Below are 144,179 nucleotides of genomic sequence, written 5' to 3'. Positions count from 1 at the left end.
TTAGATGCCCTAGACCCTCTATCGTGTCCGTAGACACTCTCTCAGTGAGATCAAGAGAACCCGAAGCTTTGCTCTAAGAACTCTGACCCCCGTCTCTATTCAGACAGAACCAGTGGGGAGCTTTACTTTTTAAGGAAGCTTCTAGTTGGTTCAATTAGTCAGCTGAGGGTTTGGCTCTTTTACTAACAAGGTGAACTTGGTGCATATTCCAAACAGAAGTAACGAATGTTGATGTTTCACCATCTCTAATCTCTTACAGTTGGCATGTTTGTCTGTAATGAGAACAAGAAAAATCGTTGCTGTTTGTCGGAAGGAAATACATACCACCAATGAGTGAAAGATGTAAGCTGATACAAATTGCTTAATTTCTTCTTTACAGTAATAATTCGATATTTTAACTTGTATCGTATGTGATTGACGTGCATTTGCATGTGTCTGTGACAGGTGGATACGCTCACCTTTCCTTGAACACCTGATGTCATCAAGATGATATCTCCAAAGTCAGAAACGTACAATCGACTCTGCTTTCATGGATATTGAAAGGATTTAGTAAATTCTATTGCAATATTATGACAAATGGAAATAAACGCAGCATTTTTTTGCTTTTGTTTGTTTGTTTGGGGTTTTCTTTTTAAATAAATGAAATTTGATGCTTGTATTCAGAATCTCCCCCGCCCCCGTGATGAGTTTCAGGTTGCCCCTCCTTGTTAAACCCTGTTAATGATAGAGCGTGGGCGTGCGAACCACTTGTATCCAATTACTGTGTTTTCATAACATCTACAAAATCTACAATTATTAGGCCCGTTAACGTTTACAGCTCGATGAACACAAGACCGGAATGCCAGCCATTGTCAACGCCAGAGCCTAATGTTCTCAAAGAATCCCAACAGAAATTTGCTACTCTCTTCATTCCCAAGTGGATATGAAATATGTACACTCGCAAGACTTCTACCATAAAATAGGTGGACGTCAGCAAAGTGACTTTGAAATTGACTCAGTTGGAGACTTATTTCCTGCATTTGAGAAACTGTAGATGCTGATCTTCAGACTAATAGTATCATATCAACATTGGTCGATGCCTAGCACCCAATCTAATTAGGAGTAAAGATATAGTAGCTATCTTCTGAGGAAACAGTAATATATGCCACTTGTTGTTCAGAGCAGTGCCAACATACCATAGGGAATGGTTTGGGTCACCAACTATGCAGGGTGCTATTCCCATGTAATGATGAAGTCCATCTCGAATAGTCCAGCAATAAAGCACCGTGTCAAAAGAGCAGGCCATGGGCTAATTGCTTGGGTTGTAGATGTCAAAAGGAAGGGGTATGCTGATTGGATGTGATAAATATTGGTGTATATGTATGTGGAATAGTAAAGACAATCATGACATTAACCCAGATGAAAACATTGTTTCTTCTGTATAGGGCTTTCAACTCGGAGGAGACTTAATTAATGGGGAAGTGGACATGGTAATGTTATGAGGTCATGGAGACACATCTTTGTCGCAGAATAGATATTTCTACACCACAATGAGAATTGCTTACAAACGGGCAAAGACTCTTAGGCTCAAACGGCTCATTGCTCAGTGCCAGACAAAATGAATCGCAGGACAGTAACGTCTTTAACGATTAGGTGATTCATCAAAAGCAAATAAAGAATCGTGTTACTGAAATTAAAGACGAACGATCGATAGGCTTTTTTATTATGCTGGAGAGTGATCACATGATAATGTACTCCAAACATACACCGGAGGAGGTCGTAACTCTCCTGTCTGTATACAACCAAATACACAAGAGGGAAATTCCAGATTTTTATTTCCAATAAATATGACGAAAATAAACTTATAACCTGATACGTTATTCATTGCATTTCGACAGACTTGATTCGGAACGGTCGCACTGAAAACAGTTTCAGAAGCGATTGCTTCAGATATGAATGATTCAGTGTTGATTCAGTTCTACAGATAGGAAAGAGGAGAAGATTGTGGCCATGGTCAGAAGGTTGAATTCGGTAATATACAGGAATACGACATGCGTTTACAGCATGTTTAATGACAGGTTTTTACCACATACAGAACCAATGGCTGCACATTCAAATATTCATTTCCAGGATCAATTTTAGACATGCATATCAGCAAATGTTTATGTACACTTGTTGCCTATTCATTTGAAATTGAAATTTTCATTTTTGCTCATAAATACAAGCATTGATCTGTCTTTTTCAGACAAGCCGTTAACATGTGCTCAAACAGTGTTGATTGCGGGTTAAAATAGACAATAAGAACAATAAGACTGGTATTTTTGATCTTACATGCATTATTTTTATTCAGATATTCATTGCAAACTGTATCTCTAAGGGTATTTCAAATGTTTCAGTTCACATGCATTGTTGACAGGGTCCGAAGATGAAAAGATACACAGTTGAGTTTGGACCGTTGGTGCCAATACTGGACCATTACTGCATACTTACTGGAATAGGAATCTGATCGTCTCAGTGACTGACTCAGTATTGGGACAAGACATTTACAGCTGCAAGACCCACCTGTCTTTTTAATTCCAAGAATGAACTTTTGACACAATACCCCAAAACATATTACTGTCTGTGTAACGGTACTTTTTCACACCATTTCGGTGTCACAGACGACGATTTTATCTCGTATACAAATGCTTGAAACCAGATAAAAGCTGAGAGAGACATATTGAGATATTTTGACACCGGAGATAGGACTATAGCTTCAACATTTTAATATTCCTATTTATATTGCCAACAGACCCTTGCAGATCCGGGTTAGAATTAATTTTCAGCAACCCATGCTTGTCGCTTGCCACTAACGGCATTTCAGAGTTGCCGACTTTGTTCATACGTGTTATCATGTCCAGTTGTGTAGACCGATACTCATGATGTTGAACACTGGCTTGTCTTGCCCAGACAAGCTACCGCCATATAGCTGGAATATTTCTGAATACGGCCATAAACGACAAACGAAATATATTATCACCAGAATGAATTATGGTGACGAAACATGCAAACATGAAACAGATCGTGTATGCTACTATGAGTAGAAGTATACAATCTATATAGTTATCTATCCCCCTCATAAGTAGGTATTCTAAACCCAGGCACATGGGAATAGGGATCGTTCGTCTCACGCATCCCCCGTCTCGACATCATGGCAGCTACGTTCATGGGAATGGTGCTCTCAGATGGTGTGTCCAAGAGCCACTATTGATCACCCGGTGAAATAGAAGAAGTGATAATAACCATACACACAAACCTCTTGCAGGAAACAAAGGATTCTGTCGCAGCAATTCATTAAGCATTTAGTGAAACCAGGGGACGAACGAACACTCCATCTTCTGTTGTAGATCGAAGAATGCTCTGAAGAATTCTGCGGTTAGCATTTAGGCATTCCAGAATGATTTATGTCTGGTCCAAATTCACTGACGTTCTTGACCTGATCGCCTCTCATGACCGTGCTTCGACGTGTTGTATCGAGGTTAATGTCTTTTCAACGACTGTTACGACGGTTGTAAAGTGCTGGATGATCACGACATAATGCTGCGTGGTCAGTTTAAATTGTCTTGATGATATTCTTTGGTCGGCACATATGGGTATACACACTCTTAGAACATTCGGTGCGAAACCATTTATCATTACATGTGGAGAAGAATCCGTATCCCATCTAGTAGTGCTCTTAGGCAGACCAATGAATATGAAAAAAAACCGATCGAAATTATTATATACTTGTCGTATAATTTGCTGTCGCCCTCAAATCACATAACAAAGTAATGGGTGAGTGAGTTTCACTGTACACCGCACTCAGCAATATTCCAGCTATATGGCGGCGGTCTGTAAATAATCGAATCTGGACCAACAATACAGTTATCAACAGTATGAGCATCGATGTACGCAACTGGGATACGATGACATGTGTCAACCAAGTCAGCAAGCCTGACCACCCGATACTGTTAGTCGCTTCTTATGACAAGCATAGTCGCAGGAACGGCTTGCTGAAAACCTATTCTACTCCGGGTCGTCACGGGTCAAATAGCAAAGTAAGCGAATTTCGGATCAAGGATTTAGTTCAGCATAAAATTTGGATAACACGTACGGTACAAATCACACATAAATCAAACAGTAAGAACATACTTTTTCCTTTCAAATTGTTGAAACTGAATCGGAGGGTTGACTATAATCTGTCTCAACTAGACTCGGACGAAAGCAAGTGGTAGAACTTCCTTCACTGAGAACCACTACTAATGGAAAATCGTAGCCCAGTTTCCATATCACTGCGAGCATATGTATCAACATTACTTTCACCCCAATTGGTCCCCACTACATAATTACTCTCACGGACCCCGAGTGATCCCTGGACTAATTAAATTTGGTTGCATCCTGCCTTGAGACCCTGGGTCTGGTAATAATGACTTTGGTTAACTGCCCATAAATGCCACACATGGGACTACAAAAATGTATTTTCATTTGCCATCGGCTAATTTGGAAATAGTTGACCGATAATGTGTTTTATTCGCATGGTGTGAGTGATCATTGGGTCATATTGAAGATGCACATATTTATGTGTGAACTGCTTTAGATAGCTATAATGTGCTGGTGTCTAATTATTGTGTCAATGGCCTTTAGAAGTACTTTATAGGCTGAAAGAAATTTGAAAATTAGGCACTTCCATTCACACCAATAAGAGCTTAAAACTTGAGGTATTTTTATCATCTTTGGTTCATCAGCTTGTCATTTCACAGCCAATTATCAGCCAGTAATTATTGATTTTGTGGCCAAAAACTTCTAACTCCAAATGTGCATTCTTTCAAGCCTTTAACCCGACGTCTCTTTATCCCGATAATGCCATAAAGGACACTCTGCCTCAATAAATTAGAATACAGCTATTTATTACTCACAGCACATAGTCCATGCAAGCAAACAACAGACATTTTAATTAATATGTTATGGTTTAGAGCAACAACAGCTAGTGTCTTCAAGCAACTCGGATACAAACTGAATTGGAAATTAGATGGACTATCTTCATCCCAAAGGGCCGAGGAAACATTGCTTATTATCTTCCAATATTGGCTTGTCCCTTCTTGTCATGTTGCCTCAATGAAAGGCAGAACAGAAATGTCCTCTTTACCACTGTTTGTACATGATTGACAACATAGATAATGCCTTGCACATAATCCTATACTTACGAGAGAAACATACTACACTGGACTGTACTCCTGTGCAGTTATCTCCTTGGGGAGACCCTTGCAATATCAAACCCTTAACTTGCGCAGTGTATATTCTTTATTCCGATTGATATGAGATTGGATTGCTCTTTCTAAAAGATCTGGAAACCCTTTGATCATCAGAACAGAGGCAAAAGCGAACCCAACGGCGCGAGTTGTTGCAATTTGTGGAGCGATGTACTCGTCCAATTGACGAAAGAAACACGTTGGTTGACGTTCCAACGTCAACCATGTACAAACCGTGGCCATACTGAGAGATAAGCTGATGAAACGCTGCCACGAAGAGTCTTGAAAAAACACAGAGCATAGCGTCCTTAACACACTGGAAATGCTTGTTCTTTCTTAAGTCAAGATTTACGTTTAAACGATGTCAGGAGGTGGGTTCACATTTTAGCTGGGAACAAATTCCGTATTGTTCCTTCCGGGGCAAAAAGTGTACAACAAATATTTATGTAACAACATGAAAGAGTACACTGCTTTAACTCCATGGTGTTAATCGGCATAAAACACTCTTTAACTCCTGGTCTTCAAAATCGCATATAGCTCTCAAGTGGTCCCCGTGAACATACAACCGTGAAGTGTTTTTGTCTTCAATCAATCATTGCAATATCTGCAAACCAACTTACTATTTTTATTCAACAAGGAAGCTGTACCCATCAACGGCACCTCCGAGTGGCCTGTCAAGGTTAAGTTGTTCCCTTAATTCATTTACAACCTCGGACGATGCAGGGAGAGACAACACGTATCGTGGTAAAGCTTTTGTGCAATTGTTGAGTGATTGTTTGACAGAAGAGCTGTCAGAGCGTGAGAAGAAGAGCAATACGCATGACGTCAACCTTCAGATGCTGGAAAACAGCAGAGAGGTTGTAAAGAATCTTTCATCGTTGCATTGTTGTTGAAAATATTCACTTGGATTCCTGACACGTTTTGAGAGCTGCGATAGTATCGCTTGTTAACTGATTTGAAGTCAGAATAGATAGTAAACAGTTCTATTAATTCCCACAGTGTACCTGTGTAGCGACATGTATAGTTTGACCTGCAGGTTATCCTTCTGTCTGTTGTTGTCAACCAAGTATGATGGACAATGGATTAAAGCAACGTTAGCAACGTCTTTCCCCAAATGACAGAGGTTCAGTGTCTGTGAAGATCCTGTACCTTAGGCAAGGCTGAAAATGATATATGTCCAATTAGTTCCACTGTTGACGACAATGGTTCATCCATGTCTTTACATTGTGATCGAGCTTTCAGTTCTATTACCAACACAAGATGACAAAACAACAAACACGTCGCAGCGAACACAAAAAAACCCCAAGGATTCAGTTGCTTGAAAAAAACAGGGTTGGGGGTTGGGATGGGTGGGAGGTGGAGCCGCCTAGTGAATAAAGCACTCGTCACGCCGAAGGCCTCTGTTAGATTCCCCACATGGGTACAATGTGTGAGGCCCATTTCTGGTGTCCCACTTGTGATATTTGCTGTATTATTCCTAAAAGCGACGTACAACTAAAGCCTCACTCATTCATTTTGCTAAAGGCAGAGGCGTTTAGCAGAAGCAATTGTATAGTTGTGAGTGAGTGAGTGAGTTAATATTTATCGTCACATGTATAGTTGTGAATAAAGTATGAGCATATATGTGTACCAATAGTATTAAGCCAGGACGATGTTGTTTGTAAACAAATCTGGACCAGACAGTCAAGTGATTGTCAGCATGGGATACGGCGACAGAACATGTGTTCATGAATACTAATGAAATAGTGTTGATACCAGGTGTTCGCGAAAAGGTATCCTGTCCCGCCGGTGACGCTCCTCATGATCACGTGCAAAGTCTAGTCAATCGTTCACCTGCAATAATTACAGAAAGTATGGTACCAGTCAAAATAGAGAATTGAATCGGACATCAGTTTTGTCACTGGCGCATCAAGGTGACATCAAGAACTGTACTCTCCAGTCGATACCACACACGCGTGAGCAGTAAACGCTGAACAGTCTAGAAACAATAGATTCTTTCAGATATCATCGACGCATTGCGTGCTTTATATGGACTTTTACAACGAATCCCCTTCACCACTTCTGCTTATACCTGAGGGAAGCGCATGTTTCGGTGGGCTCAAGAATTGTTCACGCTTTCTCTGTTTCGGGGACTTAATCAACAGGAAGTTCCTGTTATTTTACCACCCACGAACTTCCAGAAAAAATAAGTTTGGACTTCCAGCACGTCGTGTGTTATCGATGATGCGCTGCGTGTGTTCTCTAGAGACACCTGGTGTCGGGACTATGGGGGTTCCACCGATGGGATTGCCCATTAAGAAGAAGAAAGCGTTTCGTCTGACATAACACCACGAGAAGCATGCACAGGTACCGATTTTAGTCATGTTAAGTTAGGACGTTGGTATGTACTTTTCAATCATTCGTCTGCAGATCGTTTCTATCGGTGAGATAAGAATTAGCATAACTAATTAAGTCACTGAATTTCATGCCGAAGATATACCACGATAATTTACTGAATATATAAGGGGGTAGTTGGGCATTTTAGACGTTAAAATATCGGTTAGTAACGCTACAGCGGCTTCGTAGTGTGTGGAGCCAATTCTCATGTATGCGTTGCCAAACGTGAAGTGATTGGGAAAGAGCTAAAATGGCCAAAAACCGTAGTCAATGTTACTGACCTTACACAAGTAACCATAGAGCTATTTCAACCCAGGAGAAATAGTCTCCACATATTCTTTCAATGCACTTAATGTACATACATTAAGAAAGGCTAATTTACGATACCATTGGTGTAAGGAACCACATCGATTTGTATTCAACGTTTGGACACACAAGTGGGGATATGAGATACAAGAGATATATATGGTTTCAGATACAAGCAACGCTCGACTTGTAAGTAATATTTCCTCTTGTGTTTATTCTGTTTGTTGATCTCTCCCTGTTTGATGTAAAGGAACATTCCAAATCAAGCAAATGTCTTCACGGATCACGTGGTTTGCGCAAAGGCAAGCGGTGCCCCAATTTGTTTTGACATTAATTGACTTGAAGCTAATGACTAGCTGACTCTCCTAGACAGACGTTGTCCAATCAACGTGCCTTCGTCCCTTCCTCCACTCAACGGCTGTCTCTGAAATAGACACATGTAATGTACAGCAGGTGTACAAGGCCCACATAGAGTTACACATATATCATCCATATAACTCCCCCTATGTTCCACAAAACATCCACAGCTTTGACATCATTTGAATAAACAGATAATGATTTCTCAGTGAAAGACACATGCGCCTTCATGAAATCCTATGATAATTTTACCAAAATAAGGACTTTGTTTCCATGAAAGTGACGGTGGGGTAGCCTAGTGGTTAAACAGTTCAATCTTCGCGCCGAAGACCCGGGTTCGATTCCCCACATAAATACAGTGTGTGGTGCCCATTTATGGTGTCATCCGCCATGATTTTGGAATACTGATGTTGATCTTAACTCTCTTCTGTGAACTTTGCACTGAGACAAAAACTATGAAACCGAAGCCATGGGATTGAGAGAGATAAGATTGATCTTTTCTTTCTCTACTTTATGCCAGTGGACTTGCACAACAAGGGGTGATATGTCCAAAGGTTACAGGAATCATTCTAATTAGTTTGTGGGAAGACATCTGCCGGAGAACTCGTGTGCACTTTCTAACTACTAGAAACACGGCAAATATACCATACTGTACACTTGCAGACAACACACAAGAGCCTCGCAAATATGATGGGGCTGAATCACGATGCGTGTTCTGTCTGTCCTGTGTGATGTGTTTGTGATTGTTTTGGGGGTCTAGACATGGTATAGACAGGTAATCACAATGGCACTGCCTTAGGCAACAAAGTAGCTTCAGTGGTTTCTGGAGAAATCACTTTGGAAAACTGGCTTGGGATGCTTAGAAAGTGAAAATGTCAGCTACTCAGCTGTTGATGTTCAAGATAGTGTAATTCATGCATGACAACATTCTCACTGGAACTACACCTTCTTATCGATCAATCTTCTGACCGTGTACACGCTGTCCTTAACCCTCCTCTCACAGGATAAGAACTCGCTCGTTGTTCTCAATGTAAAGACAGTGATGTATGGTCACATGTCCTTTGTTCGGGCAGGATTAATGGCCTGGAACAGTCTCCCGCAAAGCCTCAGAGACTGTTGTGATTTTCCTATCTTTAAATCCAGTCTAAAAACATACATGTTCAAGATAGCTTTGGACCTGTATCTCTTTGCCTTAACCGCGTTTTCATTTTGTGCGTTTTGAGCATGCGTTAGCTTGGATATATGCGCACGTTAATTAGCTGGAGCTTTTTAATGGTGAGAGATAGTTCAGACTTGTGGCCGAACCATATTTGACTGGGTGAGAAGAACCTTCGGACAACTTGTACAGTCTAGTTTTTATTTTGTTACTTGCTGTTTAACACCGATCGAGGGAATTGTCCAGTCGCCACACTATTCAGTGATTGAGGTCTTGATTTACCAGATATGACTAAGTGATAACATGCATCAACCAAGTCAGCGACTATTACCACCCAGTCCTTCGCCTCTTACAACAAGCATGGCCAAAGACCAATTATAACCCGGATCTTCTGAGCCCCTATATGTAGGTGTGCTGCATCCTAGAAGAGTTATCGATGCTTCCCAAAATAGTTTCTCGATAGTGCACGAAAAGAAGGAATGGATGAATGCAAATGTTACCTGTTCGGATTACTACTGTCCCAATACCCACGCTAAAGGTTAAGTATCATTCTGTATGGACAAGGTTCTTTCCATGTTACTGATGGCAGGTCTAAATTCAACAAGGAGTGTTCTTGGAAGGAGACCAGACGTCTCTTAATGATCGTACATCGTCTTTGATCTGTTGAAGTTCACAGAACACACGTTTCACTTTGCAGTAGACTATATCCTTGAAACCAAACATCTGCACTTTAGAGATGACAAAACTTTGTGGATGATCAACTTTTTTATTTTCACAATAGCAACGTTTCGGTATAGTTTCTTATACCGTTTTCAAGAATAACAATTATACCTATATCGAAACATCTCTACTCTGAAAATAAAGAAGCTGATCCATAAAATTGTGTCATCTCTATACCCCAAACTTCTAAAGTGCCACTCAAACAAATCATCTGTATTTCAGCTCATATTATTCAAATAATTTCACCTAATCTTCTTTAATGCTGCGAGGGTATCATGGTTTTGAAAGTATTTTACAAACAAAGGAGGGTTTCTCTCACTTGCCAACGCCAGCGTAATTGTCAGCCAGCTAGCAAGCTGTCAGCTTTGAAACCGCTTTCTTGTGATGTTATTCTCTTAAGAGTTTGTTATTTGGGTCAATCAAATACTTCCTTGATAACATGTCAGGAAAACATAAAAAGTTGAGAAAGGGAAACTTCAATCATCAACAACTCATCATCATCATCATCATCATCATCATCATCACAAAAGCCTGAACAATTTATGTGTATCGTCAGGGGTGACTAATTGGATCCAGTGAACAGATATGGAAGCACATTGGTGCAACAATCTAAATGTTTTTTACATCTGCGTACATATCTCTAGACGATACTTACATGTATGCATCACCAGTAACGCTGATACGCTACCATTAGTTGACCTCTTGTTCGAAATGGTTGAAGAGAAGAGCCTGAAATATTTGATGAATATTCTAACTTTTTTTATGCTATGAAGTATGTCAAATCTCGGGGTGAAAATAGTTGGCGATAGTGATTCTCGAGAACATCACGCACGTTTTTGCTGGATGTTTCTGGTACACGCGGAAGGCTTTTTTTCTCGCACATATCTACGGCTTTTGATATTCAATGGAAATTAAGTGTAAATAATAAAACAATGAACACTTGCAGCCTCCTTTTTATGAAGGGTGTATTAACAGCATTCCAAAATTTTCAGATCGTCAATGTTGGCAATTATTTGCATATGAAAACTGTTTCAGTGGTCTGATGCAAAGGTTTGCAGAGTGCACGTCGGTCAAACGTGTTGTGTTGGAAACATCTGCTACATAAATCGATGGAGACCACATAGTTATTCAGTGACACAGAAACCTTTTCATGCAACTGAGAAACAAATGGCAATATTTAATCTGCTTAAATATCAACCAGAGCATAACTTTAAACATGAAAGTTACATACATGAGTCTAAGATTAATTTTACACAATATCACATGAACGTATTTACTGCCAAGACGAGTTCAACAGATGTATGCATGTGTGATAGATGTATGCATGTGTAATAGATGTATGCATGTACAACAAAGGTATTCGTGATGATTCATCACAGTTACCACAACTAAATATGTCTAAATGTATGACATACTAGATGTTACTTTTTAAATATTGTGTTATTATTGTTACAAAATTCATTTGATGTTGATTAATTCAGCCTATCACAATCACTTATTTTACCGGTCCTTTGAACACAGCAGCTGTCACACTGAACATCAAAACTAGAGCTTTCATAGAAGTTCCGCATTGTGTATGTCAAAAGGTTCTTTACACGGAAGGGTTGAGGGTGAATATACTCACCATTCCAGAGATTGTTTCATTCATTCAGCTTGAAGCACACAGTAAAACAATGTGGCTCGTTGTAACACCTTGCCTTGCTTTTGTATGTATACACGTGCATGTTTGGGAATTGGTTTGAGTGGGAACAGCATGAACTGAACGTATGCACCTAGTCTGACAGCAGAACGTCATCACGCAACGTTTGATGACGTTGATGACGCAGAACGTAAAAAATACGTATCACAATGTCAGGCCATAATGTTGTGTCAGCGTAAACTGGAGTCCAAAACATACCGTTGTAATAACGAAAACATAATGTTGTGTTGTGATAACGCAAATGGGTATCCAAAGGAAAACGTTGTATCAACGAAAGCGTAATGTTGTAAAACGTGAAATTGGTAGCTGGGACTAGAACATCAACACGGCTACTGACTTGCAGCTTGCAGGGTATTTAGCTGAAGTGACACCGCTTCCTCGGTGCATTTCTTGACACACGTAAATTTCCCATGACATTAAATCCAAGTGTAACATGTAGTTACCTCCAAGATAAGATCCTCTGTCAGAGCAAGATAGAAGGGAGGCATATATCGACTTTCCAGAAGAATGGTCTGCATTTTTTCAGAATCAGAGAAATCTATCGTCGACTCACTGAGATCCCGAACGTCACGAACGATAGACACCTTTCTTATCTACTTGAAACATTTGGATTGAAACGGAATGGAATTCTGCTCTTGAGTATCTCAGTAAAGATTTGATCAAGCGAATATGATCCATTTTGGCAGATAGAAAATACACTTAATCCCATTAAACCGTCCAGCTTTTTCTCTAGTTTTAAGGAAGAGATAACTTAACGAATCTGTATTCATGTGGCTAAGCTTTAAGACGAAGTGGAACAAGTAATTAGACCCAGTCAAATTAGGATGGTCTCAGAATCTGGTTTGCTGATAATCAGATTGTCTGTGAATTAATGGACTGAAAGCACATGCCATATGCCCTATAGCTTGGGCTCAAAACTAATTCCAATTAAGACGAGAGGTCTTTTTCAATAAAAGTGTTTGGCTGTGTCTGTGTCAGAGACTACATCTGGTCTGGTTTAATAAATACTCTTAATACTAATATAAGCAGAATGGATACTATAAGCTCTAACTTTTGAGTCATTTCCATATCCTGTTTCCAATAGCGAATCAAATCACGAGCGGGTAGAAGAAAGTGTAGCACTTAAGGGTTACAGTGTTTTTTGTGAAGAGACAAATCGTTAGCAACGGCTCTCTCGACCTGTATTAAGTCACCATGGCAACCGACACATACTAACAAATGACATTTGCCGAGTTACTCATATGCGATCTTCAACGCTACATTGTCATATCAGTACCCTCGTGTGTCATAACAAGATCTGCCGACACTAGGTTGCGAATGATCCCTTCCACGACTTGACCTACATATCAATGTATTCCCGACCCACATACTAATATGTTGGTAATTTGTATTAAGATATATAGCTCTTGCCAGATGGTTTTGAACTGTTTTATGTATTTTACGAGACTGAATATACATCAGACATGTCATACTTGTTCATCAACAACTGGCGCTGAATTTTCCTACTAACAAAGCAAGACACCTCTGCACTAAGACCCAGAGACTGTAACACAAACTTCATTTCTGTTATTTTCGTCCACACTATCATAAACATGACCAAATTACAATTAGTTGTTCCCCTTTTCAATATATCTCGTCTGTTTTGTTGCCATCACGTTTGAAATTTGAGAAAAAGTTCAGAGTTAGAGTCACTGCAGTACTTCACACATAAGAAACTCTCGGCGCTGTCTACAGTAGGCGTTCATGCAGGTAACGTGATGTCTTCGCAAGGGTAGGAATACACCATAATTCACATCTATATAGAATCCGAAGCATTCCTTTGGTGCGCGAGCAGCACACAATCGCCCTTCTCAACCATACTGCTAATTACAAGCTCTAGTGAAACCGTCAGAATTTCTCTGCACGTTGTCACTGACAAATCGTCCACGACAAAGAAAGTGAGGGGTTTACCTTTGCCATACAAATTACCGGCGAAGTGGATTACCTGCGTCATACGTTATCTACCTCTCTGAAGAAAATAATTCGGATTTTCTTGAAGACCTGATTCGTCGGTTTTTGAGAAAAATAAAAAATCTTTTCCATATTTTTGTTATAGAGTGAAACCCTTATATTCAGAACACCCCTGTTCGCATTAAAGAATGTCCTAAAATCAAATCTGGGCATTGTACGAGTCATAAAGTGGTTACATCGTTTGCGTCACGAAGTCCAGGTGGGTACAATATATGAAGCACATTTCGTTTGTTGCTGGAATATCGCTAAAAAAGCAGCGTAAATCTAAGCTTATTCACGCAATGTAGGAGCACGTGGTAACCTTACATGCATTGTTCAAAGGTAATTGTAGGTATTGATTATTTGTTTAGACTATAAACAGTACAATCAGGTCCACACAATTAAGCTTAAGATCCGTGACCCTCACACTGATTAATATCTGAATGAGTAATGATCAGACTAGCTCTTGTGTTTGTTGTTGACAGCAGATGAGGTTCTGATCTGATGAATGTACGAATCGCCGAGCAAACAGATATTATTTTTGATGTGTCTGGATACAGAAATATAACGTCCTGATTTCTACAACTTGATTTTCATTCTCCCTCTTCTTGATACGGCGAACGAAGTTTACCAGATGCGTGGATTGAGAACTGTAGATTAATTGACAATGATCAGTTAATGCATTTTTAGATAAAGAACATCCTGTACATCAAATATACTCTAAAGTGCAGGAACTTCATTTTTAGTTTCCTTTTCAAATCAATTGGGAGATGTGTTAATCAATGTTCATATGGTAATAATAAATGTTTTTAGGGGGCATCACCGATTGCACTTCCTCATGACCATAGCTCTTTTTTCAGTAATCGTTCATGATTCGATTTTCATTTTCCAACAAAAACTACTCCATGAAACAAACACTACCAACTGTGTGATGCGAAAGTTATGGTATACAGTGATTCATTGACCTTGTGGGGAAATGTCAAAATCAGGGAATCACGTGTATGGGGCTACTGCGTTGTGTACGCGTATGCCATTCGTTGGTTATAAAGAGGAATGGCGGTGAGTTCAGATCTCTATCTTTGTAGAGTTTGTTAACATTTATAGATCCCATCCTGAAATTTCAGATTGCCCTACCTTTTAAAAGAGTATACTTTACACTTCATATTCTATTTTAACTGTTGTTATAGGATGATATATGTAGCGTTTCCGATCTAATTTGCATATGTGTACATCGGGACTGTGTCGAATCAATACTTTTAAAGTCTCAAAGCTACGAGTTCTCACATACATTCGTACATGGATGCACACATCCATTCTTCACCATCCATCCAAATACACATGCACACTTAGGCATACATATAAGCATAAAAGTCTATAAGTCATGATAAGTACAAACTGTGGATTGGTTACCGAATAAAATGTCTTCATATCTTCATACCCTGGTAAAATTGTATTCACAAACACCTTTAGTTTTTCAAATGCAATGCATCAATGTCCACATTTTACGTCCTTGTGAAGAAATTATATTAGCTTTGTTTTGTATAGAAGATAAATCATTCAGCATTTTGTTGAAATTAAGAAACATTATATTCCAGACACGTCTTTGGATACTTTTTTGTGTCCTGTGTGTTTCCTCCAAAGGACAAAGAGCATGCTAAAAGTACATCTATTACTGAGGACTGAATACGGGACGGCACAACTGAGACTTCAGAGGCTTCCCGATGTTTCAGAAAGACGTGCTCACGCCTACAGACAGGGATGGGGATGGGGATGGGGATGGGGATGGGGATGGGGGTGGGGATGGGTACGTCGTCGTGCCACCGTATCTGAACAAGCTGCCCGACCTTGACAGGCTATTCAATACCACTCCTACCATGTGGGGGAATGAATTGTGCGTTCCATATTGGCCCAAAAGAGGATCCGACATTTTGCAAACTCGCTTGTCTTATTTCGCACAATTTAATATTTTTTTCAAATTTAACAGTCATTAACAGACTTTACATATCGATAATATGTAATTGCTCTGAGGTTATCATTTTGGGTTATTACGAGGACATTTATATATATAAAAGAAGAAGTTTCGTTAGTGGTTGTACTTATAGTAGAAATATACTGAAGATATATTACGGTTGGATATTTTAGAAACAGTATATTGTCAGTAACATAATTGTGGCTGAAAATCATTCTACATATTGTCTAAGTGTTTAGGCCCCACGTCGAATATGCGTAATCATGTTTGGTGAGCTTCATTATATGGCTTACGAATCAGGCTTATGATAATATGGAATCAGACATGAAAACACGGGATGACACGTTAACTAAGCCGTATAAGCATTACTAGGTAACTTAATTGTTCAATAATTTTATCAACGGATATGTTATAGTCGCTATTTGTAGTAAGAAGGTATCGTGTATAGGCGTTTGTACATTATATAGGCTTATACATTATCTCTACTATTAGGTGGACAAGGTACTAAAATCATGAAGATTAGATGAGTGTAATTATCGAGTCGGTATAGACAATAACGGACCTGATGGTCTTCGATAAAATAGATCCTAATCATCAACTAAGATACGTATGTATATATATATGTATACCTCTGACGCTACTTACTTACTTGACGAACAGACGCCACTTACCAGCATTTTGGTCGATTAGTTTAAATTATGTCAATAATTGTATCAGCTCTTAGTGTCTCGGGTTTGGAGTTGGATGTGAAGTGCTATTAGGCAATCTCCCAAAGGGTATCCTGAGAAATATGTCCTATCCTAAGCTGTATGAAAATGCCACAAAAAGTGGGAAAACTAACAAGTGTATACGATTAAAGACATGTAATCGAGTGGTATCGAGTGATGGTAAGGGTTGATAAGGAAAGGGCGGTCAGGTGTTACATGACAACTGCTAGACATGCTGGTTGTGTATTGTAAGGGTTCAAAGAAGAAAAATGATAGGGAGTTATGTCAATATGTGATGAATTGATTTCTTACAGGTTATGTCTCCGTAACTTGTGAAAGATTGGTCAACATGGTCCAAATATATCGCGGATTGACACTTAAGGACGTCGTTCTTATCTATTCGTCTTGCCTCATATACCGTAAGTACATCGTGGGCCAAAGCGTTATTGTCTTCAACAACAGACCCCGATTTTGTGCCTGCAGAAACATGTTGTTCAAAAGTCAGACTCTTTCAACATAATGACAACCTCTCGCTGTGTTCTACCAGTTTAAAGCTTACCATTATCCCACAGAAGTTCACCATATTGTTTCTGTGGTTAATGCATTGCTCAGAGCAGTTCGACGACTATTCTAAAATCAGTAAACATCCAGAATGACCGCCTCCCACTGTGACAGGAAATATATGGTCAACATCCAATTCTTCGGGTGTGCTTGGGTGTATGTATATAATTCTAAATTGTATGTAAAATAAGATACTTTTGGCTGTAACATTGTACATATATGGAAATGAGAAGTGAAACGGTGGGAAGTGGGAACGCTGTATCATATAGACACATATCGTTACAGCGGTAATGACTTTCAGATCGCCATTAATAATATCGTGCTTTTTCACATCAGTTCGAACCCTTTAAGCAAAAACCCCTTTATGTTTAGTAGATTCCAACAGCTCCAACCTGTAGTGTTCAAACGTCACAACTGTTCGGGTACAAGTGACCATGACGTCTTAATGACCATTTCATAATCAAAGGAAGTGATATGACTCTTCTTCAGTTGGCCCTCAAGTCCATGTCTGGTGTACCTTTCGTGATTTGGCTGGAATATTGGAAAAGCGGCGTAAAACCATACTCACTCACTCATTTTCTAATTCACCACAACAGATGCGGTGTTCAGCTCAAATGTTCCCTATAATAAAACCAAAGGCATGTTATTATTATAGAGAGTGGGACATTGGAAAGATGCCAAATACAACAGGACAATCAGCTTATACGGCGCCTCGTCATTCTGTTGATCGGAAATATCTCCGATAAACTGCCAAACGTGGGTCTAACACATGCCAGGGTACTGAATATTGAGTTAAAAGTATATCTGAGACTAGATCGAACCCAGTTAGATTTAGAGTGTCAGGCATTAGTTCTGTCTGCGCGACAGCGACACTTCGCCAGAGAAGGTTTATGCAAAACATTGCTCTTTGTCATCATGTTATATATGAAGATTCTTATGTCCACTCAGCTTATAAATAAATACTTCCTCGTGAGCCAAACCTGTTTTCTCTCTTGGGAACAAGTGAAGAAATCGATAAAATCTTTTCATGGTTTACTGTCTTGGAACTGTATGTTTCTTATAATGCCTGACAATAAGATCATTGTACAGGTATGGCCAAACCAATATTAACAGATGGAACCAAGATTATGAAGAACTTTAATAATATGATTAGAAGACGATAACTCATTTCAGTGATGTTTATTTAAACATAAAACATTACAAAACAAGGCACATTCGCAGTTTAAGTTTAAGAAGATTCATTAATGCATTAGTGTGTAGACGTGTAACGTAATAGCAAGGGCTCTCAGACGACGTGAAGGAAACGTTTACTTCTATTTGGTAGTAACGGAAAACAGTCTGGCGTTCATCTTCGAGCTAAAGTCGTATAGTAGTTCACTGCGAATGGTTTACAGACATTGCCTTTAGTTGGTAGCTTAAAGGTTGTTGCAGCAATGGAGAAAAAAACCCTCCGTATGAGTCTTCAACATTTTGAAACGTTTTGTGCGAAGTTTCGGCACATGTGTTAGTAACTGTATGAAAGAAGCACGTTAAAGAATCGTATAAATCGACACACGTACAAGTCAGTCTCCACGTCTTTTACTCCTATAGGTCATAAAACTACATGCTTCTGATGTTATTTGGTAAATGATCAATGTTTAAATATCACCGGTTCGCGATATTTTAACATTTTAAAGGAAAATAAGAAATATATTATGAATTATGAAACATATGCATCGACCTTGCATTAAAAACTTCATACGTAAGACGTAATTTTGTGTTTATTCTTGTATGTCTTTTTCAACGTTGCGGCTCGTAGCATGAGTCAGTGTTGATTTGAATAGTTAATAGATATGCAACAAGTTGGATCCTGAACATATTTATTGTAAGTTATGGAATCGTCCATTCAAGAACCCCAATGGTATATTCATTCTACTTGCCTGTGTTCAGTGTAAGTGGTATTCTTTTTTCTCAAGACAGGGACGCGTGTCTGTTTGTTATCCACCACCTGTTAAAATAATGCTACCCACATACTTGTGTTTTACTTAAGCCTTAATTAACGTCCCAAGGTGATAGACACTGTTTTTTTTATCCTTCTGAATTGAAAACAAAAGTAATCTACATCTGTCATTCGACTGACTTCACTTATCCTGTAACGGAGCTTTTACGAGGTAACACAATTAAGATCACAAGAGGCCCTTTTTGTCCTCCAACCAAACCCACACCAGGTGCGGCATTAGAGTGCACTGTGTAATTTAGCAGATTAGATATGTTAGCACACCGGAATGTCTGAAATTCTAAATAGCAACGAACAGTAAACATCTAAGATGACCGCCTACCAATGTTATAAGAGGTATTGCATGGTCAACAGCCAACGTTTCTGGTGAGCGTGGATGAACAGTGTAGCGTTTCTAGTGAATGTATAACAGTTTCAAATTGTATGTAAAATGAGTTACTTCTGGATGTAACATCGTATGTATTTGAAACTGAGCATCGAAGTGGTGGGAAGTGACACATATCATTACTGCCGTAATGAATTTCATGTCCCCATTAATAATATCGTGATTTTCACATCAGTTCGAAACCTTTATGCAGAAAATTTAATGTTTTTTTGTTTTGTTTTGTTTGTAATTTTTTGTTTTGAGAAAGATTCCAACAGCTCCAGCCTATGGTGTTCAAATTTCACAACTGTTTTGGTACATTTGAGTATGATGTCTTCATGACAAGTTCAAAGAGAGTCATGCGACTCTTGCTTAATTGTTTCTCCAAGATTGCAACTTTGGAGACCTCGGTACAGCTTTAAGAAAATAAGTGGTTGAATAGAGGACTTCCCCAAATTTGACTTTTGACAAAAAAGGTGCCCGATGCAGTTTCCTATTTCGATTTGTAACATACGTACCCGTGACCATTCGACGTGGATTGGCATATGGTTATGGGAAGTGCTCCTAGTGGGGTAAGATTTTCACACGTTTGTGATCGCTTGGTATCAACGTTGTATGGTATTGATCCTCAGAACATGCTGATAACCCTAACTTTTATATTTTTGCAGAGATGTGTTATGGATATCTTATTTTGTTATGTTTCATGAAGTTTTAACACTATTTAAGTAGAAGCAGCCTCATGTTTGATGAAAGACTGAAGCGATAAAGGTAAAAGACGTTCACTACTGGGGCACCGGAATGTCGTTGTTGAACCAAGGATCAAAATAGGGGTGAATCAGTCATGCGCTATAGGTGTTAAAGCCCCGTCAAAGCACATGCATACCAGAAGGTCAGATTTCATTCACTTCACTCCAGAAAACAGCAGCTGTCGTATTTGGATTATTATCTCAGAAATCCCTCAAACAGTACACAGAATACAAATTAGATTGCTATTCAAAACAAGAGAAAACTAAGCAATGTGTCCCCACTTCCTCTTGGTATTTTGTCAAACCGTGAAGAATCAGTGTTATTCACTTAATGACAAACTGTAATATACGAGTAGTGTCAACCATCGATCACTATTTCATTACTTGAAATAGCAAAATGGATTTTCAAAATGTACCCCTCACGGTGTGAAGCGCGCCAAGAATACAATAGCACTTGGAACTCGTTGACATATTGGCGCCTCGCATTTTTCCGTGACAACCGAAAACAGTTTTGTGCAAGTTAGTTTTCCTTGCTTCTGGCAGATTCGTTTTCCTTTTGATTTTGAATAATCACGGGAAAACTGGTCTTGTCGGTTCATATTTCCGTCTTATCTGTTTACTAGTCACGAGCAATATTCATTATTTCATATGGATACGTCAACGGGGAACCTTAACCGCCATGCCCTGCATTCAGTTAGAAATCCGATTTCTGTCGACCATTTCAGGAAAACAGAACCATGGTATTGATTCTCATGTTTTTCTTTCATTTACATGCCTCATTTCCTAAAGTCGAAAATGCATGCTTTTGTACTGACCTTGCTTGTAGGCAGTTTAGGAAATAGTTAGACGATAATAAGAACAACCACACAATGAGAAACATTACACATAGAATAAACAATTATAATAAGAACAGCGCTGATGGCAATGATGATGCTGCTAACGATGACGATGGTGATAGTTGATTAATAATGATGATCATCATCTTTGAACAGGAGGATAATTTCACTTGGCAATTTCACCCTATCTTTCTAATTCGATGGGCTGTGGGGTAGTTTACCGGTAATAGCGTCTGTACTCACTCCCTTTCCATACAACACAACAGAGGCGGTGTTCAGCTCAGATGTTCCCTATAATAAATCCAAATGCTTGCTATTGTCTTGAAGAGCGGCACATTGGGAAGATGCCGGACAATGATACTGTGGCTCGTGCAATTACTCATGACTTGCGCAACAGATCAGTCATTCTGTTGATCGGAAATATCTTCGATAAAATTCCAAACGTGGATCTAACACATGCCAGGATGCTGAATATTGAGTTAAAAATATATCTGAGACTAGCATAACTTGCACCAACATCCCAGTTAGATTTACATTGTCAGGGTTTTTTTCAGTCTGCACGACAGCGGCTCTTCGCCAAAGAAAGTTTATGCAAAACATTGCTCTTTGTGATGATATTATATATGAAGATTCTTATGTCCACTCAACTTATAAATAAATACTTTCTCATGAGCCAAACCTGTTTTCTCTCTTGGGAACGAGTGAGGAAATCGATAAAATCTTTTCATGGTTTGCTGTCTGAGAACTGAATGTTTCTTATAATGCTTGACAAAAAGGTCATTGTACAGGTATGGTCAAACCAAAATTAACCAAGGAAACAGATGCAACCATGCTTATGAAAAAGCACCTATATCACTTTAGCTAAGATTACTTGTACCATGAAAATAATGTATGCATTCTACATTAAGGGCCAAGGTTCATCCTCACTTAAAGTTTAACAAGATGCATTCACTAGAGTCTGGACTTGTACAGACGTGCAAAGAAGCACTTCACCCTCTCCTGTGCAGATGGGGTATTCGTTCTAAAAATACAGGGCTCTTGGACGAGGTGAAGGAAACGTTTACTTCTACCTGATAGTATCGGAAAACAGTCTCTCACACTGAAGTTCTTGCTAAAGTCGTACAGTTGTTCACGGCGAATAGTTTATTGATAATGACTGTAACTGGTAGTTTAAAAGCTGTTGTAACAATGGGAAAAGACTGAAGTGTGAGTTTTAACTTTTTTAAACGTTATATGCGAAGTTTCGTACATGCGTTTGTAACTGTTTGAAAGAAGCAACATAAAGAGGCTGAAATCGACGCACGTGTACGTTCAAGATAACTATTGATTTTAGGACTACATGTACATGTTACTTTGGTTATTTGGTAAATGCACAATTTTCAGCTATGACCTGTTCGCGATATTGTAACATTCTGAATGAAAATAACATGTATTATGGATCATGGCACATATGCAATTGGCCTTGCATTAAACACTTCATGCGTAAATGATAATTTTGTTTTGGTTCTTTATGTGTTTTTCAACGTTACGGCTCAAAGCATGAGTCAGTGTTAACTTGTGTCGTCAATAGGAATCGAACAAGTTGGATCCTGAACATACACAGTTGAACCAATGACAAGTCAAAATGACGAAATCTGCCTCGACAGTGTAGTCCGAAAGTGTATGGCCTCCTTGAGCGTTGGCAACAGCGTTGCATCGTCTGTACATACAGTGGATAAGATGGTTGGTGAAGGCAATAGGAACTTTCTCCCAGACTCGGTGATACGCCTGAGAGAGTTCAGCTGCAGTTGTCGGCCTTGGTCGCACGTCATTGAGACTCCTCTGAATCTCGTCCCACAAGTGTTCTGTCGGGTTTACGTCCGGACTGAGGGCAGTGTGTTAAAATTTATTGTCATATTAGCAGTATTAGAGCCATATCGTGACTTGAAAGTTATAAAATTTATCACAAACACAATTAGATTGTAAAACACTACCAACGAAGAGCAATGAAAACACTAAATTATCACAGAAAGAGATTTAAAACTAGCATGGAACTATAAAACATGACAAACTGTTATGGACAATATAGAATAAGAACAGGCTGAACATCGCCAACAACTAAAGGTAGATAACCAGACTAGGAGCCATGGGGACTTAAGGTACCTTTGCTACCTGCATGGATCCTAGCGGGATTTACATCATCCGGCTAGGATCCACATCATCCCTTCAGTCAATTTTGAGTGGTCACAAATATAGCCATGAATTAAAAGCGCACATATTCTGCGATTAAATACAGTGGAAAGTTATAATGTACGTTGAATGTTCTGGGACTTACGCACCCTCCCAGGAGGGCAATAATTGTATTAGTATTTTATGAAAAGTGAAAACAAAATACTTAAAATTAAGATAAAACATATCTGGCAAAATGTTTAGTATGGCGACGTTCCTTTGCGGTTCAGTATACATTATTGTGGTGACGGATTGAAATGTCAATTCCAGACTCTCCACCTGCACTCTACTTACACGTGTTTAGGGTAAGTGTCATTTTTTTTTCACATGACAGGGACGCGTGTCTGTTTGTTATCAACCACCTGTTACAATAATGCTGCCCACATACTTACGTTTTACTTAAGTCTTAATTAACGTCCCAAGGTGATAGACACTGTATGTTTTATCTTCCTGAATAGAAAACAAAAGTAATCTTCACCTGTCATTCGACTGACTTCACTTATCCTGTAACGGAGTTTTTACGAGGTAACACAATTTGGATCACAAGAGGCCCTTTTTGTCCTCCAACCGAACCCACACCAGGTGCCGCGTTAGAGCGCTCTGTGTAATTTAGCAGATTGGGTATGTTAGCACACCGGAATGTCTGAAATTCTAAATGGCAGTGGAATGTGGCAATGTCTCAAGACACTGAGTGTCAACGTTTGTGCCAATCTGGCAAGGAAACTTAACGTAAGTACCCTGTTTCCGATTCAAGGTGTAATGACTAGACTCTACTAGGTTTATGAAGTGTCTAGGCTGGATTTATGTTAGAGTACAGAGGCAATATATCTGAATTTCAACACTTCCAAGCTCTCATTCAATTTCCATCGTTGCCAGCTTGTGATAATGTAATGGCCATGCCAGATTATGCTTGTTCACCGAACATGAATCACCACCACACGCAACCGTTTTTAATATTCTTATCTACTGCTGAAATTTGAGAAAAGATATTCACAGTCAGTTTCCCGACTGGTTAAGGTTCCCATGGGTGCCAGGAGATGATACAAACGAGTGAAAGCTATACCTTATACTCAAATTGTGTTTGCGAGTTATCCTGTAGACAGATGCAAGAAATGATTACTCGGTTCCTTATATAGTTCATTGCTGTATTTTAAATCTATAAAACCAGTTCCATTGCCATAACAGTATCTCTGAAAACGGGCTCGATCCCCTCTGTATCATAAGCATGTCTTTCAGAATCATATGCAAACAAAAATGGCACCGGTTTTTCGAAAAACTGTGATCGTTTCCTGTTCCACACAATCCTGACACAATCACAAACACACGTACAGACAAGTCAAGTATGCATATGGTACACGTCAAGAGAGGAACATTTGTCATGATTACTTAGAGTGGGTAGAATAGGCCTTCAGCAACCCATGCGTGTCATAGAAGGCGACTGACTATGCCTGTCGTAAGAGGCGACTAATGGGATCGGATGGTTAGGCTCACTGACTTGATACATGTCATCAGTTCCCATTTGCGCAGATCGACATTGTTGGTCACTGGATTGTCTGCTCTAGACTTGATTATTGACAGACCGAGGCTCTATAGCTGGAATATAGCTGGAGTGTGGGGTAAAACTAAAATCACTCACTCACTCACTCACTTAGCATGGCTACTCAAATAGTTTAGTTAACGGATAATACGTTGTTCAGTACGTTCCAAGTAATCAAGCTGAGCACAATTGAAGAAAGTTAATATATTTACTTTATAACCATGACCCAGTGTTCATGTCATGTTCACGTCAACATGTCTCTGCCCGAAGTTTATCCCTGGGTTAAACAATAACTAGACACCCTCAACATCAATAACTCTTCCACTCCCACTGGAGATGCATCCATAATGTTCTAATCTGTGAGAGTTCATATATGTTCACAACTTTACAGTCGTAGAGTGATCGTATAATTGTAGCTTTAGCTCTTTAAGAATTTTGTATGTACAGTACTCGCTATCAGAAGGTTACGTTGACCCCGAGTAATGCCTTATTCAACACTGTATTATTCAATAAAACCTTGCTTAGGATGTAACATTTGTGTGCGTGTACTGAACCTGGGTCGAAGTGCCCCAATAACTTTCTAATATAGAAACTGAAATTATTCATAACAGTGTCTATGTTGCTGTTTAATGCTGCACTTAGATGCAGTCACACTTCATGGCGGCAATATGGAAATCAGTAGTTAACAGTGATTGAAACAATGAACAATGTTTAACGCTGCCGGGGTACTATAACAGACACAAATTCCACCAATTCAACCAGATGACGCTGCAGAATTGAGAAAGCAGTGTTAGCCATATTCGCTCAGATCATGACTAGACAGAGACAAACGATCCGAATTCGCTTGAACTCTTTTACAATGCACATGATCTATTGTTTAAGACTGTGCACCCTTATGATGGCGTCTAAGTGGTGTTTGAGACTGTGTTCTGATCTCGGCACCCAACACGTCACACACGTATTATCATCCCATACATTTTCCATTTTCCGGAAATTCGTCTTTATGGGGTTTAACTGTACTTGTAACATGTTGATAACAGAATGGTTTTAACCAACATCCTATTCGCCATACGTTAATGATACACAAACAAACGAGGCAGTTCATGCTATGTCCAATTTTGACTACAGCACGTTAGTTCACTTATATGGATGAAAACATTGAAGCAAATCTAAATACAGCTTTTGAACAATCTCCTTTTTAAAGAGGCGAAGAACTGAAAATTAAATGAAACAACGGGTGAAATTCGTTTAGAAATATTCCCTCCGGAATTGATTGATTGTGTTTTAGTGTTGCACTACTTTTTCATATCCCCAAGCAAGTAAACCCCTTAAAAAGCACATATCTCAGCCGTCAGAAGAACGGGTTCGAATGGAGTGTGTAATTTATCAAAACAACAATTGAGAAATACCCTGTCGTTCCAATAAGGTCATGTCAAAACATTTACCCTCAGAAGTGGAGTCTGGTTGCTCCTTATCGTTCTTCAACAGGACGTGAAGAGGCCATAACTCTGTGAAGTTTCCCCAAAGTGTTAAGTTGGTCTACACAACTCTCTGCTGATTTAAAACGAACCACAAACCGATGCAGGGGACTGAAAGGATACGGAATGTTATTGATGCACATAACATTGAGCCGGTGTAAAACATTCAACACGGTGAAAGATTGAATATAATTTGTCTGTGTTGGAGCAAAGTAACATGTCTACAGAAAGTGATCTGTGTACACTCTGGTCGTGTAAAGTATATCTACATAGATAATGGAAAGGACGGGAAGAAGTCCTCAAGTGACCTTGGTATCTTAGAGTATGTCAGGCAGCACGAAACGAAGAAATCAATATGAACGCACCTTTAACATGAGAAATGGTTTATACAGGGTCAGCAATATTTTCTCCATCCTCTGGGAGACCAATTCATGTTTTGTGTAAAAGAGGTCTGGGTCTGTTAAAGATAATGTTTTTGTTGTATATGTGCATTCTCATGGCACGAAGCTATTCAAAACTGTATAAATATGAAATAAAAAGGAAGATATGCAAGTTTAACGATGTCGAGGTGATAGTTTAAGTTTAGGGAGGCATTATTTTGGATTTCGTATATATGGTGATAGATTTATCAAACATCTTTATGAGGGGATCATTCAAATGTGCCTCATTCACATCACTCTTGGCGCCTGTCAAGTTCTCCTTTCTAGAACGTTCGTCCCAGGCAGCCCCATGTCTTCAACGTTGCATTCATCCTGAGCATGTTTGTTAAGTGGAGTGAGTGAGCGAGTAGAAATGTAGTCACGATGTTAATATTTCAGCCACATCCTGACTAAAACAATAAATACACCCGGATCAAGAGCAATGGGGTGCCACATCATATACCGGTAGGAACGGCTTAGTGCTGGTAAAATCTGTGGAATTTGACTGCCAACCGATACATCAACCAGATTATTCGTCCACGGGTCCGTCCTATTATCAACAGCCAGCGAGAGATCTTACAGCAAGATAACGCCATACGGCACGTGTGGCAATGGTCTACCTAGCCAATGAGAACATTGATGTCTTGGCATGAACGCCATAGAACATGGACGTATAGACCCCACATAGACCATCAACGTCAACGCTTGGAGAACTTGAAGTGGCATTCCAGGAGAAATGATGGAGGCCATATTCCAACGTCTCACCCGATACGTTCCGTCAAGGTCTCGAACAGTGGTAGCAGCTCGTAGTGCACACGCTAGGTACAGACCCCTTAGGCCTCACCTTGTGCAGTCACTAGTATGACTACGTGCTGACACTATGCACTGCTGCCCTTGGTCGTCCAGTTCTTGGGCGATCTCTCGTCTAGTTGAATGCTGTATAACGGGTCCATAGACGAGATATTGTGCTGAGGTGTACGTCTTCCAGACGTTCAGTGTCAATGTTCCGGTCTGCCTCATTGAGTCTTGGCATTTTGCGTCGTTCATTCCTCCTTAGTATTTGTGATACAATGGAATAGATGTATCGGGTTCTTATGGTCCTTGTCTCGACTGATGAATTCCACATGTATTGTGATCAACATGTTGCACGCAAATTACATGCATTTTCTTCACAATTGCGGACAAAGGTAACACAATGTTTCTTTCAATACATCACATCATTCAAACATAACATAGTCTTTAGATCGATTGCCGATATGAAAATGCAATAGAAAAAAATCTTAATCCCTATGCTTTTCTTTGTTTTGAACAGTGTACATATATCAAATACACGTCTATGCATTGGTAGTGAACATCTCTACACATTGCCATTGTTGATCTGAAGAGCAGTTTCAAATTTACCTAGTACTTGTATAAGTGCCTACAAACTTTAAGACTACACCCGACAAACAAAATCACAAAATCGAATGTTTTTGGAAATACCGTGTATATAATCTCGAAGTCTTGTAAATAAATGACCATAATTGTTCATGAAAAATAGCCAGGCATATTTTGGAAACCCTCATACATGTAAATATGTTCTGAAAGCATCGTGTTGTATATCTCTCCAAGAGGGATATTTTTTCCGCAGTAACGAAAAAAAAAAACTCACGGCCTCACTTAAATAGATCCCCCACAACTGTTTATACACCTCGCTTCCAAGGTAAATATGTATCTCTTCTCCTCATCGTCTTTTATCTCGTAAGAGTAGCATGATCAGGTACTTTCCCTCAAACATGCTTGTTAATGTGTGAATTATGAGCCGCTAGGGACTTCTCGTTTCACGCTAGAGCGTTATCCAACACTCTGTGTGCTTACAACATTATCAGCCTGTGTGCCAAACCTGTGTATTTCCTCACATATTTTTAACAGCTAGGCAAACATGAAAGATCGATTTTTGATATGGGGAGAGATCGGTTTGCAGACTTTCCGGTACAGTTTACCCTAATACAGGTGCATAGTTTCGTATCCTGCGTCATCATATGTTCATTTCGTGTACAGAGCTGTCGCAGTTTGAGAAACAATTTACAATTCTGTTGTAAACGTTGGGCACACAGGATATGAAGAATAGTATAACGAGAACATAAATACACTGCATCACGAAACAGTCCTATTGTATTCTGTTGAAACTTGGACGCTATAAGATTCATGGCATACATGGGCTGTTCAGCATTCAGTACAAACTTTACAGTGTGAATGGCGCTAGATAGTAATCGCCCTCGACATGTGCTCCTGTTGATTCTACAGGTCTATTTCTTGTGGGACGTACTGTGGTCAGCATATAGGCCAAAACATCGGTATACCTGAAAACAAGTTTCGATTCTCCTGGTACAGTGTGGGTAATATATTTTAGAATGCCTTAACAGGGCGGGAATATTGCTAAAAGCAAGTCTTTGAAGGGCATTTAGAAGTGAAATACATAAGAATGAAGATTTTTATGGATATCAACTTCTTTATATGAGAACACAACGTTTCGGAGTTAATGCTTACTCCTTCATCAGGTGATTGAGAATGGGGTACAGAGCTGTATTTTTATGTACAGGTAAAACAATAACAAAGTAACAAGTGAAATGAATTAACGAAAGCTGGAAGCCAGTATAAACACGCACTGATAGGAAGCCGACAGTTATGATAACAATGATGGGAATCCGGAGACAAACCAGCAATCAACCGTGACCAAGGAGTGTACCTACCAAGTGCCTGGGACTTATTGATAAATTAATCTTATCAATCTGTGTACATTCTATCTATGTAATTCATGTATAGCCAATCTACCCGTGTACATCCTTATCTAATTGTGTTTGTACATCATCAACCCTCATGTAAATCATGTACATCATCCTTAATCCCCAATCATGTGTTACGTAAACATCATCCAATCATGCGTAATGGCTTCCATCCTTATCCCCAATCATGTACATCGTCCTTATCCCCTATCTGTGTTATGTAAACATAGCCTATCATCTGTAATGTATTACCATGTATTCCATCATTGTTATCATAACTGTCGGCTTCCTATCAGTGCTTGTTTATACTGGCTTCCACCTTTCGTTAATTCATTCCACTTGTTACTTTGTTTTACCTGTACATATAAATATAGCTTTGTACCTCATTCTCAATCACCTGATGAGGAGTAAGCATTAACTCCGAAACGTTGTGTTCTCATATAAAGAAGTTGATATCCATAAAAATCTTCATTCTTATTGCTAAAAGCTGTTTGAAACCATTCGGTCACTAACTCCCTCACTCACTCTCTCTGTCTCTCTCTCACACACAACGTCATCAACAAATGTAGCTAGACGCTAGAGGTGAATCACATTCTGACCCTTAAATTATGAACATCCGTCACGCCATCATCCTGTGTACAGGGTTCTATCGGACTTTTTTGTGTGTGTCAGTACATGAACCGTCCTGATCTGTTGCATTGTAGTGGACAAAGTCATTTGTTGCCGATCTTATACACATACCCACAAAGCGTTAAAGACGATGAAGACGATTCATAATGTCTACATGCCATGTAAATCCACTGCAGGTTAATATTAATGCATAAGGGCTAGAGCAATGGGAAGATAAGAACGCCCAGGTCAAAATGAAGGCGACTCAGACTTTGATCATCTTCTTCGATTACTCCAAAGTTCGGAATGAAAACAGGTTAGTTTGAAGTTACTAACATGACTTGCTCCTAGTGTTGAACCTAGGGTGCAAATGAGCTTATTCTTCGTCTTCAAAGATGCCCTTTCAGTGTAAACTCTGTATGAAGACGCCCGACCCTGCAATCGCATCTACATAGACGACGAGAGTAAGATTTAAATTACCCTCCTTCGGTCGCACTATTATCCCAGGGGTTGGCCATGGATTCAAATTCAAATACTATACAGAATTGCAACAAACAAAAATTTGCAGACCGAACTGAAAAGCCAATATTCAACTTGGGGATGATGGTCGTGTATGATGCAAAAGAACATGTCTGTCCCTCAGCGGACGCTTCTGTTTCTGAGTCTAGTTTTTAACACTGCGTAAATTTAATTTGATATAACAAACCTAACATATCTCCCGTGTGTTTAATGGAATGAAGATAAGGCCCTGAAGAACTATCTCACAAATCGTTAATTTAAAAATGACAGTCCATCAGACAGTTTGGTATGCACCACGCTGATAAAGACACTTGTTGGCTGAAACTGGCATAGCTATGTTTGGAAGCAAGAACGGATAACGGCTCCCCTAAAATCCTTACAATCTTTACATTCATACTTCTGCTGTTTATACCATCACCGGACCAAACTTGACATTTATTGATCACTCTTAAAACACGTTACATACAAAAATAATATAATTCTAGATGCCAAACACATTTTGGTTTTGCATGGCCTGAGTTTGCACATTCATTAACGATGCTGTTGCACTGATGACATATGCAGTTGATTACAAGGTGTTCGCCTACAAAAGAGACGATTGTGCTGTCAGTTTAAAGAAAAAGCAACTGTCTTCTTGCTGCCTACATGAAAGCCACAAAATGATAAAATTATCTGTGATATTTTTTTCTGCTGAGGTTAACTTTGGCAACTCTGGTTTGTGTTGCTCATAATAATAATATTGGGGTCAACAAACAGGCATCAAAGCTTGGAACAGTCTGTTTGAAAGACAATCAGCCCATATACAACATATTTCAATGAGGTTGCATGGTGTGATTGGTTAATAAAAGCGGATGATTGACTATGACGCAATGGGACGTCTTGTATTTTGGTAAATGGTGTTTTTTTCCTAACGATCTAATTATCTAAATTGTGAGCCTCGAGAGATGTGAAAATGAAAGTGGATATTTCAATTTAGCGATTGCTGTTCTCAATCCAATTAAATATAAATAAGTCAGGCTCTTTGAGTTCCGAGAGGATTATGTGTCTGTAACCACGTCCTCAGGCGTCTGGGTAAATAACATATTTGTATTTAGTTTCGCATGTCTACAGTGACCTATGGCAGCAATAGTTCCCGCCAAGCGTATTACAGCATTCCTGTGGCAGCATAATTGAATAAAGAATGTCATTGAAGTCTCAAGGCGTTTCAGTCCATTAGTCTCTGAGGTTTCCATTTTTGAAAAAGACCTTGCGTGTTTAAGAAACATTGTTGTATTTCAGAACAATGATTCATGTAACCACTTGATAAAGAAATCATTGTGAGCTATTTTATTGTTCGCATCCTTATGATCGATATGCACATCGTCGACACTGTTCTAACTGAAAGGCAGTTTTTGATTAAACACTGACACAGATAAATTGCGTCCTAAGCATTTCGGATACTAATTATCGAAAACATTTATTAAAATCACCATGCATGGCATGCCTAATCACGTATAGAGTTCGCGTGAGTCAGTGGTTGTGTAAGTTTGTCAACAAGAACACGCCTAGGGTATGCAAAAGTATGTCTGTTAATTATGTACGGGGTAATGTCCGAGCAGCTCCCCATTCTTTAAAAATAATTGAACCGAGGTCCCATTATTTTTACCGAATGAAGAGTTACGAGGATATTACCCTACCTAAATTACATTAAGAGTATTGGTAATATTTCTGGTATCAAAAGTAAATGTCAAAATAACAATATGAAGTCTTTAATTTGAAAATGGTACACATCGATCCATTCTTGAAAAGTAATATGGCGAGCAGACAATGGAAAGACGTCACAAATGTAATTTAATATCGAGACCTCAATCTGACGAGTTCGGTATGCTCTGCTTTAGGGTCCGGGGGTGGGGGTAAGGGGACCTTGAGATTCACAAACACCACTTTTGCAAAGCTGAATAGAGTTGGTGAGCTTGTGATACGCTATTCGCAGTTGGGACCAACCATTTAAGGACCAACGATTACCCCTAAGTTCCCATCCCTTTAAAAAAAGTAGTCAGCCTCTCAAACAGAGTTGGCATATGTCCTTCACGGAATTCACTCAACGAATTCTACAACTTGGTCTCAACCTCATCACTACAGCAGCCAACAAGAAAGATAATCCTCTAATATAGCAGTAGCTGTTCCACGCATACTCCGTCAACAAATCACAGCCCTGTTCGCCATATTGTACGGTATAGTTCACTCCGACACGTCCCTGATCATCTGTAAGTCTAGATAGAACATTATTAGTCACTGAACAATGCCGGAACTAGCCGAACCCAGACATTACCTTTCCACTCTTTCATGTTGTTTCCAATCACTCGTGGAAGACTACTTTATCCTGGAGCTTTTTTTCAGATTGTGCACACTTCACTTAAACGAATTGTAGATGGCGGCCTTGAACCAGTCTGAATATACGCAAGGAATCATACCTCACGGTCTTTACGGCTCTCCCAACCCTGTCGCCTTTTCACACACTACTGGGCTGCTGCTGCAAGTCCCCTAAACTCGAAGCGTTGAGGCTACCTGTCAGGGCACGTTCACTGCCTTATCATCCCTGTTAGTTTTCATTTGTCTGTTTGTTTATGCAATGTCATGATGGCTACTTTACAAATCGATAGTTTCCAACCAGTCTCAGAGCATCGGCCAAACAAATCATCGCGGCTTGCTTTCAACTTGAAAACTTTGCAGTTGGATATTTTTGGATAAAGATTTACAAACTCATCCTGAAATCTGTACCAAAACAATTCGAAATTAAACCCATCAAATAGCAAAGAAATCTGTTTCAATTAATAATTATATTTTAGAATGGCCTTCATTTCCAAATCAATACAATTACACCAATTACTGCAAATCAACTGCAATTGCACTGCATAATATGGTGCCTTGCGGCCATAGTGATCAACACTCAAAACAGGCAAAAATCGCGATCGGCCCTATGCTGTCGTTTCCACCCTACCTTTAAAGCTGTAGGCGTCTGCATATTTCCACGTCCGCATGACTACTTACATAATACAATCCTAACAACTATAAGAACAGTTAGAATACAATATGCACTCAACAGAAGTACAGTATTGTTTTACAAAACATTACAATGTCTCTAATCCATACATTTAACCTTGAAAATGCACTAAATGTAATTGCAAGGGGCCACTGCACGAACCTGTCCATGCAATCCTCGTGCGATTCTTGTCTACGTGTATCATACCTACTTCGGAATTGCTGTTGAACATATGTTGTTCCGGTTCAAAATACTGAAGGGAACACACTTCCTGTGCTCAATATCAGATATCAATAGCCAACATAACTTTCCAATCCCACTTATAAACACGAATGACGTGTGTAAATCTACTCAGCACTTGGTGCATTCATTTTTCATGAATGATGGCAGTGTATACTTCTGTTGTCACAATTACCCTTTAACAAGATAGGATCTTCAAAGATGCTCCTGCAGGTTCTTCTGTTTATGCAATGGCATGCCACGTGGTATTGGGAAGTTTCTAATTAACGAGGACTTGGCACTCTTTGATGCCTTCCTGGAACTGCTTTTACAACACTCTCTAGAAATACTGAGTATCAATCCTAAATGTTAATGACGAAAACTGGCAATGAACTGTAACACCCTATCGTCATCACACATTACCTTGTTGGTTTTTCATAAACTGACTAAAAATTTGACTGACGTTTGCCAGCGTTGAGGTTGCCGCTCCACTATTCAGAATGATCAGTTAATTTCTTAGGACTCCAGCAACGTACGACGCGCTATTTTGATAGGGTTGTTCAAAGGTATACAATCATAAACATAGACGGTGTCCAGACAAATCTAAATTAAAAGCATTTATTTTACAGGACATAGATGCAAAATGGGGTCCAATAATTCAACGTTTACCATGTTAAACTGATTGTCACTACGGATATTTGATATTTCTACATCAAGAACTCACGAGCGTACTCACACCTGTCATACTGATCTGTCATATTGATCTGTCATAAACTGTGATGAGCAAAGACTATCATCATTTCATATATACACACATACATTGTTGAATTAATTTTGTTTGTCTGGTATTACGTTATTCGGCATATATGGGACGTGCAGGGTGCCCAAAACTGGCTGTCTCTTGACGTAGTCAAGGTCGTCCTCGAACTCAGGTCGCTGTAAGCAATCAACCTAACTCAATTAATAATAATAAATAGCTCCTATTTTGCATCAATGATTTTTTTCGTAGCTGTATCTACGAATTGTTAATTCGACTCAGGGTTTAAACGTATCCTTCAATACTTCATTATCCCATCAAGACGATAGATCAAAACGCCTCATGGAAACCATCGTAACAAATGATCCCGGTGTTTCGGTGTTCGTTTATTGAGTTGAGCTGGAAGAAGTGCAGGTGGCTATTTGCATGTCTGAAAACTCATATATCACTCGTATTTATTTCTTTGTTGTCTTGCCTTGACACTTGGGAAAAAGCAAACTCCGGGTCGCCGTTTAATAAAGTTAAAAGCATCACCCCACCGTTGTCATTAAAAAAATACAGCAGGTCCGAAAAAACCTCCTTGTCGCTTTCTAGCTGATCGATTTATCTTGAGCACTTACCCCAATACTTGTGTTACTCGTTTTGTCTAGGACAAAAATCAATAAGAACACACTTCTATATAATTCGAATTGCTAGCAAACTGTCAGGTCAGTTTTAGACGAATTTTGAACATCTGAGAGGTGTAACAGTTGAAAAATCGATGAATGCCATTATGAATTTCAGATCATTCTCCAATAACAATGAGGCCCTTACGCCAAGACATTATGCGGGAAGTGTAGGACAACTGAAACTGGCGGTTATCATTTCGGGAGTAATCAAAATATGTGCTTATAAATCTCACGAAGTTTTTAGGCACGAGTTACAGACACAGTGTGTAGTCAGACGTGTTTATGTTCTATAGTTCTTTATACAGTTTTTCTTTATATAGTTCTTTATACAGTTACACGGGTAATTGAAATATGTAGTTTTTGTAATTAAAACGATCATTATGTCATGGCTGTTTCTGTCACAGGTGATGGAATCAGCAGATTTTCTTAGTATGGTTAAGATTAATTATTTTTGGGCGCAAATCGTTCTGCTAAACGTTGATATCTGATGTCTAACAGCACCTCTTAACTTGCTGCCATAAAACACTACGAAGTTCCATTAACGTGTTCACATTACAGAGTCTTTGGGGCTTAAAAGTAATTATGCTTTTTTTCTCTTTGATATATACAGATGTTCAAGTGTGCATCGTTTTTGTTCAGTTTGTTTTTGCTTTGTGTTTGAATGGTTTAGAAGCAGGAGCATCCAAGAAAAGACTGCACATCGAGTCTGTCTATGTAATCTTGTAAAGAAAGAAACAGTGTTGATTACTTACTGTACTGGTTGGATTACGTATGAGCCAGGAAAGAAAACCGATTGTACCACCACAGGCAGAAATTGATACTGATACTTGGTTTATCCCAGTACTTAGACTGAATTTCATTTGGTCAGGCCGCAGTTACAAAATGACTTAATATCTTATAATTTCCTTCAGACAGTAAGGACAAGTGGTACTGTGTCGACGCCAAGACGTTCCTCGTAGCTGTATGAGGGATGGCATTGCCATGTTGGCACAATATGGGTTCTGTTGGAGAAATGGTAATAAATCAGGTCACAAATCCTCATCACCATGGGGGCGTGGTGTAAGATTCCTACCAATAACAACCAGGTTGATCTTCTTGTAGCACAAATGCCTCCTCCTAACTATCACACAACGTGACGTACGTTCACCAAGCAGTCTGTGGACATACACGTATTGCAGTTTTGTTATCGTAGTCCATTCGTTGCTATAGAGAACTAATCGCCACATTCGCTGCTAACACAGACAAACAGTCTTAATCGTCTCCGTCGAAGTCTACGTGATGCCCTTGAACGGGCGATAGTCTCAGAAACCATATTGACTAAGTCGTCTGGACAATGTCCTTCTGCTGACTTAATGACCCAGGCCATTTGCGGCATATTACGTGTTTGATAAATCAGTTCGTCAGGTAAAGCACCCGGAAATGACGATCGTCTTTCGCGCTTGTGACCCTTGATCTTCCGGTTGTGTGCTGGGCCAGTTTCACCGATCGAGCGATAGTGGACTTTGCACATTCCAGAATCTTCGCAACATGGTCCGTGTTGCACCCGTCGGCAACATCCAATTCACAGTTTCTCTCCGTACTGTGTTAAGTCGGGGTGGAATGGCAGTAAAGACAACAAAAGGTATAACAGTTCTCTCATCATGGTTTTCATCTCTGCGTTCTGCGTGCCAAGCCAATAAACATGTTTATGAACACATAATGAAAGGTTACATATATATGTTCGGTGGCGTTTCATTTGCCCCTAGGTCAATGTAAACCCTTTCCTGCATGATTACATTGGAGTATCGACTATATAAAAGATTGATCACTTAGATCGCAGGCTATTTAATCCTGACTTTGGTACCCAATGGTGTTCACAACCTAAACAATATGGCTTTGGTAGATCAACTATTTGTTATGATCCAGCTATTCCCATGGTACAAGCCTTAAAGGTTTCAGTGGCATTTGACTTTATCGTACCTAACACATGAATGTCGTTTTCTGATTGGCTAAGAGCAATTCTATTATTTTCAATGTACCCCGCTTACAGGCGGTGTATTATTTTAAATGTACACCGCTGGGAATTCCGAACTTTTCTGGTGCTTCATGACAGTACTTCTTTGTCTTGGATAACATTGTATCACGCATGAAGAACGGAAATTACCAATGTTTTGCGATTGAATGTCGATGGGAGGGAGATAACTCTAAATCTGTTTACCCTGTGTTGTCTGCAAAATGACGATTCGCCTCGCATTCAACAGAAGTGCTTCAAACAGTTCAAAATTAAAATTCAGGTGTTCGGCAAGATAAATACGTTGCTCAATGGTCCCTCGGGGGCTCGTGGAACATGTACACACCTCGACGGTACATGAGTCCATGGCCCCCTCGCGACCAGTGAACAACGTATTTATAATGTAATCAGTTCCCCTTCCGCAGCTTCAAATGTAAGCCTAATTTGTAAGTCGTTGTCGTTATCAAAAGTATTTTAATAATTGATCTCAGATATATAATTGATTGTAAAAGGTATAAACTTACATGTGCACTATCAGCGAAATATCCACTGACATATATTTGACATGCTCATAATAAAGACACACATATATTGTTGAGGGGCCTGGTACATTGATGCAACTCAACCAGTTTCTTAATGTTCTGATTGCAGATAGGCGAACATGCTCACCCCTGAAGCTCATAAAGGCTTATCAATTTCCTCTTATATCAAATAACCAACACATCAACCAGGTAGCAGTATAGAATGGTTTTACTTGTGAAATGCGCCAAAAATAAACCCATTAATATGTTTCAGTGTACTCCGTGTACAAGCGAGGTGTGTTGCAATACACGCCGCTGCCAATAGCAACTCATTCGTTACTTCGTGGTAGTTACATTTGTATTTCGAATAACTTTAAATCATCCGTGATGCACGGACATTACCGATGTTTTGCGAATGGAAATCGATGGAAGGGAGATAACTCTAAATCTGTTTTTCAGCAATGGCTACGAAAACATTTGACTCTTTTTCCAATATATAAGTTTCGGCAAAACGTTCAAATGTAGTTCCTGTGAATATTAAAAAGGGGAATTACATCGCGGCGACTTTACTAAGACAATACCTTGCAAGGTGCAGGATTCAAATCGTTTGATTCACACATGTTGGCTGAAGTGTACGAACCGATACCCATGCTTCAAACAGTTCAAAATTAACATTGAGGTGTTCTTTAAGGTAAATAAGTTGTTCACCGGTCCCTCGGGGACCATGGGTAGGGGTACCCTCGATGTTTGTTTATGCTCACTAAGTACCTCAACCCACGGTCACCTCGTGACCGGTATAACATTCCCATTTCTTCAACAGGAAACTGAAACATCAGTTATCCCTACTAGCGAATTTCAAATGATGTTTCGCATTGGATCTTACTGTCAAAGGCAACTGAAGGAAAATCAGTAAACAGGATATCGACGTCAATTGTTGCATTGAAACAATATAATTATCTTCGTCTTGGTTAAATTAAACGGGTTCATGGTTTACATTGGGATTTAATGAATAAATATTAGGATTTAGTAAATACCATGAAAACCATTGTGTATGTTTTTTTCATTTAACCTGTCATGAATTAAACATTTTTATGTCGTTTAAGAAATCTTGCATACATAAGTAACGCTGAACATCCTTTAGGACTTCAAACATGATCCTCGCCAGAGACTATCGTCAACAATATCCTGAACGTAAGTATCATCAAAGTTGTGAAGTGTTTTCTTCAGAAAAGTGAACGATGTTGAAATGCTTCTTTGTAGGACGTTTCAATTTGTTTTCGATCACATCGAATTTGATTTATTCCATCAGAACCCGTGCTAAGTACTCCTTCATCAATTCCGAGGAGATTGAATGTTTGAGGATGAAAAATGAAAGATGGCATACATCACACGAGATCCATGCTCATTAAGCCATTTGACTCTGGTAAGTTTCACATTCAGACTCCACCGTCATCTTCCAGTTGTGAAGCTACAATAGGGCCTAATTATGAGAGTATTCCTGGACTGAAATGAGCCCTGTGTGTAGCTGGTCGGACCCCTGGGACGCGTTACACTCGATTTAATCCGTCACAATACACAGTCAGTGTGTTCATGTTGTCAGATACAGACGACTACGTTTGACTAGGGTAGTATTTTACAGCAGTGATGTCTGACCAACGTGGACCCAAACACTATCATTGATCGCCAAGATACTCAAAGCAATATAACTGGACATTGTGATCACTCCACAAGTAGAAGAAGGCCTGTACAACATTTGTCACTGTTCCATAAACTGATCCAATAAAGTATGTTTAAACAGGGACCATTTGCTCTGGCGAAATGATTTGCTGGATGCAGGTCTTTACAATATATCAGCATTAGTCTCCAAACGCCAGCATAGCGAAAGACATAATACCTTTGACGGATACTGGAACTGGACCTGTTTCCCATAGCTTATTCCGGTGTCACACAAGAATGTATCACTTCCTCATAAGTCAAATGACTGAGGACATTGTTACATCGATGAAGTAAAAATGAATGGCATTTTATAAGAAATGCGATTGTGCATATTTTAAAAAAGTTTTTTTATTGAACTAATTGACAATGTTGAATAAGAAAATGACAGCTTAATGTCATTTGAACTAACCTTTCAAGAGCTAAACGAATCCGAAAGTACGCCCCCTGCTTTCTAGTTTTACACATCATTGTCAACATAGAAAACTTGGAGGGCAACATATGCCAGTCAAGCAAACTTAACTCCACTTCATTTGAATGAGGTTTTTATCTGTAACATCTGGAAAATGTCAGAAACGTAATTGTCCTTTTCTTTAAATTTAATTTAAAACTGATCCATCTTTGGGATAAAATGTATGAGAAATAGTAATAGGTCTCGTAGTGATCTCTAGTTCTGTAGAGTAACTATAGATTTATGAACAGTATCCGGCAACCGTAATATAAATTGAACACTTAGAGTGATTTGAACCTCTATCTATTTGTCAGCCTAGACAATTATGATTCTAAAAATGGAAACACAATTTTATTACACTATGTCAGACTAGCAGTTGTGTGCTGTCCGAATACCAGCAGTGTCAAATGAGAAGGTTATCACCGTTTACAATGTCTAAACCTTGTGGGTCCTGGTTCATGTACATTACCTCCTTTCAGTAAAGGCATGGGTTTGTTGCCACCGTTGCCATTGCCTCATCTTTCTGACGTAAGTGTCATCCCAGAAATACAATTCATTAGAATTATGCAATGCGAAAATATAATGTCCATACATGACATGGTCCTGCTGAAATAAATCTTGCTCATATTCTCTACTGTAGACAATAGTTCCAAGATACATATTGAATTCGCACTGATATAGATAACCAGTGCTTTATTTACATTTTTGTAAATAGTGAATGGTAAAAGTGAATTATGATTTTTGCATTTGCACATCGAGAAGGATATGAAAGAAGTCACAGCATCAACAATAACAGGTGTCTAATCAATAAAATGTTATGTGCATATCATTTTTAACTGGGTTTACGTTTTCACAGGATCTTTTTTTCATTATTTTTCTATTTCACAACGATCCATAAATATTCAACCATCTGTTCTCACACACAACATGTATCATACAGATATCACCTATGAATAGGTATATACAGTACACCACAGACAGATTTTGTGGGGTTTCACTGGGTTTGGTCTTAATCTCTCTTAGATAGAAGTAATTTTTTCAACCACACAAGTGGTTGTTATTACTTTACTTCTATACGGTATGTCATCCAAGAATTACATATGCATTAAAGTCTGATTATTTCGGGTAATAATTCTGACATTTAGTTTTGTTCAGGATCAGCTTTTTTCTCAACTAGAAAGGGAACATAATCCTCATGTATTGTTATGCTGGAAGATTTTGTTCCGATCCCAAGTTCGATTTCAGGGCAACCATTTGCATGTCTTTATATCATACCTCATTCTGTCAGCTAGGCGGTGTTGTAAATCACGTGCTAACAGCTCATCTTTGATTAAAGAAGTTTGCCTTTGAGGCAATTCATGTAACGCCATACACATGAATAAGGTCAGTATGTGAACTGAGAAAGCAATATGCCCAAAACAATCGTTCCTCTTTTTGAATGAACTCAGAACGAACATCCGTATAAAGGGGTATATTGCAGCTGATGTTGCAGAATGCAACAACAAGAAAAACATTTGCAAAGTTTTGAGGTCCATGGAATTTTCAACTTGAACCCATCAATTCGAAATCATCTCCGGTGTCGTGTATAGTTGGAGTTGTACCATGCCACTTGACTTACCTCTACATGTGTGTAGAACGCGTGCATGCAGATGGACTGCATATGGTCCTCTTCCCTCAAACTCAGAATATCAAGACTACTTGACAGCGAATTATAATTATGCTCATGATCGTACAACGGACTGAGTATGAGAAATATTCATCGATGTCGTATTCATTAATGGTTGTCTTATAAGTGTCTTCCGCGATACGTTTATACCTTGTTTGATTATACAGTATACCGTATACCTTGTAGTCATGAATGAGCATTATCTTATCTTCTATCACAGACGCAAAGGAGGTTTTGTTGAAATATATTTTGTTTATGTATGTGGAATCTGTTTGGACATGACAATCGTAACTGATTAGCCTCATATGTATGCTTACATATCCACAAAATTACATAAACAACTGATGAAAATAGAATATCTGCAAAATGGAACATGAACATTGTGCTGAAACAGGAGGTTATAGCTCCATTTACAAAAGAAAACAAAGCTAGCGTCACCTTTCGTCAGATCGTGTATTGAAAAGTAGAAATGTGAGAGGCACGTTTGAAAGCAATCCTTCTGAAAGGGAACTGACATTAAAAACTTGCTGGTGTATACTGAATAAGAAAAAACAACACTACACTCATAATGTACTTGGTCTTTCAAAGGTAAACACCTGTAACGTTTACCTCAACAGTTTTCTTTCATTCTCAGTAAAGCACCTATTCTACAACTGTTTATCTAGTATCATCTGGGATTTTGACTCACTCACTCGGAGTGAGGTACCTAATTACTTCACTGGCAAACTGTAACCCCAGCTGTAATAATTGTTTCATTTGATAAGTTTCTAAAAGGCATCGTGTATTTATAAAAAAGAAAACTCTGGACACTTACGACTCATGGCTAATTTGGAACTACTTTGTTGATGTTTGCTGAAATATGCATCGCGAGACCCTAGGGTACACTTCACTTAAACAGTTATTTTAGAATATAGATTTCCCCACAGTATCAACAGTTGGTGTTTTCATAACCTACATGAAATAGTGGGCACGTGACTGCTAAAATGTCGTTTGTATTACCATATGTTGCATATCCGACTTCTCTGAGCATTCATTGTTAAAATACCTAAACGTATGTCCATGATATATTATTAAATGGTCTTTGAACATCAACTTACGAACAAGTAGAACTATGAACGCATTATCCCAACAAAACAACCTGCAGAGTAAAATTGCAAGGCATTTGTCTCGTACCTCTCTGATAGTGCTTTTGGTGGCACGTGATCAAGATGGTGGTTGACACCATTACGAGATCGTTAATTAGACGAAAATAGCGATGATAGTGGCTTGGTGACTAGGATTGTCTCGGTCTTGGTTCATACTGAACCAGACAGATGGACAGATAGTTTTTTTAAGTCTCACCTCAAGCGCATAATAACAATACACTATACACGGACATGAAAACCAAGCGCCACCCTTTGTGGGTTACGAGATTGTATTATGTATATATACTCTTCAAAAAATGTAGTGGATAATAAACTTTCAATTTGGATAGGAAGCGTAAATGTTAACAAACGTTTCAAGGACAGAAAACTTATGAACGCTCTACCTTTTCCCTCTATTGTCACCCCTAAACATAACGCATGATATGCACGTACACAACGCAGTAGCCCCATACATGTGCATGGGGTCCCATTCTTGATTTTGACGTTTTTCAGGAAGGTCGAGAAATGACTTAGAACATTAATTTTGACACTCATCGTGCATCACACATTTGTTAGTGTTTGTTTCTACTCGTTTGTTTTAAAATGAAAATCGTATACATGCAAATTACATGTCATACACCAATCATCTTTCAAAAGCGACTACATTCCAAATACCTATGGTTGTAAAGAAGTGCAAAACATTCAGTAATATCAGATCAGCATTGATTGACTCCGAAACACACACACACGCGCGCACACACAAACAAACACACACACATTACACATATACATTATACAGTATTAAATGTATACATACAAAATGAAAACTGTATAGGAGTTATTATTAAATGAATACGACCAATTATTAATGCATAAGTAAAATATCATAAAATATACATATGCATGCACATTCTAGAAATTACCATTTGAAACTCTTTCCGCAGAAGAAACAAACAATATTCGGAGTGGCAAACATTTACTTAAGAGGGTAACACGTATACCATTGTAAGGGGGACAGTGTGGTGAAATGTGGGTTTTATCCTCATCGTCACCCTTACTAATACAATCATGTTTGCTCCTCCACCGATATGTTAGTGTACACATGTAACATGTGATTTCTCCCGTAGTCAAGTGACATATGTCCTCGTTCGTCCAACAACAAATCTTGGAGTGATTCCTTTCACACCGCTGTTGGCACTATTCCATGTACCATCCCCACGGTGGCATACACCAGAAATCTGCACCATCATGATGATGAGCGAAAGCTTTAACCATTATGCTTCCCTACAGTCCCAGCAAATGTGTACCAAGTAGAAAGACGTTATTACTGCTAACACTCTAGCGTCTTATAGGCAGCTGGGCGCTTTGAACATATACTTTGTGATTTGTAAAGTGCATTATATCTATCTATCTATCTATCTATCTATCTGTCTGTCTGTCTGTCTGTCTGTCTGTCTGTCTGTCTGTCTATCTATCTATCTATCTATCTATGCAAATGGCATACTGGTTCATTTCCATGCGATATTGCAATTACCCAGTGCAAGTAATACATACATATTTGCCATTTGCTTCCGGGTGGGCATAATGCAGATAATATGTGCAATAGTATTTTCTTGATGTCTCTACTAGCAGACCTAACAAAGGGTTTGTATCTAAAAGGCCAAAATCTATGAAAAGGGAAAACAAGTCAAGAGCCTATTTTTAGGTTGGCGCAAACCTCTTTCCATCGTCTTAACAACACAGATACATGAGTGGTTTTGTCCAACATTTTCACTTATACACATCCGTAATCTATTAGGGCAATTACAGTGCGCCATCATCAACAGCAGAGAGCAAGCCTGAACCATAAGCCAATACATCTAAATATACCCCCCAGACTTGTGTCAGTTTGCCGGCGACACGTCATTAAGAACCCGCTAGTCGTATGTGTCGTCTGCTGTCTTGGGTACAAACAGAAGATCCTCCATCAGATTGTAAGCTCGTCCATAACCTTATCACGCACAGGAGGCATACATTGATGCATTAATACGTTGTCCGTTGTTCAGACAGCTACTAATTCAACTCTTGGGATGCTTTTGAAGTCGAGGCCTATCATACCTTGAACTGAAAACGAACAACATTTGTCGTGTGATTATTGACGCTCTGTAATCCTTCTCGGACTAACGAGCTACTTAGGTTTTTATTCCTTCCAATCTGCTGGGCAACTGATGGATTGTGCTATGGAATTATGTCACATTTCATAGGGGAAAAAATGAAGAAGAGTCAGTCATGATGATAGCGGCATGGAGAAATATTTCACTTGCAGAATTTTTAGATCTCTTTTTTTTTCAGCAACAGGTGTTGATTGGCAGCAAGTTAACATCAAGTGAGTAAACACAGGAACCTTGTTTAGCGTTTCTTCATTTAACACTGTGATTAGAAGTTTTAAATTCTTTGCCAGTGGAAATGATGGAGACGGGAGAGTGCGTATTGTGAGTGATGGGGTTCTCTCGTAACGTTCTGGAGCTTGCACGACATGTAAACGGTCCCTTTACAGTTGCAAAAATGATCTAGTAAAGCTGATTATTCAATATTTTCATTATAGGAATTAACATTTCTTCGCCATAATTATAACGATCAATGCTAAGGAATCAGATTCGGCAGTAAGGCCAGCTCAGTAACAAATATCCGTGCGCCTTGGCAATTATTTGAAGACGTCTTTATTCATGATTGCATCAAAGCAAAGAGTAAAAACTATTATGAATTATTTCCCCCACAGAAAGTTGCAAGTTCTTTCTGGCTTCAGTAAGGGTGTGCTGTCGGTAGACTCCACGGTCAAATAACATCTACATTCTGCTAGATTGTAAACCGACGAGCTCCGACACAACTGAAATTAGAATCGTCTAGCTATCCACTAGGGACCAACATTTTTGGGGCGAAAATAATGAACGGCGTCGTTTTGTTAGAATTACAAATAATGAGGAAATCCAATGCTGATTTGATTGAACCGCAGGAACTTCTGAGAGATATTTAGTTTTATACCACCCTGTGAAAAATGTATGCGTATCCGCGACCGAGAAATCACTTTATAGGACCCGAGAAGTATATGCCTCTCCAGGGATATTTCCAACGGTGAGTCGAGGTATAGCTTTGTTTGGAATTATGAGGTACGTGGTTAGAGATAAGAGGAATAGATGGGAATAAAACTTAATATGCATAGCGCAAAGGAAAACCAAAGACGCTTCAGTATCAATTACACCGCTGCTGCTGACACCAAATTCACGTTCTTCCTTGCTCAAAATGGTGTACTGACTTTAAGTAAATATAATATTTTCAAGCACATATCTACTGCACATATAAAACAGCATATTTAGTTTGCTTCAGGGGCTATAAAGCGCTGCATTGTGAAGCGTGTATGTAATTTATCCACGTCTAAATCTAATTTAAAGAATTAAAAGTCAACATTAAAGAACACAATTTCTCAATCAGAGATTGGGTTACATATTCCAGATTGTTATCTTTGAGCAAAATCTGGCTACTACACGCACAGACGATACCACAAGCACTATTATGTTTCCATACCACAACGGTAATGTATATGAGCAAGGTGGATGAAAAAGGTACTACCTATCAGGTTGATTTTACTGGTAGCAAGAACGTTAGCATTTCTAACTGGGTCATGCAATCCCGGAAATAACATTGAAGAGAAAATAATGTACTGAAGTAACCATTATATATGTCTGTCTGGCGGGAGTGTTCTCCTTATCAATCCTTTCCAGCTTATTTGAATGACCGAGGCTGCTCCGAAGTTCAAAACAGTCAGTGGACTTAATCAGAATATTTGCCGCGGAAGTCCAACAGTAGAAACCTATCGTGGATTTCATTCCATGGTTTGAAAGTCTCAGACGTAGATATATAGAAATCTGGATAGGGTTAAATTGATCAAATACGACTGAGAAATTGTGCAAATCATTTTGTCTCAATTGCTCTGTTCAGTAAGTCCTGAACCGGAGGAATTGTAATGACTTCCCAGTCAATACACTGGGACTAAATATTGATCTATGGTTTCTGCTCTCATGAAGTAAGAGGTTACAATTATACTTAAAAGTATTTCTCATCATCAGTGTGTTACTTGGGTTCATTTTCTCTTACGTACCCTTGATACAGTCGACTAATAGTCCTTAGAAAATGTCAAATTCCCTGGTGAGTAAGCACTTGCAGGAAGGGCGAGAATGAGAAAGCAATGTGTTAGTTTTATAACTAAACTTTCATCTAAACATCTATGCACCTTTGTCCTGAATGATCTGGCATAAAGGCAACACCAGTTAGTTCAAACAGGAAATGCCTTGAGCCTGGAATGGCCTCCCTTTATCATAACATGATCAGCTGTTCGTTGATCGAAACCCAAATTTAATGCGATTATGATCCTTTGGCACCTGTCACTCGTGGTGGTTTTCACGTTGTATCACCTCCCGTCATTACTGGCATATTCCCAACACATTGCCATAAACGATATAAACGCGAACTCACTAGTAGATGTGTTAAAGGACAGTCACTGCACAAAGGAATTTAGAAAATATGATTTCTCCATATATTTGAATCTCTATAGTTTTGATATCAGTATTTTTGCCACATGTTGATTGCATCGATACTGTGTTTTCCAACTTTGAAGTCAGTGTATTATTGTCTTGTAAGGCCGCCAAAATATTCCATGCAAAAATCATATTAGTTGTGATTATAAATTGATTTTTGAAAATTGTATTTGACATTTAAAGAAAGCGATATTTATAAGCATGGATTAGAATGTAATTCATGACTTTTAAAACAAAAATCGTTAACATTTTCAATTACACGTCATCTAGTCATATCTTATACATAGCTAACACTTGACCACACATACATCAATCATGTATTGAGTTATATTTCATTTCATTGTCCAGATCAGCATGAAAATATTTCCTATCAATTCCTGTCAAAACAAATTGCCATACCCCGATCTTACAAGCGCTAACTAAAGCACAACTTGCCACTGCTCTTTGAAATCACAACCTCTCTTGTCATTGTTATGCTACATCAATCGGAGATTCGACAATTCCATTATGACAGATGAAAGTTAATCCTGCCCAATAACCACGCTGCTCTGATGTGGTGGTTCTTTGGGGTTCTTCAAGAGACATTTTACGAATAGCCTGCATTTAATACCATGGTGTGGGTTCTTATGAAGTGTATCTTTTTACATATTTACATGGTGCTGTTTACACATTCTTCAAACGTAGTGGTGTGTATTCTTTCTGTAGTGTTAAAGCTATGGTAATAACTTTGGAATCATAGAGAATTGGCGAGATGTGCAGAGTCTTTGTGTACTGACGTCAGTGTCAGTGAGATTTCTTCTGAACCTTACACCTATGTTGATACGTGTATACAGGACTCGTGTATATATATAGTGGTATATAGAGTATACAGGACTCGCGACACACACACACACACACAAATGTGTGCATATTCTAGAATATCAAAGACGGTTAGGTTGGTCTGAAATAATTCGTCAAATAAAACTTACAAGGCATGCTTATATTTATGAAAAACGATGTCTTTGATTGATACTATAAGCAAAGCAATGCGTCACAGAATACCACGAAACGGCTTCAATGTTAAGAGGAACTGAGCTATGGTAGTGAATAGAATCTGAAATCCGGATGTCCAAAGTCTAGAGATGACAGCAAACAGATGCAGGAGGATTCATTGTGTTACACAATCCTGACTGAACGTTAATTGCACATTGCACCAACAATACTTGCTCCGAGGTTAGCAGTGCCATCGTTTTAATATACCTTCTTCAGGGCCTGGGGATTTTAAATTAGATATACAAACCAAGGTGCGACACAATCGAAGGTTTGACCATGGTTCATTGATATATTTACATGCAGATTACAATGTTTCCATTCAATCGGGTAATAACCGTAGACGCACTCATGAGTGTATTCCAACCCATATAATTAACTTGACAGCCTCACCCCATTGACCCACGCGTGTCAATGTTATTAGTTGACCACTTAATTTGACCAGACAATCCCACCAATACACACGCCACTGACGTCCTAACTGATCCAAAAAATCCTCATGGAATTCTTCACATGCAACGGTTCGTTTCAAAGCAAAAAGTATATTTAATTCATGTTCCCAGTGAGAAGCTTACCTGACATATGATGGAGTGACTTGAACGGTGGGAGTTTGCTTAAGCCTCAAATTAACCATTAATCATAGATTTGAAACTTCTAATATTAATGGCAAAGATACAAGTTAACATGTTTTTGTTAGATGGATTAAGATTGTGATACAATAAAAAGACCCCCTGTCACGTTGCGATACATTATTGAGGACAGAATGAAATTGAGTTGAAATCACATTGACACTTTACAATGAATTATTTACATCTCAGTTGAAATTGCTATTATTGGTTTCTTACATACTTTTATCAACAGACCGTGGTAATAAACTGGCAGCAAAAAGTCAGTTTTTAACACGCAACAAAATGTCTGTGGTGCAACAGGAAGACATTCGTGGATGTGTTGACTACAACTACCAAACCAAACGCCTAGCAATCACTCTGCAAACTAAATGGACATTCTAACATAGGCACACCATATAGAAGGAGTGATGTGGTGACATATCGACAGCATAGTATGCACTGACTGTTAGTAGTGTAACAGAGACTGACGCTTGAACCGTATAATAGGGACTGACATCAGAACCGTAAAATAGGGGCTGACTTCAGAACTCTATAGTAGGGACCAACATCAGAACCGCACAATAGGGACTGACATCAGAACCCTACAGTAGGAACTTATATCTGAACAGTATGATATGGACTGACACCAGAGCGATATATACTATGTACTGACATCAGAACAAAAGACCATTGACTTTTATCAGATCAGTATACCGGGGACTGACCGCCATATTATCGACTGACATTAAACAATATACCAATGCCTGATATAAGAACAGTACTGACACCCAAATAATATACTATTGGCTGACAGTAGAACAGTATATTCTGGACTGACACCATATGGCGTACTATAGGCTGTCCCGTGGAACCCAAGAAATGCATTACTATTTAATTGATAATAATTAATAATTATTGACCTGTGCCAATCCTCGTACACACACACACACATCTGGCATAACAATTCATCTGACAGTGTTTCATAATAAACGTGGTCATGATCATGACGATGATGATGATCATCATCATCCCCATCACCACCAGTTATGTCGAGTGCAAACCATGTTGATGTTTGACACCGTGTAACACGGACTGTTAAAGAAGCTGCTCGTCTAGTCCCCGTCGTGAGACTTCAGCAGACTTTAGGTATATTTTTTTACCACTTATCAACGATGGAAACAAATTGCTTCAACGAGACAAACAGAATATGTATGTGCCTTCCATCGACGTTTATGTGAAGTATTTCTGTCAGACCAATCACACTTTTGTAGGGTATCATTAATTCATGAAACTCCCAAAGGGAAGGAACCCTGGGCCTTTATTTGATAAACAGTTCTCAAGGTTGCTACCAGATTGCAAGACTTTCTGTCCAATGGTCAGAACGTATCATATAATAATGGATCATATCGGTTCCGACGTGCGCCAATATTCACAACTTCAAATGCTAACATGTATATGTTTATTCAATATGTTCTTTGGACCAAACACTCGAGCCGTTGCATGTGATGATTGCTTTGATAGGTTTGATAACATTTGCATCGACCTACAGAGTCTCATCTACTTGAGTTGTGAAACAATGGTGTGCTAATTGCACTACTGAAGTATATCGACACATCGCAATGATCTATAGATAGGAATGACATATCATTACCTTGAGTTCAGTTAGTTTAATTGCAAAATGTGCCCGAAAGTCGCCAGTTTATTTCACTATATTTGTCTCTTGCTCTGCACTGAAGACCATATCGAGTTATTGCTTAATTGTTGTTTAACATCGCTAAACAATATCCCTACCATGGAATTGCGGTTGTTATCTGCAAGTTTTCCGGAGTAGACAATCCATTGTCTGACTTTATGTCCACCCATGTGCCTATTTGTGCTGCAATAACTAAGCTGACAGGCCTGACTGCCTGATCCGTTAATGGCTCTTCAAGAACTGGGTTGCTTAAGATCTGTTCCTACTCGGGATATTACATCGTAACATGTGAGCGAGTGAGTTCATATTTAACGTCACATCGTTAAGTAACATATGTCTACTATAAAAACCTGTCGACGAAGGACAGCAAAACAACTAGAATATCACAATTGTCCTTAAAACTAGCGTGGAAAGTAAAAGTGAAAATTAATGTCACTATTTGGACAAAACAATATAAAAACAGGCTATAGGTCGCCAACAACCGAAGATAGATCACCATACTAGGGACTCATCATAACATGTATATTATCAATAACAATTTGATCAATGATTCATTGGTGTTGTCTGTGTAAGTATATAGTGAAACAAGCGAAAAAATGTCTTGCACAGACGATCGTCCACGTAAAATGAATGGCATGTATGCAAGTCAGAACGTGATGCACAAATCTGAAATCTATGAGTTTCGAAAGAAGAAACCTTTCACTTAATCCGCAAACATTTCATTTAAAATCGATATTCTCTCAGTTGTAAGAGGCACGGACATGAAGGTTTCAGTGTACATTATGGAACGATACTCCCTGAATGTATAAACGACATGCAGGCGTTATTTAAACCACACGTTCCCTGTTTTAGTCAGGTCATAATGCCATGTGCGTGTGCAACAGACAAGAGACTTTGTGAATAACATCTAAATGAGCTAACAAAGGAAAGCGATTGATTACAGAAGACCAATAACTCAAACGTAGATTTTGATAAAGAGGATCAAAGAGTTTTAAGTAGAGAGATTCTACAGTTGATCGATACTACAAAAACACATAGCTCATTATCATTCTTCTTGTTTTACAGAGATATAGCCGGCCTGACGCGCAGCTCAAGTATCCACTACTATAACTTTTATGTGTGTAAAAATACGTCGATTCTGACTCCACGCACATATTTGTGGTTCCTCCTCACACTCCGCATTGGATGCATTGACAGAATAATCTCAACATCTTCTAGGGTCGAAATCTATGCCATGTTAATGGCACCTTACAGGATTATGCAGAGCATAAACTGTACTCGCAATATATGTTCAAATAACGCTACTTCATGCACAGATAACGCAGACATTTGAATGGCTCAAAATCACATGAAGCCAGAGACCAACGATGTGATCAGTGACGTGATACGTAGCGTAGTAGCGTAGTGGCGTAGGTTGTTACAAGGGACTGCGTAGTGACTACAACTTCCCACATATGTGACTGGGCATCTTGACTGATTCACAAAAAGGGATATCTGTGAAACCCCTTCACATGCTTAACATGAACAGAATCAAATTTCAAGTCGCAGTCGAGAATGCTTGGGCAAGTCTTCACAAAAGATAATCACAAGCTGCTGATGCTAAATTTCATCTTCAGCTACCATTTGGCTATGCTGCATATTGAACTGGCGCTTGTCCATTTGTAAGCCCATCGTCAAATTGACACTTTGAAAATATCCCTGACGGTTTCATAAATGCCTCTTGATATCGATACGTTTAAGATGTCTGATGAATTCTCCATGTGTCCATTTATTCCTTGGAGTCTTGGACAACTGCTTACAAGTATGGTTAATACACACACAATAAAGAGAACACAGCTATATTTCATTTCTCTGTAAAACCACCTACCAAACGTTCCACGGCCTGTTATTGTGCTGTATTTGAAATAAGGCAATACGGGTACTTGTTTCACGTTATGCACGTGGACTGAGGTATAGGGCTCTAACATATTTGGTGAATACATTGAATGTGATGCTGGCTGTTCTTGTCCAATATTCAAATAGGAATTTGTAGGTTGTACGGTGTATGACAGAGATTTAAAAGATTTTTTATGTATGACAAAACCTGGTCAGGTAGGGCCAATATCGTCTTCCTGAAGTTAACTGAGTTGATGGAGCCGATCACGTGGTATTTTGAAGCAAACACACATTAGTACTTGATAATGGAATGAACAGTTTTCCAGTACGTGACTGTTGGAGGGCATGCAGATGTATCAACTTAGAGATTCAGTATTGTCGAACATCTTGATGCTTGTTACCTAACATTATGTTGCTTTGTCCTTTTCCACGGTATCATCAATATTTGATAGGGATTCATAATCACGTACTTGTGATAAATTTAATATTATAGAACAATGGGGGAATCGTTTAGCATTGATATATCATGATTTTGCAAAGTATTTGTCGCTTGAACTATAGAAAGCTCATAAATTGGGTGTCTTGAAAATTACCCATTCCGCAGAACATCTTGCTAGATTTATATGGAATAATGAGGTGAAACAGCATTTCCACTACAGCTTCTAGTACAGATACAGACATTACCAAAGAAAGCACTGCCTCAGACGCATGTGTGGTAGAGACAAGTATTTGCTTTGGGCTCGAACATTTTCCATAAAATAACCCAAGTGTGACATAGCTCATCATACATATGACAATCATGCATTTAACAGTAAACGTACGTCTCTCTCTCTCTCTCTCTCTCTCTCTCTGGCATGACAATCCATCTGACAGTGTATCATAAAAAATCGGGGTCATGATCATGACGACCATGGCGATGAAGATCAACATCACCATCACTATCACCATCAACATCACCATCACCATCAACATCACCATCACTATCACCATCACCATCACCATCACTATCACTATCACTATCACCATCACCATCACCATCACCATCACCATCAACATCACCATCACCATCACCATCACCATCACCATCACCATCACCATCACTATCACCATCACCATCACTATCACCATCAACATCAACATCACTATCACCATCAACGTCACCACTACCACGAGTTCAGTTTTGTCGAGTGCAAACCATGTTGATGTTTTACACATCCACTTTTGATGATTTTTTTTTGTGACAACGTGTTACATGGACTGTTAAAGACGCTGCTCGTCTAGTCCCCGTCGTGAGACTTCAGCAGACTTTAGATATCATTTTTCACCGCTTATCAACGATGGAAACAAATTGCTTCAACGAGACAAACAGAATATGTATGTGCCTTCCATCGACGTTTATGTGAAGTATTTCTGTCAGACCAATCACACTTTAGTAGGGTATCATTAATTCATGAAACTCCCAAAGGGAAGGAACCCTGGACCTTTATTTGATAAACAGTTCTCAAGGTTGCTATCAAGATTGCAAGACTTTCTGTCCAATGGTCAGAACGTATCATATAACAATGGATCATATCGGTTCCGAAGTGCGTCAATATTCACAACTTCAAATGCTAACATATTACATGATTATTCAATATGTTCTTTGGACCAAACACTCGAGCCGTTGCATGTGATGATTGCTTTGATAGGTTTGATAACATTTGCATCGACCTACAGAGTCTCATCTAATTGAGTTGAAACAATGGTGTGCTAATTGCACTACTGAAGTACATCGACACATCTCAACGATTAGTACGCTCGGTGATCTATAGATAGGAGCAATATGCAATTTGCCTTTAGTTCAGTTACTTGAATTGAATACGCACACGAAAGTCTCCAGTTTATTCGATCTTATATGTCTCGTGTTAAACAGAACGTCTGCACTGAAGAAGATTTATTTGTATCGTTTGTTACATCTCAGATCTTCACAATGTATATTTGAATGGCGCCATTGCAATTTGATCAATGTTTAGGAGAGCAATAATACACTATTAATAGTTTATAAAGTTCGTAAGCAAATAATCAAACATGCGAATAATTTTTTTGTACAGACGCTCGTCCACGGACAGTGAATGGCATGGATGTTGGTCACAACGTGATGTACAAATCTGTAATCTGCCAGTTCCGAACAAAGTAAATTTTCATGTAATCCCCAAACCATTTCATTCAAAATCGATATTGTCTCAGCTTTAAAAAGCATGAACAAACACTTTTCATTGTACATTACTGAGCATTAGTTTCTGAAGGCATAACCAATATGCATAATGCGTTATTTAAACCAAACGTTATCTTTTTTTTTCAAACCATACTATATTTCACTAACACATCACAGTTTTATTCAACATGTTCTTTGCAACAAACACTCAATGTGACATTTGCGTTGGTGTGATATAATTTGTATTGATCCGCAGATTTAACGTGTGGTGTGAAACAACGGTGTGCCAATTGCAAGGTACAAACACATCTCAAAGATTACCATAATCAAATGTTCTATAGATAGAAGTTGTATACCATTTAATTAGAGTTCACAAATCTTGTTCTGTCAGGTTATTCCAGCTTGTATGTTTACTGGTGTCACATGCGCGTAATGTCTGCATTAAAGATCTTTGTAGTTGTTTGCTTGTTGATTCACAAGATTCAGTAATATTCTAACTAAATAACTGTGATAATTGTGACATAACGTAACCTGGATCAGAGAGTCCAGTGACTGACGTCATGACCATCAGTTTGTCCGGTCATCGTACAATAACATGCATTCATCAAGTTGGATCAATACGTCGCTTTAGTCGCTTCATATGGCAAGCTTGCGTTGCTGTTCCATCTTGAGTCTTCACAAGCCATTTACACGTGATGTCATTAAGAATGATCCCGTCATCACATCACTTTTAGCTACTACAACTTAGTTTATACTGAGAGAAATAACCCTTGTGCTTTTGAAGATTGGAAGCAAATAATTAAACAAGCAAATGTGAATATCCGCATGCGTTTCTGAAAATGCCATTTATATGTGCCAGAAATGCACAAATCTTTAAATCTACGAGTTTCGTAAGATGCAAAAACAGCACACCACCTAATTTAAAATCGATATTGTCTCCGTTTTAAGGGCCAAGTATTTGAATGGTTCAGGGTTCATTATGGAATGAAAGTCTTTGAAGAAGTAAACGACAGGAAGGCGACATCTAAACCAGACACTCCCTGTCTTCGCGTGCAACAGACACGAGACTTTCATCTAAAAGTACTAACAAAGAAAAACAAGGAAGAACAATGACTAAAACGTAGATTTTGATAAAGAGGAACAAAGGAGTTTTAAGTAGAGAGATTCGATGGAATGATCGATGCTACAAAAACACATAGCTCGTTATCATCCCTCCTGTCCTACGGAATTATAACCTGTGTGATACGAGGCTCAGATATTCACTACTGTTACAGTTATGGACTACATTATTGATGCACGCCGATCCCGTTAAAATAGCATATTGTCTAGCTCTGTACACATTCCGTGCTTGGAATAATTACGAGTATCTTTATATCCAAAATTCACTCATCTGGCCATTTATAAGGGGTACGCGTGCATGCCCGTTTGTATTTGTGTGAACCTGTATTGGATAAACCTACGGCATATGTGATAAACAGTGGTGGATACTTTGCAGCAATCTGTCATTCGCTAAGAAGAAGGCGTACCAAAGATAAAAACATAACACAACTTAACCCAGTGATCTTTATCGTAGTGCCCTCATGAGACTACCTATAATTAGAACATCACATTCTGTGCTGCTAGTAAATAGGTGGGTAAACTTTCTGACCAATGTCAACATTCAGACTGCTGTCAAGTTCCATGTCATACACGTTGTCATCACACTCATACATGCAGTTATATGAGATCTCTCAATCGTGCCGTGGCCACGAAAGATGAATAACCATGGCACCAAACTCCACTCTGACACGTTGCGGCACGATGCTTGATAATCTCATTAGTATTACTCACACTACATCCATTTCATCATCAAATAAGGCTTTATTTCTAATGAGTCATGGTCCTTTTCAACACGATGAAACATACATGTGGGTCTAATTCCCTTGACAACTTATGACCTGGTCGTGGAATGAAAATTGTCAGATATAACGTTTGATTTGAAAGTCGCGATAATGCAGGTTGTTAAACTTGCGTATGATTTCAGAATTGCTTGTTGGCATGTACAGTAGCGGCTTTGTAACCACGGAAGGCATGCGTTCATTTCTTGTGAACAATGGAATTCAAAGTGAATTTTTAAACTGGACCAAAAAGGAGATTAGCAAAAAACTCTTTCCGATCAAAAACGTTGACAGGAGGAAATTTTGCTTGTGGTAACGTGAATTTGATTCGAGGAGGGTAAAAAATTATTATGATATTAATATTTTTTATTTTTAGTGTGTTAACTAGTACACATGCTTGTGTTGAAAGAGAAGTTTGCATGACTGTTTCTGATAATAACGTATGAACGTTATTATATGCGACATATTGGGTATCAAGTAAAATATGGTAATAAGTGCGTAATATGTATAAAAGGGGTATTTGTTTAATGAGTGAACGATTTTTTCACTATGCCCAATATGTCATTAGCTACAAGTCATGAAGAAATCACTGTACAGTTTATCGCAAATTTGACACACTCATGCCATGTGTTTATTGACGAATACCAACATGCATCTCATAAGATTATGCCAAAATGCAAACCCACCGTTCCAATGACTGCCAAGAAAATGTTTATTTGATTCAAGTGGTCAATATCATGACTCATTTCCCTCACACATATATCGGACATATGTCATAGAGGTGATAAACCTTAACAATAATGATTTTTTCAACTGACTTCTGAAAAGAAAAAAAAGAAATGTCATGCTCAGTCAAGAAAATCCAATTTGTGGTTCATTCCAGGCACATATATGGAATTTGGAAAAGGAGACGTCAGATTTGCTTTCCTTATCTCTAACATTCCTGGTATCTCTTCATCAAGAACGAAGGGAAATATTAACGTAGCTTTTGTCCTTCCATAAATCCATCATCAATCTGTCACTTTGATCGTTGCTGAACACAAATTATCTTCTTAATATCTGGGTTCTGTTTGAAAAAGACCCCGATATGTTGGCGTTTATTTATTCCTATGAGCTGTCAGTGTTTCATATGTGTTATCAAGCTTCCACTCTATTTGAAGTCTACGATGGGTATTTAGAGGGTCACTGGACAGTGAAAACAGTACAAGAGTTGAAACCATAAGAGTTTCATGTATCCATTTCCTTTTTCTCGCATGAAAAGTTTCAAACACCTATCAAACATACTTTAGACTTGTTCATGAGATCTGCTTGAAATAACCACATGCGATTCTTTCATTTGCTTCCATTTATGGACATGGACTTGAGCTATTGGTTCCTTTGAAATTTGTTATCACGTTATTACGCGTGATAGTAGCTGTTCTAGTCCAATATTCCAGTGAGGCTTTGCAGATTCTGCAGTGTCAGCCGGAGATTGCAAAGATTCGGCATGCATACCAAAGCCATATCAAGCAGGGTCTGTGTTGCCTTCCTGAATTGTAAACAGAATTAGTAGATTGGCTTAATGCAGTGTGCCAAGTGAAATTACGAAGCAAACACATTTGAGTAGTCGACGAGAGAACGAACTGTTTTCCAGAACGTGATAAATAGAGGGTATTCATTTATGTCCGCTTGGAGCTCGGCGTGGCTGTTGGATGACGCTATGTAGGGTATAGTGGGTTGGTTGGCGTAATGCAGCTGGATGTTGCCACAGGTGAAACGAGGGTGATGTGTTGTGATGTTATGTGAGTATTCACTGTTATCTGGAAGTATCTGAAGGAAATGATTCACAGTTAGATTAGATGGATGAGACTTTATTTGGCGAGTCCTATTTACTTGTACACTTGGGGTAATAAACAAAAGACACTTTTGTTTGATTGAAGACCAAGTCTGATACTATTGTTGAAACCTTGAAACCTGAAAACACGCGTGTGAAGACGTTTTGGCTCATTTGGTAACTGTGCCCTTGCAGATTGCTCTGAATTAATGAATAATAATGTTCTGCCCTGTCACGCGGGCACAAAGTCCAACAATTTCAGTGCTATCGACACCTGACCAGCACAGCATGAACTGTCAAAGACAATCCGTGTGGAATGGTGTGCAGTGTACAGATCAAATGACTGTATCTTTAAGGAGATAGTGTTAATGACTTCATGCGTGGTGCCAATTTCGTTTCAGGACTGGAACAAGCGACCAGCAGATGTTCACATGTAAGGGACTCAACCTTAGATACGGCATGTCGAGAATGTCATCTGTTTGTGAGATGGGTACAGAATTCCACATAACAGACATTGTTTTTCAAACTAAATATTTTGGACAGTATTGTAGCTTTATATTCCATCACTCAGATACTTCTGAAACCAATAAGTGCGGTTACACACTTTCATATATACGTTGAAGACTTCAGAAAAGTGGATTAAGGCTTTCCATAATGACTCACTCATGTGGTGATTAATTTGACATGGTGCCTTCTGTTGTACAGATATAAACATTCTTATAATGGCAGATGATCGTCAGTTGAATATTCCACTCCCGTATCTATCACTGTTGTGGTTAACAGAGAGTGCTAATATATCATTTGACACCAAAGTCGAGTTTCGGGGGATGGTTCTGAAGTAAACGTCATTAAGAAGACGTATGGCAGCAACTAATGTCGTCTTAAAATCGTCCAGAAAACATAGTTACTGTTAACTAAAAAACGTCAAGCTCCATCGGTCAATAAACATGTATTTCTTAGTCAGAATGTTCGATACCTAATGCCAAGAACGACATTTTATCACATAAAACCTCAATTTGTATTGATGCTGATTTCGAAACTGCTGACGCTTTCCTGTGTCTGTTTCTGCCTCACATCCCAATGAGTGATAAATCTGTCACAAAAGAAATAGATTTAGCTGATCGAAAAACAGTCATGTCATTTTGCCCTTTGCAAATACATCTGCAGACTGACGTTTAACCAAGTACGTCACACAAAGGGACCCGTCCATCTAGCGTGTGACCTGCCAGCAACGAAGTACTTGGACACAACTCTAGATCAACTTATTCACTGATCGAATTGAGACAAAAAAAAATCCATACCATTTAACGCAAGTAAGCATTGAAGCACTGCTTAACACATGAAAATCGTATGTGCAAACATTCTGTTTGCACCTCTTAAAATATATTTCCCTGGATGCTCATTCTGCAAGGTGCAACACAGTCCACAAATTTGTATTGGGTTTATTCAAATATGGCTCTGTTTGTACTCCCACTCAAACGTGTAACGTCAATGTTTCTTTTTGCGCTTTGGAAAAGGTACGTATTTGGGCACGCCCTTTAAACTAGCACCGTCAGAGAACGCTATCTTGATAATATACGACCTGACGTTACTCCACTAGCATACCTGTTTACCACCGTCACCATGAACTTGGCGCCACTTACGATTGAATGCATTGAATTACAGATCCGCACAGGAGTTGGTATTGTGCTAGCTGGTGAAGAAACATACCGAAACCTCTGAACGTATCATACATAAGATCACTTAGTAAGTGGTATTTAGTGAAAGTAGCATATTACGTTTAAGTCTCGTGAATTGTACTACAGCGGTAATTCGTTTGAATCTAATTTGAAAGAACCTTACAGGAGACTTTCTTCAGCAGTTATTGATTACATCATCTGCTTCCAAGATGCGTCTTCGATTGGGAAAATAAAACTCCCATAAATCGGGCACTTTACGCTCCAGTGACGGATGCTTGTTACCATTCCTTTGGGTAAGTCATCCGCTGGAGCCATTTTTCTTTGTATTACTAGTTTCAACATATGCATTTATGTGCTTGTACGGTATAGACTGAAAATTGAACTTCGGTACTAATCATTAATGCGTTCTGGGTGTTGTTTACCCTTGCATTTAACATTTGCTGACACGACAGCAACAGTGTCAATATATGTATTCTCAGTACTTTGCAAGTACATTAAGTAGACAAGTAATCATGTTAATAATAGATAAGTATGCACTTACCAAATGTTAAGTACTTGGGAAGTTGTTAAAATATTTCAAAACATTGAAACACCAGGAAAAAATATATATGCTCCAGTCATCTTTATAACTTTTTGCAGTATAGGCAGGTTGTCAAAAGCATTCCTGTCTTGAAGACGTATACTCATCAGTTAAAATATTTTGAATATCCTTGATCAGTTGGATACTAGGATATCGATCAAGATGAACTTTAACTGTGCCTACTGGTTGTACGTTGTAGGTCCTTAATTTCAGTTTCTATAAATAGAGTACCTATTGAGCTGAAACATACATACCTAAAATAATTTAGATATATTCAGAAGTCGAGTTGTCATCAACGCTATAAAATATTTTTTGATAGTTCTAAGATATGTACAACAACCATATTTCCGTCGGGTTTCTTTATCAAACAAAACAATTTGTGGTGTCAAATATGATGTCACACACGTGATGGATATTATGAACAGCGACCCGTGTAGTCGGAATACGGTGACATGCAACCATTCAAGTGAGTGATCCCGGCACCAATCCTCTAAGTCGACTTTTACAACCACAGGCTGGCGCGAACCAGTTTTAACAATGATTCGCCAAAGATTTATGTCCAGTAAAAACGTACACTGTGTGTGATACAACGAGCATACCCGTGTCGCTCCAGTAATACTTGTATAATTAGTACATTTACATCATGCACATATCGTGTACGTTTCGGTGGTGGATATGTAACGGTTCTGTCTGAGCGAGAACAAGAGGGATCAATATGGAGACTTACGTTCAGACAAAGGTTATTTCTTGCTTGGATGACCACACTACTCTGTGTATGGGCTGGCGTGTTATTTGTGTGGCACTCGTGTAATTGGTCTCCTGTTTATGTTTCTGATCAGGCGATAAGATAAATGCTTTCCACACACCAGGAGTAGGATGGATGGGCTAATTAGGAACAGGAACAGGAACAATAGCTCTCAGATCAGGAATGATATTTGTCCTTGTTGATGACTGTATTATGACTGACCATACGAAGTAATGGATTTTCGGTGCGTACAGCTTTAAGAGAGTATTTTTTCATTCTGTTCATAAAGGAAGTCGATAGTGCTGCGTGGTAGTCCAATAGAGCATTTGAGGTCGTTGACACATGTATATCTATATTGTTGTTACGTCCAGAGGATTATGAAATGCATAATATTATATTCTCTTTCTTTGGCGTTCTAAAGGACGGATGTGAAATGTGCATCGTGTGTAGACAGATTTGTCATGTGGCACAACCACCTGCTTGCGTTCACTAAAAGATAATTGTTACATTACAAATTGTTCGTGATTATGTAAATGAAAATTGTGAAAATATAACCACATGGCACTATTGTGTATACGTGCCGTAACTCAAAGTGATTGATAGCATCGCCCGAAGCGAAAGAATCAGCTATTCAATAATGTGAACCCAGAATTCCCAACGTCTATTATTATAATGTATTCGATATATACAAAAATATTCGAAGTTACACGGAATAACCAACCAACTTGAACGGTTGTATGATGGTTATGTTGAAGCGTCCAAAGATGACAGAGTCTTTAGTTTGCAAACACATTTCCCTCCCCGACCCTAATCCCCACCCCTAGCAAATTCCCTATCTCACCTAACACTCCTCCTTCTCTCCTTCTATAACGATGATGAATTGAAACAGGGAGAGAGAGAGAGTGACAGAGAGAGAGAGAGACAGAGAGAGGGAAAGAGAAGGATAGAAAAAAAGAAAGAGAGGCCGTAGGAGGTTTGAACGAGAGACCGTATTCATGTTATAGCTATGTTTGTGTCCGTATAGTTCACGTGCTTGTAGTTGTGTAAGCTAGTTCTTGGTTTTGGGGTAATTAGAAATCAGGCTTATATGTATGTCTTGATGTAGGTACATCTTTATCACATTGCTAACTGTGCCGAGCGACAACATTCGTTTACTCAGGTATGCCTGAATCAGTAACATTATCCTGAAAGTGTATCAGAGCCTACCATTTGAAATTCAGCCATACCCATAAATCCATATTATGACATTTAAATATTTAATCCTAAACTTTGTAACAGTAGTACCAATTATCTACTCTAGACAGTATAATTAGTATATGGAGGGAAGGTTGCCATATGAGGATAAACACGATCGGCTCTATTAGCTTCGTTCTACAGATTGATGTCTTTTGAGGTCGGAAATTAGTGTGGTATAGTATGGAGACGATTTTCTCCAGACCGGCTGATACTGAAACCTATATAACGCGTTCCTAACTGCATCTACGCGTACTGAATCATTTGAGCTGCTTAGAGGATATCCGGACCGCCATTTCCCGGCAGTCATCATCCATTATTCAGTTCACTTTTCTTAATGGATTTCCTTTTTGTCATTTTCATGTTAATATTTTCTGTAGCAACTACTTCCTTTACTCTCCATCAGCAATGTCATTATCATATTTAGTATTCCCTTGTTACATGAATTTTGCCGTGCGTGCAAACTGTGGTAGAAACAGCGGTTGCATGTGGGGTTTCAGGTAAAAGCCGTTGATCAGAAACAAGGTATATGCACTAGTACACCATTTTGCAATGAGTATACTTGTTGATAGTCCCAGATAAACACTCAATAATGCAGCATGTCGTGCACTGGTAAACATGTTACATACGGGTTAAAGAGCTTTTGAATGATATGTACATTTCTGGATTAATTACAATACCATCATTCTAAAACTATATCTGATTAATTTCTTCCATTTGTTCTATTCCCACATCAGCGGAATACATTCGAAATGATAAGAAATACTAGCGATACTCCTGTACTCATCTGACCTCTGGTATTTTGAAGAACTAGTTTTGCTTTTATCCTGTCAGTGATTGCCATGTGTTCTTTTATCGATCTGGAATTATGATTGTCGCCAGGATATCTTTCCATAAATGTCCTTTGACAGTTTCAGCTACGATAAATCTAAATTCTGCAATATCTACTTGTCCTGCCGGACACAGGAACATATTATCTATGATCACTCTTTTAGCTGGGAATAAGAAGTGATGGATGGTAAGCAGTATTGATTTAAACTCAACATTAAACTGCATCTGATCCCAACGTTTCTGCGAGCGGAGGCCTTTGTTTTTTTTTCTATGCATACATCATTACAAGTCTCATCTGGTGTTAATACAGGCATTTAATGTTTATGGATGAGCTTATTCGTATCATCTTTCATTCAACTAGTTATTACCACTCAAAACCGTTACAGCGATATTCGGCTTTGGTACTGATGTCTCCAAGAAAATATAGGTAGAATTCCCATATACGCAAACGGCTGTCGATCGACTTGTAGCACGAAAGGAAGATAGATGCTTCAAAACATAGACAGGCATGAGCGTTGCCTAGTCAGACAAAACATAAACACATTTAAGCCAAAGAAAATAGCTAAAGAATATTTCACTTGCTGTGTGTTAGTTAGTAGGAGAAGACATCAGTAGTGGCAATTTGACTGTTAAAGTGGCGACAGGCATTACTACTAGAATATTATAGACGAGAACAACTCGGATCCCTCGGATGGATATACAGACATAATCCGTGTATTATACATCTTCTTCCCGTGCCGCTCCGACACTGGTACTTACAGCCTGATATTGTGATACATCCACGTGGCGGTAATTACGGTGTGGGTCTGGCCTGGGTTAGAGGAAGGATGAGCTTGTCGCGATAGGATACACTTCGGACATAGCGGAGGTGCTATGCATGCTGGCAGTTCGGCAGGCGCTGAACATAGGCCTGGGGACTCGATTAGCGGTACTGCTGCCGTGGCAGTAGCCTTACGCCGCCAGTTGGTGCAAGTCACATAGCCGCAGTCTTGATGCCAGCATGTGATTACTGGGCGGAGAGTTAATGTTTGGTGGCACTGCAGCTGAGGAGGGGGGCGGTAAACATTAAGTAATACATCATATAGCCCGAGGCAGCAAATGAATCACAGTGCGCAGATGTAAAACGTGGAAAAAAGTGGTGGACGAATTTGCTGCGAGTGGTCCAAGATACACATCAGAGCGGAAAAAAGTGACGGGAATCAACGGATATTTTTTCCCGATTCCGGTCAAAGGAGACGGCGTCTCTTTTCTCAGCTCCTTGAGTAGTGTTACCCTTAAGGAGTGGACGTAGGGTGCAGGATAAGGTGTTTCGGCCCTGTATGAAGATGGGACAATTCATGTGAGGAATAATCAATCTCGCCTACAGGGTGTAAATACCTTTTCTGGATACCTGTGGAGGACTAAGGTTATCTTGAGTGGAATGTGTTCATTAAGTGAGACACTTGTGATTTAACCTCTTTATAATGTTTAACGCATTGCGAGTTCATGTGTGAATCCTACAATGCCAGTATTGCTATTGGAAATCAATCGGCGCTGAAAAAAATTGATCTTCTATGGATACTCCTCTACAGCTGTGATTGTGCTTTTTCATCATGAGGTTGATCAAACGGGATTACGTTCGTGAATAGGATATACTTTTTATTAATTAATTATAAATTCAAAGTCACCGGAGCTTGCGTTTGAAGCACTAGCTTATTGGGGTAGAAAATCGAAAAAAAGGCACCGAAGGAGTTGTGTCATTTCTTCGATTCTTTTTACTCAAGAGTGGCTTCAGGTTTTCAAATCTAAAACCCTCTAAGTGTATTTCTGTCTCATTATTCCCTGGTAAAGCAGCGTAAGAGACAGTTGCAATCAAAGAATCAGCCTTGGAGAAAATCAGAATTCCTATATTGACCTGTTTGGAGTTTTTAATACCATTGGAACAGTATTTCATTGTTTGTAGCTGTGTTTTATTCCATTCGATCATCTGAAGATCAGACTTTTGTCTTTGGTAATTGATGAAAAATCTGGCTGAATTCGATTGAGTTCTTACTCTGTTTATTGAATTTGGAACAATCGCCAAGGATAGAGCCGTCTAGTGTTTTGGATACATCTAACAAGACCCCAGAAGAAATTGATCGCTCGGAATCATTGGTGTGTGCTCCCTTTAAATTGATAAAAGTTCGATAGGAGATGTGCACTAAGAGAAGCCCATGCTAAACCATTGGATTACAGATGCTGTGGAATTACGCTATGCGTGACTCCGCATTTTCCCGGTGAGAAACATAACAGAATGATATTCCTCTATTTGCAAAGGCAGAACAAAAAGACGACGCTAGATAAAGAGACTGTGCTAAATGGATGCTTGAAAACAAACGGGAAGCACGGCTCTGTTGGATAAACTGTGCCCGTATCTAAAGGAATTCACTGGTATTGTTATATCAAGAGGCGTCTTTGCAAGGAAATAGTTCATTTACAGGCGCAAACGTCCAGAACGGAATGCTATTTTACACACATCCCCCCGTGGAAGCTTTTCATGGAAAGCATGGATGCCTTTGTATGTTGTGAGTAGATCAATAATCTACAATCGAGACGGGTTTGTCACTGCAGTGGTATACATGCGCAAGTTCTTTGAATCCTGGTCGCAGGATATTACGAACCAATAGAACGGGTGAATTTGTCGATCGACATTTTCTGTTGAAGTACAGGGTCCTATAAATTTGTGAGCTAGGGCAGGAGTCAATGAGTTACCGACACGATCAAAATCTTTGCTCTCAGTTTACCAGCTCAGTGGTGATTTATCGTATTAGAAGACTACTTGTCGGCTATTGTGGTTGTTTTGAGTTTAATTAAAGGTTCTTTCTTGGGTTTTGTAATTACTGAAAACATTTGGAATCTCGAGGCAGAATTGCAGACTGACAGTAAGGCCATATATGTGATGACTCAATGCAATCATATTTGATATTAAGGTGAAGGAAAATTTCAATTAGACATAAATTGTCTTCACTGGGAAGGCATGTCAGCTTGAAATAAGAGCCACAGATAAATGTATTTCCTATAGCTACTGTGTCGTGTTTCTGCATACTGAATGTGATCGGAATCCTGATCCTTAACAAGAGGTATTCTGTGATTATTTCTGTCCCATTTACGGTACAACAAATATGAACATAAAATGCTAGATGCAGTGCTCGGTATTCTACATTTCGAAAACCAATTCGGTTATTTATAGTTTTCCTGCAATAAAAACACTATCGGCTAAGGACGTTGATATACTGCAGAATACCACACATCAATTGACAACAGTTCCCTAAATTACATAAGCCGATTGTTGCCAAGTTTACAGGAGAGTGTATTGTGGGACGTTTGTCGTTTACGACTGGATCTCGTGGCGTGTGTGATATTTGTTTGCAGTTTTGCTTTCCCCCTTTTCGTATTTGGTATAAAAAGCAGGTCTTGTTTAAGGAAATGGATTTGGCATGAAGATAGATTTTCACGCTTTCCTAATAGGATTCCCCTCCTAAGGGACATTTGCGAAAGGATGTGTGAGAATACTCTACATGTTCTGTCTCAATAAAAGAAGGATATATAGTACCAACACATACACTTAAAAAGTGGTATAAGCATTCAGGAGGCCGGCTTTATAGACACCGGTGGAGTTTGTATCGTCATTGGTAGTTTTGTGTCACTCTGCAAGTATCTGAATGCGTCGAGAAGGTGTTTGGAACCCAAGAACAAGATATGTGACAGCCATGATGTATGAGAACTCTTAGATGACCACTTGACCAGTCGGGAAAGCCATTGCGAGTACAAGCTATTCCACATATGCCTCATCAGCAGTGGTCAATTGTATGTAAATGGATGTACATTGTTCCTTCTATCGTGTGCTACATTACCGGTACGGGATAATTACGTACAACTTAATGGTAGAGGCGAGGGAGAGGACAGCTTCATTGTAAGCAAATGTGAAGCAAGTGTGAAGCAGCAGGAATGAATAATCACCCACGGTATCGATAATTTAAAATGGACATCCGTTAAGCAAGAATAATCCATTATCGGAAATCTTCAAACTGGTAATTTAAATCGTACCTAAGAGATTTTAAAGCCAGCGGTCTACTTACTTTGTGCTAGCCTACCCCTGTATACTTGTACAGATGTCAAAGGAGCTGATCTTCATTACGTGTGTCTGTGGCCGTACCAACCCCCCAGTGATCTTTGAGTTTGTGTGTTACACCGTTCTGCCATTATCATCACGGATCATTGTACCGCGGGGGACGACTAGGCAGTGAATCAACACTCCTCACCCTTGCCTTGCAACTAATTACGCTACTGTCTATGCTTTCAGGAAATCGAGGAAAATGTAATGAAGGCTTGCCAGTGATGTGTTTTAAACAGCCAAGCTGATTTTCTGGATGATTTCTTTTCTGTTTATAAAAGTGCCGTCTTTGGATTACAATGTTAGATTCTGTTTCTCAAGCGTCCGCCACCCTCTTCATGACCGTATGTCTGTGGGCAGGTGAGTTGTTTTCATTGTCCTCATCCACGACTACATTTGGAATAGATCCAAATTGATCGGTGTTTCACTGGAAAATGTATTTATTGTTTATTTCCATCAGTTATTGTAGTTAGTGTTTTCGCGATGATCACCTAATAATCTCTTTCATATCGTTTTTTTCTGATACTATTAGGGCGATAGGCCTTAACGCACCATTACGTAGCCATATTTAATATTTTTGATGAAGGTTTGCTGATAAGAGGCACATTCTATTGTAATTATTATTAGCGTGTTGTGGGCGGTACTTTGTGACGTATGTGTGCCGTTAGCAAAATTAGGCCTTGTGAATTGAGTAACAATACGATGTTTTGGTTTGCGTCAAGAAAGGTGCATGTAGCATGTCAACTACAAGTGTACTTCGTTAACATGGAACAAACATTGATTTTCAAACTTTTCACACCATTTTGTCGTGTTTATCACAGTAGGATGTGATGGACCTGAGTATGGTTTGAACTGATGCAACGCTATATAGATGATATTTTGGTGTGTGATATCGTGTAAAGTTTTATCTGATAATGAACATTGATCCTATCGAACAGGAATATTAATTTGTCTACTATCCTCCATGGGTCGCGCCATGTTAACGATTGGGAATGTCTGTGATACTCGTCGTAACGTTGGGAATAGGTCTCTCGTTGGTTACTATGGTAGGCAAAGCTTATAAAATACAAATGAGTTATAACAATGTCATGAAACCTTTGATGGAACTAATAGAGAGTGAAGGATTGAAGCATGATGAATCAGGTTGTTTCCGTTTTACAAAGCATTCGTGATATTTGAAAACACTTATAGCAGGGTAAGCACAACGCTGCTAAAGATAACACAGACCTTGGACCGGGAATTCCATAAAACTCCCCTGTTTGGCTATCTCAAGATTCTGCCATGCATCCTTTAGAATATCAATAAAACACGGACGCGGATCAAACACGTGTCTTTTTCTCCTTTGATTTGAAGTGAAGTACTTGGCCAAGTGCCCAAAGTGTGGTCATTATATTTTATTGTTATGGGCGTTCAAATGTAAATGGTTTGAATTAGGGGAAGTATCTGGTGATTAAGAAACCACCTACTACCTTCAGACGAGGCGCAGCCTGGAGTACGTTGATGAACTAATTGATATTCGTAACGGTACCTTTGAGGAGTGTCCCTAAAGCAGCATAATACCCCCCTGAAGCAGTTCTTTAAACTCTATGCGAGTTGTGTCTCACGACTGATCAGATTTACTATTGATCCTCTCGCATGTGTAATGAACTGCACTGCCCTGTGTCTACGTACAATGATGGTACACGGTCTGACACTTTTCACGGAATTCAGTTAATCGTGCTTTCTGGTTTACAAGAAAAAGAATTTAAATTCTGCTGGAAATTCAGCATCAACGAAGAACTAATTTCAGTATCAGCCCAGAACTACATATCATTTTCTGTAGATATGCCAAAAAAGGCAGTTTGTCTCTCCTTATAGGAGTATCGAATACACGTGAAATGAACACCAGAATGAGGTTTCCAATACTGGGTTGTCAAATCCTGTGAGAAGTAGAAACGTGTTGACAGTTATTTGGCGCTGAGGACAATCCATTACGGCTGGCTGTATGAAGGTCAAATCAGGGGTCATATTAGACTGCTGATGAGAAAATAATGGAATTCAAAATAAGACAGAAATACGAGACAGTGTGATTAAGCAATAAGTGCCACAGGGAAGGGTATCTCGAGCCGTGGTTATGCTCAACTTGAACTGGTACATAAACTGAATCTTCTCCCAAGACAAAACATAGACAAAAACAGTATTTTCTGTACACTTTTTGTACTGTACAGTGCCATTTGAAAAGGAAGACTTGTTTACATCTAATTTAAATGGCATATAGAGTTGTTATATGTAACAATAAAATCAACGTTACCATTCTACATTGTATTGCAACATTTATTAACTGCATACTTGTTCATAACACAGTGCAATATATCTATACAATATGACGATATAGTTATGCAGATTTGTGCCCCCAACGTGTGCAAGGATCCGCTGCTCGTTAGTTGTCTTAGACTAGTGATTGTTATTCTCTTTCCTGTGTCAGGATAGTACCAGGACTCATGGGTATGACGTACGTTTCGAGTCATAGGGAATAAAAGCCACTCTGTCTTGACAACGTGTTAACGTTATGAAGTATACCATCTGTATTCTTTTATACAACGTAGAGTCATGTATTGTTAAGGAAATTTTGTTTGTTTTATATGCTGTGATCTAGCAATTGTTTACAACGAATCATACTATGAAATCTTTTTTCGTTAGTGTGCAGAAATTGTGCATCCTCCTTCATAATGCCATTGTCACAAACTTTTAAAAACTCAAACCGGTACCAGTACCGATGTACCAATTGCCTGTACAGGTAATCGAAAATCCTTAATGGATTATCGTCACATGATGATGTTTCATATCCAGGTAATGTAATTGTCCCATTGTTTTCTCGTCGCCTGTCCATTGTTTCCTGTTACTATATACATGTTGACATGTATAGGGTCAGTGAGTCCGGTATAGTGACTGGCTGTGTAAGAACGGGCCAGAGCTCCAGCACGAGCAGGATGTGCGGATATCATAGTAAATGGCCAAAGACTAAGATGGAGCTCCGCTTACGTCATTTATATCTCAGCCGGAAACTCTCCTCGTATTTTCATCGCATTTGTTAATGATGGTGCATTAAACCCTCAATCGAACCGTGAATGGATGTCGTTCTTGTTTACATGGACTCAAAGCTCTAAGTCGCTATTTTGACTTAAGCTTCGTCTTCTTCCTGAGCTAGTTCACCTTCAATATACGCTTTGAGAAATGCATTGCGTGCGGGCAAGAAAAAACACTATAAGATGTTCGTAAGAAACGACCTTTTGGATAAGGCCAGTCACTGGTTGATGGAATATATTCATGCACCGAATGTTGCTCACAATATCGATCACTGAATTGTTTTGTACAGAATGTATTCTTCACATGTGTCGTTTTAAGGCTGGGGTATTGCTTGTGCGTGGTAAAGCAATATGCAAAGACACGCCTAACTTGGCTTTCCTCCCCCATTCATCGACCATTAGAGCATTAACTTAAACCCAGTTCAACACTGTTGGATACCTCATTTTCACTGGATGACAGGGCCTTACTATGTGTTCAGTAATAGTGAATTAATGTAGTACTCAGTGTGAGTAAACAATTAAAAATGTTTTCTCTTTCGTTTCTTGGAGCCCCCAATCACTCGGTCAACTTGTTATTGAAATGGATAGCTGAACGTTGAAAATGACTTACTATGGTCTACCAAGAAAGTAGGACTGGTTGTCGGTACTAGTCTGTATCTTACATTCCTTTCGATTTATGTCCCTAAAAGTAATACAAAGGAACCTTCAAGAACTATCTCATCTTTGCTGCTGTTCTTTGTGAGCAAATGAGTATATAAACTAATCCTCGCAGACGCCTTCAGTCATTGGGATAATGAAGCTTGCAACACTACCACTATCAGTGGGTAAATTCTAGACAATGAGATGGGAGTTCTGGATGAACGCGTCACGTCAGGCTGATTTGGTATCTGTGTAAAAGAATAATCCACATGATAGGATCCAACGGTAATCAAGTTGGAATTAATTGTAAGTAATATGTGATAAATATCAGCTGGCTGTCACTGTTCTCCACGTAGTCTAGACACAATGTACATTCAGCGCCAGATGTGCAATAGATCGAAATTAATCTATGTCTATTTCAGTTGTACGTTACTATATTTCAATGTGCAGTGCCTCTTGTATTGTGCTCAATCCCGTATCTGGTATTCTCTTGCTAATCGAGGTCAAATAGCTGATGTGTGAAGATGCATGTAACACTTATGAAATCACATCTATCATATGAAACTATTCATAGAAATACATCACATTGCCTATGGACAGTATCATTAAATATATAAGGTATTAGCATTGGCAATTAACCACAATATGTTGAACATCACAGGATCTCCGATACACCGCTGAGTTGAAATATCTCTTTCCCATCAAGGTATCCGACCCATTTGCGAAAGATGATTAGAAACTAGCATTGTATGCTTGGCGTATACATTTTGGATTCGATGCTTCGATTTCTTAGAAGATGCTCTCTCTTAGTTTTTGAGAAGGTTGTACAGCGGTGAGTACTATTAGTTCAAAACAGAGTCATTTGAAGTTTGCTTACAAACGACTAAACTATTTTATGTCTGGTTAATTTGTGTGTGGATTGAAGTTGTATTACTCCTTATGTCATGTGAAAACTGACATATTGGTGGTACAATATCCATGGTGATTAGAAATAACTGATGTAAGTAGACACCCACAATGGATTCCAATTACATTATAGGCACGTGTTTGTTAATTCCTCTGAATACGTGATGATTCATTTTCTCGCAATATCCATTCAAATATAACATCAAAACAAAAGAGGAAATGGTGAAAGACCCTTGAATCTTTGTTCTACCTTGCACTGAGAAGGGTGATCCTTGTTAAAACATTGGATGAAGCCATACAAAAGCAATACAAAGTCAAACAAAGTTATAAACACGCACGTTAACTGCAGCATAGCAAGGATGATTTCATGCCAGTATCTCAACATTCTAAATTAGAAACAATAAAAAATAGTGCCTCTATCATCTTACGAGATAACGTTTGTATCCTCCACATTTTATGCATATGCTGAAACCAGAATGTTTTCCACACTTCGTATCCATCTAATAATGCCTTGCTTGTATCGCCACGAAATACGTATTTAATTGTCACAGCAGAGGCCATATAATAAATATTATATGTTCTCTGGTCACAGTAGCATTAATAGTTCCACGACTGTACATTCAGCTCATGAGTGGCCATATTCAGAAACATTTTGCATTCTGGCAACTGTGAGGAACTTATACATATTGTGCAGATTTAGTTAAAATGATCGTGTCCATTACTTTCGAGGAGTTCATAACAATCTGAATTTGTGGAAAAGGTTCACCCTGAGCTCCTGCTGAGCTGTTGATTCCAGTTTGAAGAAGAAGTTTAAATTTCAGATATAACTCGCCAAATTGAATCTAGAAGAAAAACCAGCAGACGCCATGTCACCACATACATACTTTTGAAATGAATACACTGAAATGAACAGTGATGGATTGTCAAAGCCGCAGAGATACAGTTGTTTTGAAAGAAAGGTAGAACACTGGCATCCTGGCATATGTAGAACATTGATAAATATTCGATGAGGCCATTTGTTTTTCAGACATTCTATGGACATTCTAAATGAGTGAATGCGACAAGCAATTGTGCTTCATGCATCGGGTCGGTATAGTTCAGATCACAATCAGACAAAAACCTACCCCAACATCCGTTTGATGACTGCAATTTGTGAACTAAGCGTAAATTGCACGTATTATCTCCCTTGATAATCCCAAATCAGATCTGTAAGAAACTCTGCTGGACATCGTGTCACCATCAGCACAGCTGGGAATTTGACATTTAATACTTTGGGATATTTCTTTTTTTTCAAAATAGAAAACCATGTCGCGTGGATAATTGTCCAGCCAGTGTAGAACAACCGCATACACATCGCAATGAGATTTATGATGACTACGACTGGTTATGGACTTATGTGTGAGAGAAGGTTAAATTCAGGAATAATGTCAGTAATAATGCAATTACAATTATCTAATGCCTTTAAGGAAACAGTATTTAATCATTGTTTAAATTTATTGGAAACCGTATCATAGGTTGGTATATTGCCCAAATATATTTGAATGTAAATTCCAATTTCGCTTTTAGTATCTCTTTGAACCATCACGGATGAAGATTTTGTTCATATTTGTGAAGCATTATCTCACATGAGTTGCAATATAGCTTATTATAGCCGCAGAGAACCCTCGACGACATGTTTTATGCATACATGTCTGAATTACTGCTTAGATAGGCTTATTAAAAACTAGGAAACTGACCCAGGAGGTCAACTTTTGGTATAAGCATTTATATGATGTGGTCTCAAATGGTCCAGCAGTCAGTTTCCTCCGACGGTTTTACCCACCTGAACAAGAACTAATAGAGACCAGTAAACACGCTCCGTACATGTCATGTAAAGAATCAGATTAACCAAAGCATGGCCGCAAGTTCCCAACAGTTCATCTTACCTTTCGTGTAGAGGGAGCAATATTGCACCTTCAAGAGGCATTAGGTACAAGGAAGCTATTACCTTTTTGAGTGGGAATATCTTCTGGTAGTGCAGAACATGTTTACCCTTTTAGCGAGCACCTGGTGTCATGCCTGACTTTCACTAAAATATCCATACACCTTTCACTACCATTCAGTTTTCAACGCCAATGAAATTGGTTTCAACTTGTACTCAGGAACGAGTATTATTCTCAAACAGTTGTGTTATGTATTTGATATGTACCTTCGAGAAGACTTAAAGAGGGTCATACAATTCGTGCCAAAGTTTGCTGTATGCACGGACTTAGTGAAGTTTTTTGAAAACTGTTTGTTAGTCAGGGACAGATTGAAGTTCGTTTCACGGGTGTTTTCAAATCTGACACATCAGTGACAAGAATTATGCCCTTTGCAATTGCCTATTTGGCATTGTACCATATATTCTCGTGTTGAAGTCAATCATAGACATTCTTTTGTATGTGTTTGTCACAGGGACAGGATATGATAACGATTTCGCCATCACCTGGTTTGTGTGAGTTTAGTTTTACGTCGCTTTCAGCAATATTCCGGCAATATGACGACGGGGGACACCAGAAATGGGCTCCATACATTGTACCAATGTGGGGAATCGAACCCGAGTCTTCGATGTGACGAGTGGACGCTATAGCCACTGGACTGACATCCCTCCCTAGTCTGTTTTACGACATTCTGCAAATACTCGTCCACATAACCAGTGGTTAACAGAATTATCAACTAGTCACTGTACAATAGCATATAGCTTGACAGGAATTATTTAGCACATAGCAGATAGAGGGGTCATACAGCGTTTGTTACATGTTATATAACTTGACACTCACGATAACGTTAGAAACGCACTGAAGTTCATCTCTGCATTCCGAAAAATAATACTTTGAAAAAAAAACAGTAAAGAGATTATGTCATATTTCAAATCAGCCGATGCATGTATTATTTACAAACCACCTCCTGCCTCAAACTGAAATAAATTGATTCGATTAATCTACTTCGATACTTAACTTTTATGGCAGACCGTTCAAAGATTTAATTAAGTTAAGAATTTAAGACTTAATCTCCATTGTTGTCATAAGACTAACAGGGCGCCAGTTTGTTTGAATGCCATTATAGACTAAGTTTTTCAACAACGTAGGTTGATGCTCTTGATGTCAGTCCCGGGATCGTATGGTCTCGATTGGATTATTTACAGACCGACGCCCTAAAGCTGTAAAATGTATACGACTACTACTACTACTACTACTACTACTACTACTACTACTACTACTACTACAGCAGCTTATGATCCGCAACAAATATACAGACATGCTAAACTAATGCACAAATAATGGTGATGTAAGTGCAACATATAAGTACCGTACATTTCATTGTAATCAGTACTGCAATACAGCACCATGACCAAAACAACAACAGTCGTGATATGCCCAATATAGTATTCAAAATGAAATGGCATACGAATTTCCGAGAAGTTAACTAGTACGAAACTCCGCTTTATGTACAAATGCATACATTCCAGATATTTACTCCAGTGCAAAGTTACTATACCACGAACATGCAGTGAAAACGTCCAAGGACTCTCCTCGGGCTAAAAAAGTGAAATGTTTCTAGGGCATCGGCGCATCACGTATATTTGTGACAATTTTTTATTGCCATTTTTAAAAAAAGAACATTTTGGTTTGACCACGTCTCCATCCTCCATTTGTCCACTATAAGAAAAAGTGTCTGTAAGGACGAGAGTGACTGAATCTACGACTCATTAACACGTGCAAAACGTCCCAAGCTGTCCCTCCCTCGTCACATTTTTATCTATGTCCCGAAGAAACATTTACTTTTTTATGCAGCCTTACATTTCAGACAGACGCATCATGGCACCAGTGTGCGTCTACGTGCGTCTTCGCCTATAATTACGTGTGAGTCTGGAAGTGTATGTTTCTGATAATCAAGAATATATCTGATATTACTTGGTGAATTTGAACACAAGGAATGAAGGTGGACCCCTTTTAATCTTGTGTTCATTCTCGTTATCGTGGTCCGTTTTATCTTCGAAACAGCCATTTCAGATTTGTGTGTATTTTATATATGTTTTATAAACTGGTAGATGAAAATCTGCAAGCTGGACTTTCGAAATGTCAAAGTGATATGCCTTAGAGTATCTTTAGATTGCCTCGATTAGTGCCAGTGCAGACTGATATTTACATTTCGTGTTTTGGGTCCCAGTGTCCCGGACCCCTCAAATCATTTGATGTATATCAATCCCAAATGGCCCATAGTTTCTGTTGCCGATCATTTCAATCACTGATGTGCTGCAGATTTGGATTTTATAGGTGCATTTATGTCTCCTTCTCAGATGCACTCCTTCTTTATGCACGGTTTCCATGTATATATTCATAATGCACCTTCAAAACGGAACCGTCGAATTGGTCCCAAACACTCACCGACGTGTTGCGTTGTTTCCAGTCTCCCAGTTACAAAACCTCATAACTACATGACGTATGATCACTTTCAATGGCATAACACTTATGGGAATAAAGGCAAACATATATATTATAGTTATCTTGGAAGAAAATCATAGATGTGCTCTAAATGGGACTGTGTGCGTGTTCACATTTTATTAGAATGCATGGTGATTTATCCCATTGTACATCTAACAGTTTAATGGTAAGAAGCTCCGTTTTTTGCACAAAAACATAGGTCCAGGTAAACGCATTTAGTCCAATGCAGATACCCCGGGTACATCCCCATCAAAACGTCTTAGGGCTCTCCGTACCTATAACTGAAATCTGAAATCCGATTAGAGGCGATATATTCAGAGAGACTGACCGTGGCACCAGCGTGCCATTACGTGCGACAACATGCATTGCAAAGCACAATGATTAAGAAAAGGGACCAAGCTGGTATGGCAGCTGCAGATATTATATTATCTCTGTACTATTTAGTAGTAGTTGATATCGTATTATCTCCATGCTGTTTGGTAGCTGTAAAAACTATTACCAGGTAATATATTTTCAGATATTTCCAGATACTCTTATTAGCAGGAGTATAGATCGAAGACTATGTGTACAATCAGGCCCGGGACAGATCTGACTTTCTTCTGGGTGAGGACAGAAAACAAGGCTGATGTTGTGTGATGTATATCAGATAAGTTCTCTGAATCTCGGAGTGTTTCTTTTTGTTTCGTGATATCTAGGCTCAAAATATCACAACTTAAAGACGCATTTGTGTTTCTTAATTGAAAGGTTGCATAAAATAATACAAAAATGTGAGTTATGCTCATTCTTTCTCTCACTCTTCCTCTTCTTCTTCATGTACATAGACACATATACAGCGTGTATTAAACACTTTCGATATTCAGCGTTATAGGCACCTTGCCCGGAACCGTTAGGCTATACTGGACATTATTTATTAATCCCCTGACAAGCAGGAGCGGCTAATGTTTTCCCTGGAGCCTGTAGTCTGGGCAGTGAACCCCATGGAATAATATCCCAGTTCCCCATTACACAGGAACAACATGCAACAACGGGCCACAGTCAAAGTCTCCAATTGTTAATTAAGAAATACCACTGTGTGAACACGGATAATACGTAGCAGTTCAGTCTCTGGCTTTCAGCACCCCACAATGCTTCAAATAATTCCTATCCACAGTGTCGAGTAGAATTGCAATTTTCTGCATGTAAACGTTCCCTTGTAATCATTGTAAACGAGCTTTTACAATTTTACATTGAACTCAAACGACTCACTGAAAGCAGCGTGATGTGCTTTAATCATTTTCCATTAATGTGATGGGAATCACATGCTGCCTGAATAATAAGTCTAAACGATTGAACACAGAATGCATTGCATACTGCACACTTCGATAGGATAAAATTGACCTAGCCACATTAGACATGAATGGATACATTAATGGTAATGCGGAAAGACCTTCCATGTTATAAATAAAGTGGAACAGAATAATTTCAAATGTCCGAAATCTGATATCCATTGAATAAGAATCCATGTAATAAAAGGAGGTGTGTTGTGCAAAGACCATTCTACCAGTTCTTAAACACCACTTGTGCTCAGGAACAACCAGGCTGCTATATTCAGGCTTATTTGTCTGGTCTTTGAGTTTGGTGTGAATTGCCTTGTTCAGGAATATAATCTGCAAGCAATGACATGTAATTTTTGTAATGAATGTATTTTATCCACCACTACACAAAACCAAGGTGTCAGTTTAATCCTTTCACAGCACGTTAACACAATCTTGAAAAAGAACAGAGCTCTATGCTATTCCGTGCTGGGTTAAGTCTATATAAAGGAGCGTACACGAACAAGTAGAAACTACAGGCTGTTTGACCGATAGGATGTCGGAGACCTGGAAATTGAAATATGGTGAAAGTCCATCGAGCTTACAATTGTATAATGCCATTCCACTGAAGACAAACCGTCTCATTGCAGTCAGCCTGTAGTTATTACGCACTTATCAAACACGGATTTATTTGCAGACAAATGTTTTAGACAATTACACACTCCGGTAGGCGCATAGTAGTCCGGACGTTTTCATGAGGGCAAATTGGTCTGCAGATTGTTCCGAATGCTGCGTAAGCTGGGTCTTGAGGAGATATTACGAGCTTAGGAATCTTGTAGGACAAACTGGGACATGTTCCTGATTCTTCTCGTGGCAACAGTCACAAGGTCCATCCATCATTTCTCAGACCGGGGTCTAATTCGTCCACTTTCAAGCCTGTCTCAAATACCAACAGAATCGTCCTTCTGCGAGCCTTCCCCCATCTATTTGTCTGAGCTTTCCACGTAATGCGTCTTCATGACACAGTGACCATTGTACTTCCAATCAATGGTGGACTACTAGACATTGGCAAATCGACACGTAAACCTATTAACTCCATTGTGTGCGAGGAAAAGAAATTGTAAGAAATGTATCCCACGCTTCAAAGACCAATTAAAAAGGGAGTAAAAACGTAAGTGCTGAATTTTGTGGACGCCTGTCCTACATTTGAAAGGGATGTAGCTGCCCATTAAGGTGGAATGTTTGACAAGGCAATTCAATAAACTGAGTCAGCACATTCTTCACAGAATGTCTCTGGGGAAGTGTCGTATGTGTCAGATATCTTTAGAAAACAGTAGTAGGTTTACATAGGAGTGTACCGTCAACTGAAGCGTTTTACGCATTTTATGTTTGCAAAAATGTTTGCCTGACTCGTGACTTCTTCGTGCTTGCAAAAACGTTTAACTGACAATGGCGTCTTTGTGTTTATAGATGTATTTACACAAAGCACAATTCGTTATAATAGAAACAAACATGAATCGAAATACAAATAGCTTACATGTCGACTTACTAAGAATCAAGTTTGCTTTCAATGTGTCCTTCAGTTGTCGACACGGCAGTGCATAGGCCAAAACTGATTCCAATCGCGTACCTCTGTTCTTCATAATTTATTATATAATCAAACTGGAAGAAGAGACGCCGAAAAGCTGTTAATTGCCACGCCGCTGGGAGGGTCGGATCCCATTCTAGACGGGGAAACTACACAATGTATATTGCCATGATAGGTCAGACCTAGATCTCATTGTGAGCGACGTACTCTGAAGGTTCATCAGTTGCAAAGGTTTGAGTTTTCATGTTGGATATATGAACACTATAATTTACTAGTAACTGGTATTTTCGAATCATTTGCCACACAAAATACCTATGAACGGATTTGATATTCAATGCTCAGAGACGATTGTTCAATTCTATTTTATTTTACCCACATTCGTTCCGTGTATTAAAACAGACAAACGGTTCTCTGTAGTGTGCAGGAGTCTAAGACAATTGAGATAATTCCATTTGAATCCTTCTGACCTCGCCTTCGAAAGCTCTTTGAATCCATTGCTCTTGTAGTGTGCACAGAATAAATATCCTCTCGCTTGGTTTTGCTTTTCATTTCTAATTATACCGAGTCAAAACTGGAACTAATAAATGAGTACGTCTGAGAGGGAAAATAGCCGTTTCATGCCAATATCAGGTGAATATGTACGAAGAATCACACGGTGTAAGGTATTGTGGCTGTTGTGACATTTTCCAAGACGTTTAAAAATCTGCCAATGCAACATCTCTAAAAATAACCGTATTTACATTTATGCCTGTTTGTAAACTGCTGAAACTGTAGAAAATTCAGGATATCATCCATATGGTTATTAAACAGAGAGTTCATAAATATCGTATGTGTACCAGTGAAAATGTCGCAATGTATGAACATGGACAGACGTCATTCGAAGCTAATTGTATGGTCGGGTTGATGTCTAACCAGTTAACACTTAAAATAGTTGAAGATTTTGCCGTCATTCGACTGTTGTTGAAAAATTGGCTTTCCGCAGTGCATGTTTGCCCCCAAAGGTGACTATACTTGTTTTAAAGAGGTGACTAACGGCATCGGGTGGTCAGGCACGGTGACTTGGTTGACACATGTCATCGGTTCCCAATTGAGCAGATCGATGCTCATACTCTTGATGCTCATACACATGATCACTGGATTATGTGGTCCAGACACGATTATATACAGACCACCGCCATATAGCTGGAATCTTGCTGAGTGTGACGTAAAACTAAACTCTATCACACAAAATGTTGTTTAATAACAATATTGCAATTCTCTCTCTCTCTCAAATACTCTTGGGTTTCCAAATTGACGATGTCTGGCCAACTCCGGTTGCATCGAAGTTGAAGGGAAGTTCTCATTTCCAGAGGTTTGGTACTCGAACAACGATCACTAAAAATACACAGGGACTATGTCGTTTCATCTGGACATCAAGAGCTGGAATGGCAAATCTTTGTCAATGATCAGCTTCTTCAATACCACGTTTTGGTAGCGATGCCTGCACCGTTTTCAAGCATGGAAAACGGTGGTATTTAATAGGAAATAAATATATGGCACAATGCAACGTGACGTATGAACGTTAAACATTATCACACGCTGTAAACGGCCATTCACTATAAAGCAAGGTATTGTGCACCATCTTGAACAACACACCACAACAGCAAAGGTTCATCAGTAGATTAAACAAAATCAATCATATCATTCACAAGTTGGCGTCAGGAAATGGGCTGTAGATCTTGAGACGTTAGATAAATACTTACATCCGTCTTATATTATCATAATCGGCGTAAGTGCTAGTTTACATTGATGCTTAAACATAGACACACTTCTTAGGATCTACTACGGCTCTGTACGTGTAAGATTAGAAGATGCATCTCCGCGTGCCATTATTTGGATATCAATGTTTATTTTTCCTCATCTGGGTTAGATGCAAACTAAACGTTCGTTCATTCAGAGCAATATATACACTGGCTCATTCCCTCTAAATAAATGCTTGAAGTCAGTATCCATTTCTCATAAAACGAACAAGATATGGGCAGGCAATCCCTTGATCCAGATTCACGTAGATATCTGTTCTGACAGGGCATATGCACACACCTTCTGCTTGTTAATATGGCAACAAAAAGAAAGCAAACATAACAGCTCATGAACAAGTTGGGCACCATATAATTGATATAGTTCAATCATCCATGATCCTCTACTTTATGTTCTCTGTAAAAATAAAACTAATTTAGATCGGCTGTCATTTGCCATAGCATATCAGTATCATATTCATTAAACTAGTACCTGTAGATTTAATTTCAGTGCACAACATTGTTAAAAACTCTTAATCATATCTTATAAAATAACCTATGTTTGTGCATTGGAATAATGATCGTGTAAACTAGATATCGGAATGTACATGTACTTTGAACGTTTCGAAGTATATCTTTGATAAAATTCACACTATGATGAGTCGCTGCTGTGTAGGTCTGGTTTTACACTGCTTAATATTGTATTCCACAGCTTGCCAAATCACAACTGGGAACTGGACTTCAGAGTAAGAACTCACGTAAGGAGTATAACTGGAATTTGGGATCATGAAAGATTGCTTTGACTATTGAGGACTGTCCTCAAAATCCAGTTGACTGCCAAAATATGCCACGCTATTGCAAAATAATATTACCAAATATTCATTGATAATGCTACGGAAGTTGGTCATTATTACTAATCTAATGCATAAATTATTTCTTCAGTTAAGCACCAGGTGTCATAGGTGACACACAGTGGGTTCGTAGCACACATGTGGCGCCATTTCCAAAACCATTGCAACTGACAACTTGACACGTGTCGTTCGCTGGTGTGAGTTGCTATACTTTTCTTCTCATGCATAAAGTGCAATTATTGGACATTTCTAAAACTGAAATTTAATAGCAGTCGAACTTTGGAACAAACCGTCTCGGAAATGTTAAAGGTCACATGCAACGTAAAACACAGCTTTGCAGATTCTGGTACCTTTTGGTATGCAATTACCGAAACAAATCATAAAAAATGCCAATTCAATGTATAAAGTTGAAAAAAACGCGATGATAAAAAAGCCCGCGGAATCGGAGTTCAAAAGTTTCACTAAATTCCCCCCAGCGCTGGGGGAAAAACTGGTTTCAACAGCTGTGCTGCGCTGCGTCCATAACGCATAAGCAGTGAATAGATTCGCGGAGCTTGAAACAGTATGCATACTGAGGTCGTGAGCAGTAGTCTAATCTTGGTTGTGTACACAAACAAGTAAATAATCTGCTCGTTACGTAAAAAAACACATGTTGATTGTGGTGAGCAGTCTCTGTCACAGAGAAAGCTCAGTGTCTGGTTTATTCACACCTATATGTCTGCCTGCCTGTCTGCTAAAGACAACATGCAATACACAGCTTCAATCATTGACCACGTGCAGTTTGAACTTAACACCTATCAGACTATACGACATAAAGAAAATAAGTTGATTTATGACTCGTGCACCCGAGTCCTCTCTCTGCCACATTATGTAATTAGGCACGTGTGATACACATGACATGTTTTTATGTCTGTGGGTTGCAAACAAACTACATCCTTTTTTCTCGGATGACTGGATCTGACGGAAACTTGTGCAAACTCTTGGACGAATGACAGATTCCAGCCACGCAGTAGTTTACTATCTCTACTGACATGATTTTTTTATTGGATCGAGCGCAAATTCAGAGAATATGTATTTTCCAAACCCAACATCTCTATATACATTCTTCATGGATAACAACTTCTTTTAGTGTATATGGTTTTGTTTGACAACAGTATATGAATCCATACTGAAACGACGGATCAAGTACACTAAAAGAAGTTGTTATCCATAAAGAATTTTACTTTCTGGTGACTGGCTATACTTCTAAAATGCCCATCAAACAGATCATCTTTCTGTACACACAATGAAACCTAGCATATCAGCAAATGAAACAGCCAATCGGAAGCCGTCGTTTCTCTTGAGTGCATATCCACCCGCTATGGCTGGGTTCGGTCTCCCGAGGGCTTCGTTTCGGGAGAAATAAGCCCAAGTACAAAATATTGCACTTTTGAATCGCGATTGTACGCTTATAATTGTGTTTATTTGTTTTTTTAAAAGCAGCAGTGTATATTATATGTCATGAATAAGTGATAAATGTGTTTTAATTATGTTTGATTTTTTGGTGGCATGTGACCTTTAATGCGATGTGCGTAAGGGGGCTTTACCACACCATTTATACGTTGATATTTCATATCCTACTGGACCTTGGGTGGACACGTGTTTGTGAAGGAGTTTACTGAGTGAAGTTAATTTAATACGCTGATATATGTTCACGTTCCTCATAAGTTCAGCGTGATGTATTTTACTGTGAAGTATTTCGAGTCTGGGGTCATCTCGGAAATAATATATTAAAAACATATATCTAATCCTCACAAAGACACGAGGACCTGTGGCTATATCAGGCAAAATAAGGGTGGAAAAGAAACGAACGGATTTCTGAAAATCTATCATGATCCCAGGGTTTCAAACGATTTGACTGTGAGACATACAGATGCATCCAGCATCAGAATGTAGTAATAATACTTAATATAGTTTAAAACCGTTGACAATATAAGAAAGGATGGTATAGCTTATAATGGTATTGCAAATGGGTTTCTTATTCCCAAAGGTCGACTCGTAGTAACGACAAATAGAATACCGGACATATATGAACTCTATCCTCAGCTTCATCACCTTCCGATCTGATACTTTGTTTCATCGATCACAAGCTCATAAAAGCGCCGTTTCTGCAAATGTACCTCCAGCAAAATGTATATTTCTAAGTAAATTCTTCCTTCGCAGGAACCCTAATTCCAGCACCATAATATTTTCATATCGTAATATGGAATTTATCGATTCATCAATATGATCCCTTTCACTCCTGCGTGCGGACATTTAGGGGAGTCTCGTTAGTCAGAAATATTTTTTTTAATGTTGAATGGATAATCACTGTGGGAGCCATCCGAGGGATCCGACATTATCATCTCCTTTGTATAGATTATTGAATTGATACAGCTCAAGTTGAAGCTCTCGATCGATGAGATCAAGTTATACAAAAATAAGCCAATTCTGGGATCTTTCTGCCATTTGAAAATACCAGGAGTTGCGCTAACAGGGCGCTCTGTTTCGTCCTGTGTTTTTGTCAGATCAAAAAGCGTGTTTTCCCAATGCCACTTAAATCGAGATTGTGGGTGTAAAATAAAACCATGTTGCTCTGCGGGGCTGCCGCATCCGGACGAAGGAAGAGGGTCTCAAATGGTTGTAAAATTGTTGGAAATGATAATACGATTGCTAAGAACGTGTCAGAGAGTCGTAAATGGAGATGTTTTTTTAACTCGAATTTCAGTCTGAATGAAGTTATAATGATGAATGGGGATTATAAAACAGCGAGGCAATCACCACTTACTGACAATATAAACACCAATTGCTGCAAATAATCCTACTTTGTTTCAGCTCTGCAACAAAATGTCAATCAAACTTTCTCTAGGGCCGAAAACTTTATTCAACATTTCAAACTGACAAAGAAACTTACTTAATTTGAAAACAATCACTGTTAAGGGAAAGTACGTATAAAGTTCGTCGGGTTATTGACATATAATCATCCCATCTGACAGTCACCAATGAATGACTGCAATGTAACACATGCGTCTTGAAAGGTATGTGAATCAATGCTGAACGCTGTGAATGAAAACTATACATTAAAACCAGAAATATATGTTTATTGTCAAGACAGATGTCAGACCTCATTATCTTCCCTAACCAATATGTCAGGTCAAACAGGCGTACGAATGCTTGGGGAAGTCGTCTATTTCAGAGTAACGTCAATTGGGCACAGAGGAAACCGATAAGGAAGGTCCAAAATACCAAACTGAGCATATCTTGTCATCGTGTTGATGTTTACGCGATACAACTGCTACATGTTTTGTGTCTACTCACCTGCATGCACAATGGATACATTAATTTAGTGTTCTATCACGTATATCACATAAGTTGTTTGATTACAGTCCTTTCTGTTATCTATATATGGACGAAAGGTGTGAAGAGTATGTATGAAGAATATCTTGTGAGTATGTTTCAGGCGTCCGAATATCTGTAAACTTTAATGTGTAACATCTTGTTCAGGTAGTTGTATGGCATGAGTAGCTTTCGTAGCGATAATTGAAATGTTTAATGCTTTCTCATGGCAATAAGCACACGGGTTAAATGCTGTTGAACCCTAGCATTACGTTAACATAATAATTAGTTTTAATATATAATGCCAATTCATATGTAACTGTAAGTCTTTTAGCAAGATAAAATGGGCAGTAATACATGTTCTTGCAACCTAAGCGTAGACCCAATGAATGCACCATTATTGATTAACTTTTTGCGTGGCCTTAAGCATATGTTAGTGCCAAGAATTGCCATGCCATTTCAGATTTGAAAAGTACAATAAAGTTGTCAACTGGAAACTAACAAATGTTAATCATCACGAACAGTGGGAGTGTCATTAGCGCTGAAATGGAGCCCCTGGAACGATGTGCAAGTCAGGTGGACAAGTTAATTACAAGTTCCCAAACCCCACCTATCATTTAATCTTTTAATACTCATCTAAAAAGACTTGCTTACGATGACAGGCTCGGTGATTGCATAACATGGCCACACGAAAGTCGTGCATGATGCTCGGAGAAAGATGTAAATAAATGATGATGTTTCGACACGTTTTTCCTTTAATTGACTCCTTGACTTTGACCTGAACAGGCAACCTAGCATTTCATCATGTCCATTCAACATCAGCTACAGCTTGTACCAAATCTCCCTCTACACATAGAAGACGCCCGAAGAATCAGATTACTGGCGTACCTTGAGAAGCCCTGCTACCAAGAAGAAGCTATCAGTGTCGATTTTAGAACACTTAGAGTAATCCTGAAGCGTGTGTGGGAGACTGTCGAAGGCGAAGAGCATGAACATGTGAAGTCAATTCTCCACCCTTACCGCCAGTGGAGCTGCTGGGAAGGATTAATGAAGCATATTCGAGACGTGCTCAAGGAGAGACGCTGGCGAGCATATTTATGTTCAACTAAGCGTACAATATGGGGAGACGTGTCGCTAATCCAATTAATTGTGACACGGGCAGAGTAATAGAGTGCAAACACACATGAGGATGGTAACTAAAATATGATTTATTGGAATGGTGGAGAAATCTACAACAATTAATAAAGTGGTGTGTGTTATTGATATACTTGTTGAGGTTGGAATAGATCACACGAAGGTGCTGAGCAGAGACGTCCGATCCATCAAGGCGTCATCTGTTCTTCATCACTGGACAAACCTGCATGCGTCAGTCGCTCTCCAAATCTTGATATAGCTGGTGACGAGAAAACCTTTGACGCGTCTTACACATGACAGAGATTACGGCCCAGTCTTGATTTATCTTTCATGGAGAAATTGAACTATATAATATTTCATGCTTGTTATGAAGTGGAATAATATCTATCCTTGAAAGATAGGCATGGAACTGTATGTTAATTCGCCAAATTATTACTGAGTACATCGTGAGTAAATACATTACATTTAATTTGAGAAACGATCTTAATCAAAAGATAATCATGAATGAAAAGGTTTGGTGACAACCTTAGTGATATTATAGTTTTTTTTGTAAAAAGCGATAAATACTGAAAGTGGTTCTATGACAAAGTGGAGACTTCAGGCCATTTACGCTTTGACAAAGAAGGTACTTTCTCTTTCTGTGACTTTAAATTGGTCTTTCAAATGACATTTTGAATTAGCAGAGCCTTCCAAAGAGGTTTGTTTTACAAAACCTGATCTGGTTAAAATAATATACAAACGTGACTTCTGGATATAAAGTTATATGCGCTAAGTTTCTTTTGAATCTTGGCTGAGTTTCAAGGCCTGGTGGACGTTCTACGGCACAAATGAATCAGCATCCCAGAACTGCCTCAAGTGATAACAGAGACACCCGCAGCTGCATCTTTCACATCATCCTATGCACGTTAAAGCATCTCTCCATACCCATTACGTAACATTTACACATCAAACATGATGTATGAGAGATATCTGGTTCTATTTAAGAACATAAAACATATCACGGTGTAAGCCAGATGCTGCAAACCTTTTGCACACATTATCTAAACTCATCATAAAATCAATACATTCTGCTTTTCATATCAAGACACAGCACAGGTGTGTTTAATAACTTAGGTGCAAGTCTGGTGCTATATTCATAAGTCGAGCCTAGTTATAAATAGGCATGGTATGTGTTCTTCATACTTTGTGCCATGTTTTGTGATTATTGTATGAAGTTGAAGGGATTATAGAGTGTATACAGTACTGACAGTATGCCATCAACACACGGTAGGAAGTACTCGTTTGTTTCGCTGTAATCTACTTCTTCGAATGTAGGCATACTAGTTTCAGTATTTAAGTCCTGATTTATCGTTTTCTTACTTGACATGCAGGTGCTATGTGTGTCCCTTTTTCAGAAACAGTTTGCTCAGTACTTTGGAAGACAGCTACCCCAGTCACCACCAGCTGACACGCAGTTTCTGATAAACATTTTAGTGACAAATTCTCAACACAATATTTCCACAGCTTCATAGCTTGACGTTGTCCTATGTGATTTCAAAGGAAACCGTGATGTTTAATACTCTATATATAATATGCTGTCTGTCAATGTTGTGCCAGGATTTGACCTTCCACACAATTTGACCTTCCTGTTTGACAATAAAATCGTCTGATCACATATGCCAGGTTCTTTCATTCTTTGATATGTTGCCCTGGTTATTGAGTGGGTATATATACCTTTGTTCACATATGTACTTCAAACTCGACCCTTGATAAGGATGACCACAATGCTGTTTACTATGATCAAGCTGTGCTCATCTGAAAAATATGAAGGTATTTTATTTCGTTGATGGCAAGGCAATATATTGATGAAGGTATACTTAGCAGTGATTCATACACAGAGGAAACAGCTATATATATACACGATTAACTTCTGCCGATTAAAGCATATCATCACCTATGGTTATGTGAGCATAGGCAGAATTGAATGTTAATCAGCTATCTGTCCTTTTTCACCATTCCCTTAATTGTGTCCACATGTAATTTTTTTGTCATGAGAGAGAGAAAGGTCAAACGTAGCTCTTAGAATATAGTTACTAAGCAATCCACTTTAAAAAGTCATATTGTGAGAATAGTGCAAGTGCTATTACGTCTGATCCTGAGATATTTGATGCAAAATTACAGTTTCATCGATTTATATTCTTTGTTTGTGAAGGGTATCTGCACCAGACATAGTACAGAGGGCATACCAAGCTGTCACAAAACATTTCGGGTTTTGGTCGTAATCAAATCTTAAGACACATACATGTGGTGACAGGCGTGTATCGCGTATAAGCCAGTCAAATTTATTTTTTAGATGATTCAGGGTTTCATAGCTTTAACAATTATTCTAACTTGTGAAGAAATGGATACTGGTTGCATTCAAGCTCAAATATGCATGCTTAAAACAGAGACCGTTTTCCAGTCATTAATACTTGTGGTTTAAATAGGTGCCCTCCACAGACACATTGCCTCTATCATAAATACTTGAGTTTAAAACTGGTTACTCCCCGCAGTTACCCTGCGGTTGCATTTAATGATGAATAATGATAGCATTCAAGTTGGGATCGATATGTGGCAAAGAATAATTGAAGCGTGCATTAGCAGTCAAAGCCAGTGTTCTAGAGTTATTCACCGTCGCGTAAACTACAATGTCAAAATTTCATGATGGAAGTTTCTACAACGGACTCAACGGCATACCCTGGAATAGGTTGTTACGGTGCGCTGTTGCCTTTCCAGTAACGTGTTCTGACGTTCTACTGGAAGGTGTCTGTGGTGCTCCACATGACACACTCATCCTAAACTTACAGGGATACTTCCTTTAGGTGAGAGTTGGTGTCAGGGACACAATCATAGTTCCTTGTGTTTTGGTAGTGATTCAACATGGTGTCAACATACAGCCAAGAACTTTTCTATCACCGAATCACGTCCGGAGGAAATTCCAGGTAAATTTCCTCCATGGGCCATGATTCGTTCTGTGTTTAGCAAGATGCCTGAGACGATTTCAAAAGAGAGTGGCGGCACTGATGGTGTTGCTGGTCCCTTCATAAATCATTGTCTTCAGGACATCTGATGAGCACAGGACAATTTTCTAATGGGAGTACTTTCTTGCGAACAATACAGCTCATTTTCAGAGAGCTGATCCTGGAAATTCTTTGCATGGTGACGTTCATAGAACTAAATTATAGACGACCACTTCCAGTGAGGCTGTCTAGGTGCTTGTTAGTGCTTGATAAAGATGAGTGGACAGTGCGTCAGCAGATTTAACTTTCACACAGCCTTCATGATACATGTGCCCTTCAAAATAACATGGCTGGTCACGGTCCTAAGTTTCTAGTCTTCAAGTCTAATTTGCACCAGGATGCCTCAAGGTTTTGTGAAACTTGTCCTTTATTCTAGGAACAAACCCTGTCAAGAACAAACCCTGATCTCTGAAGTCAGTACTAGCATTTGAATACCCGTACGGAAGGGACATTATTGATTATGTAATGCTCCTGACTGAAACAAAGTCTGGTACTCTGGTATTTGTTGACAATTATGTCTGCTTCAACAATGTTCTCAGAAGCCATTCCTTTGAATACAGCTACTTCACGAACATTTGGGCTCTGCTCCAGTTTTGCCACACGAACAGTTTGATCAAGGTCGAATTTCATGCCAAAATGCATTCAGCAGGTTATACATGATTCTGAAGTGAAATCATGTTTAGAGCGTGCCAAATAAGGTGTCACACTGTGGATTAAAGAGATTTCCATAGAAATATTGTCATGGTTTATGTTCGCAACAGAGGAGAAGAAATGCAAACTGAGGTTTTTCTTTTGTTATCGCTTGCGCCTGGGGAGCCAGTTCTGTAAAAGTTTGAGTTGAATACCTCTGAGGTGTGAAACGTGTGCTGTTTGATGATTTGGATGAGGACGTCCACCCTAGATTTACAAAAGTGTTAGGTTCTTTAACGCTTTTATCGTTAAATTATCTCACCGTACTATATTACACGAACTATTTCTTTATCTGAACTTTCTTTGCCGTTACATAGATGAAGGGGATGCCTATGGAACAACGTCTCTGTCGCATGATTGCAATAAGGTAGGGACATTTCCAGGAGTTAAATATGTGATCATGGTACCCAAGCCGGATCTTCTATCAACCCCAACTGACGTGGTTTTCCCAAAATGACTAGTACTCCATACAAAGAATTGATGACACATGTCAAAATTGTTCACGTTTGAGGTGGTAATACCAGATCTCAAAGACAGGTTTGCTTTTGCTGCACCCTGTAGACGTTGCCAATGGAAAGCTTATCATTTGGGCTAAACTGCCTCCCAGATGTATTAAAACGCCTCATGAATGACATCACGACATCTTGTTGGTTCCACACGGTGTAGAGATATACATTGGCGATATTATCAGCCATTCAGTAGTGTGGAACTATCCATGGTGTAGCTGATCATGAAACGACCGCAATGCTAAAATGTCATTTCTGTGATGCAGATGCTCCTCACACTAACTTGCGAGCAAAAAGTCAAACTGTCACAATTTCTGCGAGAGTAAAGGCCATACTCATTAATTCTCCAGCCTTAAAGACGTTAAATTCTTAAAAGAACAATTTAACTGGCATCTGCTACAAACAATTAAAGATTGGTGTGGATGGTGTATTGTTGCTGCGAGATGTGAACAGCTTCAATCACTCTATGTGCTAGAGACTTTGGAAAAAATAGCAGGCACAAGAAAAAATTTCTCTGGAACTTAGAAACAATTAATTCTTGTCGATGATACAGTTGTTGGCGTAATTAGAACTTGTGCGTATACTCTGACGTGTTCACTATTCAGAATACATTAAAGTAAGATGAATAGCAGAAATCAATAAGGTGGAGTTTAATTTTAGAACTGAGCACTAACAAAATGGGGAGAGAGGTAGCAACTGATAAAAGCGTTAGTTAAATGTCGATCATTTGATCATAGCCAGGTCAATGGTACTCTAGTAATCTAGAGTTATCCACCTTTGGTACACAACAACTACAACAAGCGTGTCGCCGAAAGAGTTTTCAATGTGTTAAAGAACTGATTATACGTATATGACAGAAATTTCAGAAGGTTTATAATCTAGTCAAATTTCATATAATGTGGCCCACTGTAGTTTACGTTGTGATTGTTAACGCAAATCCGTGTTTTTCAATGATGCTTCATTAAATAGGCTCCCATGCTTCTTGTAAGGTTATTAACTAATTTCATGTATAAATGTTATAGATAAATCATCGTTAACTATACTGTCCATCTACTCGTTGCTTTCAGTTCTCAGTGTTTAAATTTGAGCAGGGTTATCCCAACAAACTCGGTAGGTTTGTAGTAGGTACAGGTTCCATTATTAGAAAACCAATGACGTATGTTCAGTTCACGTTGTAATGAATTATTCAACTGTTTAAGTAACTGAGAAAGGAGGCAGTACATCATTAGCGTACTCGACAAGAAACCGCATGACACCCATGGCTTAAATACTTTCTGAGCTGTGGAATAGATGTTACCTTTGCGTGATAGATGTATGAGATTTGTTTTTCTTTCGCTGCATATGCATCTTGGATGGGCCTCCGCACAGATAAGTGTAAATGCATCTTCTTCATAAATATGTATGGAGAGACATATGCATGTCGTCATAAATATGTAACGCAAGGCATATGTGTGTAGAATCCAGGCTGTCTTAACCTAGTTCATTCTCATCATCTTCCCAATTGTTTCACTTTAGAATAACGCCAGTTTAACATGAACCTCTTTTGATTGCGTTACATTAAGTAATTGAGGTTCAGTATTGACATTTTCAGAATATATCACACGTCAAGCTTTTGACAAAGATGTCATTCGTCACATACCGTTAATCGAAACTGCTTTTATTGAAAAGACCAGAATAGGCTGTTTCCATTTCACGAATCGTGCTTATTGTCCCGAATAGAAACAGTGTGTGAGTGAGTTGAGTTTAACACATCTTTGATATCCTAGTAATATTAAGGGAAACGGTGATGATGAAGTTATGTACGTAGCAGATGCTTAGCAATTTGGTTAGAACCACAACCACTGACAGCGTGTTGACGAGCCTCCGAACATTATCCAAAACGAAGCCGTATTCAAATTCGCGATCACAGATTCTAACGCGCTCATGGGAAGCACGTCTACGCCGTTGAATGTGGCGCTGAGGCGAATGAGCCACCCTCTCCTTGACCCGTGTAGCCATATCTACAGATACACTTAAGATCCTCAATAAACCCTACCTCTGTTAGTCAATAACGTACTACAATTATAAGTAAGTTTTTAAGCAAGTTAAATGAAAATGCATCACCTTGCTATTACAACTTCACCGTTTCCCCGACTAAACGTAAATTTGTTTGCAATGATTGGGTAATGATTTCCTTGCAACAGGATTAATCGGATTGCACACCATTAAGTTGCTCGTCCAAAGAAACGTACGGAGCATAGATAGATGATCATGGTTTCAGTGATGCCATATTTCACACATATGCAAATATGCGCTCCAGTATTGTGCAAAATGCTACAAAATACTTCATCAGTGAGCTAATATTTCAATTATGGTGGGGGCATTTATATGTATTACTAACGGACGTTTGTAGCGCTTGTTGATATTACCACAGGCCCTTGTTTTATCACCTAACACGTTACAACTGTTTCTGCTAAAAGTCAGAGACTTGCAACTTTAGACAGACATACACTGAAACACATGGTGCACTGTTAAAAACAATATGATAAAAACAATTCATTCACTGTTACGACTGGTTTTGATATGAAGAACATCCATATGGAGAGGATAATGGCTCATGTTGTGCTTGTGTTAAGGCATGTTCACCCCTAGAATTGAGCGATGAGCTCGAAAGCCTCATTTAAGGGATCGTGGTGGAATTCCTCGCAGACGTCCACCGCCACTTGTGAGCATAATAACATGTGATCAGTTGATGCACCCATCTCTTTTTCGAGCAAAAGAACAATCAGTGGATGCGCGTTTGTCACGGAAAGTTGGTAGATGCTTTCCTAAGCTGCAGAGTATTACAACGATCACATTTTCTGTCATATATACTCTGGGGAATTCCTTACCAGCATGGGTCCCTAATCCTGGTCCTAAGAAAAGGATAGTCAGACCTGGTAATATGGTGTTTTGTGGGTCTTCACACTCCTACTTCGTCGACTAATGTTTACAATTAACTCATTGGTTTGCATAGTTCATCATTCATAGTCGTAACATCCAATTTCATTCAAGGACAACGAACCAACAACCATGCTTGCCATGTTGCATTCACCATAAGGCTGTGTACAGGAACGTGTCAGTGTAAAATCTGTAATGCGGATAAGGGTGTGGGACACGGAGTCGGATTTGAGTTACAATAATCTATCATGATTATTTACACGTCACTGTCATAAAGATGTAACATGCCTTCAGTGGGACCTCAATTTACAAAAGAAAAACCTTACCACCGCACCCAAGAACTCGATCACACATGACCAATACAACGTACAGAGTTGCTGCCGATAACCGCTTTGTTGAAAATATATTAATACCACAAATGCATTCGCGCTTGATAAGAGTGTCCTCATGATTGAATATAGAAATACAACTTTTAGGCACTTGATACCATGGACCGTCAAAGGGACCTATCAAGAATGGTGTCTACACTGAGATGGATATTTCTAAACATTTTGAATTTGTACATATAAGTAAAAGCGTTAGTAAGAAATATCATAATAACTTATGTATGGACTGAAGACATAGAAATTATTATTTAGCTGAAGTGTATATATTCTCCTTATTTTTATATGATATATAATAAAACCCATGACAGTTGAAATGTGATGTGATATAGCCAGTATGCGCGAAACAGAGCCATGACCCGTGGTATGTACTACATAAACATATATCACATCGGAATAACGATGACTCTTTATGAGTCTCTGGGCACAGTTCCACTTTAGACCACCAGGCTTTATTACGTAATCAATCTGATATCTGTATAAACACAACTGATAATTATATTCCAAGAGGAGTTTGTACATAACATTCCATGCTGGTTACTGGCGCGCTGTATCAAGTCTGACAAAAGAGATATACATAGTTGACATATCTTGTCTTCAAACGGTTTACATAAAAAGGTTCTTGCAAAATCCATTTTAATAGAAAAGGTTTATAGTAGAATCTAAAGTATGTGGTCTTAATGATTTCCCCTGGGCTTCTAAAATACCCCCAAAGCATCTCATCCAATTTCTCATTGACAAACCATGACAAGTCGTTCGCAACTTCATGCAAGAAATGCCGTTATCGTTCGGAATTCATTGCTTTCATTGCTCTGAACACGTTTTTATTCCTAGCCATGAGATAAGCCTAGTTTGATCGAACTGTTTCCTCAGTAAGCACTAAAAGCGTTGTGTTTAACAATGCTCTGAAGCATCAACTCTCTTTGACAGGTAAAAAGCACGCTTGACTTGACATCAAAGAAGACTTTTTATACGTTAGACAGAGGCATTGCAAATTGAACTGATACATGTATGCGTATAACACTAGACATCAGAGTTACAATTGTTTTCGTTGCATTAATTATGGAAGGCGTGGTCGTTTTATTAGGTTAGTGTATTGGTACCAACGTGGAAGACGTTTATTAGGGTTGTCCAAAATATAATGTCAGCAATAAAAGGGGAAAAAATGACGCAACTTTAATTGCCCCATTCAACGTAGGTGACAGGTGTTGCTGTAATGCCGGAACCTGTCCAACCAGTTCGAAATATGATATGATGGAAATAGCTCAGGTATCAGGAATGAATTATGCTGCGCTCTGTGTCTGCATTATTCTGTGTGATCGCTGTATTGTAACAAATTATTAAGTTTTTAAAGTTTTTAAGCACAATTACAATTACGGAAGATGTGACGTGCCTTCATTACCTCTCAAATACAGTTCTTTTCAGACAAGAAAGTACTTGAACTGCGTGTAAGTCGGAAGAAGAAATGCAGGGCTTCATTTGTGTAAGTGTTAAATTAACAACTGAGCCTCGAATTTTCCTGTAGGTCGTAGTCCAAAACGCACATCCAGATAAAACACTAAATGTTGATATTTGTACACTTTGCCATACATGGCATCAACATATCTCTTTATCATGTTGGAATGGAAAGGAAACGGTAAAGACTGAACCTTTTCGGCACATTTGCTCTACAATTAAACAGTGTTAATCAACATTAAGAACAGACGAAATTTGAAAATCATGTCAGATATAGTTCCATTGAGATCCTTTGAAAAATGGTGAGCATCGGTAGTATGGAATTGTATATTACATCTATCTCAGACATATCTCTTAGGTGTCTGTGTGGTGTCTGGAATGACGAAACAATGACCCAGTCACCATACATGGAAACTGCTCCAACTCCTTGTGCTCACACGGCTAATAACTTTGTTTGAAAAAAGTGTCACTTTTGGAATCAACTATCACTTAACCTCGGTGGAAAACTTCAAAAGCTTATACTCATCCGTTTTTAAATGTATGCATTTGTAAGAATTCTACGGATTTTGTGACACAAAAGTCCACGTATTCCAACCGATACTTAACAAACAACGTAAAAATGTACAAGGTAGTAATTTTGCAGACATTAGAATTAGTACGTAATACATAGCAAAATGCAATTGACTATGTCGACGAGTTTCAGCACATCAGTTCATAAATCATTATAACACCGATTTGATCATAAAGATTGAATGGAGTTTTTCAATTTGTTACTTGCTTGTACAGCTGCAGTTATACGTTCTGAATATTGTTGTGTACGGCTGTGTTAAACAACACATAAACACGTAAACAAACACACTTGTCAACAAAAATAAACAATTTTCAGTAATCCTTTGCTAAATAATGAAATAAGTGAAAGACAGATCGACAGAAGAACCCTCATCATCCACATGTAGCTATCACACACAGTCCTTAAAACGTTCCGCATTGCACACACATGGTGACACATCCTGTTAAACGGGATGTACCATAAAACCATTGCCACATGGATCGGGTTCAAAGAAAGATACGCATATTAACATGATAGAAAAAAGACAAGAAAAATAACAACCCGGGCGCAATGATAGAAATTGGCCAATGATGGAGCAAAGTTGCCAGACACCTTACAGTGTCCTGATGGGACGATATCGACACACAGACGAGATTAAGCTAAGACTGGTGGAAGAAAGACTACTCCCGGCAGGTTCGATTGCGTTGAGAAACAAAATAAGTTCTCCGCCAACATCGACGGACAACTTCCGGGCTGCCACTGAAGTCCGACTGAAGACGCCGACGATACGAAACAGGTTTACAGTTCCGGGTCAAAAATCAAGACATCCTTTCAGAGGTATGCATGAGACTGTGATACAAGGTGACTCGGGGAACAGACCACACCTTAGAGGTATTGAAGAAACGTCGTGTTTATGGATAAATCAAGGTTCTGCTTATGTGCTACCTTATGGATTCCCGGACGTTGCTATGCCAACTTCGACTACATATTGCCTTAACAGCAAAGGCTGAATTCAACAACATCATTTCATGCCATACAATTGCGTCTTATATGTGGTTCTTCCATTTTATAATATCTTACTATAGTACGTTTGTCTCAAAAGCGGAGCAGTGAATTGCAGTCTAACTCGAAACGGAATAAATATAAAATACTCAGTGAAACGCTGATCAAACTCAAACCACTATCCTATACCTGTTAGTGCTTTGCATAATGTTTTACAAAACGAAGCTTTTTAAAAATTCAGCATGAAAATCTGGACACAGCTAGCTATTTGTTACGGAGGAGGAGTGCAGAGAAAGGGACAGCCAGATGTGCGAGAAGCGATGGAGACGGCACGGCACAGGTTAATGAATAAAGAACTTTCTCAGCACTTGTGCACGTGCTTCTCGAAAACCTGTTTGTCCTTTTTCTGCACTTCTACCATGTAGCAACGAACTGTTTCAATATTTTAATAACAGTTTGTTAGATTTGATAAGATCAGCGTTTCATTGAGTAATTGCAATTCTTATGTCCGTTATTACTGTCCTCCATATTGTTTAAAACTATGTGAATGATCTAGATAACACACTGCAGTGTAATTTTGTCGCCGCAAGCTATTCATTTTTTCTGTGTTTTTGTTATGTATTAAATAATAAATATATTTTCAGATGAGTAAATAGTATGGTTATGATGAAACTGTATTTGCGTGTGGCCTCACAATTTTATTACAAACATATATATCACAAACACGTGTTTTCATTTTACATGCTGGGACAGATGTTTAAAAACATTTGGAAATAATAATTAAACTGCAGAAAAGAGAGGGAAACCGATGTTTCGGTAATGCATCGTGGGTTACATCATATGATACCATTGTTGATTGCAAATTCAATGCATCTCACTTCTTTTTTCGTTCACTATAAAAATTGTATAATTAAGGTGTTCAACCACGTGTATCTGTCTGAAAAGTGTAGCATACAAACTGTTCTGTCAACCTCCCATGAATTGTAGAGCATATTACAATAAATATTGCAATACCTGAATATTAGTGATGTCAGCTTCTTCTGCATTATATACACAACATTTTTGGGCTATTCCTTGTCCCTTCGTCTGGTGAATACTAAATAACAGATATACAGCCTATACCTTCTACTGATGTACGACAATGAGCTTTGAAAAAAACCCCCAAAACATATGTGTATGGGACGTTGAGATATAAAAAGATTTAGGTGACAGTTATAATAATATTACTATCGATGGCATTTTTTATACTGAAATATCACAATGTTACATGACAAACCTCTGTAAACAGTGTAAGTACATACTACCCATCAAAGTTTAGACTCACTGGTGTAAATGTCGCCACGTTCTTCGGTCAGCTAGAATATTCCAAATGTCCGTTTCATCCATAATGTTCACAACTGGATGGATGTATTGTAAAACAGATTCGTAACACTGAAAAGATTGTTGTCATGTATTCATTACATGAAGAAAATCAGTGAAATGAGCAAATTCTTAACAAACCTTTACAGCAAAACGCAGCTTTTCGCATACACAATATGTTTACATGCCTTTGAGAAATGCATTTTCGATGTAACCACACACACACACTTGGGAAACTCATATCAATACATAATACCCATCAAAGGTTTTGGTCTTGCTTAACTTACTCACTATATGTTTGATGGGTACTATGTATTGTTTTGCCTTTCCCAAATGAGCTCTACTAGAGAAAATATGGATTAAGAGCAAAACAAGAATCATCCACTGGAATGTTCCAAGTCTGCAGATAACCGAATATTATATATTATGCACAGAAAAAGGGTATTAAAGCATGGAAGAAAAGTGTTTGTGAAGTAAGACAAAGCTGTTTTCAAAACAATAAAGATCATGATAAGAGGAAAATATTGTAGAAGACATTTTGTCGTTTTTTATGAACTAAAGATGAGGGTCCAGTGGCGTAGGAGCAATGTTTGATATAAATAACGTGGTCTATATCTGGATATTGATTTTTCAGAGGTTGATTTCGTTAACAAACAAGTTGAAAACAGAGCAACAGATCCCGAACATGACGTGTAGGGTTTTATTTCTTTTATTGACAAATATTCACATCATAAACTAATACCACTCAGACCAAGTCTAGTACTTTTCCAGTTGACTTGTAATGCTGGCAGTTCATACATCTGAGGCAAACATTGCAAAAGCAATACAATCTACTTTCTGTCTGTGATAATATACCACTACTAGATACTACTGAAATGAGATGTGATTACCATTTTCTTGATCATTCATGCATTTGGGTTTTTTCTGGGACGGAATCTGCAAGTGTGATTTTCTATTCCCCTTATTTGAATATGAATTACTCAGGCTTAATTGAAATTTCGTCCTGCTGGATTCTTAGTTAATCATGGCAATACCGTTTTACACTGATCTGTATTAACGTGCACCAGTCTGCCTGTCTGTCTCTGCTACATTGTTATTATCACAGCTAATTTGCCATTTTCTTTAAATGAAATCTGATAATCAAAACTAGTTATTGCCTTGCACTATATTATTACGGGAACAACGAAGACGGCCCATTATTTGGAAGACTTTGAAGGCCATAAGTCCGGAAAGTGCTGATTAAAAAAAAGACATGGAAAGATTATGGATTTACAACTCACATAAGTGGTAAGTATATCTCAAGTTGGAGCTGAGGAGATTCTGAGAAATGAAGAGAAGGGTTTTCTAAGTCTTGCATCTCATAAATGGTGAAATATTATTATTTCTCTTATTGTATTTTCGTTACTTATCTGAGGGGATAATAACGCTACTATACAATATATATAAAATTAAATATCGGGTACATGTATTTCATCTATAGAAAAGTAATGATTATGCATGGACGTCTTGTGAAATGTTTCCATATAAGGAAACAAGTACATGAGTACCGGTCCGTCCGTTTCGCAAGGGCAAAAATATGTTACAAGTCTAATTAATGAGGTCTCTATCAATAATTATCATGTGGAATAACATATTACCAAGTACGAAAATATTGCTTTTCTAAGGCAATGTGGATCAGAAATACAGAAGATATTCACTCATTGGAGTTATAATGGTTTTCATTGAAACCATTAGTAAACTGTAACCTGAAAATATAAAGAGTAGAAAGTGGCGTTCCGACTTGGCTTCCACAATGTGGTAATTTTTATATTTCGTTTGTACAGATTTTGGGAGCAACGATTATATGTATTATTGTATGTTGATGTGTATTTCTGGGGAAATACAACATTTACAGGGTGAAAGATATGCTTATGAACAAGTACACGCTATTGAAATGCAATGTTGCAGTTACACATCAAGTGTTTTAAGGAACTTTTAAAATGATTAGACTTCAGTTTAGTTGAGTCTGTCTTTAAAACCTAATGAACCTCTATCCTCATGCATATATGGCTAATATTTAATTGGTATTTCTTTCTGTCTGTCGTTGATATTTGTTATGTTCATACCAATTAAAGTAGAGGTTGCAAGCTCATTGTTTAGAAACACAATGCAAAAACAAGGACCTTTCAGATGCCTGATCGCTGTCCCAAATCATTATCTCCTTTCATGCACTGTATTCATCATACGTTATTGTTGCAGCCGGTTGTCCCCATGATGCTTTTTTTCACTACAAGAATGTTCATCATCAATGGCGTTTAATCCAAGCGGTACCTAAACGGATAAAGACTAGTTGTTCTGAACCCAGTCGAGTTTTTTTCTTCTGCCCTATGTCAGTCTTTCCACTCTAAGTAGTACTCCTGTATTCTGTAATATCCCGTACTGCGTGTAATTGTGTAATTCTGTCCTTGTTAATTGACAATCTGTATCCATTAGTTGTGCGTTTATGTCAAAATAATGATTTCCAGAACTAGTTCATGGTTTTGGTTGCTGTGTTTGATACTATTGTCATGTATCACTGCCCTATTAGTTTATAGATTGCTCTCTTTTATGGTTTCATCTTACTGGAGCACATCTTTTAGGTAGTAACTGGTAATCATCGCATTATTTCCGCTACTGCAATATTTCTAGTCAGAAAAAAGTTTAAAAAAATAAGGGAGGGATTTAATGAACAGGACAACTTAGCTTTACAACAAACCTTCTTTCGGTGTTGTCACTGTCTGGCTAGCATTCTGCCCAGAACCGAAGTTACACATCTAATTGGTTATAAGTTATACTATTACCAAGTATTTCTTTGAGATGAACATTTTATCTGAGACAAAAACCACGCTGTTCTGTATACAGAACAGATAGCAGGAATGGACTTTCATAATCGACACCGATTTTTGTCACGGAGATTGTGAAGAGTTTATAGTTTAAAACTCTTGCTTCCGGAAAGCGATCTGAACAATGGGAATTCATGGGAAGGGTGAAGACATTTGTCCTAGAAAACCCATGGGAGGTAATGTAATTAATATTGAATTACGCGCGTAGTCCCGTCGTCGAAGGTAACTGTAAATGAGGTTAAAAGGGTATCAATCTTTTGGATGACTTAATAGCATTGCAGTGAGCTACAGATATTAATATATCTACAGCATTTTCCCGTTTAAAGCAAATACTCTTAGGAATTGCTCTTGGCCACAGATATGATCTATTTTGTAATTAGCTCACAAAAGGACCACTAAATATTTGTTCATAAATCCTATCCTATTGTGTTCACTCGTTTCATTCGGCACTGGTTTTCTCCCATGAGCCTAAACCTGTCGTGAAACCAATTTCTAATGCTTCCATATACGCCAAACAGAAGCAACAGTGTGAAAGAGCTTAAAGATACGTGAAGGTTACTTGAACGAAAAGCTCTGTAGTGTCTCTTCGCGACAACCTGACGTTGAGTTCTGTCAAGGATGTCTGAAACATCCTGTGTGCATTCCAACTGACAGTTATTGATTTAGTGCTGAAACAAAATCAACTCTTTGGCTCTCATCATCCTGGCCAAATCTGATGCTTCCGTAGATCGTATCTTTGATTCAAAGGGCTTTGTGGAATATAAATAAGATTAATGAAGAATAAACATTTATACAAGGAAAAACGATGCTTTCCATTTCAAAGTAAAAGACGGAGTGACTTTATACATATATTCATATTGTTCTCAGAAAGTAAAGTCTCGCAAAAAGCCTAAAAGTCTACGATTAATGTGTGTTGCAGCTACTTATATCTTGTGTGCTTTGTAGACAACTGCAACTGCAAACGTGAAACCAGTATTCCCGCAACAGATTTGCATCTAAGGTGCACCAGGATCAAAAGGTGGTTCTTTCGAAACCCGATCATTCGCCTTTCAACAAACTGACACAGCTAAGACAGTCCTGAAAACAAACTACCTTTCCTGTTCACAGGTGTAACTCATGTTTGTTTTCCATTTACTTATAGGTAAATCGATACCACCCTCCACACCCAAGTGAGTAAATATACTGAGGCAAAAAATAAGGGATCGCATGAAAGTATAAGTGTTTCATTTTCCCCACGTTTCTTCGCAAGCTATGCGATACAAAGCTTGAGAAAGCTTGAAAAAAACAACACTTATCCTTTTCCCCTTACTTTTCCTCAGTATGTTTTATGAATATAAATGCACACTAATCCGTTGACCGTGACACAAAGTGAGTTTCTTTCAGTTATTGTACATTTGACTTTAGGACATTATTCAATGTTGTGGACTCTCTTGGAGTATAATGTCAGCATGATAAAACAAAATTAACCCCACCCCACACCCACGATAACTAAAGACGGTAAATATACACTTGAGCATTTCAGAATAAGCAGAATGTTCATTATGCTTCAGTGATTGAAGGATGTACTGATCTCAAAATATAAAATCGATATTTCTGTCGAGTGTAATGATACTTTATGCCTGAAGTACGTTGTCTGACGTGGTCTTCAGAGAGGATCAATACCATGAAGCATTCTAAGTGAAACATTTCAGATTGTCACATACAGAATAGTATAATATCCTTCTAATGTATCTTTAGGTTTAGAACATGTTTATACAGAGACGACATACTCTCATTTCACCCCTCACTCTATCAGCTATGGTGGAATGTCTCTCGTTGCATACTGGCGTAATAGAAGACAGCACTTTTTTCAGTCAGTTTTTGCATATAGACCAACCACTAGTCAATCTTACGAACTGGGTGATTTCCAGGTTCAAATGCTGTGATCACCAACATGTGGACTGCAGGATGTTCTTTTACCGCGTACTTGTATTTGGCATGATCCCAATATTCAGACAGGGAACAACGGCAACTGAAATATTTGTCAACATACAATACTGTTAAACTATGTCTTTTTTTGTATGAAGATGTCGGCCAGTAGCTTATTTAGTACTTTATTCAAGAGAATGGGATTCCTCAATAAAACTGCAAATGCATAAATGCCATGTATATTTTCAATATCGTGGATTATGATGCCATGTATACCAGATGCATTTGTCATTTGTCAGAAATGTCACTTTCACAGTCCGTGAAGTCTGTTTCGTGATATTGCTGGAATATTGCTGACTCACTCAGTCCCTTTCACAATACAGATGATATTCTAGTATGTATGTGTTTGGTCAAGTGCTCATTTAAAAAAGACCTAGTTTTGGTTTTGCACTCAACTTTATTCCAGGTATATGCCGCCGGCCTATATGTGTTTTAACCCTTCATGGTCATATGGACATATTTTCGAGTCTGGACCAGACAACCCAGTGATCATCAACATCAACATGGATCGACAGAACTTGGATAGAAAAAATAAAAACCATGTGTCAACCAGGTGAAAAGAGCCTGGGGCCATATGATACACGTATAGATAAGGAATTGCTTCTGACAGATCTTTTGTCACAAATTATAATTGGAATTATCATCCATATCTAACTGGCTAACACAAACCCCTGTCAAATCATTACAAATGTCTTAAGTTAAATTACATACATTATTTTTACTTTGCTATCCTAAGAAGACATTCTGGTGAATGAGAAACTTATCCCCAAGGCCGGAAATACCTTTTTCTTGTGTTTATACCTTAAACCAAAATTTCACAAAGAAGTGGTCTTTAAGAGAGGTTAACATTTCACATTAGGTGAATTGTCGCTAACTCAGAGGTTGCAACATATTGATAACATATGTCAAGTAAATTCAGAAAGGAAGTGTTACCTCACGTGTCACATGGTGCTCAATGTCTTCGGAATGCGATGACAACAAACCAGATCATTGATACGGTCCTTCCTAGTCCTAGACGCGCGTTACGGTAGGTTTGAGGTACTGCTATTAACATTATTCATTCTCTCACCACAGTAATACCACTGCGTGAATCTTCACTGCTTTAATGGTAATACTTCTCAACTAAGTAATGACGAACTGTTACTTTTTTCTGAGCAACAGTCATTTATGTTTCTAACTAACCCTTATATATCAGGTAGTTAGTTTGTTTAACATCATTTGGTCCGTCGTATTAGAGCTATCAACAGACCGTCCCCATGGTGTAGTGGATAGGGCACGTTTGCTGACTTGTTTAACACATGCCTTTGGATCCCAATTACGTAGACCGATGCTCATTTTGTTGACCACTGGTTTGTCTGGTCCATATTTTATTATTTGCCGATGTCATGTAACAGAATCTCTGAGTGCAGCGTTAAAGAACAAACCAGTAGACTGTATGACATTGCAGTGCAGGATTATTGAATGCGAACCTTAATACCCATTTAGTCTCACCTCACATTTAGTCTTGGACCATCATAAAATATCCCCAAAATATGAATATTAACCATGGACTCCATCTTTTTCCATTTCTAAATTTGGATGAATTTCCCAACCGATTCATGTGTTGTATTCCAAGTACAGTGTCTTGTATGTATTCAACTGGATATATTTTTTATTTATTTCGTCTATCATAGATTTGAGAAAGAAAAGTTGAAAAGGCAAAGTTATATTGCTCCTTATCTGTAACAAACCAGAGTGTCTGCAAATCGTGATGTAACTCTCAAAAGAAAAAGACAATTATTTTGTTATTTGACTGTACAATATTAGATGCAATAACTATAACATGTTAAGTGATATAAATGGACACACAACAGAAAACATAAGCTTGCAATTGCCGGCAGAGAACGAACAGATTTTGTTTTATGTTGATAACCCTGCTGATTTTGACATTTGTCGATAATAAAATTTCGCCGTCACTTACAAAGTAATCACCATCAAATAATTATTTTTCAGTTTGTGTACTGAATGCCTACGCCAAGCGAAACTGCTATTTCCCATTATATCAAGAGGAATGATGAACTGACATTTGCGAATCGGTTGTTGATTATCTCATTCATGAAAGTAAGACAAATCTTTATCATGTATCAGTAATGAGATCTCAAAGTACATTGTAAACCTTAATCGCAGTTTCAACATGACAACATGTTTTTATCTGAAGATGGAGATGTTAGAGGGAATTGCTCATTCAATACAAAAAGATCGAGATTATACAAATCAATGTCCTTTTAACAGCTTTTGAATTATTCCTTTCATGGTAATATGGACACGTTACGGACGTTATACATACGTACATAGACTTCACAATTTGAATTAGAAAACCTTTGAATTTTCCCTTGAACACCAATGCGTGCCATTTAATGGCGGTTCCACTTGTTCGCTGGTTTGGTGTAGTTACATTCTGCACTGCTATCTTGGTCAGGTTATTGCCATATAAATCGATAACAGGCTTGGAATCAACCAATATTACGTTCAGTGCCACTGAATAAACCAATATCCGGATCCAAACCTCCTCATTTGTTCAGCCTTTACTAGGTTTTCTTGGGAAATGCGAGTGGTTTGTGGCCATTTAATTCTGAATTGTCACTCTGCATGCTACATATTTTATGACGTCTTGGTCTTTGATCCATCACGGAGGCTTGTTGGCTGTTTCTTCTCTCCGAGTTCTTCCCTTGATAGCTTTTGTTATTACTTGAGTCCCCTGTGTCAGATGTGCACAATCAATTTTCATTTTTTGTAACTCATCGGATTTTGGAGGATAAAGGAAACTGTGTCCGTGTGCATTTCTGCGCATATTAGGCTGCATTTGCTGTTATGAATACATGCATATTACGCTAGAAAGTAAAGTGGACAATTCTAGCCCTCGTTTAATAGTTTGAGACCCAGAAAACAAGACTAATGTCTTTATATCTGCAGTTGAAGAATGGAAACGTTTTGCGATTTGCTCTATGAGCGTCTATGAGGCTGACTCGTCAAGACATGCCGGTAGGCTATACATATATTGGAAATTGCCCCTAAACTATGCAAAAAAGTACCGCTTTTGATCTCAGTACACGATTCAATCATACTGCCACTTACATTAAGAACCAAGTGAGGTTGGCGTGGTTGGGCTAGTAGGTAAAGTATATGTTGTAGACTCAGTTGTCAGTAAAAAGTTAGAATGTGTGGATCCAGTTTCTGGTGATCAGTGTCATCTAAATGTACCCGAAAAGCGCATAATGCGGAGGAAAACTAAACTCACTCATGCCTAAACCCCCTGTGATTGTTGGAGGAATATGTCCAGTTCACTCATTAACTCAGAGAAAATAGTTTTTGGGTGACCAAGGTCAAGCGTTAAGTATCAGCAGTTAGAAAACTTTATGCAGTGTACTTTGTAACAGTAGTATTTGTAGCGCTGCGTATCATAATATAGTCATCTGTATGGAATTCGCAACTCCAACCAAGTATCTTTAACTAAATGAGAAAACTATGTAATTTACTATTATTGTTTTATCACGGGAGTTGCATAAAGCGCATCCTGTTAAAAGAATGATCGGAGAGTATGAGTGTATCACACATGATGTATGTCTTTGATACATTGTAGCATGTGCTTTCTATGGAAATAGTCTCGCTCCGGCACCGCCTAACGTCTTTGTTGAAAAGACATAACGGCCTTTGCCGACAGTTTACAAATTCCGTATTCAAGCGGTGTTTCCTCAACACAGACATTGTAGAGTGTATACACGTATTCCAACAAGATTGTGTTGTTTTTGTAGGAGAGAGCCATTTTTCATGACAGGATTTTGTAAACACCGCGATGACATTGAATGACTAAACTGTGTTTTTTATCATCAAGTTGGCGAATGAGTAATGCTTTACGCCGTAGTTACAACATTCCAGCAATATTGACTTCACATATGTTACCCATTCAAGGAATCGAACGCGGGTTTTCGAAGAAGCGAGGATACACTTTAAGCACTTGCCCTACAATGGCGTCCTGTATTATGTCATGGTGGGACGTAAGTGATTTCAGACTATTGTTAATGGTAAATGTTAATGTGTTGCAATGTAAGAAAGAATGGATATATGTGGTAATAAGCAGGGTGTTAGCAATTCATGGCACTACCAGTAGGTACGGAACAGACCGAGGCGCTAAAGGATTCATTTATTTCTTCTGTTATTCCGAATAATGCGTATGATAATAATTCCGAATAAAGGTATGATAAACGCAGTGAAGGGTCACACACATGGATTACACACATACGCACGTATACACAGACAGACAGACAGACACACACACACACTGTCTGTTTAACCTTGTATACTCTTCAAATTTCCGAAAGCCATCTCACACATTCGTGCATAATTTATTGTCATTCTGAGCTGATCGAGTGGAAATTCCGCCTATCACTTACGAGTGTGTCTGGTGAGTCGTGTGCAGACCATCGGTATATAGCTGAAACTGTGCTAAGAGCTAAGCAAACGCCAACCACTAATCCAAAAGATGTTTCAGTACTTCTTGGTATGGGAAATGCCTTGCATTTAAGTTAAAGGGAAGCAGCATGTAATTTGTACTATTGTACACAATAACAGGTACAAGCAGGAGCATGACTTCTAGTGTTCGAATCAGTTGTTCGATTCCTGATGGCAAAGTGACGTCACCTCCGATTTTGAAATCATACTTATCATGTCTGTCCAGATAGTGTTCATAAATGTATTGTTCGAATCCTGATGGCAAAGTGACATCACGTCTGATTTTAACTTCCTCATACTTATCATGTCTGTCCAGATAGTGTTCATGAATGTATTGTTCGAATCCTGATGGCAAAGTGACATCACGTCTGATTTTAACTTTCTCATACTTGTTATGTCTGTCCAGATAGTGTTCATGAATGTAATGCGCGCCTCTTGTCCTTTTTTGAATTGGTGCGGGTAATACATTATACGCCCACTATAGCACTTTCTTTGGATCGCTTGTGTTTCCTATTTCTGTCATTGAAGAAGCTTCATATCAGGCGCCAAATTGAGGCAGCTAGACGAGACAATTAAATGGCTGAGTAAGTTTCAACCAAAATGAAATACCAAGTGCACAATTTCTCATCTGACGTTTATTAATGCATTTTCTGACATTTTTCAAGCTTTGTTTTAAATGCCATCAAACAGATAGAACGTGAAAGAGAATACTGACACCTAAGAATCAATTATAGAAGAAAAGAATAAAAGATATTGGTGTAGTCTTCAAACGACTGGGGTGAGTTACGAATGGGGGCGATGCCTAGACACAAAGGAGGCTGAACATGGTTGGCAGAAGTTGGCATTTGCTGTCTTGATTCCATTACCTTTTGTGATTGTTCACGAAACACCACACTTGCTTGAAGTTACCATTAGATTCATGACCAGTGGTGATCCGTGTTAGAATTGGTCTTGAGAAACCCATGAATGACGTAAAGTACAACTAGCGGAATCGGCTGTTCAGGTTCGCTGACTTGGTTGTCAACCTATCACAAAATATTCATGCTGTTGGTCACTGGATTGTCTGGTCAGTTATTTACAGATCCCCGCCATATACATGGAATATTGCTGAGAGTGACATAACACACATTCACTCATCATTAAATTCGCGCAGTTATAAACCACCTTCACGATTTGATGAAGGTGTTGTTCCATGTTTCCCTGTTTAATCAAATACCGTGTTATTGGCGATCTGTTGCATCTCTGGAGTCACTGTTACTGTTCTGAAGGGTCGCTTTATATCACCTCGATTCATCAGGCGTCTATATACCGTGCGCATGTATATCATCCACCAGGTCGTCTTGTTCACATTTTTGGATACTTGGATAAACACTGATGTGTTATGAGCAAATGAGATTTATGTACAGTCGCTCATAGTAGACAGGTCAAATGCGATAGCCCGTCAGTTCGATCAATAGTAATTAGGCCAGTTGTCACATGAACAGGCCAGATAGTGCGTGAAATTCGGGTGACAAAATGATGGATATGAATAATATGCAATCTATATATTACAAATGACAAATAAAGAAAGGTCAATTTCGACATGCCACTGTCTCTCATGATGGAAGTTAATTTAGTTAATAGAACATTGATTCTTTTGATCTTCGACGTAAACTGAATGGCAATAAAGTCATTGTAGATATTCTAATTGCTTGGTCGAATGTTTTCAGAATAGATCCTAGTATCTCACTGAATGGCACTTTCACCCACAATATTTAAACACAGGATAGCTTCAATAATCAGTCATAATAGTCATTCAGTATAGAAATATTTAAAGAACACATGACAACAGTGGAATATTGCTACTGTACAATGAACACATGCAGGACGTTTCAGCACCAGTTTTAATGTTGACAATAATCTGACTCGTTTGCTGATCCACCTTTGTGAAAACCATTTGTGCGGGGACGATTCTTGTGAGTCATTTACGAGTTATGGAGGTCGATCTGGATTCGAATGAACAGCTGGAATAAATAGGTGCCTTCAGTGATGGCATCATTGAGTTAGTATACAGCCATGTCATTATGAAATACAATCAAATCCTCTTTAAAGACTCCCATGCCCAGTAGTGTCTCCAAGTCCTCATGTTTTAATACCATTACAGCACTCACGCCCATATGTAAGAAAAAGACTTGCAGTAATAATCGAACTTAATGGTACTTAACGTACTTGATACAACATTTGTAATAGCCTCGTTTTGCTGGGATAATTCCTCATTGTTTTGTGCAAATAATCCATTCCTTTTCCTCAAGCACATTTCCATGGCAGATTAAGGATGCAACTGGACACAGTTTAAATCTGTGGCAAAGAGTATTAGTCTACTTTATTTCCATTTTATGCATTGATTGGAATCGTCAACGTGGGTGTTATCAAATTCAAGGAGGACAAATATCATTAATTTTTGTCCTACTTTTAAAAATCATTTGATATGATATCATCAGAAAGGATCGGGTGAAAAGCTAAAAGGATAAGAACCAAATACATGTCATTTTGAGAACCAATATGCATTTGATGATCAAATGTGTACAAGTCATTGATGATGACGAACTTGCATATTTCGTCTGAAGGACACATTTTTGCATTCGGGTTATGTTTATGTTTTATCTCTTAGCGGTGTGATTTTCAAAAGACCAATTTATACATTAGAAATATAGATGTATCTAGCACTGAAGATACTTATTGCCAATCTGTGGACAATAGCTGAAGAAATATTTCAAAACTAACACTTCTAACTCAAAGGGACGTAAACTTGCTGAAGTTGTCATTGTGCTGGTAAAACCTACCAACTGTTGAGGTGCCAAGATGTGTGTCGATTGTTCAAAATAGTTTAGAAACTATTTAAAAAGATGGTTTTACATTACATGACTCATCCCCACGACGACATACAGAGACGTTCCACGTTGTGAAAGAACAACTTTGCGTACTCCTACAGGACGGTTTGACTTTGAATACCAAGAGAAACCGAAGTCAAATGACTGACTCACCAGAAGCAAAAAAGAGAGAATGTTCTTGTCTCCATGCCAAAGTTTATTCACATACAGTCAGCCACGCTGATACACCTGAGACAATGCAATAGTCGAAAAGTGCATGCCGAGCACTTTATTTACCATGAAATGTTGTATTCTGTATCATACATATTCATCCTTTCAATACTTTGCTTTGTCCACAATGTCTTATTTGATGCTCGAAACATACATGTCTATGTATTTTTCTATATCGCCGTAATCAATTGCATAGTGAGTCTTATTTAACCATATGCTTCCAGGACTTCCATAACAAGAGGATGATCAAGTAAATACCAAAGGGGTAAGAGGCCAACTTCTGATCGTCGATGCCCAGCGCTTTTGGGAATCCTATAACAATGTTAGCAGAATGTAATGATAGGATCTGTCTGGTCAGATAGGAATTTAGAATCTCACGTCCAACACTACGTTGACCCGTAGAGCTATCGTAGAGTGAAATGTATGAAAAAGAAACACACGATGAGATTGCAGATGGCAGCCATGTTTGGTGTCACACATGGACATATCACAAGTACAAAGGATGTCCACACGGATCAGCCGTCAGCCGAGTATGGCAAACTGTGGTAATAAGCTGTAATGCATAGTAGCTAGAGCTTATCGATCCTAATGATTTTGCATTTATGCCCGCATTCTGTATCAAATCATTGTGATCATTCTAACTGACGTATTCATATTTTCCTGACAGATCGAGATACGGAAATGGAGACTATACCAATTTATTCTCAAAACGTATATCTTTTTTCTGTCCTCTTGAGCAGTCATCATGTAACATTTACAACAATGGTTAGCAAGATCAAAACTTTAAAATCGGGTGAATGATAGCTCTTGAAAATATGAAAACAATTGTTATACACTACATTGTATATTGCTAATCGACTTCTCGACAGGTTCGAATACTGACAAACCGATCTGTTCAATTTGTGCAATAGAGTCATCAAGTGGTTTAACTAGACATCAAGACGTAGCAGTTTGATGTTGCAAGGAAGCTTAAAGCAATGCTGGTGATAGACATTTTAGTGCACCAAAGAAAACGGCTAAACATGACCAGATCGAAGCAGGGTTCGATCCTATGTAGATTATATGAGCTATCGGTTTAGGATATAGGTCTCCAGCAACCTGTGTCCATAATTAGGGGAAATCAAACATTCAGCGGTCCGGCAAGCATACCCTGTAACAAGTAGGCCAGCCCACCCACATTTAATTGAGAGTACTTGTTTGATGAATGCATACATACCATCTATCATACCGTTTGGTGTGTAAGGTTAGTACATTTCAGGTTTTCCACAGTGCAGAACGGTTGTTTATGCAGGCACACTATGTTTGCCATCCCTCTATCGACAGACATGTCAGTGACTACAATTTAAAGCTAACTTTGAGAGCTGATAAATGATGTGTCTAATCAGGGTGAAATAAATTGCATGCTGTTTTCACATGAACAGTACAAATGAAATGTTCAACTACTAATAGAATGTCCTGAATCCTAATCAATTTCAATGTATTCCTTTCTCCCGCAGCGGAGTTGAGAATGTGCACATTGTTTATTTTTCCGCGGGAATCGGTCACATGATGCGGGATGAGCCCTCACACAAAAGACAGCATTGAACGACTTGGAGCCCAAAGAATGTGATGGTTGCCACTGTCATTTTTTTAGATAATGGTGTTGTGCTTAGAATCCTTTTCGAATATTCCCTGCCGTATTTATAATGACCAACGGTTGAAATGTCAGTATGTTCATATTGACCTTTAAGGATGTAAGTTCTTTCGGTCAAATAGTTTAATCCTGCAGCCAGCTATGACTTTGGCTCTGACAACACGCGCCAATCGAGTTGTCACTGAAGAGCTCCAGGGATAAATCGGAACATGCAGGAGTGACACTAAATTAATGCAGCTGTGTTTTTATGATCTATCTAAATCGTGTTCTTGAGTTCGAAATGCCGAGAGAGTCTGTATGGTTTAGAACAAGATAACAACAATCTCACAGTCAAGCAAGACATGACTTAACTTTTCATTCCTCAAGCGTGATCGCTGAAAATCCCCCAAAGACACCGCATATTGTTCTACTGTATATTACATGGAGATGTCGCTCATGACTTGTCTCGATATATTGAGAGGTGAACCGACACTCAACTCTTCATATTGATTTCAACGAGTCGACATTAAGAAGTTACCACCCTAAATACGAGTTTAGACACTTGAAACACTTAGCATTAAGACACGACACAACAGATTCCTATTCGGTACTTGACTTTGAGAGGTCACCAGATACACCACATATTGTTACAATTCATTTGAGACGATACCTAAGACTCGACACAGCAGACACCCTCCAAATACTGACCAGAGCTTCCTACAACCCATCTGATATTGCACTTCTCAAATACACCCACAGGAGTACATGCCATAAAAATGTAAATATATGTTAAATGTCTAATTTGTAATCATCTTCAAAAGCCCATTGTTAATATGTAAGGCCATTACTGCCAGGACATTTTGAAAACCTTGAGTTTAGGGATCTGACGTAGAAATTGTAGGTAACATTGACATTTTGTTGGAGTCAGAGTAAACTCTGCAAATCCTGACTGAGGAACCATTTTGCTAATTCATTGAAAGATTGTTAGTTGCATCATATTGTGTGACAGGACAACTCGTCTGAATATATGCAATGTACATGTGGGACTACACATGGTTTTATAGTAAGCAAGACAGAAACAATATGTGGTGAAATATGTGGTGGTTTTTATCTTCACGCCGAAAGCCCCGGTTTAAGATGTTTAGTAATCCCCGAAACATCGCGAAAGACGAGGTGACAATCTTGTCTGTATGTTGGTGCAGCGGCCATATGCATTACATCTTCTTACTGTGTTATCCATGTCAAATCAGATGTTTCAGATGATGTGTCAAAACCATTACTATTAAAGTAGTTGTATGTATACACAAGAATGATCTAACGCTTGTAAATGTAATTAATAGACATCCTTACATCAAAACATCATGTACAATTCAGGCACGAAATTCGACAGTTACAGGTAGGAATGATCAAATGCGGATGTTCTTATGTTTCCACAATAATGAAAGTATATGCAACATATGGGTTGTTTTATCACAACTATATTCTTCAACAAAGAGTAGGGGATCTTCATTTTTATTTCCCATTAAAAATATTTAAGAGATTTACCGGAATCAATCAATGTTGTTATGATATTATTGAATTTTTAAGAGTGTATCACCATTTGCACTTCCTTACAACCATAGCTATTTGGAATGTAGTCGCTATTGAAAGGTGATTTTAAAACAAATGACTAGAAACAAGCATTAACAAATGTGTGATGCAAGATGAGTGTCAAAATTAATGTTCTAAGTGATTTCTTGGCCCTCTTGAAAAAACGTCTAAATCAAGAATGGGAACCATGCACGTGTATGGGGCTGCTGCTTTGTGCACGTGCATATCATGCGTTGTGGTTGGTGGTTATAGAGGGAAAAGGTAGAGCGTTCATAAGATGTATGCCCTTGAAACGTTTGTTAACATTTACACTTACTATCCAAAAGGAAAGTTCATTACCCCTACTTTTTTAAGAGTATACATCATACCGGAGGACACTACTGTATCCTCTCCCCCAAACAGGAAAATACGTTCATTTACATATCACGAGAGGAACTCGCAGTGAGAAACAATTACAAGGGTAACTCATTTGACTGCCAACCGGACACAGCCCATGCTTTCGCATTTTTAACATTTGTATTAGCTTAGATACATATCAAACAGAAGGAAATTGCCGTAAGAAATGAAGCTTTCGTGCCCTGGTTACAAGTAACGCTTTCTACAGTGACCATGATCGACCCAAGTCAGCTTCAAAGTCTGTTCCGAATTCACATACGTCCTAACTGAGATAAAGTTGTATGTCTGCAATGCTGTCAGAGGTGTTGTATTGGACGTCTTTAAGAAGAGAGACTGTACGTACGTCTAATGACTTTGTTATTCATGCTAATCGGACATGAAGGCAGTTATGAAACAAATATCGAACAACTGTTCCATGTTATTGATAAACCATTTTCTGATGAGTAGTCGAAATTTCTATTTCATACTTAACCGAGTTTTAGGACTTTCAGTCGGCAGGGGAGGCCATAAAATATCATTAGTATTATTGAATAAGACCGCGACTTTATATCACTGACTCTGAGGTTTGACCCATAGGTGAAAATTGTCTTTGATAAGTGGTTTTTCTGTCTGGACTAATTCCAATCAGCTGCAAACATGTCTCCTTTACTGCCATTGGCAACCAAGGCATGTTCATAGAATGTCTATAGAAATAACACAATTTCAAAAGACAAGTTAAAAAATAATGTTGGGTCCAATTATTAGTTTTGAGGTGTGATTTCGATATCTTTTGAGGACAACTTCTTCAGGACTTTATGCTTAGAGCTCTTCCTATGAGTATTGACATAATATGCACAGAACGTCAATTTACTTGTTATTATTAATAGTTTCTTATCTAAGAGTAACGACCAGTGCGTTTTCGTATGAGGCTTTTCTTCAGAAATTGTCTAGACATAGCAGCCAAGACTTCAGACTTCTCCGAAAATTTCCATTGTTACAAAATATACACCAGTATACAGTCTTACGTATTGACTGATTGTTAAGAACAGTTATTTTGTCTTTGGGAAGCGATTGTTATAATCAGTAATCAGTATTTCCTGTCATTTATCCGATGTGGGCCATGAATTTCTTCAAGAACATCACTCATTCTTGCACACCATCGATCTATTGATCAACTATAATACTCAGTCGCAGAGGTTGTTGTTGGCGTGAATCCGCGTGTTTACATGCCTACCTAGAACGATCATGACAGGTTCAAGAGATTTCAGGTCTAGACGTCTCTGGGATTGTCCAGAATACAACGGAGGAACTCAATACCCTTTATGCTAGTAGAGATTTGGCATTTTAATATTGGCTCAAGTGATCTTTCTTTGTATACTTCAGATTGAGTTCTCTGGGATCACCTGTTGTCATTGTTGTTTAAACGATTTACATGGGCAAAGCGAATCACGCATACTTCAACTGGTCTGTTAATCCCCAGCTTCCAAAAACACATGACTTGCCGAAACTACTGGAACATTAAGTCGACATGACACTGCGGAAGTCAATACACTTCTCTGTAGGTGTTATATACATGGGACTAATCCTATAAAACACTTTCAGTGATGCCTGGCTCGTGGAAAAGCAAAACAGCACTTCTGACTTTTTCTGAATATCTGGAGGCATTCCAAAACGTTGCATAGACACGCAAGGGTGGTATTAAAGACAACCCGACTGTAATATACTTTTACGATTCACCTTTGCGGTAACTTTAAATGGGAGTTACTCAATGTCTACCCCGACGTGCACGGTACTAATGGCAATTTTGACGTACCGAACAGCGCGGTCTCAACCAAGATGCTGACGTTTTTCGCTTTTAGGAAACTCGTGCTAATGCATATCAATCGTGTTCCAGCAGGCGTCGCAGTTTCTATTTCTATGATACATACCGCAGATAACTCAAAATCCAGCGTCCAGCGTATATCAAGTCCTGTATGACACTGGATGCCTGTTAATTGACCTGTCATAACAGTTTTATGCCGGTCTCACTGACGTGATAGCTGTAGCGGGTTATGTTTTTCTAAAGACACACACGTTAAAGCACCTTTAAATCACAAGGTCTCTCTGTGTGTGTCTCTCTCTCTGTCTCTCTCTCTGTGTCTTTCTCTCTCTCTCTCACACACACACATACACAAAGGCACATCTGAAACCAACGGTGATCAAGACAACGTCCAATAAAAATCCTGCATATTCTATATTGCATTATTATAGCTGACACTGAAGATCTCTGTAAGATACATGATGCACAGGTTCACTTATAAGATATACATTTGTGAAATGCGAGTTGGAAACAGGCTGTAACAATAGCTTAATTATATGCCAGTACACTCTGGATATACTCATGTACGTGGTTGTTGTAAAATATCACGTTTCTTGAAGCGCCTCTACGAAGAGAAGACACAACGTCACAAATGACTCACAGAGATTCACAATCGACTGACAGAGGTTCCCTGGCTAAAATTCATAGCATGTAATATAATCCTCTATCGGAATTGATATGTCAATTCGAAGAAACAAAGCAGTTTCGTAGACGTGAAATAGGACACACTGGATCAATGTGACCAATTTTGCCTTCACAATAATTTTCAACTGAAACACCAATGGCAAATAACGAGTTCCTGCATAGAAACGTCCTTAACAGACGTTTATGTTGCAAAAAAACCAACTTAGTTTACCATCAACCGTATTAATTAAATCGGTTGTGAACACGAATCGTGTTCTCATAAATTGGTTGATCTTTATCACGGAGAAAAACTTAAAAATCAATGGATCCTTGGAAACCATCTTTACACCTTTGAACAAGAGCAATGCATGCTAAGAAATATGAATGGAGTGATGTTAATGGCGTGAACGTTAAAAAGCGAAACCTGGATGAATCTTCTGCAGGTGATTTTGCAAGACAAGGGAGACTCTAAGATAACTCTTGAGTGTAAGCGTCGAAGTGAAGTATTGTCTAATGGTGTGTAGATTACTAAACCACCATGATCCTCAACGAAATCTGGTAACATGAACATCTAAACACTGTATGCGATACAGAAAAAAATCAACTTTGTTTAAAGCGGATGTTGGGATGTAACCCTTACAGAAGTCTCCATGTAATGTTATTTGATGCTTGTACTTGAGAGTGGTGCTCTGATTTGTTAAGGCCTAGGGATGTGACCTCCTGTGTTGATCACGGACCTATTAGAAACACCACATTAGGCGTTAGACTAACACCTAGTCTATGAAATGATATCTAGTTTTGTCGTTTATTCTAGACTTGCATGGGTGTTCTAGGGTAGATTTGTTTCAGGGTCTGTATAAGAGACTAACCAGGCGTAAACTGCGTGGTAAACAGATCCTTCCAATCATCCATCAGTCACAGAATCTTCGCTAGTTGAAAAGGACTGTGTCAACTACATTTTGTATTGATGTGTGCATGAAACCTACACGAAAACCTACCCGTGAGGATCGGGGCTAGAATTGGTCTTCAGCAACCCCTGCTTGTCGTAAAAGGCGACGAACGGGGTTGGGTGGACAGGCTGGAAGACATGTCATCGTATCCCAATTGCGTAGAGCGATGCTCATGCAGTTGATCTTTGGATTGTCCGAGTTATCTACAGACTGTCGCCATACAGCAGGAATGTTGCTGAGTGCGGCGTTAAACAACCAACCAATCAAACAGCTAGACGAACACAGTAATGGGTGTCATTAGCAGATTCATATAAACATATCTAAAACTTTAACGTTCAAAATAGTTAATACAGATCTGGAGTGCATATGACGGCATTAATGAGTTGATACTCATTTGCGTTGCGCTATCATGGGATACGCTGACAACTCATTGAAAAATATTTCCTTTGTATGTCAGAATAATGGTTAACCACCAAGCATTTTATACTTCATTATAATAATGTTTAGTTTTATATTACGTGTTTTCGTACATAATGCACGAGTGAGACAAGCATTATCAACATCCATGGAACTGGCAAATGCAGTTAGATGAATCATGCTGCCGACAACAAAGAACGGGGGACGCAGTTATAGCGCTAAATCATGTGACTATCTTTCGAAGTAGTTACACTTGTATAGTGAGCGTCGAATGTCATGAAGATGAATGTTGCAAAAACTATTATACGTTAAAGGAGCAACCCCACGTTTTAAAAGAGTCATACTCAACAAGGAGAAAAAAAGAACCTCAGATTGACTTAAATTACCGTGGCCTTTAATTGTCCTTACTTCATGCAAAATGCCTATCAAATGACACCTTATACTCCAGCGAAAACATGTCCTGACATTTTCAAGCATGACTAATCAAAGGTAGGAACGTTGGAAACAGCATATCGAAACAGGTACGTGATGCAGGAATGCTACGGTTTGAGATAAAGCCAGTGCTCTGTTTCCATTACATTTTCCATAACATTATAATGAGAAATGTACGTATGTCGCATTACATAAAACTCAATGCAGCCTTTGGACGTGCAATGTTGGAACGACGGGATTCGTTTATTAAAGACACGATCTCCTTTCTTTGCTATTGTCTTATTACTCATTACCATTGTAATGTAGAATCTATGTTTAAAGAACGTAATCAGTCCCGTGATAGCCTGTTCAGTCTGGTCGTATCATGTAACGTGATTGCAGATCACTTTCTCTATTACCAGTAATACCAAGAAGTATCTTATGGCCATTTCCAATACACGGCGACATACTATGCTTACAAACTACATTAGTGGATCGCACGTTAACTGACCGACATATAATACTACAATTTGTTACACATACAAATGATATGTATAAAGGTATTGTCAACCAATGGCTACAGATTGTGTGTGCGGTCGCGCATGCGTTACACGGCAATTTATTTGATCAATAAACCACAAAGCATGGTGCGGTAAATTAAGTTTTTGAATACTGCACTTTATATACATAAGAAAAGTATGCATTAGATTTTTATTTCCTTGCTTCATTGTCCAGAGAGTTCCCAAACATGTGTTCCACAATACGGAAAGGCCTTCACCAAGAAGGATACAGTCATCACATTCTGGAATAACTCTACGATGATGCTGCTTGACATAACGTCAACAGGTCATTTCTTCATAGATTTGCTGTCAAGCCGACGCGTGAGGGAAGAAGTCGTAACTACATTTTTGACATGTTAATTACAAAAACACGACGATGTGGATGGAAGAAGTCCACTGCTGCTAGCTCTGGTATTCATTGATATCAATTGTACAAACACATGCAACGCAAAGTAAGAAGCAAAGATATTCTGAATATTGGAGATCAATTCAATGGAATCTTGCTTCCGAGTTTGATTGATTTGCACGAACATCCCACAATCAGCACATTACCATTTCTATTGTAACTGAAGGTTGAATCACTGTAATCGCATATTCATCGATTAAATAGTGTCAGGTATAATTTTTTAAACAAAAATTCCAAACTGTTGGTCACAAAAATGTATTGCTACCTTTCTTGTATTTGAATAAATCATGACAAATTTCGTCCTTCTTTTGGGGGGATTTAAAGCGATTTATTTCCCTCCAGTATCTGTTACACAGAACCATGAACATGTGTGTGCATGAACAATTAATTTATCATTACACAAAGTAAGCTTTTATATCAAATAATGAAATATTATGCTGCTATTAGAAATGTATAGATCTCAGCAACGACAATATGGGTTGCAGCAAGGACGCAAGATTGTTTGCAATTGTACCAAATGTCGACAAATCTCTGTCGACAAATTCAAGCGCTAACTGCCACATGGGGATATTTATCATTCCGCAGAACACATGGATTACACAATAGGGCTAATCAAGGAGTATTTACAGATATCTCGTTTGAAACACCTGTTCAGACAGTTCAAGACAGGAAGCACTGCAGGTATGCATATAACGACATCCATATGAGCGCGTTACGTTAAGGCTGAGGTTAGGTGCACTTGCTGTTAATTCCATCTGACGGACAAAGTGTACACTGCACTTGAGCAAAATGGAGAAGAATATATTTAATGATAAAGCATGACAACGCATTCATCTCTTGCGATTCGGAAAGTCTGAAGAAACATATATGTCTGTTTCATTTGTCAAAGCGGGTAGGTCATTGTGCATTGTTTACTAGGTACTTTGACTTTTCTATCTATTCTTGGTATACAAGCGTAGACATCGTTAGTGGTGGCGTGTTTACCATTGATCGGTATGGGGACAATGATTAATAGTTCCTGTTTAATATAGGGGGAATTCCCGTATAATAAAATGATTACGGGTCAGGGTTATTGTGCATTACGTTCCATCTGAGAGGCTAAATTGCATATATTTCAACCACTGCAACATTGCTAAGAAAACGTATTCAGAGGGAATACTAGACACTGTTATTGATGTACGACTTATATTGAAATTTCCTGCAAGAACATATATAATGAAATATTGTTGTCCATGCAAGTAACTTTAGTGTCGTCTTTTATCTAAATACTTTTACAATGTTGCGTTTTCTGTAAAGTTTAATCAAAGTTTGTATACAAGAGGCGGCATGTAATTCCTTTTTTGACGTAACTTTTTAACACTACGGTGTGTATGTGACCATCAATGTCTTCATTATTGTTGGAAATTTTGTATGCATATTGATGGCCCAGCGATAACGTTCTTTGCATGCAGATTTGTAATTAGTTCCTCAAACATATACTTCAGTGTTTAGGAAATATACATGCCTCATCCTTTAGCTTTTTCTTGAGTGGAAGATTATTTACTTTGCTTCACTGTACATCTTAAAAGCTTTCATCTCTTCGCATAACAAGACCATTGATCTAGGACTCAGTTTCGAGATCAAACATAGAATATAATAGTGTAATTCAATGGAATTTGGTCTTGCGAGTTAATCGCTTTATGCGTCTCTTTACAGAGTTTCAGTGCTGCTATAAATCTTTGCATCTAAAGCGAGTCACTTCCAACATGACAATTCAAACTGATTTCACGTCTCGGAATCTTTCAATTTTTTATTCTTGTTTTTCCGCCGTTGGGTTTCACCTGCTGCCAGTGTTCACAGAAAGTGAAATCCAAGGTCCAACTTTCCATTACAAGAATTGGCAGGGTTCAAAAGATCAATTTCTTCCTGAGACATACGGAGCTTGATACTGTAGTCACTTCGTAACTTCTTCACCCTGGAAGACGGTTCATGACGTTTAGGATTTCTCTCAAAACGGCTTCTTGAGAACATGTTTTTTTATTCTATAAAACGAATCTTCTGCTGAAAGGCGTCTAGAAAGTTTGCACAATTTGATCCTGCATTCAGATACGAGATTAAAACGTTCAAGAACAGATCCAGGCATGTTCCACATTTGAAGTGAAATTGTTATCTTAACTTCGTCTTTTCATTTATGCTGCGGAAATACGGTATTGATTATTCACTTGAAGATTAGGTTTTTATCCGAACATGTAAAATTTAAATCATTGTTACACACTTTTCCTCTGACATATTTTCGACACTGTTAGGCTAGGAGTATAGGATATTGATATTTTGTCCCTAGGACGAGCTAATATCCACAAATGGTTTCACGCTAACGTAAAGTGATAAATTCCCGTACTGTCAAATGCAAATGCAAGTAACGTCTTCCTGTTACTTAGTGTGAAGACCCGTGCATATAAATGAAGTGGGCGCAGTTTCAGGGGTGTAGAATACCAGCTTGATGATTGATTTTATTTGAGGCTTGAATGCACTTTGATGGAGTATTCATCGCAAATCGATTTGTGTTTTCTTTCAAATGTTCTCATGACCTTAGGTTGAGGCATGTAAGTCATGCTCTGAACTTATAAAAAGGTCATATCAAAACAGAGCTGAAGGATAATACCTCCTACAAATTGTCCATAAACTGCGCAATAGCTTTTTGAAAACTAACTGCCAGGGTCATTTCATTAAGGAAAGGGGCAATTAAATAGAATAAAGTAATGCTTCTCATTTTGTGATAAAAAATAATTGGAACATTTAATGTGAAACGTGCATGTACATATGCTATGAATCTGTGTACAGTTCATACATACACCAACATAATATTAGTGTACGATGTCACATCTAGTGTATTCTAAACGAAAACGACTGCCCTCTTGTCCGAAATATACTCATATAGAACAAAGTGTGTTGCTGTTTGGCTTATGGATGTATTGAGCGTACACTGAAAGAGGATTAGGGATTAAGTTGCGGTCAACAGTAGCAGGTCACACTTTTACTCCACAGGGACTAGTCCTCTCTGTTCGAGCTTGGAACCCCGATTTGCTTCCTTGCTGCTTCGATGTTGTGCTAGTCGTTTTGATGAACGTGATAACATCTAAGACATGCATCACGTTTAAGATCTTAGAGTTTAGACGCCATGATACATCTGAAAAACTGCAGAAAGTTACTGTAATCTCCGTTCCCCTTATCGCAATCATTTACCAAGAGTTCAGAGAGTCAGACGGTGTATACCTCTACATCGACAAATGCCACTAAATGCCCCAATGTCACCTGTGTATGAATATTAATGGCACAGGGCGAAAACTCGTATGGGTCGAAGTCAATCCAGAAACTGGGCTGGGGGCAAGCAGACCTTTCCCGTTGCATTAGGTAAGGAATATTTTGAACTATCGTACGTATTTCCCAGAAGGAAGACGGAGGATGCAGTGACAACACACACTGAGGATAATTACAAGGCACACAAATAGAGGATTCTAAGAAACGACAAAAATGCGTAGCTATGTTGAACGCCATTGTTTACAAACTAATGTAGTTTGTCCCAAAGTCCCTGAACCACACACATTTGCCTACTGTCAAGCCTTCTCTGCAATGCTATGGCCTTAAATGAAGCAAGTCTAGATTTCCTCAGAATCTCTGGTCTCCTAGAATCTCTGGTCTCCCTGCAGCTCCTTTTCAATGAAAGGGCTTTGTTTGTTACTGTCATCATTGTATATATTCAGAAACTAAGCGTTAATCTAAAGCCAATGAAGCTGTATCGAATGTTTTTGTATTATTTCTATTTATGTTATTTATCTATATTAAAAGCTGACCCTTGGCCATGTCATGAAATGACAAGTGGACAATTCTTTTACGACAGAGTGGTCTGACAGTACACAAGGTATTAATTTGCCTCTGTATGTTTTTAACCATAAACACTCGAAGAAAGACTTGTCACGATCAAAAGCGTGAAAAACGAGTCACGTTGTACGTATCTTTAGTTCACCTACGTTAAACACAGCTTTGTCTTAGGAAACAAAGTTACATATAGACTGAAGCCTTGAAGTTCTCATATAACATGGTTGTTATATCTGTTTTGTTCATCTGAAGAAACATAAAAAGTGAAAACTATGAGTTTGCGATCAGAAACAGCTCTTGCTCAGCTTTCTTTGACGTTTAAACATACGCATCGTTGGGTATCTTAACTCTGGGTCACACTAACCAAAAAAGGTCGCAAAGCATTCACAGATGGTGCGTTTCATCTGTCGGCTGTGAGCAGTTATTTCCAGCATTGTCTGTTTATTCAGTACTTGAGTGGCAACGTGCAAGAAACAACAGCTACACTGTATGCCATGGCAATACGGTTTGGAGTACTCATTAATTCATGTGAACGAGACTATCATCATTGAAAGGGGTGTGCATGGGATTATGTTTGCCAAAGAAATGAAGAATTTAAATGGAGAAGTGTCATTCACTAATTACACCGTAGCATTAGACTGTTGATATATATGTTATGGCACGTAAGGGGGGCAACATTGGTTTGCACACGGACTAGTGACAAAATTCGGGCCATCAAAAACACAAACAAGCCAATTACCTAGAAAATACCTTTTAGTGAAACGAAGTGATACATCTACAAATAAACATGTCAAGCTTTAGTACTTGTAAGTACCGATCCTTCACATATGAAACATGAATGCTTAACGGTTGCCCAGTTAAATGCCCATCTGCGTGGGAGTTTGTTGAGTTACGGCGCAGTCCAAGTGAAAGGTTTGACAGAAAGCTTTTCTGGTAACGTTGGAAGTAGTATGGGATTATTTCGTCCTCGAAACACTGAACTGTGAACATTGTTGCATACAATTCACTCTTAATGTTTCTACATGTGACGTGGTTTGGACACTTGAGAGATAACCAAGTGTGTATTATGCTTTGGAAGCACTTTATAGTACTCGTATATTGTCTTTTAAGTCATGTTAAATCTCTTCCAATCTGCACACACAGGTGAACATTCTTTTAGTAGTCTTTTGACGCTCATTGACATGTTCATGCCCACGTATTCCTTATTCATGCGTACATTAGGATAACATGTATGGTGAAATGCAGGATTATATCTAGTCACAAGAGAGCGGCATATTGCATGACGGTAATACATGGAGCTTTGTCCTGTTACTACTGCTATTAGTCTTCGTACGAAACTTTTGCCATAAAGCCCAGCATGCCCAGCTTCCCAGTGGTCCATTTGTTAACAACGGTCTGTTGGACAACGTTTCCAAGATGCCGTTACTCGCTACTGTTCTCTTGGGACAATCTACTCTCGAAGCTGAGTCTTGTACCTGTTAGGGTAATTCCCACTTAAGGACCTAAATGTCCACTGTGGTGTTGGTGACCGCAATCCCATCTGCAACGTAACGACTATTTATCGAGATAACGTTTTGTTTATGTACATTTAGACAGCTTCAAGAGAGTTTGATGTGTTTGAAAACGCTATGTTTGTATGAAAATAATTACATCAGTGTTTATTCATCATTGCGCTATAAGCATTGCATTATTTTAGGTCATATATGGAAAATGTTTATTACATGAATTCATCAACATGCAAAGGTAATGAAGTAAGTGAAGTAAATATATACAGTTTTAGGTATTCTTGATATTTAAAGACAGAAGTTTCGATGTGTTCATTCATATTTTGTTATAAGAGGGATACGTCATTTACGAGTTGACAAAGAAATAATAATATAATTCTCAGTTATATTTTCATCCTTAAACATAAATCTGTTTACGTATTGTATTTCAGATCCTTGGGATTCTGTCCACAAAGAAACTATGTAATAACACGACAGTAAACCAGTATCTAAACGTCAGGATGCCTCTGGGAGATGGGACAAATTCCCTTTCAAAGCCACTAGATGATGAAACATAATACAATAATACTGAATTCAGTTATAGTGTATGCAGTTTAACGTGTCAGTGTGTGAGATGTGTCACTTATGACTAAAACTAGTGTGATATATTATATCGGGTTGTAATAATACGCCTCCGATCTGTTATCTCTTAATACATCCATAGTTTAAGCTGAACCTATGGCATGAAGTAATAGAGTTATGCAAATACAATTACTACACGTGTAGCTAGTGAAGATACTTGCTGAATACCTTCGTATTTACATGATACATCTTTGATCCAATGTCGGAATGATCTCGTAGATTTCTGGGCTAGGTATCTGTAAAGGTTCGCGACTTCTCGTCCTTTGAACTTCTACCTGCCCACAAACGACTTATTTGACTATTGTGCATATTAACATCCTTCAGCAACGCTACCAGTGAACATATATATATGCATGCATGCGTGCATCCATCCCTCCATGCATCCAAACACACACACACACACACATATATACATACATACATACATACATACATGCATGCATGCATGCATGCATGCATGCATGCATGCATACATACATACATACATACATACATACATACATACATACATACATACATACATACATACATACATACATACATACATACATACATACAGTTATTTTGAAACACTGGTCCTCATACCACTTTCCGTGTAATAGTAATATGAGGAAAGTATCGACTTACCCAATCCAGACGGACTCCCGTCTGCTTGCATGGTCATCACCCTTAACAATATATACTGACGCAGCCAGTTATAACACTTTCACTGTGTATTTTATATCCTCTGTGTCCTTCACTTGTCCCACGAGGCTAGCTTTCTTTGATGACCATCGTCTCCCTAATGGCAACTGCTGAGAATAAGGGCAAGGGCATAATAACATATAGTTCCTTGGGATAGTTTCACACAAGGGATAGAAATAACATTACTTGAATGACTTCACGCTTGATCAACTTTACTAAACTGTTGACCTTTGCTATGTTACAAATTTGTATCTTTGTATCTTGATTCTCAGTTGGAGAGTTCGAACTTGCACAAGAAGGTAATTAGTTTCACGATATTTCTGGATCTTTCTAAAACGAGCAAGAGTATTAGCAGAGGTCTTGCGATACATGCAGCTTACTGGATATGGACGTACCAGTCAATGTATGACATATATGTTAGCTTATACAAAGATCGGATCCTTTCTGTCTCTCACCATAACGGTGATATTGATTCATGGTATCGAGAACAGATTTAACAGAGCTATCAATAATGTGTTCCCATGTAACATTCTGTATTTCACGTTTCCTGATATTAGGTATTACCTATTGGTGCAGGCTAACGCCGCCGTCACTTTCGTTTATATTTAACAGGCTTGAGCCTTATGCCTTCGACTGTGCTATGTAAATGAATGGTAAACATATATAATGAAGGTGTCTTGCAATACACGCGGTTAATTGTTTACAGGTTTAAATATTTATGATGACTCGTATTTGTTGTTAATACTATGAATGGTGTTTAGGCGAGCTCCTTATCGATCTGTAACACAACGCATCCTATAATTCACACGTATTCCTATTAAAGACTTAGGACACTGCAGTTGCAATAAACGTAGTGTTCTCCACCGTTATTCAATCTCTTGCAACAATAACTGTAAGGATATTACAAAAGAAATTTCACAAATCAATATGTTTCATAAGTGGTGCACTTCCCGGTCAATGCTATCATTCTGGTCCAAAATGGGAAGGATGATGGAAAACACGCAAGACAATTTCAGTTATTCAGATTAAAGGAATGATTAACTTCAGTGATTGATCTTGGTACCGTAGAAGCGATATACAGTTTAGACAACTCATGGTGGTGGCGTGCATGCACCCGGCAATCAAATATTAGGTTACTGCTTTCGAGGAGGGCGACTTTCTCGTGTCCGAAATAAATAAAGGCTATCACGAATGGTCAGTCCCAGACACTGAATGAACAGAGCTGCGACACATCTTAAATGTTTCGTGAGGCTGGAATTGACTTGACTTTGTGGCTTTTGACAGAGCCAACCAGAGCTAATGTACACCAATAAAGAAAGAGTGTCCACAACTTGAATTTTCACCAAGGTTCCGTCTAGACAGTCATCCTGTTATTAGATATCAGAAGATAAAGTCAATCTTGTGTTACCCCTGCAATGCCAGACTAAACGTACTGCAATATAGTGAATACTTTGCTCCTATGGATAGTGAAACATTGAATCACATACTTGTGTTATGTATCATAAGTCACTGTGTCAACGAAGTGTGTTTTATCTTTTCAGTTGGGAGGACGGATCCTGAAATCCGAGTCATCGAGCCTGAATTTAATGATGTTCCAGAGAGTCTAACGTATAGCAAAGGAGAAACAGCCAGATTATTTTGCTCTGTAAGCAATCTAGGAGAACGAACGGTATGTGCTTCTTGTGTTTAGTTGACGTTGCATCACATTCATTTTGAAGTATGAGTATGAAGTATGAACACATGACAGACATCGTCTAAACATGATGAAGCTATCTATATGATGAATTATGTTGACAGACACAGAAGTACATACGTTTTCTTGAATAATCGTTAGTAACGTTATTCTGAAATAACAAATCTATAATTTTATGTACATGTTTATATATTTTAATGCATATTTTAATTGCCAATCATTATCATGCGTTTGACACCGGTGTTCAGCTACTAATCATGGTATAGAGTTATAGGGACACTGATTACATAGCCAAGATACACTTGTCAAGAATAAAAAGGAAACAGTGTTGCTTACTACACGTACACTCATCTTGAATATTTGAAGACCATAATTCATACACTCCTGTTGATCAATATTGAATCTTGATATTGTTAATAAGCCAGTCCTAGTTCCAATAACTTACAAACCCTCGTGGCATTCTTGGCAAAATAGACAGCTTCCTTCATTCAAAGGCAGATTTATGGGCGTGTATATACACAAACATAAAATAAAGCTATGCCAGGAAATGATACCCTACTGTCAAACGTTAGGATGCTGAATAACGTAAGATAAGACCCCATTATGAGGCCCGTTATGTGCAAACTGACCTAGATACTAATATTCACCAATAAAACCATTACATGAGTTATTGCACCGAAATAATTTTAAAATTATGTAAATAGTGATAAGAGATAAAATGTATGTATGCGTGTGTGCTGTGTATCTCGCCCCATAGACTGGTAACACAGTAGTCAGTAGCGGACGGCTCTTTGTGTCTTCGCATAATGTTCTTAAGATACATCGGATCTGCTTGTACAGCTAATCAACTAAACAAAGACGTTGACATCAGGAATGTTCACTTTGATGTGTAATACCTTGTAAATGCCGTCCAAAGACTTTAATCAGTTCGAATTTGATTGGTTATTAACTTTATTTTACTCCCTCTCAACTGATTTGATTAAAAGCACCATATAATACGTATACTATAACAATATGTCGTTAATGCCTCAAGTCTTCTAAGATCGTCGTGCATGACCTTTCATTTAATCCACAAGCTTGAGCACCCTAACTATATTTCGTTGAGGTAGCCATCTCCTTTCCGCATAATTGAGAAGGGCACATTGGCAACATGCAATTTAGATTTAGACCGTTAACGAGTAACATACAATTTCGATGCTTTTGAATATAGAAGCCATTTCTTTTTCTGTCGTAACGAGTTGTCTTAATGAAAGTTAACATTACCTAAATACGATTTGAAGGGTTCTCTCAGTATGTCTTTCAGTTGCAGTGCAGAAATGAAAACAAACCAGACAATCTTCTTGATTTACAATCAGTCTGATTAGACTTTACCTGAAGTTCGAGCAAGAGTTCTGTCCTATTAGAAAGGGTTCTGACAATTTCAAACTAGGATATTCTCACACTGAAACAGACAATTGCTAGGACACATTTTAATTTCATTTGAAGTCGACTCATTCTGGAGTAAAAATACATACAGAAGCAATCCACAAGAACCGCCGGATAACACGGCCGATTCTATGAATAAACATCTCCTGTGCCAAAGGTATTACTCACTGATTCGGCCTGAACCGATGCCCAGTCTCAATACTGTAAACTCAGCATTTAAAACGTGAACGTTTTATTTCATTTTCTTCGTGAATTATCCGCGTTGGCAAGGATTTCAACAAATTTCTTCACAAGTTTTCTACATATTGAATGCAAGTGAGAAAGCCCTAAATTACGTGTCAACTCTTGAATGAAACGGACAATCTGGTGCTCTATAGTAGGATTAAGACTGCTGCCAACTGAGAGGAAGTTATCTTGTTTTAATCAAATCAATGATGTTCTGAAGTGGAAACAGTGCATTTCGCCTTGTCTTTGCTAATCCCGTTATCTTCCTGCAATATTCGGAAATCCGATTTATATCCCCATGCACAAAACTATCGGTCCATTTTAACTCAATATTAGAGAGGAACAAGACATGTGCCAACTTTCAAATACGAACCACAAACATAATGTGTCTAACGGGTTTATTTCATTCCAAATATCCCTTTCTAGCTACCCAGTTATTGGCGATGATTGACGTAAAGGGACGCCGGAAGCACATTCACTAGCATGGTTTTCAGGATTACAATAAAATTCATTATGTCAATTTCAATAGAAAAGACTTGAAATGGCAAAGTACCGGAAAGATGCAATTTGCTTAAGGCTTTAGTTGTCTGGATAGGATATCGTGACAAGGGCATGTAGCAATCTGGCAAACACTGCCAGAATAAACCCCAGTGCCGTTGTGGCAAGTCATTATGACAATTTCCGACGTGTGGCCATTAGAACGGGAAAAATCACTGCGGGAAACAGTTATCTCTGTCCAACATGCATTTGGGCTTCACCAATTACTACTGACAGTGTCTTCGCTGTTATGATCTCTTTACGACTCCTGTTAAACGATTGCACTGCTGCCCTAAATCATGTCCACTTAATTATTGTAGCGTTTGTGCTAATGAGGATAGATTTGTGTAAAGGTGCCTGGCTCGGACATTGGAAATAATATCTTAATGGATTATTCTATAATTGAGTGTTATTAAAAATAGAAATGTATGTATGTATGTATGTATGTATGTATGTATGTATGTATGTATGTGTGTGTGTGTGTGTGTGTGTGTGTGTGTGTATGTGTGTGTGTGTGCGTGCATGTGTGTGTGCGTGCGTGTGTGTGCGCGCATTAATAGTCATAGTATTAGGTTAAGGAAGAGCTTTTTGGAAATACTTTGTTGTATGACGTATCAGGCGATTAGAAATTAACTGAGTGTTAAGTCTCGCCTCGTGCCTATGTGCGTGGTTTGCTGGGAAACGTTTGACTTAACAGAAGTCGGTATCTTTTATCCATAGCAATCGCACCATCATGCAACAATGACCATATGTCTAAATACATGAGAACATACATTGTAACCTCACAGAAAGTACATGTACTGATACAGCATCAATTAGCAGTATTAGAGTATTAGAGTATTTTCATGGATCAGTGTTATTTCTTCTCTCTGCAGTATTGACTTATGTCACCAGAACAGCGAATATTTCCCATATGATAACCACGACTGACAATTACTACATATTTTGCAACTGCGTTAGCTTCATATATGTTTTCATTGTAAACAACAGTACGTATGAATAGAAATGCGTGTAGTTACGTAATGCCACCATACTCTTATTCAATCTGTTTGTAAAGGTTTCTATCGAGAGACGAAAAGTCAAATTGCTGCAAACATACACTAGTACGCAAAAATATTGGTGTATTGGCCATTAAGTCGTAAAATTACCGTGTGTAAATAATAATGAAAAACATTTGCTTCAAGGGGTGGACACAGAAATACAACAAACAACGCTGAGATAGTTTTCATGTATACGTTTCACACCAATCGTTTTTCGAAGACTGACCGGATATTGATAGGATTTGGGAGACTTTCCGGCAAAGGTTCCATTAATAAGTATGTGGAACGTGTTGTATCACACACACTATCAAAACATGGTGATCATGTATATTTACTATATATCAAAGGCTGATGATTAACGAAATGTATTTGTTGCTGTTATATGATATGGAGTATGTAAGGCTCTCAAATGCCTTTCACGTGTGTCTAATTTATACGTATGCGTAGCTGAGAGAACCTACGTTTTCGGTTTTCCATGTATCGCTGTAGTTATCATGTTAACGTTGGGAGAATCGAAACAACGTATTTCCTTTAATACCGCTGATCCAAACTGCCTTTATATAAGATACCCCTTGAAATCCTACAGGTGGTTATGTTCTTGAGTAATTTGCTTCGGTTTGATATTATTCTGAAACCTCTTCTCTTGAACTGAATGAATGATCCGAAATATTACAAACATTTCCTCAAGACACCATTGTATTTTCTAAGATAGAAACAGCGCTAAACTTATATTTAACTTAAATGATACAGTACCCTGTCAGTTAACAGATGTGAAATATGCGATCAGCAAACGCGAAATCTAACACCCAGGAGATGTAAATAATTTCTTGTAATTTCCATCATGAAGGCTATTCTGGTACTTTCATTCACTAACGACTGCTCTCATTTGTAACAAGTAGTGAGTCTGTTCCGTCTAGGAGGAATTCCCCAAGAGGACATCTGTTTCCACATGACGTTTATATATCTATAATGACCGCCACCTGCGGCTTGTCTGCATTGCAATTTGACTTCAAAGAAGACTCAACATCATTTGAAGTTTGAATTGATGTCCAGACTCATTTATTTGAGATGTATCTATTATTCATTTCAGCGTCATTTTAAACAAATATATGTTCCAAGGGACATGTATAGTTTTCATTTACATTTTACAGAAAAAGCTACCTAAAGGGAAATTCCTAAAATCAAGTTAAAAGATTACATTAGTTGAGGTAGCGACAGTCCATTGTGTGTCGTTAGTAGATGTACCTAGTAAGCGTTTGATGCTTGTAACAACCATGGGTGCTGGAAAACCCAGTTCGATAAAGGTTACACGAAAGTTCAGAGGGACTGTTTTTTATCATCAATTTTTAAGAGTCCTGTCTCATGGGTTTTGTTAAATCTGCATTGTTGGTTTTAGGAACGACTGGTTTATTCACTACAAATAAATCCGTGTTGTTACAATGTTTCTAGGGACTTGGAAGAAATCGATTTTACTTGGATTTACATATACTCACAAAACTGTTTCCTGGCGAGACTGATAATAAAGAAGTAAAATACTAAGACCTTACAGTGAAGATCACACGTCGTTTCAGGAACGATGTTAGCACGACACATTAACACACCAGTTGTACTCTTCAATGACGATAACAAACCATTCTATACAAAGGCCTGTCAATATTGTATCTGCTTGCTTCATGCAGTGGTCGTTTTCATAATGGCTACGATAAGTTAACTCGTTAAAACAGATATTAAAATGATACTTGAGGTTTTACGCTTGAAGAGACGCATCTAGTTCATTTATTCGTGATCAAAAGACGATTTGTTGATTGCAGTCTGTTATGATTAATTCCGTGTATGATAATGATAATAAATCATGCACAAAGTTGATCTCTGCTACATGAAGGCCGTTTGAGACATTACTTTGATGGACATAAGTAACCCTGGCCACTCAATCTCCACTTTATGTCAAATGTTCCTGACCCCAATATCGAAGGAGCTGTTTCTTCCCTTTCATCCATGTGTAAACATTTCTGATGGATAACTTTAATACTTGCTGCTTTGAGAGGAGCCTTATTGCTATTTGTATCTCCGTTCGCAGGGACCGTTGACATCTTTAGATAAACAGGTTCAGAATGGCTTCCATTAAAAAAATCATTCTTGTGACAATTTTTCATTTAAATGACTACTATATTGCCTTACATGAAAAAGAAAAGAAACCCGATTTTCTGGAAAAGGGGAATAAATAAATACCGAACGGATGCAAGGGCACTCTGGAAAGATATAAAATTATACCTTAAACACTGAGATAAATCAAACGATTTAAACGTTATTCGCTTGCATATTTATATTTGCCCTATATTCTCCAGATTGTGTGGAGGAAGGTACCAAATCCTCACCCTGTTACAATTGGAACACGAACTTGGACAGAAGATATGAGGTTTCACGTTGACCATGTACCGATGAGCAACCAGTGGAACCTTATGATAGAAAACGTCACCCCGGATGACACCGGGAAATACGAGTGCCAAATAAGCATGAGGAAGAAAAAACTTAGACAACATATATATCTTAAAGTAAAAGGTAAGACGAACGCTTTTAGATCAGTTCCAAATTATGAAAAACAGTCACATATTTATTCAGAAACGATTGTAATACACGACCAACGAAACTCCCATTCTGTGAACCAAAACACTTCGACTGAATGTGTCATGTTACCAAAACAATTAATTCCATTTAACATTGTGGTAAGTGTGTCTATGTTACACAACTGCAACGTCTACACCAAAGCTGTTCGTAAAATGAGAGCTGGATGAATTGCTTTTGGGTAAAGCGATCGATATGTGATTCAAGAACTCATCCTTTTACCAGTTCAGCTCAACTATTGACATAATGATGTCCCCATACCTTGATACACCAGATGATGCATACGGTTTTTAGCATAATTCGCAATGAATGCACCACGAAAAATGGTGTAATGTTCGTAGCAAAATATACCAAATGAACGTCTGTGTCAGTAATGCCACAAAGCACGATAACCTAGAAATCACAAGACTCCGAACGGCAAAAAACATCACATTGTTCTAGAAGTACTAGAATCTGTATTTTACTGAGAAAATGTAATCCAAAAATCCCAAACATTGTTTCACATGTACTCAACCCAAGAAAAAAAGTACTGTAATCTGTACATGACTGAGAAACTGTACCCCAAATGTTTCGCCTCATTTCGTGCTCTCTTCGTAAGTGAAACAGGAGCAAATTGGAATGCTATTTAAATTAGATTATGTAGAAATGGTTTCGGAGAAATGCCCCATGGCTATTGAGAGGTAGAAAGCATAGGATGTTAGAAATTATACTTAGGAACAGAATCTAAAGTTCTTGTCCAGTTCCTGAATCAAACGTCCCTGTACTCCAGTAAATCAAACAGTGACGAACAGTCCCTGAATCATACATCTATTTGCAGTCCCTAAATAAAACATCCATGTACGGTCCTTGAAACTCGACTGTTTATCACCGCTGTGGTGTATCTGTAATATCGCTGGCTACAGTCGTTTCTCATCCAAGTAAACATAATAAGGAATGTTCTACTCCAGTGTGCATTGTAAAAAGAGTGCATTTTCACTTTAATTTCTTTGTCAAAATTAAGGATGATTGATCACCACCTTATGGATAATCATTGCTTCAAAGAGACTAAAAGATAGGTATGGCAAAAAGGCCTCTTCAATCACAGATATAATGAACACGAATTTGAAAAAAGCAAAATATATGTGTTCGATTCATTTCATGAACGTAACAAAATAACGCAGCCATATTTCATGTTAGAGAAATAAATGTGGGTAATGGGGGAAAATGATGCATTTGTGAATTTGATAATATAATAAACAATGTTTAGTGTTAACTCCTTGAATATTTCACACTGAACGGATGACGCACATGACGAAACGACGCTGGTGGTGGTTTGGCAAGGATTGCAGGGGCAGAGGTAACTAAATAGCGATCCTTCAAAACATCCGCTCTTTCCAAATTCTAGTTTGATTGCAGATCATTCGTGACTTGATTCTCTATATATTTGCAATTTGGATGTTAATCATGTCAAGTCTTCGCAATAGAGCAAAACATTTTTAAAAACCCTTAAATGATGAAAGTAAACGACCCAAATCCAAACTGGTGGGATTTCGAAACTATTGTTTGATGATAATATACGAATATGCTTTCTTTACCAGAGAGCAGTGCACCACAGTAGCAAAGCAAATCAACACAAAGCCATTCATATGCTTTGTCTCGTATGATCTTGTGTTGACCCAGCAATCGATTTGGTTAGAGATGAAATGTGATAAATCTTTTGATATTGGATGCCTCCGTCCGTGTTTCTTTACATCCTCTCCCAAACCACTACTTGCTATTTATTGCTTTTGACGGATGACTATCATAGGAGTGAAACAGGTCATCCATTATCTGGTAATGAAGGATGCAGACAGACATTTCATTCGGCCATTTGACTGTTGATATTCACAGTTTAGGAAGAAAGCTTGACAGTGTCCTTCGTAATGTTGATCATTTACATAACTATTAAATATATTAATATAAACGATGATGAAAACTAATATATCACATTTATTTTGGAAACGATCATCAACAATAAACTATGTGTTGATATTTTCCAGATGTTCCAGTGAAAAGACATCCAGGTAGGTTTAATCATCATCTTGAATATTAGATTTGTCTTCAGCCGTACAAAGATACATCAGTGACAAACGTGTGGTTGACTATATATAAATGATACATATGCATAATGTTATCGATATAAGTGTTAAACATGGTAAAACGGCTTTAAATGTCTGTTGTATTGTTACCCTGTGACACTTCCTTTATGATAAGTTAATTCAGACATCCTACCACCATTATTGTTGAAATTCTTAGCTGTTTTACCTATTTACTATAAATAACAAACTTAATGACTGTTACATTTTAGAAATCCGATACGTTAGATTGGATACATTAAGTCTCTCTACAACGAAGAAATATACAATTGTTTGTATGTTTTGAAGATGTTACTGACTGGCTAATGGTTAACGTTTATTTAGATTTTTATGTTTCAGATATACATATCAGTGGAACATCGTACGTTGAAAGGGGAGACCATATTGGTTTATTTTGCAACGCAAGTTTCGTTGGAAGTTCTTCTTATAACTTGGAGTGGAGTAAGGATGGAGCCGTGTTTTTGTCACATGAACCTCGAATATCTGTGTTGACTTTTGGTGGTCCTCCGAGTGAACGGAGGAGCAGTTTACTGGAAATAAGGAATTCTAGACCTTCAGATTCCGGGACATACATGTGTCGTTCACCTGAAATGCGTAAGATAACGTCTGTCCAAGTTCACGTTATGAATGGTGAGTATGCGCCATCAAAAACAAAATATATCAAAAGGATCCAGCAATTTACAATTGTCTGTTCTAAAGATAGATGTTTTATTTTTCGTCACACGGCTCAGAATATTATCGGAAGGGTAAAACAATATCTTAATGAGACTTAATACAATTTATATGATTTGGTATTTACATGGGAATGACGGAACTGATACATAAACAATCATCACTTAACAGTTTGGAAAGAAAGCAACCCTGTTGACCAACGGAAACGACACATGCTGTGGGTTGGTTACTAACATGTACATACGTGCGTTTGGTGGAAATGTGAAACTCAGACATTGAACGCAATCCGTACATGTAATCCGTACGTTAACAGATCAACATGGCTGAAGTTTGTATACTGTGGTTGCACAGGGCAACGAATTGGATGCTGCTTGTTGCCGCTGTGGTTCTCTATTTTTGGCGATTATGGATCATCTCAGTAAATTACCTATCGATAGCAGAGAATGGATCTGCTAAGGAATGAATGAGTTTGTGACCATCTTTTCTATCAGTGACTCGCGGTGTATCAGGGCGATACAGCCTGGTTCCATTTTATAAAGCGATCGAAGCAATAGGATTGCTCCAATACTTTAGCGTTCACTTTCGACAGTGGGACTACACAGGCCTGCTTATGAAACACTGATCAGATGATTACCTCCAAGGTTTCAATATGTAACACTTCATTGGCAGTGTGTAGTACATGGGACTATCTCTGCTTATAGAAACAGAAATAGCTAACGATTTGAATAACAGTGATCTACGCGCGTCTTTTGAAGTCAACTGCTCATGATCCAGTACATCTGGTAATTTGAGCATATCAAATGCAATGATTAAATGTTTTCGACTCCAACTAAAATTGTTGTACATCAACAGATCTTCATCAGACTGTCAGGTATCATTTATCATTGTGAAGGCATAAGACACATCGTAACTTCATTGATGCTGATCTGTCGCGGTGATTGGGAATGTCCATGCACCCGTTATTGATCCACACATCAATAACTTGTGTTTCCAATGTATGATCATTGGTGGAAACGCTAATAAAAGGTAATGATAAAATCGAAGGACGCAGTTTACTGTCTTATCGCTATGTAACTGCATACGGCCATTATTCCACTACGGAAGGGGGGATGGGGTAGACTAGTGGTTAACACGTTTGCTCTTCACGTCGAAAACCCGGGTTCCCATCCCCACATGGATACAAAGTGGGAAGCCATTTCCTGGTGTTCCCCGCTGTGAATTTGCTGGCATATTGCAAAAATGTGGCGTAAAAACGATGCTCATTCACTCAGTCAATCAAGAAAACGGTGGTCCAATGGAACATGAATGTTCCCAGTTTACACTTATGTCGAATGTAAGCATTGTCTACTTTAAGTTGTGTCTACTTTTTAAAGTTTAAGACTTTATAACTATTTTGCATTTTCATCTTCCTTCTGATATTTCTCATTTCAGCAGGCTCAAATAACGTGAAAAGAGGTAAGATAAACGATATCTGTAACTATTGTAATGTTGCAGCCTTGTACCTGGTCGATACATCTGAACGAAGTTCCGTTTAATGTTTCATGGTAACGTTGTCTTCTAATCTTTATTAACATGGATGATAACAATAACATGATCTTCGTGGAAAATAAACGCTGCCAATATCTATCCCAGTAAACATTTACACTACCATGCTGAAACTAACCTGGACCATTGCATCAGTTCTAAACAGACCCAATGTAGGTTTTGTCTGACTGTACCTCTATCTAGGAATATCATGGACATTCTCCAAATTGTACCTTAAGCTCTCTGACACCTCATTTCTTCTATGACTGACATTCTATTACATCGTAGGTTACAAATAGATGCGGCCTCCCACATCAATCGTACATTGAAACAGCTAAGACACAAAATATCTCAGCCCAGACACGACTCATAGAGATGTTTTCAATTTTGCTACTGACAGCAAATTTCTACAGCAAACATCACATTACAGAACCGACAGGCCTTAACTTTGCTAAACTAAGCATCCAGATATTGATATACTCACATCAAATCATGACTAAGTCTGCTTCATTTTATTTGCAGCCGGATCGATGGGACTGGAGAGCCGCGCAGTTGGTCTTCTTCCTCGAGATCTCTACCTTCTCCTCAGCTTCATCTCAATTTTAAATGCCCACTGGATTTCATCCTGAGGCTTTCTCGTACTCACTTTGGCAAGGAGCTCTTTGCCAGGGAGGGAACCTCCTTAACATTTATTGGTTTAACACGGGTACACATACAAACTACTGATAACTGTCATGCAAATAATAAAACAGATGGATTGTACACTGTGGATGTTATACTGACAAGGAGACGAACGATTGCGGATAAAGACGTTGAGTTATCTCCTCTTGACACTACTCGTCGTGGTGCGAAGTGTGGATGATATTGGAAGTGTGCGAATGATGGAAACATATTGTGAAATATTCACAGTTACAAGCTGGCTGTATATCGACGTCTTAGTTCTTTGTAATGAAACTGATGTATTCATAGATAAATCCCAGATTGGTGATCACCACATGCTATTTTACGAATGCATATTTCGTATCATGTCAACATCTTGAGGCAGCGAAATAAAGCGGTAACAGTGCACCATCTCAAAACAATCAAATACTGCTCTACATGACATTGCACATACCTTCAAGCAAAACCAGAAGAAAAAGGAACCTTTAAATTGTTGCTACGTTTTCTTGAAAGCAGAAACGTGCTCATGAGCAAAGATTAAGAAATGGTATCAGTACTTATTTCATTTCACAAATGTCACTTGACTCTGTGACTGACGTTGTAGTAGCTACTCGTGGTGGTGGATCAAGGAATAAATGAACACAGCCAGACAGAAGAAAGTAAAACTCCAGGGTCTCAACCATTGATTGTACTTGTGCAGTGGGACACCGTCGGGAGGGCCTTATAGGGATTACTGTGGAACCACATCTATGCATTTACATGTAAACTGGTGATACAAATTGCTTTTATTGATCCAAGAATATAGTTACTACACCGAGTGTCAGGTCTTTGTCTGAATTTGCATCGAAACACAAGGACTAAGGGATGGAACACCACCTTCTGTTCATCTTCGGGATTTCTAACATGGGACGTTTTTTCGTGGATGTTTTCTAATGACCTTTTGCTTTAATGCAGGGTCAGTGTTATTTACCTTATGGCACTCTAAGGAATCGTTAGGTGCCAGAAAGGCATGCGTTGGTCACCGTTTCAAACACTGGCATAATGCCAAGACGTGCTTAAAGAGAGCGTTTGCCTGTTTAGGCACTTTTGTGTGAACTTTTATGAGTGTTGAATATTCATGCAAACGGACCCTCATATATTTTCTATGACATCATTCTGTACTGCTAATACTGTTCATTATGAGAAGATTTCCGAGATAATCAGTTTTGATATACATTTGTCAAAGTTGTGTGTATTCAGCATTGAGATATAAATGTTTATATTGGTCATATACATTGTATATAAATGAAACTCATCTATTATACACGAATCATGTTCACGCCATTTTACATGAGTTGCGTAAGATCCATTGTCATATTCTTCGATATGGACGTTAAAGCACATATCGTCATCAAGTGTCATGCGACCAACAACAGGGCAACGCAATCATCATAAACTGTTGCCTAAGTACAATGGTTGTATCATATAAGGACGATGATGTCGAAACGAGATATCTCGTTGGAATTTTCTTTGTGATCCATCCGCAGTTGACGACATGCGTGTGCATGTTTTCTCCAAAACCCCATACATTATTGCAACCTGCAGCTGCCTGTCAATTTAACCTACAGAACTTAATATATGATATCTACTACTACCGATGTAATTAATATTGCAATTGATGACAGTATAAGTCATCGATATTGTAAAAAATATATACCTGCTAAACCCAGTTCTTTTCTTTGCAGCATTCGTTGTAGTCGTCTGCAACAAAACAAAGTAATTGTCGATATTGCGGAATTATTGAAATGAATCAGCTGGAATTCATTTGATACAGATTATACTATTGGGTCATGCAAAAGGACAAGACTTGTGTTTGGCAGTTAATTATCGACTAGTGATTGCATTTTTGAAAAAGACCCTGATGTTTACGTTCGATTGCTAGGTGTGATACCTATAACAGAACAGGCACACGTTCGTTTCGGTATGCAACAAACAAAGTAAAGTTAGATTGTCATGATTAATAAGAGCAGTACAATGTCGGCATCAAGCATGAAACCCTGAAAAACCAAGGGATTGTTTTGCAGACCATAACCTGACATGGATACTCATGCTGAGATTCTGTGTCATGAAATCTTGATATCCGTTGCAAGTAATATATGTGAAATGAGAAGCAGTAAAGGATTGACCAGAAACATTGCTTAGATTAATGTTAAACAATACTAGAAATGTATCTTAATACTATTCCTTTGAACGTTCTGGACCTAAGGATTGTGTGTCCGGTATCTAAAATCTTGCGAATATGGTCATTAAGCTTGTCAAACAATCAAACGTAATAGATTGAATATTTTAGAGAATAAAACCAATTTCTATATGAATATCTATACTCGTTGTTTGTTGACACTGTCCTCGATATTTGCTTGCTCTGTTTCCTGATTTTACATGCATTTGGCTCAATCCATTACCCTCGTTTTACATCAGCATATCACTGAGCTTTTAGCAATATTCCAGCAAAATCACACTGACTGACACCAGAAATGGACTTCACGCATTGTACCCATGTGAGCAATAGAACCCAGGTGCGAAATAACGCTTTAACTACTAGGCTACCCCACCGCCCCACAACAGCATATCAACCGACGGACGTTTTAGGGAGCATTGTTTAAGCTTAGCCAAGAGCTGCCTGTTCCTAGATCGTTTGATGCATATCTGGGTGAAACTTACACACAATCCCATTCCAGCTGGCAGAGGCAGTTTGAGGCACCTGAATCACGTGTGTGGGGAGTGAAATATGCCCGAGTATTTCTTCGTCACAACGTAATCAAAAGTTGTCATTGTCCAGTTCCATTAACATATGCACCTCGACACAGTGACTGAAGTCAGTTTATTACCGGCTTTCTCCTGCTTTGCCAAACCATTATAACGTTTTGTATCAGTGCTATGCCACTTAAACACATGACACACATAATATTATCGACCTGTTCTTCCAAATATAAAACACAAAAATACACGTGAAAGCAATATTTGGTTTTGGAATGATTTCTCCGTATTTTAATGACTTGTGGGCACTCCTTATAGACTTAAAGACTTTTGCAGACACCTGGTATCACCACTGATTATTGTAACCAAGACTATGCCGTTTTCAAGACTATAATTCCTTTTACGCTATTTCGCGGCTGAAAGAAGTCACTGGTGCTGAGCACATACATTCAAGCAGATGTGGGCAAATATATACGAGGGGATGTCAATACTTTTCCAGTCTTGCATAGAAAAACACAAAATATTGGTATGAACCACATTTATTTTTCAACATAGTCCCCTTGTGAGTCAAGACACTTCTATCTTTTCTGCCAGTCGCTGATGCCATCTCTGTAGAAGGCGCCATTTTGGTCCTCAAACCAAGCCCCAGTAGCAGCAATATGCTTATTATCATCCTGAAATCTACGACCACGCAAGCGTTTCTTGAGAATTGGGAACAGATGGTAATCACTTGGTGCCAGGTCTGGAGAGTAGGGGGGATGCGGCAAGATTTCGTACCCGCATTCCTGGACAGCAGCGGCTGCAACGCGAGAGGTGTGTACTGGAGCATTGTCTTGTAGATGAATACCGCGTCTGATCTTGCCCCGGCGCTACTCCTTGATTGAGTGTCGCACTTGCCTCAACAAGTTAGCGTAATATTCCCCATTCCTTGTTCTTCCTTTTGATAAGTAATTTATGTGGATGACGCCTTTGCTATCCCAGAAGACGGTCGCCATTACCTTCTGCACTGATCTGGAGGCTTTGAACTTTTTGGTCCTGGGAAAAGTGACATGTTTCCATTCCATGGATTCTTGTTTGTTCTCAGGATCATAGTGGTGGGTACAGGTTTCATCACAAGTTACTAGCCTAAACTGAAAATCTTCTGGATTCTTGTTGTATCTGGTTAGCATGGAGTTGCTTATGGTGACCCTTGTTTGCTTCATTTCATCTGTAAGCATTCTTGGCACCCATCTTGTGCACACCTTAGACATGACGAGATGTTCATGAAGAATTGTCTCGATGGATCCGTGTGAAATGCCTGTGGTCTCCTCTAACTCGTGGAGTGTGATTGGACGATTTTCCAGCACAAGTCTATGCACTCTGTCAATGTTTTCCTGACTAGTGCTTGTTGTTGGGCGACCTGGACGGGGGTCATCTTCAAGACTCTCTCTACCATGCTTAAATTCATTGACCCATCGTTTGATGGTAGCAGATGAAGAAGGAGACTTCCCATGAACTGCTGAAAGCCTTTCTTCAATGTTCTTCGCCGAGTTTCCTTCAAGAACTAAAAACGTAATTACTGCTCTATACTCAATTTTATTCATTTTCAGTGCCGTGAGGGGGTCTCTTTCTGTCAATGTGAGCTGTTCAATAACTTCTGAGAGTAGGATACCAAAACTTATATATGGCATCAGCTACACCCCAAGGTTCAATGTCGTACCATAGGCTGTGACACCTGGGTATGAAAAATGCTCAAGACTCAAAACTTATTGACATCCCACTATTAAAGACAATAGGTCACCGTGAAAAACCATTTTGCGAGCGTACCACTACCCAATGCCAATATGCCAATGCATATGAGAACCAGTAACACACACACACACACACACACACACACACACACACACACACACACACAAATATATATACACACATCTTGTTAATCAAATATCCTGTGTTTGTATCAGTGAGGTTTACATGAATAAATACTGAAAAATGTCAAAATGCACATGCTCCGTTTTTTTAATAAATAAAAACTTCTGAAGAAAAGGACACTTTTTTAAAACTGACCTCTGCTATATTTAAAAAATACTAGCAATAGTACAGTTGTCAGTAAACCTATACTCCCTCTACTGCACAGTGCCATTAATAGTACGCCCTGGAATGCACATAATCTATGTCAGTGGGGAATACCGCGTCAATCAATTTCTCCGAAATTAGGTTATTTTCAAACCATATCATAAAGACACAAATCCTGTCACGATATAATTCCGACACAAGAATGAGGCCTATTACAGCTCAACCAAAGTAAGAAAGGTGATTACTCAAAAACGAGCCTAAGCCGAAGACATACCACTCTCCCACTAGGGCAGTAAATATGCCTGGCTAATATTTTTCATATGGTTCAGCTCAGGGTAATCGGAATATTTCTAGAGTTATAAATATGTCTCTTCGCGTTAGGTATGAATCCAAATTGTGATTCTTTTTTTCAGCGCATACTTCCCAAATATCAAACGATTGTTATGTGTAAAGGCTTCCGAGTGCAGAGCTGATTTGACGTTGTG

General features: G+C 38.6%; 1 protein-coding gene across 1 annotated transcript; it reads left to right on the top strand.

Moving 5' to 3' along the window:
- Positions 1–65,395: 65,395 nt before the first annotated feature.
- LOC137276922 (neural cell adhesion molecule L1-like) lies at positions 65,396–141,159 on the top strand. Its single transcript, XM_067808569.1, has 7 exons — positions 65,396–67,914; positions 127,930–128,057; positions 133,654–133,867; positions 135,949–135,972; positions 136,369–136,674; positions 138,148–138,171; positions 138,763–141,159. Exons 1-7 carry the CDS (start codon positions 67,854–67,856, stop codon positions 138,867–138,869), a joined length of 864 nt encoding a protein of 287 aa, XP_067664670.1. The 5' UTR covers positions 65,396–67,853; the 3' UTR covers positions 138,870–141,159.
- Positions 141,160–144,179: the final 3,020 nt, after the last annotated feature.

Source organism: Haliotis asinina, chromosome 3 (genome assembly GCF_037392515.1).
Source record: "Haliotis asinina isolate JCU_RB_2024 chromosome 3, JCU_Hal_asi_v2, whole genome shotgun sequence".
NCBI classification, from domain to species: domain Eukaryota; kingdom Metazoa; phylum Mollusca; class Gastropoda; order Lepetellida; family Haliotidae; genus Haliotis; species Haliotis asinina.
The sequence above is the reverse complement of the archived record's forward strand: the minus strand, read 5'-3'. Positions and strand labels throughout refer to the sequence as shown.

What these genes read in the sequence shown, in the direction of transcription:
- LOC137276922 (XM_067808569.1), top strand. Translation starts at nt 67,854, where the DNA reads ATGTTAGATTCTGTTTCTCAAGCGTCCGCCACCCTCTTCATGACCGTA. An exon ending in GACCGTATGTCTGTGGGCAG is followed by an intron (nt 67,915 to 127,929) that starts GTGAGTTGTTTT and finishes TTATCTTTTCAG; the next exon opens with TTGGGAGGACGGATCCTGAA. An exon ending in GCAATCTAGGAGAACGAACG is followed by an intron (nt 128,058 to 133,653) that starts GTATGTGCTTCT and finishes TATATTCTCCAG; the next exon opens with ATTGTGTGGAGGAAGGTACC.